The sequence below is a fragment of the Lampris incognitus genome, chromosome 9, assembly GCF_029633865.1.
Source record: "Lampris incognitus isolate fLamInc1 chromosome 9, fLamInc1.hap2, whole genome shotgun sequence".
In the NCBI taxonomy this organism is placed as follows: Eukaryota; Metazoa; Chordata; class Actinopteri; order Lampriformes; family Lampridae; genus Lampris; species Lampris incognitus.
Window position 1 is genome coordinate 48,930,960 of NC_079219.1, and position 101,908 is coordinate 49,032,867.

General features: G+C 44.0%; 2 protein-coding genes and 1 pseudogene across 2 annotated transcripts; 2 read left to right on the forward strand and 1 right to left on the reverse strand.

Annotated features, from left to right (window-relative positions):
* The first annotated feature begins 1,348 nt into the window (after positions 1–1,348).
* smg5 (SMG5 nonsense mediated mRNA decay factor) lies at positions 1,349–31,267 on the forward strand. The gene is made up of 22 exons (XM_056285969.1): positions 1,349–1,766; positions 6,664–6,762; positions 7,460–7,583; positions 8,454–8,610; positions 13,109–13,198; positions 13,650–13,739; positions 14,527–14,605; positions 14,715–14,840; positions 15,380–15,448; positions 16,049–16,272; positions 16,546–16,683; positions 17,926–18,873; positions 19,472–19,641; positions 19,758–19,833; positions 20,453–20,628; positions 21,099–21,257; positions 21,494–21,553; positions 24,339–24,498; positions 25,213–25,303; positions 25,563–25,637; positions 25,776–25,914; positions 29,851–31,267. Exons 1-22 carry the CDS (start codon positions 1,702–1,704, stop codon positions 29,932–29,934), a joined length of 3,399 nt encoding a protein of 1,132 aa, XP_056141944.1. The 5' UTR covers positions 1,349–1,701; the 3' UTR covers positions 29,935–31,267.
* Positions 31,268–34,366: 3,099 nt separating this feature from the next.
* paqr6 (progestin and adipoQ receptor family member VI) lies at positions 34,367–94,359 on the forward strand. Its single transcript, XM_056285790.1, has 8 exons — positions 34,367–34,475; positions 73,129–73,412; positions 79,910–80,037; positions 82,615–82,820; positions 85,044–85,170; positions 89,801–89,897; positions 90,588–90,732; positions 93,713–94,359. Exons 1-8 carry the CDS (start codon positions 34,445–34,447, stop codon positions 93,976–93,978), a joined length of 1,284 nt encoding a protein of 427 aa, XP_056141765.1. The 5' UTR covers positions 34,367–34,444; the 3' UTR covers positions 93,979–94,359.
* Positions 69,254–70,773, reverse strand: LOC130117654 (protein SET-like; annotated as a pseudogene).
* Positions 94,360–101,908: the final 7,549 nt, after the last annotated feature.

Here is a 101,908-nt window from a genome sequence, read left to right on the forward strand (position 1 = left end):
GACAATCGCTCGACCTTTAGCCAATGACTAACGTGTCTACTTATTCATACACGTTACACTATGATTTCAGATGTAGCCATCGACTTGACAATCTACCTCTTCTTGGTGACAAACCAGTTGGTACTCACAGCTATAAACTTCTTTTTTTTTTTAAATCTGATACTGAGTGCCCTGGCAATCTTTTTCTTTTTCTTATTTTAATGGCGACTGGCAAATAGCAAAATTGTGCATTACTGCCACTAAGTGGTATGGCGTGTGGATCAGGATCCCCCCCTTTTTTTGTGCCGCCCATGGTCGTTGTAGTAGTTTTTAAGTTCCGGTCTCAGTGGTTATTTTCAGTTATTTTTTCTTTGTTTTTTCTTTTTTTTTTTACATTTCACGTTTGATAGGCCTTGTTACGTTTGTTAGATTAAAGCAAGTCAAGGCAAGGCAAGTCAAGTCAACTTTATTTGTATAGCCCAATATCACAAATTACAAATTTGCCTCAGCAACACAACATCCTGTCCTTAGACACTCTCGTCGGATAAGGAAGAACTTCCTAAAAAAAACGAAAGAAAAAAAATCACTCTATAACAGGGAGAAAAAAAATAGGAAGACACCTCAGGTGGAGCAACAGAGGAGAGCTTTCTCTCCCAAGACGAACAACGTGCAATGGATGTTGTGTTTACACAATTTACATAATACAACACTGAAAGAGCATAACAGAATTATAATGGAAATATAAAATTTATGAAGAATATGATGCGCAGGATGCCAAGCAGTGTCCAGACGCCACCGGAACAGCCCAAGACCTGAGCAACGACCAGCATCACCATGTAAAAAAAAAAAAGTAAGTATATTAGAATTGGTGCATTATTAATATATTAATAATATTCTAGTATACAAGCACAATATACTAGTATGTCAGTTTAGTTTATAGTATAGTTATTTAAGTATGATATTTTTTAAAAAATTATTTTTGTTTACCTGCTTCAAACTGGCCACAAAATTCACGTGGAGTTCCTTTTGGAAGAATAAGGATTCTTTTCTTTTCTATTTTATTCTTCTCTATGCTATTTCATTCTATTCTTCACGTGGAGTTCCTTTTGGAAGAATAAGGATTATTTGCTATTCTATTTCATTCTTTTGCTATGCTATGCTATTTCATTCTATTATTTTTTATTCTAGTTTATCCTTTTCTATTTTATTATTTCATATTCTATTTTGTTCTGTTTTGCTTTATTCTATATCGTACTTTCATTTTCCCTCTGAGGCGTGAAATCGACAACCTTCGACTGTAATCTCGTAGATGTTGGCTGTAATCTCGCGATATCCAGGCGGCGAGTGCCTGGTAGGAATAATGGCCGCCTTGGTAGTGATGGCTAGAACGGGGAAGAACACCAGGAGCGTATCGGAGCGTTTTAGCTGACCAGAAAACATCATTAATTAATGGTCTCTCCCTTCTACCTGACCCCGAGAACGGATGGGTAGAGGGGGTCTCTCCAAAAGACACAAGAAACGAAAGAGATTTAGGATCGGAGGATAACTGAGGAACGCTAACGCTAGCCGTGGTAGCTAACGACGCTAGCTGGCCGTCAACACGGCGGTCACTGCCGGGAACGAACCCGAGCAAACCCTCGACTATTGTCGGCCGGGGAGTAGCGGAGGACACGCTGAGAACAGGCTGGAGCGTTTGATCAAAAGACCTAGCCTGTCGCTAATATGAGCGGTCCGGGACAGGAGAGCGAACCAGAGGCGAAGGTCCTTCACATCAAACGACTGTACAGGTGAGTTAGCCGGGCCGTTTAGGCAGGCTGAGGTCGGTGCTAAGCTAGCGTTGTTTTGGGCTAGTAGCAGGCGACTACCGCTGGCCACAGGCTCCCTATTCTCAAGGATCTGCCGGGAGGATCGCAATTTTGATCAACTGCTCCCTGAATACAGAAAAAACCAACAAAAAAAAAGTTCGGAATATTTTTATTTTGTTAGGAGAAGGGTTAATTGTCAATGCTGTGGCCATTGTCGAATTCGTATTGCGCTATGGCAGTGCGTTACATTATGTACATTTATACAATAATACCATGGTCTAGTGCTTTTCATTAATGATATATTTATTATCGCTGTTTGGATAGTAGTTATTTAATGTTTGTCAGTATTAATTCAAATGGTTGTTGGTGAGTTGCCCTAACATCTACTTACTGAGAGAAACTGGTTAGATGAGTTCGTTGTTTTTTCCCGTTGGATCATTACCTTCTTTTTATCTATGCACTTTCACTTAACGTAAAAGCACATTGTATTTCAACGTACGAACCTTACTATATGGGCTGAATGAAGTTTAATTGACCTTTTCGCAAAGTTCCATCCCCCTTAGTTACTGTTGCTACGCCCGTCAAGCTTTTCAGGAAGTAGTCAGAAAACGCCAAAACATGAAGGAAGAAATCAGCGCATTCCCAGAGAAAATAAGTGATGTATTTTGGAGTAATTCCTCTTTAATATCATCCTGTGCAAGTCAGAAGGGGTTACAGTATACAAATACATTTAGAATATTAAAATTAACACCGAAGGGGACACGACTTTGAGGGTAAAGCTTACCAGTCGTAATCAAAGAATGAGAAAGCCCATCAACTAATTCTGAAACACACCCAGAATAAAATTGTGGACCAGTCATGCTCTTGAACTGCAGGGTAAGTTAAATAATTCAGCCATTGTTGGAATCTTTTTCATAATCCATTGTCATCATCCTCTGCAGTGCCACACTCACTGAAATTAAGGTTACAAGTGACATTCCAATAATGCTATACAATAAATGAATAACAATGAAGTTGAACAGTAACAATTCACTCTGTAAGCTTCAAAATCTTGACCCTGTGGCAAGATTGGTGTCACAGGAGGGTTTTGAGATGGAGGGACGGACACAGGTTAGGCGGTTTAACACAGACGTCTGAGTTTCTGTCTCTCTTTTCCCGCACGGGTTGGTGCACTCTGGTGTTGGAGCTGCCTTGCTCTCTCGTCGTGGAAATCTTGCGTTGCTCCCTTCTCGTTTCAAATTGTTCACCTTTATGGTTGTCAGTCAGTGTCAGTCCAGGATCCAGCCTTACTGTAGAATATAAAGGGCAGTTTGGCACACCTGAGGTTGATCAATAATCAGCCTGCTATCTTGTCTGCTCTCCCGCGACCCACGCCTGCTCTCTCTCCCCTTGCATCCTAGGCTAAACCACATCTCACTACCACATACCAAAGTTCCGTTTTTCACAAGAGGAACTTGCATTTTGAATACTGTTCGGATAAACTATACTGCTGAAAACCACTTGAACTTAATATTTTAAAACTTTGTTCTCAAAAAGTGCTTCCTGATATTTTTTCACGAATGATCAGTTCCACTTTTATCGAGTTTAGTCCAAGCAGGATTCCAGGTATGTTAGTGGGCTAGCTATTGCTGTATTAGGTATTTCTGGCCACAGACTACGCTGGTCACGTTTGTGAGTCAGTAATACATCGATCTGTTGATAATGATAATAATCATTGTGTGGGTAAAAGTATCAATAATAATACATTGGCTATATTAGCTGTTGATAATAACTAGATAACTAACTTAGTAGCAGTCGCAGAAAGTTGAATCTGTTCATCTGGACACAGCGTTTATTCATGAGAGAAACGTTTCATTTCAGTCTCAACTGACTGCAGGTATCCCCACACTTATAAACAGCACAGTGGCATAACGACCGAAAACAACAATCTGTTTCATATGGAAATTACTGTGACCATTAACTAGAGTTACAGTAGCCATGTGTACTATTCACAGACGATTGGGGAATAGTTGCATTCACAGCATTGTAAGATGGCGAAAAATCGAGGCAAATCCCACTAGTGGAATTGATCACAGCCATGGAATTGGCAATCCGTAACAATAACATTGCGGAAGCGGAGCAACTGTGGACGAAAGTTTCAGCCTGCCTGGGCAATGCGAAGGTGCTGCTGTCAAACACCAACAGAGGAATCTACTCACAACTCTTAAGTAAGGTCAATAACATCATCGTCCTTCCGGCGGACAAAGGCAGATGTACTGTTTTATTAAAGCAGACAGGCTATCATGAGAAATGTATGATGTTACGTAGCTACATAAATACTTATGAGCCCCTGAAACGAGATCCAGGGAGTGGTTACAAGAAAAAGGTGATAGGTTGTCTGAAGCTGTTAGAACAGGACAATGCTATTGTCAAAGTTTTATACCACAGATTATACCCAGGGGAAGCTACAACTATTCTGTATGGTTTATCTAAGATACATAAACAGTATGTGCCATTACTGCCTATTTTTAGTATGATTAACTCAGTGATCTATAGCATCTCTAAGTTTCTGGCATCTATTCTTAACCCGTTCATAGGCAGCAATAAACATCACATTCAGAACACTGGATTTTGTGGATAGGTTGAGGAACATCATTATTGAAAGAGGATGAAACAATGGTCTCTTATGATGTTACGTCTCTATTCACATGTGTTCCTGTTGATGAAGCAATGGAGGTAGTCCATGTCAAATTACAAGACGACCCCACCCTTAGTAATAGGACCACCCTTAACACTGACCAAGTGTGTCTGCTCCTGAAGCTGTGTCCATGTACTTTACATACAGGGGCAGTACTATAGGCAGAAGAATGGCTGTGCTACAGGTTCCCCAGTTTCACCTCTAGTGGCAAACTTGTATATCGAGGAAGTGGAAAAAAAGGGCTCTGGTGTCATATCCAGGGACACCACCTAACCATTGGTTCAGATTTGTGGATGACACCTGGGTTAAAATTAAATCTCAAGACCATATTAACTCTGTGGACAACCACATCAAGTTCACCAGGGAGGATGTGAAAAATGACAGATTAGCCTTCTTAGACTGTGAAATTGCAATTGGTGATGGGGACATTTGATTGTCGATGTTTACTGTAAACCAACACATACTGATCAGTACTTAAGGTTTGAATCTCATTATCCACTGGAGCACAAAATAGGAGTCATCAGGGTGCTGTACCAAAGATCTGACAACATCCCCACCAACACAACGGCCCGGGGAAGGGGAGAAATTTCATATTAAACAGGTCCTAGTTAAGTGTGGTTATCCTAACTGGCCGTTTGTCAAAGCCAGGAAGATAGCCAAACAGTGCACCAGCTGATTGAAGAGAGGCAGCAGCTGTCACCAGTGGTGATTCCATATGTGGTGGGAGTGTTGGAACAGTTGAGATGCGTATTTTCCAAACACCGCGTCTCAGTTGCTTTCAAACCCCAAAACACGCTGCACCAGAAATTGGTCCACCCCAAGGATCGGGTCCCTTGGCACAAACAGAGCAATATTTGAGCAAGATTATTGAGCATGCATAAAGACATAACTTAGTCCCAAATTTACTGTGGAGCAAACAATGGTATTTTCATTGATTTTGGTTGGATTAAACTGGCCATGGGATCTGCCACACTGCTTAATCCATTGTTGACTTCACTCTTCTTGCGTTTTGGATTTCGGGACGGGAAAGACAATTACATCCCCCTCCAAACTTTTCGGATACATAGTATCTGATTTGCAGGTCCCATAGGCATGCTGTTTCAGCATTTTGCTGTTTATTGAAAGCTTGACGGACCTCCCCCACATAGAAAACTGTGCTAAGGTAGAATTGGACAAGAACCGTTCTGGGGCGGGACTTTGTGAAATTGATTTGTAGTTGCCTGTCAAAGTACAGGTATTTGCCCTCTATTTTTCCCTCTTTATAATATACACCCTTTTCACTTGCATTCACTAGCCAGCGAAAAGGGTGGCAGTATTAGAGTCGTACAATGAAATGGTGGCCCTGTTTTCTGTTTGCGGCATAAGACGTTCTGTTTGCCACTCCTACTCTCCTAAAAAAACTTCGAAATCTCCTTGATTGGAGTGGCATGAGGTTGGTAACTTCAGCTGGTCATTATAAGCAAGAATTCAGTTCATCCACCTTTAGAGTTAATCAGTCAATCAAATAAACTCTTTGTCGCATGTTTCACACATTAGATTACAATGCAATGCACTTTACATGAAGTGAAAGTGCAGATGAAAAGAGGGAAACGGACAAAAGGGAACATCTGGCCATGCAGCTGTTCTCAGTAGGTCGATGTCTCGCTCATCTCGGGTTAATTTTCCTGCTTCCTCTAAGACCCAGTTCTTTTTCGGTGATAATCAGCTCCCTGGTTCTTGGATTTACAACCCAGTTCTTGTACTCTTACATCAGCTGTTGTGGTAATTGGCCTCAAACCCACCCAATAACGTCTTATCTTTGCTCTGGGACAAAATCCCTGCTTTTTTTTCCCAGTGGGACTCAAACCCCCAGTTCTGGGACTCTTTACCCAGGTAATTAATAAAGGTGAAGGTGATTAAAAATTAACCGGTCAGGTAAAAGTTGTGAAGCACTAAAATCTGCTGTGTTTATCAAACACACAGCATGGTCACCAGTGACAAGAGGTTAGCTCCTGAAATCACATTGACTAGCATTAGCAAACAGTGCATTTAAGTCAAGGAAATGAAACCAAGAATCCTGCCAAACCTGTATTGACTTGCTAATGTTATGCTGCGTCGTCATTCCTTTGATTGCAGGGATGTTTGCTGCCTACACACTGTTTAGCATGTATTTTTCACCTGTGTCATTTTGTTAATGCCTTCTTTTGCTTAACATCAATTTAGGGCTGTGGTGGAGTCTGTGCATAAGCTGGATGTCATCATTGGCAACAAAGTATCATACAGAGAGGTCTTCAAGCCAGAGAATATAAGCCTTCGTAACAAGTAAGGTCAAACAGGAATCTTTGAGAACTGTAACTTTGCCAGTAATGGTTACCTGTGTCCTCTGTGCAATCAGTAAAACGTGATCTGGCGCACAGTCATATATTCATATTTGATGTTTATGAACCCTGCCTTGTAAAGGCCTCTATAACTGCCTGCCTCCAGCTCAATGTACAGCTAGTCAATGCCTGTCTGATCGTTATCAGAGCTTATCCCCTCTGTATATTTATTTGATCCTTTTTTAAGAAGAAAGCAAATCTCACTTTAGTATTGAGTAATAAAATGCCACTTGTTAACCATACCTTAAATAAAGGTATGGTTAACACAGCAGCACAAACTGAGACTGATGCTGTTGTTGACCCCAATGTTTCTGCCTGGTTTTGAAGCTTGTAACAGAAGTCTCAGTGACATATATTTTGAAGAAAGAGAGTTACTGAGATTGAATGGTACAGTCTACATAAAATAAGTGTCTTTGACATATATCATGAAAATAACAATTCTTCCTTCTTTGATAGGTTCAAAGTGAAATTGCATGGTTTGGACACCAGTCTGTGAACTGTGGTTGTACACATATGCACATTGGGTTTTTTTTTATTGGTGTGTATTCATTGGAAGTCAGTCAACAGACTATGAGTACTCCACTAACCAACTAGTAATGAAGCTCTCTGACCAACTAACTTGTGTATGTGTTTGTGTCCAGGTTGAGGGAGCTGTGTGTGAAGCTGATGTTCCTCCACCCGGTTGACTATGGTCGCAAGGCTGAGGAGCTACTCTGGAGGAAGGTCTATTATGAGGTCATCCAGGTCATCAAAACCAACAAGAAGGTAAATGGTTGAGTGACTTTGCGTTTGTCATCCAACCAGTGGTGACTGTTAAAACATTTTGTCACAGACACGGGCAACACTTAAACGAGAAAAAAGGCAAAACTCACTTCAAAATGTTTTTTGTATGGAATTTAAACAACCATATGGAGAAAACCAGTTAAGTAAATGAATGTGTGTAGATATTATATACCAATGACTCTCGGATAGTCAGCAAAAAGTTTTGTATCCCACTGATTGTTCTGACCGTTTTATTGAAATCAGGGATGTAGTGTTTTAATTTGCTTGCATAAAAAAGCATAGCTTTGACTCCAAATCTGCAATATCTTAACTGTTTTACAAGATGTATCCTTAAAATTTGCTCTTGTTGGAATGTTAAACACTGACATCATGCCACTACATGCTCGAAAGTCATATATCAGCAACAGTCCCATTTGGTTAACATTGGTTACGCTTTGACTGCCTTCCTCACTATTTTTGTGCGGATGTCTTTTTTGACTATAGGAAAACACTAACGGTTAAAAAGGGTCACTGTTGCCAAATGCAATCCCTTACCCTTTCAATGACAGTACCACACTGTACTTGTTAAGATGCTTTGTGTATCTGTGTGAATCAAACCCCTCATCCTAGCAGATGGTCCTTTGTTCCATTTCATACTCATTATGCTTGGATAGTTTTTGGACTTTTGCTCTCTCAATAAAACTGAAAAGATGCGACCTGCAGATAAAAAGGCAAAACTGTCTCTCAGTCAAATAATTCACAATCAAATTTCAAAGCTTAAGAACATTTGGTAATTATTTAAAATCACAAGAATATTCAATAGATGATCTAACTAATAACATGACTTCCCTTCCTCTGTTGTGTCTCCTGCAGCACATACATAGTCGCAGTGCGCTGGAGTGTGCCTACAGGACCCATCTGATCGCTGGTGTGGGCTTCTACCAGCACCTGCTGCTCTACATCCAGTCTCACTACCAGCTGGAGCTACAGGACTGCATCGACTGGACTCATGTCACGGATCCGCTCATTGGTCAGACACAGTAGACACACACACACGTAGGGGGCACAGACAGCGTTGGCCTCAACACTAACTGTTGAAACACCCTATCTCCTTTTGCATGTGTCTCTATCACTATTACACTATCTTTGTATCTCTCATAAGGACATCATCAAATTCTATGCACTGTGTTTTGAAAAGTATGAAATCTCAGTACCAGAGTCTACTGCCACTACTTTCGGCTGCTCCCGTTAGGGGTCGTCACAGCGGATCATCCGTTTCCATTTCTTCCAGTCTTCTGCATCTTCCTCTGTCACACCAGCCACTTGCATGTCTTCCCTCACCACATCCATAAACCTCCTCTTTGGTCTTCCTCTTTTCCTCTTCCCTGGCAGCTCCATATTCAGCATCCCTCTCCCAATATAGCCAGCATCTCTCCTCCACACATGTCCAAGCCATCTCAATCTTGCCTCTCTTGCTTTGTCCAAACCATCCAACTTGAGCAGTCCCTCTAATATAATCATTCCTAATCCTGTCCTTCTTCGTCACTCCCAATGAAAATCTTAAGCATCTTCAACTCTGCCACCTCCAGCTCCGCCTCCTGTCTTTTCGTCAGTGCCACTGTCTCCAAACCATATAACATAGCTGGTCTCACAACCATCTTGTAAACCTTCTCTTTAACTCTTGCTGGTACCCTTCTGTCGCAAATCACTCCTGACACTCTTCTCCACCCACTCCACCCTGCCTGCACTCTCTTCTTCACCTCTCTCCTGCACTCCCCGTTACTTTGAACAGTTGACCCCAAATATTTCCACTCATATGCCTCATCACCTCTACTCCTTGCATCTTCAGCTCACTATCCTCCCTCTCATTCACGCGTAGGTATTCCGTCTTGCTCCTACTGACTTTCATTCCTCTTCTCTCCAGTGCATACCTCCACCTCTCCAGGCTCTCCTCAACCTGCACCCTACTATCTCTACAGATCACAATGTCATCCGCAGACATCATCGTCCATGGAGACTCCTGCCTGATCTCGTCCGTCAACCTGTCCATCACCATTGCAAACAAGAAAGGGCTCAGAGCCGATCCTTGATGTAATCCCACCTCCACCTTGAACCCATCTGTCATTCCAACTGCACACCTCACCATTGGCACACTTCCCCTCATACATATCCTGCACCACTCCGACATACTTCTCTGCAACTCCCAACTTCCTCATATAATACCATACCTCCTCTCTCGACACCCTGTCCTATGCTTTCTCTTAATCTACCAAGACACAATTTAACTCCCTCTGATCTTCTCTATACATCTCAGTCAACATTCTCAAAGCAAACATCGCATCTGTGGTGCTCTTTCGTGGCATGAAACCATACTGCTGCTCGCTAATCATCACCTCTCCTCTTAACCTAGCTTCTATTACTCTTTCCCATATCTTCATGCTGTGGCTGATCAACTTTATACCTCTGTAGTTGTTACAGTTGTGCATATCGCCCTTGTTCTTGAAAATCAGTACCAGTATGCTTCTTCTCCACTCCTCAGGTATCCTCTCATTTTCCAAGATTGTGTTATACAGTCTAGTTAAAAACCCCACTGCCATCTCTCCTAAACACCTTCATGCCTCCACACTTATGTCATCAAGACCAGCTGCCTTTCCACTCTTCATCCTCTTCATAGCTGCCCTCACTTCTTCCTTGTTAATCCACTGCACTTCCTGATTTACTATCCCCACATCATCCAACCTTCTCTCGCTCTCATTTTCTTCATTCATCAGCCCCTCAAAGTACTCCTTCCACCTTCTTAGCACACTCCTCGGTTGTCAGCACATTTCCATCTCTATCCTTGATTGCCCTAACTTGCTGCACATCCTTTGCAGCTCGGTCCCTCTGTCTAGCCAATCTGTAGAAGTCCTTTTCTCCTTCCTTAGTGTCTAACTTGTCATACAACTCACCATGCGCCTTTGCCTTTGCCACCTCTCTCTTTGCTTTAAGCTGCATCTCCTTGTACTCCTGTCTACTTTCTTCATTTCTCTGACTATCCCACTTCTTCTTTGCCAACCTCTTCCTCTGTATAATTTGCTGTACTTCCTCACGCCACCACCAAGTCTGCTTGTCTTCCTTCCTCTGTCCTGATGACGCACCAAGTACCTTCCTAGCTGTCTCCCTCACTATTTCTGCAGTGGTTTTCCAGCCATCTGGCAACTCTTCACTACCACCCAGTGCCTGTCTTAACTCCTGCCTGAACTCCACACAACAGTCTTCCTTCTTCAACTTCCACCATTTGATCTTCGGCTGTGTCTTCACTCGCTTCCTCATCTTGGTCTCCAAAGTCATCCTACAAACCACCATCCGATGCTGCCTAGCTACGTTCTCCCCTGTCACCACCTTGCAGTCTCCAATCCCTTTTAGATCGCGCCTTCTACATAAGATATAGTCCACCTGTGTGCACTTTCCTCCACGTCACCCTGTGTTCCTCCCTCTTCTTGAAATATGTATTCACCACAGCCATTTCTATCCTTTTCGCAAAATGGACCACCATCTGTCCTTCCACATTTCTCTCCTTGACTCCATACCTTCCCATCACCTCCTCATCACCTCTGTTCCCTTCACCAACATGTCCATTGAAGTCCGCTCCAATCACCACTCTCTCCTCCTTGGGTACCCTCTCCACCACATCGTCCAACTCACTCCAGAATTCTTCTTTTTCGTCCATCTCACACCCAACTTGCGGGGCATATGTGCTGATAACATTCAGCAATACACCTTCGATTTCCAGCTTCATACTCATCACTCTGTCTGACACTCTCTTCACCTCCAGCACGCTCTTGACATACTCTTCCTTCAGAATTACCCCTACCTCATTTCTCCTCCCATTCGCACCATGGTAGAAGAATTTGAACCCACCTCCGATACTCCTGGCCTTACTCCCCTTCCACCTGGTCTCTTGCGCACACAGTATGCCTACCTTTCTTCTTTCCATCATATCAGCCAACTCTCTCCCTTTACCAGTTATAGTGCCAACATTCAAAGTTCCGACTCTCACCTCCACACGCCTACCCTTCCTTCTCTCTAGCTGCCTCTGGATATACCTTCCCCCTCTCCTACTCCTTCGCCCAACAGTAGCATAGTTTCCACCGGCACCCTGCTGGTTAACAGTACCGGTGGTGGTCGTTGGTAACCCGGGCCTCGACCGATCCGGTATGGAAATTTATGATCCGCATATTTGATTTGGCAAAGATTTTACGCCGGATGCCCTCCCTGACGCAACCCTCCCCATTTGTCCGGGCTTGGGACCGGCACTAAGAATGCACTGGCTTGTGCATCCTCAGTGGCTGGGTTTTAAAACTCCAGACTAGGATTAATCACAGTCAGAGCTGGAAATCGTTTCAGTAGCTAAAATAAAACATTTCCCACGGCTGAGCTATGTTTTCTTACAAATGTTCTATGAGTGAAAGTCAATCAGCAGAACAGCCATTCGTCTTGATTCATTTTATAACATGAAAACTGTGATGGTTATACGCATTTGAGGTCTTTTTTTAATAAGGGCTTTGCAATTATGATAGCCTGATCTCTCTGGTTTCATGTCAGATTTGGTGGCTTTGTGCGAGGGTGCGCCAGGGAGGCTGCGGATCCACAGACCGACAGGCTAAACGTTTTTATTAGGTAGATTTTTTTTAGCTTGAGTGTTGTGTATTAAAAACTTTTTTCCCCCATATTTCCCATTCAATCAACTTGGGTGCAATGCAAAAGCCCTACAGTAGCAGGAAAAACATTGGTTTTTCTGTCCATACGTGCGTGTATTTCCCTTCTCCCTGTAGGCGAAAAAAAGGTGGTTTGTTGCCAAGTTTGAACACCGGAGAAGGGGAGATGCTCAACACCTGGCAGAGGTTTATCTACCTTCTACTGAGTGTGCTCTTCCAGTGCTCAATGCATTTGCTAATTCAAAATAGGTTTATTTTTCAAATTAGTTCAAATAATTATTTTAAATGAATAGTCTAGCTCTGTATAAAACTCACTTCATGATCAGAAAATATTTAAAACTCAAATCTCAATTTAATACTGATTTTAATGGGAGTAGAAGAGAGTTGGGCTTGCGTCAGCCATGAAGAATTGAAACTCGGGAATTGTTTTTCACTTGGACGCGGCCATCTGATGTGACGTAATGCCGATGCAACACAGGCAGTGGAACACCTTGCCTTGATTGCAAGGGATAGAAAAGATGACCGTCAACACACCACTCTAAATGCATTGCTAAGGGGCTTCAGTGGTGCTTGGGGGTAACGCAGAATTCCTCAAGCACTGTTTCATAGAGGATAGACTCATATCCAGTGTGTGATACATCAGACATAGATTGGTATAGTGTAGGATATATCGTCTAAAATAAGAATACAAAACCATTTTTAAATTGAGTTTTAAGTGCCGAAAGAGGGCTTGATCAGACTATAAAAGGACTGGCGGCCAACAGCAAAGATTTGTTTTGTCAGACTTTACCTGAAGGACGTTTCCTTTACCTGAAAAATGTTTCCCAACAGGCCGAAAGAAACCAGTGTCAGCATCCCCCAAGGAGATGGAGTGGGCACAGATGGCCTGTCATCGCTGTCTGGTCTACCTGGGAGATTTAGGTAACACCATGATGATGGAATATTCAACGTGTATCTCTCTACCAAGACTGTTGAGGTGTGGGGCAGCAGTATCAGAATTGTTTCATCAAGCTTGAGAGCTTTTGGCAGACCAATAGAGAGTATTGATGGGAAAAATCTTATTTATGTAAATTACGTTGTATGATCATATTGAAGAATATGGCAGGATCCTAATGATATGTATAGTGTTACAATTCTTTTAGGAAATTTCTTCTTTTTGGTTGGGGTTTGTTTTTAGGACATCACATAGATAGGTTAGTCAGTGTTTAACATTCATTCTAGCTTCAGCTTTTGGGCTCGAGTTTGGTTTTGGTGACGGACTTGGTGTGAAAACATTTGATAAATGGGGTCCAACATAAGCCTCCAGTTGTTCTCCACCTTTCCTCTTAAGAGATCTGTGGTAAAATTAGTTTTATTTGTTCCCTGTTCACAGCCCGTTATCAGAATGAACTGGCGGGGGTGGAGGCCGAGCAGCTGGCTGAGAGGTTCTATCACCAAGCCCTGTCAGTCACGCCCCATGTAGGTGAGTGACCGTAACACAACACCTCTATCACCGTCCTGCATTGCCCTGCAGTCATGGAAAACCCCAGAAAAGTAGGAGATCTATTGAAGGTTCATGGAAAGCGATGTGTAAATAACATGTTCGATGTATATTGGGTAAATGCAGTAGTGATTGGTTGAGAATCCTCAAATATTGGATATCCTTTGGTAGTTGTACTCAAGCTACTACCGACCTGGGAAATAAGTGAATAAATGCAGGAGGAAACATTTGACCTTAACAGCCAGTAAAAACTGATAGTAGAAATAATGCTGTATGTCATGGAATTATCATGGAAAAGTTAGAGATTTTAGTTGGTTAATATATAGGGGGTGTTTTTTCAGGTGAACTTCACCTCTGTATGACTTATTATGGAGTACATAGGAGATACACTGACAAATGTTTAACTTCTGGTAACTTGCTGTAGTTATTTTAAGAAACCAGTAGAGGGCCCTGTTTGCTTTGGCACGATTGTCAGGAAATCTGGTTAATTCTGATAAATAAATAAATAAAACATTTAAAAAAAAAAATATATATATATATATATATATATTATATATATATATATCATCACCATTAGCATTAAGTATTGGATTTACTGCCATGTTCAATGAGCAAATGCTTTAATATAGTCATTATTGACAAATGGCAATCCAAAACACATTAAAAAAAGTAATGTAATCTTCATTTGTCTTTATTAATGTATTGATCATGACCAGGTAACTGTTAATTTATTTTAATATTCCCACACCCATCTTTCATCTATTAACAGGTATGCCCTTTAACCAGCTCGGCACACTGGCAGGGAGTAAGTTCTACAACGTTGAGGCAACCTACTACTACCTTCGCTGGTGAGGAAAGCATCAGTAGTTGTACCTGTACTAATGACTTGATCCATTGAGCCAACTCCTACTGGTGACCAAATTTAACTGACCGATCATCTCTTCCTGTGTGAACCAGCATTCAGTCAGAGACACCCTTCGAGGGTGCCTACGGGAACTTAAAGCGCCTGTTTGACAAAGCTGCCAAGATGTACCACCAAGTGAAGAAGCAGGAGATGAAGAGGCTGTCGCCATCTCGACAAAGGTGGGGAGGGTTTGCAGGGGGTTTTCCTAAGGTCTAGAAAGTATTGGAAATGGAATTTGATTATTCTGGCTCTTTTATTTATATAGCTTTACACCCACTATGATTTGTTTTTGTGAATAATGAACCTCAGCAGCTGAGGAATACCATCTAGTTAAATCATATTGCCCAACCACTATTAGCATTCATGATACTGAAGACACAGGAAAAAATGTATATTTTTAAAATCTTGGGAAAGTTTAGGTTCGGACACTCCAGGTCTGTGGATGGTCTCTGAAATTAATAACAAGAGCAAAACAATCCCATTGTTTGGTTATTTAAGTTGATATACTGCTCAGGTGTGCCTTAGAACCACCGGTTCTCATAAAAGAGGTGCACATATTTGGTGCATTATTTTGTTTGGATTTCAACCACTGCTGTTGAAACTGTTTCAAACCATTTAACCAGTGAATGTTTTCAGATCACTTTTAAATTTGCTTTGATTTTTTTTTTTTTACCAAAGGGACAAATCAATACTCTCACCCCACTGAACTTTTTCTCAGATCGAAAGATATTAAGCGACTCCTTGTGAGCTTTATGTACCTCCAGAGTCTACTACAGCCCAAGAACAGGTAATGGCTCGCTGCATCACCCCATCTCATACTTTCTTTACATTTTACCCAGAATCCTTTATGTGTATTCATATAGGTGTTGCATTTAGATTGAATTTTAAGTAAAATTATTTCACATTGTTAGTGTCTAATAACTAATAAATAATAAATCTCCATCTATCAAATCAGAACCCGGCTATCTGGGCTAGAATCATCTACCAAAGTCAAAAAATTAGTTGTGTGACCATGGCGTTTTCCATCTGAGCCCAAGCTAACATATAAATATGACACTTTTCAGTTCAAATTGCCTCCTCAGAAGAGACAACAGCCAGTCACTACTTATGCCAGAATTCACATGGTCATGTGGTTAACAAGAACACCAGTAGACTGATTTTTACACCCTTATTGAGCCTTCGTGTTCAGCTAATCTGCTTAGTTCAATGCCCTACAAATGTCCAGCAGTCTTTATTAATGTCTCCTAACCCTTATCAGTGTTAATAGAGGTTCGTTAACATTAATTGTTAACATTCAGTCAGGTCCCCATTGTTTATTTCCTGAGCTACAAGTCTTTTCTATTCCTTGCTGTGTGGACACTTTATGTTGCTCTCGCTGTGTTCATAGCGTGACAGAGGCAGAGCTGACATCCTTGTGCCGGTCAGTGCTGGAAGACTTTAACCTAGTGCTGTTTTACCTGCCCCCATCGGCCCATGGCGGTCCTCACCACTCCCCCTGTGAGGAGGAGGAGGAGCAGCACAGCGACGGCTCCTGCCCCGCACTGCAGGATGCCCTGGTCTTCAAGATGGTGGTCACCTGCTTGATGGTGGTACACAGCCTGAAGAGAGGAGGTCAGTGTTGGAAGGCCAAGCGCTTCAAAATGTATGAATGCCATTGGGTGTCACAATATGACTAGGCTGGGGTTTGTAAGATGGAAAACTCAGTCATGAGATGCAGAAAATGGCTTCCCAATTCTGCCATCACATTTATATTATTTAAAGAATAAAAGAAAAGCTGATCCCATTCCTGTGCATCGTAACATGTAATGTCACTCTTCATCAACAGAAAAAATAAGTTTTCACATAAATCTTACACCAGTCATAATGTTTGGGTTTTGGCTGCAGGATCGAAACAGTACAGTGCATCCATAGCCTTCATGTTGGCTCTGTTCTCCCACTTGGTCAACCACGTCAACATCCGCCTGCAGGCTGAGCTGGAGGATGGAGAGAGCCAGGTGCCACCACTGCACACTGACAATGCAGGTAAGAGGAGGCGATCCTATCCCTCTGCATGGGGAGCAGAAAAAAATCATGTTAATCTAAATGTCTTTATGCATGCTCAATGATCCAGGTAAGAAAATAACAACATTGAATCAGTTCATCTGGACACGTTTGTTGAGAGAAAAACATTTCATCAGTCATCTAGGTGATGTCTTCAGTCTCAACTGACTGCAGGTACCCCCACCCTTATAAACAATACAGCGGCATAACAACCGAAAACAACGCTTGGTTTCATATGCAAATTGCTGTAACCATTAATTAGGGTTTCAATGGGAATGTATACTATTCACAGAGATGGCGACATATGTACTCTTAGCCCCCCCCGTTCAGGGATGGTCATTTCCTCTTCACATAGATGGCCTCTTTGACTTCCCGTTCAAATCAGTGTTCCTCCCTATCAGTGCTGTGAAAGAGTGTCCACTGGCCTGTAGATGGGTGTAGACTGCGGAGTCCTGGCCTGACACGTCAGCTCTTCTGTGTTGTGCCATCCTCTTCACCAGCGTCTGTTTGGTTTCCCTGATGTACAAGTCACGGCAGTCCTCCCTGGACTTCACAGCGTACATTAATTCGTTCTGTTTGTGCCGGGGGACTGATCCTTGGGGTGGACCAACCCCAAGGATCAGGTCCCCCCAGTTGTTTTCAGTCATTATGCCACAGTATTTTTTAGAAGGGTGGAGATACCTGCAGTCAGTTGAGACTGAGGAAGTCACTTAGATGAGTGATGAAACATTTCTCTCAATAAATGTTGTGTCCAGATGAACTGATTCAACTGTCTGTGATTTCCTTACCTGGATTATTGAGCATGCATAAAGACATTAATCTAACTTATTTTTTAACAGAAAACCAAAAAAACATGATTCAAAGTAAACTGTTCGCACAACATCATATTTCTGATAAATGGTGTTTATCAAACATCTTGGTCGAGGAGATAATTTTGGAACAAAAATTGGTTTTGTTATGAAAATGTGCTTTTCTAATGGAATGTGGACTCAGATCAGATGTTACATGAGATTTAGCTGGCCATTGGGCAGGATTAGAAATTTACACCTGTTTTCTTAATGTATCTTTCATTATGTCTTGACTAGTAACCCAAGGTAGAGCATTTGTTCAGTTTGTGAATGAGGTTTTAAGTTCGAAATAAGTAATTTAAAGAAAAGGTTATTTCAGGATAACAGAACTAACACTAACACAATTAACAAACCAACACAAACTATTTTTTCCAAGATGACCCAGAAATGAGGGATCCATTGGTCCCTCTAACCGACCCACCCGACAACCAGCAGCTGCACAACGGGTCCCTGGAGCGGGAGGATGAGGAGGAACAGGAAATGGGTGAAGATGGTAACGGCAGGGTCGGAGCCAAGAGGAGCAGCTTTGGGGTAGAGCAGCTGGATGAGGAGAAACGGAGGCAGAAGAAGAAATACTCCCGCTTGTCACGACTTCGCCGCCGGCGCTGTGCCCACAAGGATGGACGGCCAGAGGACGAGAGCGACCTGAGTGAGGGCTTTGAGAGCGATGAGGAGGAGGAGCAGGAGGAAGACGATGAAGTTGTCAACGAGAGGATGGGTCACCCCAATTCGACCGGCAATGTGCCTTCGTTGTCAGCTTCTCAGATTAACTCCTCCTCATTGCAGAATGAGAACAAGAGGGATGCCCTGGGGGAAGAGGGCAGCTGGGGCAGTGGCTCAGAGGAAGAGGAGGGTGGCACAGCCTTTGACGTGGAGACGGACTCGGACATGAACAGCCAGGAGTCGCGCTCTGACCTGGAGGACATGGATGACACAGAGAACTCTGACAACCATGAGAGCCGAGCACGGGATCCGCAGGACTATGAGGAAGATGAAGAGCGGCCTAAGGAGGAAGGTGGTGAGCAGGATGGCAGCACCCCTCCAATCACCAATGGGCCGCTGTTGCCCTGCAGTGACCCTAGTATCAGCAGCAACCTGCAGGCCATGTCCTCGCAGCTCTTCCAGAGCAAACGCTGCTTCCGCCTGGCACCCACCTTCAGCAATGTGCTGCTGCGGCCTCAGGGCTCCTCCTCTTCTGGGAACCTTACGCCCACTCCCACTGATGCCTCTGACACCCCCATCCCTTCCCAAGAGACCCCACCTCCGCCTGTGTACTCGCCCTGCGACGTGAACCCCAGTACCCCGAATGGAACCAACCAAAATGGTAATCGACCGTTTTCCTTCATTTATTGCTCCCTTTTCAAACCATACTCCTCACTCTCTGGTTATTTCCCCAGTTCCTTATATTAAGGTCCCATGAAACAGAATTTAGGACACCGCAAACTTCTGTGATTTGATGTTCATTTGAATGAAACAAAATAGTTGGGTGGAATTTAGTGAGAGGAAGCAGGTTGATTTGACTGACAGCTAATCATGGTGAGGCATTTTTAAAAGAATATGGATATCTATATGCTATTGGCTGGTTTTAATTTGATAATAGGAGATAATTTGTATTCTCTCAATTGGACATTTTTGTTAGTGTACACCTGCAAGTGCTGGATGACGTTCCAAAAAAAAAAATCATTGTATTTGTTAGGAAGAGAAAAACGCTTCTTTTTAACATGAAAATAAAATGATTATTTGTTCATGAACTTCTCGATCATAGTGTGAGTTGATATAAATTAAGTGGAGATAAAAGGGCTAGCAGGAATAGAAATATATGTTTTATTTCATGGGACCTTTAAGAAAACCTCCGTTCAGCCTTATCTGTTCATTTTAAAAGGATTTGATTGGTTTGATCATCATCTTACCTCCTTTCCTAGACCTGGACTCTGATTCAGAAGGCAGCCAGCACAGCAACCAGTCAGTACATAGTGAGAAGACGCTCCCGGAGAAACTGGAGATCCTGACCAATCAGGGACTCCTCCAGGTAGTGAAGGTCTTTGCTGATTGGCTAAGGACAAACACGGACATTATCCTCATGTGTGCAAAGGTAAGAATGAACTCTTTTTGACTCTTTCTCGCCAGCATTTTAATCATATTACCACTTCCAGGGTGGCTGTTTTCACTTTTGGTGGTCCGGTTCAGTCCACATTTTTTTCTGTGCAGAATTCTCAGAGTCTGTGGAACCGGCTGTCAGTCTTGCTCAACCTGCTGCCAGATGGCAGCAAGATTCTAGAAGCAGGTGAGTAGTCTGTGGTCTGTCCAGAGAGCAGACGTCTTCAGTTATGTGCCGTTGGAGGGTCTGAAGTCTGCAGACGTTCAGTCCAGCGGAGAGGGAACTAAACATGGCAATCAGTTGCTGTGGAGCTTGATTGTAATGAGAACATGCAAACTTTGGGCCCTCAACAGCACATGGTTCTGCCTTAGTATGACACGTCCGAAAATGATAACCTGAAAAGTTAAATGAGAGGAGCATTGTATCAGAATAAGAATTTGAATTACAATGTTTTACTTTGATTGTATTGTAACCCAAATTGGTTAAGACCATACACTAAATGACATATTCATTCCTTTTTTTTTTCTTGAAATAATTCTATTTACATGCAGTCTTGATGAGCCACACTGTATCTTTGCCTAAGTCATGAAACTGACAAAGTCACGTAGACGAGTGATGAAACGGTTCTCCAACTAAACTTTGCCCAGATGAACTGATTCAACTTTCTGGGAGCTCTTAAGTATACTGCATCCAGTTAAAATCCTGAGTTAAGGGGTTGCGCTGTGCGTGTGCGTTTGTGTGTGCGCGCGCGTGTGTGTGTGTGTGTGTGTGTGTGTGTGTGCATGGATGCATGCTTTTATTGCAGATCTGGGTCTGAATACAGAGGTGCGTGAGCTCCTAAATCTATGTGAGGAGCCTGGTTTGGTCCAGAACCTGCTGCTGCCTGAGGACAGGGCGTTACGTCACCTGCCGGCCCTCAGCCTGGCACACCGCCGCCTTGACTTCACCTGCCAAAAGCCCTCCCTCAGCCCTCTTCAGGAGGTACATACACACACACATACACAAATAAATGCACATACAGCTTTCAAATATTACAGTGATTCAGTATCAGTTGGTACATTTAAGGATACAAAGCAGTCTTGCTGTTGCTAAGGTCCTCTAAGGTCATGACAGTGCATGAGTGAGCACACACACACACACACACACACACACAGACCACTCGTTCAACTGACACGAAAAAGGAGACAGACTGCTTCAGTTTGAGTGAAAATGGGTATCGTTCATGTGGTTTGGAGTATATATATTCCACATTGGGCAGTTAATTACGCCAGTTATGGAAATCTGAAACATCAGGACAGCCACATGTCAAAACACTGATTACATAATAAAATTTAAATTCATATTGCTCTTGTTTGTTTGCTTCATCTTTTTTCCTGTTTTTTTTTTCTTTCTTTTTTTCTAACACACGATGTTTGTCTTTCTCTACCTTCTCTCCTCCTTCTTTCTCCCAGTGTGTCGTCCGTGTTTGTTGCATCCGCAGTTTTGGCCACTTCCTGACCAGTCTCCAGGGCAATGTGTTGCATTTCAACCCTGAGGCGGGTATCTTCACCAGCATCAGCCAGTCGGAGCAAGACAATCTGGTGCAGCAAGCCAAGGCCCAGTTCCGCATGGTGAGTGACAGTCCAGTGGATAAATGAGTTCGCAAACCACCCAGTTGCCCCTGTTCATTCAGCCATTCTGCACCCTGGACATTTGTAACAGTGGTGTTGTTTCATCATATGATCGGAGTTAATGACAAGAGAGAAGTTTAATGTAATGACCATGACTCATTCATCTCATCCCTTGTTGTTAAAGTGACTCTCTTGTGTAAATGCTCTCACACTGAATTCTCATTCTTTGTGTCCAGGCTGAGGAAGAGGCCCGTCGAAATCGCCTGATGAGGGATATGGCCCAGCTGCGACTACAGGTCTGGACATGATTTACATAAAAAATTTGGAAAACTTTGTCGTTAAATCATGATGTACATGTAACCACTGGTTTTAAGTGGTTGTAAATTTCCAAAATGTAATTTCTAACAAAAATATCAAACCTACAATCCTGAAGATTGTAGTTTCTTGTTTTTTTTTGTTTTTTGTTTTTTTTTTGTTTTTTTTTTTGTGCCTTAACTATCAGTCTCCTATGTAGATTTTGGTAAGGTGAGTGTTGTTTGAGATCCAAATAAACCAGCGTCACCAGGGCTGTTGTGTCAGCACCTTTCACACCACCAAACAAAAACCATGGTTGATGTTGTATCTGTGGGTAAAGGTCTTCTACCAGCTTGCTCTGTCATATCCGCATGTTAGAAACAACAACTTCACTTCTTCAAACTGACCACCCCTGCCTTCCTCTCCCTCATTTGGCTGCTATGATATAACACAACACCCCGTCATTTTTCCAGGGACAGTCCTACCAGACAGTAACCATACAAATTAACAGCTACAAAAGATGTTTGTGAATTAGCTTGGCTTAAATACATCAGCGATATAAAATATCAAAAAAGATTTTTTTTTTTTTTTTGCATGTTGAATTTGCAGTTCTGTCTTTTTTACTGTGACCGTGAGAGTGTTCCTGTATCAGTAGCAGCAAATCATGTGCCAGGGAGTCATGTGTATGCAGGTTTTCATTCCAGCCCAACACTACACCATCTGACTTCAATTATTGGTCCTCATCTGTCTAGTTGAAAGTGTGTTGATCAGTGAAATCAGCTGGTGTAGTGTTGAGTTGGGAAAGAAATCTGTATACACAAAGTCCTTCTGCTCCTAATCATTTTCCTCCATGGCACGTGGGCACCACTGTCGTGTACACCGATCAGCCAAAACATTAAAACCACTGAGAGGTGAAGTGAATAATATTGATTATCTCGTTACAGTAGCACCTGTCAAGGGGTAGGATATATCAGGCAGCAAGTGAACAAGCAAGGGTAGCACAGTGGCCCAGTGGTTAATGCTGTCACCTCACAGCAAGAAGGTTCTGGGTTCGAACCCCGTGGTTGTCCAACCTTGGGGGTCATCCCAGGTCGTTCTCTGTGTGGAGTTTGCATGTTCTCCCCGTGTCTGCGGTGGGTTTTCTCCGGGTGTTTCGGTTTCCCCCACCATCAAAAGAAACATGCAAGTTAAGGTTTAATACTCCTGTCTGTGCCACTGACCAAGGCAATGGGAAAAGAACTGGAGTTGGTCCCCGGGCGCAGCATGAAGGCAGCAGCCCACTGCTCCTAGCTACACAGAGCATAGCTAGGATGGGTTATTTTGCAGTAAATGAATTTCCCCAAGGGGATTAATAAAGGAGGGCGGCACAGTGGCGCAGTGTTTAGCGCAGTCGCCTCACAGCAAGAAGGTCCTGGGTTAGTCCAATCTTGGGGGTCGTCCCGGTTCGTCCTCTGTGTGGAGTTTGCATTTTCTCCCCATGTCTGTGTGGGTTTCCTCCGGGTGCTCCGGTTTCCTCCCACAGTCCAAAGACATGTAGGTCAGGTGAATTGGTCGTACTAAATTGCCCCTAGGTGTGTGTGTGTGTGTGTGTGTGTGTGTGTGTGTGTGTGCGTGTGTGCGTGCGTGCGTGCGTGCGTGCGTGCGTGCGTGTGTGGGCGTCAGCCTTGTGTGATGGCCTGGCGGGCTGTCCAGGGTGTCTCCCCACCTGCCGCCCAGTGACTGCTGGGATAGGCTCCAGCATCCCCACAACCCTGAGAGCAGGATAAGCGGTTCGGATAATGGATGGATGGATGGATTAATAAAGGAATTGGCGGTCTGCCCAGGGTGTCTCCTTGCCTGTCACCCAATGGCTGCTTGGATAGGCTCCAGCATCCCTGCGACCCGGATTCGGTTAAGCAGCTTGGATAATGGATGGATGGATTAATAAAGGAAACTTCAAAAAAAACCCAGAACAGTCAGTTCTTGATGTGTTGGAAGCAGGAAAAATGGGCAAGCATAAGGATCTGACTGACTTTGACAAAGGCCAAATTGTGATGGCTTAGACGACTGGGTCAGAGCATCTCCAAAACAGCAGGTCTTGTGGGGTGTTCCTGGTATACAGTGGTCAGTATCTATGGTCCAATGGTCATGACTCATGGGTGCGCAGGCTCATTGATGCACATGCGGAGCAAAGGCTAGCCTGCGTGGTCCGATCCCACAGAATACCTGCTGGAGCTGAAATTGCTGAAAAATTTAATGCTAGCTATGATAGACAGGTGTCAGTACACAGTGCATTGCGCCTTGCTGCATATGGGGCTGCGTAGCCACAAACCGGTTAGAGTTCCCATGATGATCCCTGTCCTCCGCCAAAAGCGCCTACAAAGAGCATGGGAGCATCAAAATTGGACCATGGAGTGAGGAAAGAAGGTGGCCTTGTCTGATGAATCATGTTTTCTTTTACATCATGGGGACAGCTGGGTGCTTGTGCGTTGTTTACGTGGAGAAGAGATGGCACTAGGATGCACTATGGGAAGAAGGCAAGCTGGCAGAGGCAGTGTGATGCTGTGGTTAATGTCTGCTGGAAAACCATGGGTCCTGGCATTCATGTGGATGTTCCCTTGACATGTGCCATCCACCTAAACATTGTTACAGACCAAGTACACCCCTTCATGGCAATTATATTCTGTGTTGGCAGTGGCCTCAGGTGGTTTTGATATTTTGGCTGATCGGTGTATGTTGTCCATATAAAATTCATCCATCCATCCAAAATCATCTGCTGCGTCTCTGTTCTTGTCTTACCTCTTGCAGTTGGAGGTGTCCCAGCTAGAAGGTAGTCTGCAGCAGCCCAAAGCCCAGTCCTCCATGTCGCCATACCTGGTACCCGACACAGCTGCCCTCTGCCAGCATCTGAACTTGACTCGGCAGCTGGCCAGCAGCGGTTGTTTCATCATCATCATCCCACGCACAGGTCAGTACGTCCCTGCCTTCTCCTCATCCTCATCCAGTTATGGAGTATCATGTTGTCCTGACCTGTAAGACAATAATACAAACTTTCCTGGATGGATTTACACTGTTTTTGTAAATGTGTGTTAGCTAAAGTTATTTTTTATTCTTAGCCAACAAGCACAGTTTCCCAGTTGTCAGAGAGGCCTCAGTTCAAACTCCTATCATGATAGTATTATCATAGTAATTACATAATATTTCACACGATATCAATTGATATATATCACAATATCTACTTGCATATTCAAAAATGCCCTGTTAACGAATCCACTTAAAATTCATCACATTGATTTGTTTGATATCAAACCAAAAATGATACTCCCTGAAATATTTCAGACCTCATTTGGTGAGAAATTTTAGGCAATAAGTTCTTGTAATTATTATTTGAGACAACAAAATTGTGTATCACAATACAACAATCCAAATTTCATCCTGATAAAATACAATAAACGATAATATTGAAATACTGACCCGCCTTATTCCCATTGAGGATGTCACAAATCTGATTTTATGAGTCACGTGCCTTAAATATATTTTGTTATAATCCCACTGAATCCCATCTGCTCCATCATTTTGTTGTAAGGCCATTGACTAAATGCCCAAAATGTAAATCAATAATATTCAACTTGGCAGGTTTGCTGAAGGGCACTCCAGCTTACATACTGCTCTTGTTTTGTAGTGATTGATGGTCTTGACATGCTGAAGAAGGAAAATGGTGGCGCAAGGGATAGTATTCGCTTTCTGGAGTCTGAGTTTCGCAAAGGCAACAGGTGGGTGTTTTATGGATGGACCTTATTTCACATTTGACAAGGTCCATTTTTACATTTTCTTTTTTTCTGAGAACTCTCCAGTCTCTTGAGGCACTTCACCATCTGTCTCAGTAAATGTTAAATATTGAAGAAGAAAGAACTGTGAGCTGTTTTTTCAAATGGATAAAATCGATACTTTCTTCTTTAATTGGCGGTTCAGTACCTTCCTATGTCTATATAGTTTTGTTTCTGGCCTAAATACTTCTCCTTCCTCCTCCAGGTACATCCGCTGCCAGAAAGAGTCAGGGCGAAGTTTTGAAAGAGATAAACTGAAACGTCAGGACATAGAGGCATGGTAAGCCTGGATGCATGTTGTAATCTCTCTCTTGATCATTTCAAGTCCTTGACTGTCATCTTCCACCAGTGAGAGAAGTCAGGAACTGTTTAATTTTAATGGATATGTCTCCTTTATGGCTTTGTGGTGTGTTGGTAGGCATCTTTATAAAATGGTGGACAGCTGCCGTCAGCTAACAGTCTCTCAGAGCAACGGAGATGAAGACACGACCGGCATGGTGACCATCCTCACTGGCCACTCGGTGGAGGAGATGGGAAACCGTTCAGCAGCAATGAAGGTCAGTGTATCACCATATATTATTGTATAGCAGGGCTGATCAAATCTTCATATCGATTTTCTTCTCAGTCCACAACAGAGTTTGGTGGATTACCTTTATTTTTAACCCTCATGTCTTTGGATTTCACTAATTAATTGCTAGTCTTTTTACCTTTTGGTAAAAAGGTATAGTCCCCATACTCCATGTACTCATCTGACAGACCGCTCTAGAATGAACTGATGAGAAGTAAAACATGGCCACCACTGTCATTCAGCAAACAACAACTTCTATTCATAGCTTAAGTTTCAATTTATTGGATTGATTAAATTTAATTGTAATTATTGCTCTTTTATCATAATGACCATTGTGAACAGACCATTACAGAGTGCATTCAAAGGAAAATTAGCCCAAGCATGTTGCCCATATCCTACAATTATTGATTACAGAAATGACAGGTATAGTCTTAATTCCGTATTATTAGTGTATTTGTAGTATATTAGTTGGATGGTATTGGTTTAGTATTAGTTTTGCATAGGGCTCGGCAGTAATTCAATATAATTATTGTCTTTCAATGGTATTGTATCAGGATGAAATTCAAATATTGCCATATCATGATATACAATTTTGTTGTCTAAATGAGAATCTATGACCTAAATTTCTCAAAAATGGGGTCTATCTATATCTATATTTTTGGGAGTACTACTGAAAACATAGTTTTGGTTTGATATTATACTTGAAATTACCAATTACACTTGAAATTATCAAACGGTTCGAAGGAATAATCCTCAGATGGATTCATATTTTTGCATTTGTAAGCAAATATTGTGATATACAGTGGTGCTTGAAAGTTTGTGAAGCCTTTAGCATTTTCTATATTTCTGCATAAATATGACCTAAAACTTCATCAGATTTTCACACAAGTCCTAAAAGTAGATAAAGAGAACCCAATTAAACAAATGAGACAAAAATATCATACTTGGTCATTTATTTATTGAAGAAAATGATCCAATATTACATATCTGTGAGTGGCAAAAGTATGTGAACCTTTGTTTTCAATATCTGGTGTGGACCCCCCACCCCCTTGTGCAGCAATAACTGCCACTAAACATTTCTGGTAACTGTTGATCAGCCCTGCATATCGGCTTGGAGGAATTTTAGCCCATTCCTCCGTACAGAACAGCTTCAACTCTGGGATGTTGGTGGGTTTCCTCACATGAACTGCTCGCTTTGGGTTTTTCCACAAAATTTCAGTTGGATTAAGGTCAGGACTTTGACTTGGCCATTCCAAAACATTAACTTTATTCTTCTTTAACCATTCTTTGGTAGAACGACTTGTGTGCTTAGGGTCGTTGTCTTGCTGCATGACCCATGTTCTCTTGAGATTCGGTTCACGGACAGATGTCCTGACATTTACCTTAAGAATTCGCTGGTATAATTCAGAATTCATTGTTCCATCAATGATGGTAAGCCATCCTGGCCCAGATACAGCAAAACAGGCCTAAACCATGATACTACCGCCACCATGTTTCACAGATGGGGTAAGGTTCTTATGTTGGAATGCAGTGTTTTCCTTTCTCCAAACATAACACTTCTCATTTAAACCAAAATTCTATTTTGATCTCATCCGTCCACAAAACATTTTTCCAATAGCCTTCTGGCTTGTCCATGTGATCTTTAGCAAACTGCAGATGGGCAGCGATGTTCTTTTTGGAGAGCAGAGGCTTTCTCCTTGCAACCCTGCCAAGCACACCATTGTTGTTCAGTGTTCTCCTGATGGTGGACTATTGAACATTAACATTAGCCAACGTGAGAGAGGCCTTTAGTTGCTTAGAAGTTACCCTGGGTTCCTTTGTGACCTGGCTGACTATTACACACCTTGCTCTTGGAGTGATCTTTGATGGTCGACCACTCCTGGGGAGGGTAACAATGGTCTTGAATTTCCTCCATTTTTACACAATCTGTCTGACTGTGGATTGGTGAAGTCCAAACTCTTTAGAGATGGTTTTGTAACCTTTTCCAGCCTCATGAGCATCAACAACGCTTTTCTGAGGTCCTCAGAAATCTCCTTTGTTCTTGCCACGATACACTTCCACAAACATGTTGTGAAGATCAGACTTTGATAGATCCCTGTTCTTTAAATAAAACAGGGCGCCCACTCACACCTGATTGTCATCCCATTGATTGAAAACACCTGACTCTAATTCACCTTCAAATTAACTGCTAATCATATACTTTTGCCACTCACAGATATGTAATATTGGATCATTTTCCTCAATAAATAAATGACCGAGGATCATATTTTTGTCTCATTTGTTTAACTGGGTTCTCTTTATGTACTTTTAGGACTTGTGTGAAAATCTGACGATGTTTTAGGTCATATTTATGCAGAAATATAGAATATTCTACTGGGTTCACAAACTTTCAAGCACTACTGTATATTGATAGTGTGTATCCCTGTTTATTTCAACTTATATGACTGACCGGAGGGTGTTCTGTAATTGTTGGGGCATCACATTGCTCAGCCTCCTTGGGAAAGTCTACTCTAGGGTGCTGAAAAGGGGGCTCCGACCTATTGTTGAACCTCGGATCCAGGAAGAACAATGCAGATTCCATCCTAGCCGTGGAACAATGGACCAACTTTTTACCCTTGCGGAATTGCTGGGGAGGCATGGGAGTTGGATCAGCCAATCAACATGTGTTTTGTGGACTTGGAGAAAGCTTTAGACCATGTACCCCAGGGCACTCTGTGGGGGGTCCTGCCAGAGTATGGGGTACCGGGGCAGTTGCTACAAGACATCCGGTCCTTGTATAACCAAACTGAGAGCTGTGTCCGCATTCTTGGCACAGAGTCAAACATGTTTTCAGTGGGTGTTCTCCGCCAAGGTTGTCCCTTGTCTCCGATTCTGTTTGTGATATTCATGGACAGGATCTCAAGGCGCAGCCAAGGTGAGGAGTGTGACTGTTTTGAGAACCTCAGGATTGCATCTATGCTCTTTGCAGATGATGTGGTTTTGTTGGCGTCATCAGAACACGACCTCCAGCGCACACTTGGGCGGTTTGAAGTTGAGTGTGAAATGGCTGCGATGAGAGTCAGCACCTCCAAGTCTGAGGTCATGGTTCTCTACCGGAAAATGGTGGATTGCTCCCTCCGGGTTGGGGATGAGTTGTTGCCTCAAATGAAGGAGTTCAGGTATCGCGGGGTCTTGTTGACGAGTGAGGGTAGGATGGAGCAGGAGATTGACAGGCGGCTTGGTGCAGCATCAGCAGTAATGCGGACGTTGTACCAGACCATTGTGATAGAGGAGGGAGCTGAGCCAGAAGGCAAAGCTCTCAATTTACCTGTCAGTCTTTGTTCCAACCCTCACCTATGGTCATGAGCTTTGGCTAGTAACTGAAAGGGTGAGTTCGCAGATACAAGCGGCTGAAATGAGTTTCCTCCATAGGGTGTCTGGGCTCAGCCTTAGACATAGGGTGAGGAGCTTGGACATCCAGAAGGAGCTCAGAGTAGAGCTGCTGCTCCTTCACATCAAAAGGAGCCAGTTGAGGTGGTTTGGGCATCTGATTAGGATGCCTCCTGGGTGCCTTCCTTTGGAGGTTTTCCGGGCACGTCCAACTGGGAGGAGACTCTGGGGTAGACCCAGAACTCACTGGAGGGACTACATGTCTAATCTGGCCTGGGAACGCCTTGGGATCTCCCAGGAGGAGCTGGGGGGCATTGTTGGGGAGAGGGACATCTGGAATGTCCTACTTAGCTTGCTGCCACCGCGACCCGACCCCGGAGAAGTGGCTGATGATGAATGAATACATGATTGAATGACTGACATTTCTCAAATGTTCAGGCAGCATTCATTTTAAAGCTGCTTTCTTCAGAGAGAGAGCAGTATGTCAGTGTTTCTGTCACATAGAAAGAAAGGTCTTACTTGGTCTTAACTGCCTTGTATTTATTGTTTTCAACAGTCAGCCATCCAGGCGGCCAGCGTGGCGGGCATGGAGCTGAAGAACATCGTGGAGTTCTACCGGCAGTGGAAAGAAATTGGCTGAGAGATCCGGGGGTGCGAAGGTCGGCACGGCGGAAAGCTGATCGATCACTCACACTCGCTCCCTCTCTCTCTCTCCCACTCTTTTGCTCTGTGTGTATCTGCGTCTCCACGGCAAAATCAACTCAAAAGAAAAGGAAGGAATGAAGGAAAAGAGTTAAAGGCTAAAAAGAGGGCTTGAAAAGTGACAAGAGTGGAGGAAAAACGAGGCAAAGAGTTATGGGCGAAACAGGGCTCTAAGAAACTGCAGACCTCCCACCTCTCAACCCCACACTTACACATCAAGAACGACCCCTAGAGGTTGGGGCGGGCAGATGGTGGAGGGGGACATTGAGCAACTTTTGAAGTGCCCCTGGTTCACACCCTAACCAGGCATATACTGTATATGTTAGCAAACAAGCGTACGCGTCGAGAGAAACAGCACGCACACACAAACTCTCACACACACACACACACACACACACACACACATACATACACACACACAACTCATTCATGCTCGGATAAATCCATATAGATATTTAGAGCAGTGTTTGGGATTCCGATCTCCTTCTCCTTCCTCCTCCTCCTCCTCCTCCCCTTGGTCTGAGTTTAAGAACAGGGCACAAGATGGCAAGACTCCGGCAGGGGTGTGTATGAAAAACCTTTTTTTTTGAAGAAAAAAAAGAGAGAGAAAAGACATCCAGTGGTCTCGTGACACTTAGGCTAGCCAAGCTTTCCCACCTCAGAGCTGAGCCAGTGTCTGGGAGCCGGTAGGTTTCTAGAAGGGGTTGAGGACAAAGGGACGTCCACTTCCCCTGAATGGGTTTCTTTCCTATGTGGCTAATTTTTTTCCCCCCCTCTATTTGCGGTGTACTTTTGTGACCAGTGACTAATGTATTGTGTTCTCTTTGTATGAGGAAAACTAGAAAGAAACAAAATGGCGGGTGGTGCCCTGTGTCTGCTTATAATTTGGATTTTATTTTTCTACCCAAATGATGTAAGTTACTTTATTTTGCTTTTTGTAAAACTATCGCCGACTGAAATACACAAGAATGTTTATGAGAAGGAAGAGGGATTGTTGTCGTGTATTGTTCACTAAAATAGTCCTTCCATTCTCAGAAAGTAAGGAAAAAAAATTATCTTGATTTTAACTCGTCAAGGTGTCATTTGGAGGCGGTGATTCGTATCCGGAGAAAGGGGTCAGACAACATACCCGGGGGGTGGTGAGGTGGTTTGGGTTTGGACCCCTGAAAACTCCAGAATTACATCCCATCTCCCATCACCATTTCCATAGTGACTGTCCCATCATGCACAGTGCAGAGAAATACAAGATATATGTGTGTGGCCACGCATTGAACAATAAAAAAAATAAAATAATTGAAGATGTTTCTTTATTACGGCGGTACGGTGTAGGTTGGTGGAATAGCATATGTGGCTGTAAAAATATATTGTCATTTTACCTCTAGAAGTTTAATATTTTTTCCCCTTTCAAAAGGGCTGAGCTCTATGTCCAGACTTTTCTTTTATTGGGTCCAAAATGGTGGTTTAAACTCCTGTCTTCAGAAAGGGCTGCTGGTAAGCTTAATTCAAGAAAGACTTAAACACTTTAATTTTTTTAGGCCTACCTTACTCATAGACGTTCTCAAACCAAGATCGTTAAAATGATTTGTGACATTGCCCAGCTAATTTGTAATTCCCTATTATTCACATCACTATCATTGATTGGGCATTTAAAGCATTTGTCTCTATTTAGTGCTTTGCTGTCTGCAGGTTGACATGAATTGATCTGCTATGAGCAGACTCTTTAAAGTCAATGTGGACTTAAAAGAAAGTGCCAAATGAGAAAATGTACATGTAAAAATGTATTGATCGCAAGAATTTAAATCCTGTCGGTAGTTTAGCTGACCTACATCAGTGCTTTACCCTCGGCCCTTGTACAAAACCTTTCCAGCTGAATGTGGCTCCTCTCAAACTAGGTCTCTGTGTGCTCTTTGTTTCTCTGTTGCCTCTTGTGGCCCTCTCTGTGCTTTGGGCCCCATGCCCACCACTGACTCAGCACAGAGAAGAACCAATCCTCTGTCAGCGCCAGCCGGGCCATCCCGACACAAGACTTTGGACTCAACGCTGGCCCACTTTCAGTGGGGTCCGGCCTGGGAAACCCGGACCCTGGTCCTCTTTGGTGGACTGTGGGGACTTCTGTGTGGACGGCGGAGGAGGCCGACAGAGGATGGAAGCCAATAAAGCTGTGTATTCCTCCTATATGATTTTCTAATCTTCTGTTAATGGGGATGTCCATGAGAGGGTCACTGCTAGCTGTGGGGAAGTGTCCTACCTGCTTTGACTTTATGCGTAAGTAACCTCTGACTAGTCTGACTTTTGTGTAGATGGAACAGAGAAAGGGAACACAGATACAGTTATACTTTTTTTGGGGGGGGGTGCATTGTTCCAGCAGCCTGGCACAAATCAAAAGCACAGTGAAAAAGTACAGTATAAAACAAAAAACAATTGAATAGCAAAGAAATATAGAGAATATAAAATGAAGCTGTGAAAAATATATACAAAAAAAATAACTGCATGTGGGGAAAAAAGGAAGAATAAAGTGAAAGGTAGTAGATACAGTAAGGCTGTATGGAAGATAAAGGTCAGTAGTATGGGATCATTGCAACATGTTGCCCCAAAATACTGCAACTGTTGATGTGTTGCCAAATGATAATGGTGCAGCTGCATAAGATATATAACACTGATTTTCACTCATGATTTAGTTAAAAAAAACCCAGTTGGATGTATTTCTTATCTGAGTGGAATATCATGGGCTTTCAAATATGCAACATTTCCCTGAATGGCTGAATTTCGTCAGTTTGCCTGTTATGTTAATGATGGGAGAGCTCCCTTGTCTCCTGATGAAAAACAACAAAGTTTCTTTTCTTTTCCACATCCAATGAATGCAGACAGTCAGGCCTGAGGGAGGGATTTCCACTTAGTCTGTTTATGAGTTCGGAGCTGCGATTCGCTGAAGGGGGGAAGAACCGTCAGTCTGCAGGGGGAACTGGCCCAACGCCAGACGAGTACGGCGCTCCACCGCGGATCTGACACGGAAATGGTGTTTTTCTAATTGATTTATTGCACATCACGTCTGCAGTTGTCTCTTCATTTCCAGATGCAAATGAGCCCGTCGACATCTAGCTGAAAGGTTTGGCTCCACTCCGCCCCCCCCCCCCACACACACACACACTATTAACCAATAGGTCACCGAAAGCCTTTCTAAGAATTTTTTCCCGTTTCTTTTCATCCTCCTCCGCCCCCTTTTCTACTCATCATCCCTCCTTTCCTTCGGCAAAACGTGCCAGCTGGATGTTTTTGCACGTTTGGCACACATGAACGACTAAATGACGACATTTAACAGAGACACTGTTTTTGTCACACGTGGACACAGGCTACATTCAGTATATGTTGAATGGACAGTTATGTAACCTCCGTCACATAACTGGCTCTCCGGTGTTGGTATCCACGTCTAGGACGTGTGTTGTGGACGACATGTTCGAGAGAGAGAAACTTAATGAAGACAACCCGTCCACACTGTGTGGGCTGGGGAAACGCGTGGGGTTGCGATGTTGCGTTGTGAGTCCAGACACGCGTCGCTCCGCTGGTGCGCAAGAAGCGCGAGCTGTAACCGTAGCCGTGTCCGGCGTGGCGAGGGAAGCGCTGCGTGCCGCGTCCAGACTCAACAAGGTCTCCGTTGTCGCTGGTCAAACGCGGCTTGGATGGTGTGTGCACATACATGCGTCCTTCGTTACTGTTGGTGAAACAAGAGGTGTTGCGCGCGCACTCACACACATGGCTCTTGTTATTGTGGATGGAGTAGTCCACGTGAGCGCAGAGGAGTTTCCTACTGGTTCCTCCAGAGATTCCGGGACGCATACTCGCAGAAAGCCCACGAGAGCGGAGAGGAGCACGCGCATAAAACCAAAATACAAAGCTAGACCAGACAGGAGGTTTTCCGAGCGAGCACTGGCGGTTTCGTCCTTTTTGTTTTCCATATTCAGGAGGGAGGAGATTCTTCATCTTCCTTCGCATGTCGGACACCAGCGGTAAGTTGACACGGGCGGGGGCGACAGGAAGACGCCGAGCGCGTCAGAACCGGACCGGCTGGTTCTAAATTGCTGGTTGACTCGACAGACTTATCGCTGGTGTGTTGAAATGATGCTGTCATCGTCTGCTCTTTAGCGCCTGTTTTTTTTTCTGTTGGATAATTTCGAGTCCTATACGGCGGACAAGCAGAAAGAGGACACAGGGACGAGTCCAATCAAGTCATCATGAGAACGACTTCCACGTGACGGTAGTTTTTGCTTTCTATCAGGTGGTCGGATTGTCCCGTGTCGACGCAGAAGTGGAGCAGCTGCATGACTTCAACACACGCCTGTTTTCCCCTCAGTTTTCCATGATAGTTTAGGAACCGTCCTTTTTATTATTTTATTTATTTATCCATTTATTTATTGTTATCTCGACACACTTGCATTTTGCATCTTCTGGATATGCCGCATTTTTTCCCAGGAGGAACTGTGCGTAAGTTCTGCTTTTGTGTCTTGTTCCCGTGTTCTTGTATCCAGAATTGTTTGGTATGATATTTCCTGTCGTTCATACAGAACCGAGTAAGAGCCAGCATGTTTGTGCGGGGGGCAAGAGAGGTTTTAAAGGAGGGGTTGTCTTAGTGTTTAAAATGTTGACTCAAGAATGCTGGTGTAGGAAGGAGAAGAACGGGCAGAGGTGTGTGTGTGTGTGTGTGTGTGTGTGTGTGTGTGTGTGTGTAGACGGACCTATATGAGGGATGAAGAAACCACATTTTTTTGTTAAGCTTGATTTATCCTTCCGCGTCGCATCCACCCAGAGCCTACGCCTTAGTCGAGCCCCGCCCAAGTTGAGCGTTACACTAATTGAATGCGACGCGAGGCAGCATAAGCGACAAAACACGTTGATTTTGCTTTATTTAATATTTTTCTCCCCAACTGCATCTGGCCAATTACCCCGCTCTTTCTTTTTCTTTCTTTCTTTTTTTGAGCCGTACCGGTCGCTGCTCCACCCCTCTCTGCCGATCCGGGCGGCACTCCGACCGACCAGAGGAGGCGCTAGTGCAGCGACCAGGACGGATACCCACATCCGACTACCTGCCCGCAGACACGGCCAATTGTGTCAGTAGGGACGCCCGACCAAGCCGGAGGTAAACACGGGGATTCGACCCAGCGATCCCGTGTTGGTAGGCAACGGAATAGACCACTCCGCTACCTGGACGTCCTGCTTTAGTTTCTACTGGAATATCCCAACTGTCCGCGAGCGACGCAGCGCTGCCTAGGGCGACGCCTTGCGCCATTTTGAGCTGAACTTTTGTCGGAAGTCCAGTTTCTATTCACTTCCTGTCGGTCGTGTTTTAAAAGGTGGTTCCTGGACTCTACACGTCTCCGGTCTGATCTCGAGCGCACGGCTGATGGGTACGTGGTTTGTTTACACGACGGTTTCGGTGTGGACAGAGAGCGTCCGATGCGACGCGGTAGTCGCGACACTAGCGTCCAGCTAGGACAGGGTTTTAGGGTTAAACTAGTTCAGAGAATTGGATTTAAATCTGAACTGGTTTCAGTCCTCCTTGGATTAGACGTATTCATCCATTTACACAACACGCGTCACATTCAGGGTTCATCAATACTGACTCTTAACTTTTCCCTTAGTTAAAGTCAGCGCGTGGCTGTCAGGGCCTTCTATGCCCGCCCTGTCAGAATCACAGTCATGGGCGTCCGGGTAGCGTAGTGGTCTATTCCGTTGCCTACCATCACGGGTTAAGCGGTGCGAATCCCCGTGTTACCTCCGGCTTGATCGGGCGTCCCTACTGACACAATTGGCCGTGTCTGCGGGTAGGAAGCCGGATGTGGGTATGTGTCTTGGTCGCTGCACTAGCGCCTCCTCTGGTCGGTCGGGGCGCCTGTTCATGAGGGAGGGGGAACTGGGGGGAATAGCATGATCCTCCCACACGCTACGTCTCCCTGGTGAAACTCCTCACTGTCAGGTGAAAAGAAGCGGCTGGCGACTCCACATGTATCGGAGGAGTGATGTGGTAGTCTGCACCTCTCCCCGGATCGGTAGAGGGGTTGGAGCAGCAACCGGGACGGCTCGGAAGAGTGGGGTAATTGGCCAAGTACAATTGGGGAGAAAAAGGGGGGGAAATCCCCCCCGTCAAAGAAAATCATAATTTGGTTTTCATAGTTAAGTTGAAGTGTGTCTGAATGACTTGTTCTCTGCGGAGGCTGAGCAGGGATTCCTCGCGTCATCGAAACGCGTCGCGGCTCCGTGGACCAGCATTGGTGGTATTGCTCGCCTTTTCTTGATGCCCGAGGCTGCAAACCGAGTACAACTTGGAGTCGCCTTTTCATCGGCCAATCAAAACTTGCTATGTATTGACAGAACGCCCCAGGCTCTGTGACGTGTCGGTGCCAGCCCCGGTGTCTTATCAACTTTGAGCTTGGACCTTTGGCGGGTTGGGAGCAAACTAAGTGCGGTAGCCACCGCATTCACAGCTACTGACGATCTTGTTGCCGGTCTACTTAGTGCTTCTATTTTTTTACGAATCTGGTAGGACTGTCTGCATTATTTATTTATTTTTACACGTTCTCCCAAATGGACTAAATTACTGGAGGAATTTTGCGAGAGAAGGCTTCCACGAGTCTCTCAAGTGAGGTTGGTTTGCAATTTTTTTTATTGACTTGAAGGAGGTGCATTGATAACATTGTGGCTATACTTCATCCAATTTGTTGAAATTGTGCGAGTGACTGGTGAGCACTACAGCAACTGTGGAAACCTGTTTTTTATCTCGGTCAGTAGCCTGGAGGGGATTATGCGTTTGGTCGCGTGTGTGTCTGTCTGCAGCTAATCTCCCAAACTATTGGACCTATCGGCCTAAAACATTGTATGCACAGTTATGACTATGATCAAGAACCTGTCGTGGTTGCGGTGTAAAAAAACATTTGTTCTCGCTATCGCCGCTCCCTCTCTTCATTCACTCTCTAGCTCGCTCGACCAACGCTGCTCTGTCACTGCACGCATGCGCACAGTTGATTTAGCCCGGGCAGCGACAGTCAAGTCAATTGTATTTGTATAGCCCAATATTACAAATTTGCCTCAGTGGGCTTAACAGCAACACAACATCCTGTCCTTAGACCCTCTCATCGGATAAGGAACAACTCCCTAAAAAACCCTTTAACAGGGAGAAAAAATAGGAAGAAACCTCAGGGAGCGCAACAGAGGAGGGATCTCTCACCCAAGACGGACAGCGTGCAATGGATGTTTGTGTTTACACAATTTACAGAATACAACATTGAAAGATGATGACAGAAGTATAATGGACTGATAACATTCATGAAGAATATGATGAGGAGGATGCCAAGCAGTGTCCAGACGCCACCAGAACAGTCCAAGACCCAAGCCATGCGACCAGCATCATGTAAAATAAATAAATAAATATATATATATATATATATATATATATATATATATGTTTATAAGATGTATAAAAAGAAAATGTGATGAGGAGAATGCCAGGCAGCGCCCGAGTGGCGACCACCATCACCACCACAGAGACCTGGGAGGAGGACCAACTGCACGTGCACACAACAGAGACTCGCATGACACCATTCACACACAGAAAAAGAGAAAGGAGAAGACATCATTCAGAGAGAGAAAAGACATGTGAGAGAAGAGAACCATTTGCATTAGTCATAATCAATTAATTATAATCTATACGCTATAATCTCGTTGGCAGAACAGTGGTTGGTAAATTCATTGAGACAGAAACCAACCCGCCATCCAGTACAGGTTGTGAGGCACTAAACTTAAAGGCAACTAATTGTAGGCTAAGGCAAAAAGATGAGTTTTAAGTTTGGATTTAAAGACTCGACAGACTCTGATGGCAGCAGGCAGGTTATTCCACAAGAACGGAGCGCGATAGGAAAAGGCCCTGCCACCAGCTGACTTGTTTTTAACTTTGGGTACACACAGGAGCCCTGTATTTTGAGAGTGAAGAGCTCGAGATGGCATGCAAGGTTTAAGGAGATCAGACAGGTAAGATGGGGCAAGCCCATTTAGGATTTTATAAGTCAGCAGAAGAACCTTGTATTCTGATCTAACATGGATAGGAAGCCAATGAAGGGAGGCAAGAATTAGTGTAATATGGTCAAATTTCCTAGATTCAGTTAGGATTCTAGCAGCAGCATCCTGAACCATCTGAAGACTTTTAGTACTAGCATGTGGCAGACCTGAAATGGATGCAGAATCACGTCTGCATGAAACAAATGCATGTATTAGAGTCTCTGCGACAGCCATGGACAGAAAAGACCGGATTTTAGCTATGTTACGTAAGTGGGAAAAAAGGCCGTCTTGGTAATTTCTTTAATGTGTTTATCAAAAGAGGTTGGGATCGGACATTATGACAGTGCCCATTATGTTTTCACGTATGAGCGCTGAAAGTCAACGAGACGTCGATCGTATTTCTCAAATCGGGAAATAATTCTCTGCTGATGGCAGCACAGGAGAACTGGGGGAACCAGAAGTAATTCACTTTACTCACCTCGCCCCACCTATAGAAATACAGTTTCCAGAGTAGGATCCATCAGTCACCGCTGGAAACCATAGCTACAGCAGCTACAGCAGAACTTCCCATGGCTGAACTGTGTTTTCTTACCATTTTTATATTGCTTTAGAATGACTGAAAGTAATTCGCCTACATTCATTGTACAGTGCATCCGGAAAGTATTCACACCCCTTCACTTTCCCCACATTTTGTTATGTTACAGCCTTATTCTAAAATGGATTAAATTCCTTTTTTTCCTAATCAATCTACATACAATACCCCATAATGACAAAGCAAAAAAGGTTTTGCTGAAATTTTTGCGAATTTGTTAAAAATAAAAACTGAAATATTGCATGTACATAGTAAGTATTCACACCCTTTACTCAGTACTTGGTTGAGGCACCCTTGGCAGCGATTACAGCCTCAAGTCTTCTTGGGTATGAAGCTACAAGCTTGGCACACCTATATTTGGGGTATTTCTCTCATTCTTCTCTGCAGATCCTCTCGAACTCTGTAAGGTTAGATGGGGAGCGTCGCTGCACATCTATTTTCAGGTCTTTCCAGAGATATTCAATGGGGTTCAAGTCAGGGCTCTGGCTGGGCCACTCAAAGACATTCAGACTTGTCCCAAAGCCGTTTTTGTTGTCTTGGCTGTGTGCTTAGGGTCGTTGTCGTGTTGAAAGGTACACCTTCACCCCAGTCTGAGGTCCTGAGCGCTCTGGAGCAGGTTTTCATCAAGGATCTCTCTGTACTTTGCTCCATTTATCTTTCCCTCGATCCTGACTAGTCTCCTAGTCCCTGCCACTGAAAAACATCCCCACAGCATGAAGCTGCCACCACCATGCTTCACTGTAGGGATGGTTTTTTCAAGGTGATGAGAGGTGCCTGGTTTCCTCCAGACGTGACGTTTGGCATTCGGGCCAAAGAGTTCAATCTTGGTTTCATCAGACCAGAGAATCTTTTTTCTCATGGTCTGAGAGTCCTTTAGGTGCTTTCTGGCAAACTCCAAGCGGGCTGTCATGTGCCTTTTACTGAGCAGAGGCTTCTGTCTGGCCACTCTACCATAAAGGCCTGATTGGTGGAGTGCTGCAGAGATGGTTGTCCTTCTGGAAGGTTCTCCCATCTCCACAGAGGAATGCTAGAGTTCTGTCAGAGTGACCATCAGATTCTTGGTCACCTCCCTGACCAAGGCCCTTCTCCCCCAATTGCTCAGTTCGGCTGGGCGGCCAGCTCTAGGAAGAGTCCTGGTGGATCCAAACTTCTTCCATTTGCGAATAATGGAGACCACTGTGCTCTTCGGGACCTTCAAAGCTGTAGAATTTTTTTCGTACCCTTCCCCAGATCTGTGCCTCGATACAATCCTGTCTCGGAGGTCCACAGACAATTCCTTTGACTTCATGGCTTGGTTTCTGCTCTGACATGCACTGTTAACAGTGGGAACTTATATAGACAGGTGTGTGCCTTTCCAAATCATGTCCAATCCATTGAATTTACTACGGGTGGACTCCAATCAAGATGTAGAAATGGGATGAACCTGAGCTCAATTTTGAGTGTCATAGCAAAGGGTGTGAATACTTACCATGTACATGCAATATTTCAGTTTTTTATTTTTAATAGATTTGCAAAAATTTCTACAAAACCTTTTTCACTTTGTCATTATGGGGTATTGTGTGTAGATTGATGAGAAAAAAAAGGAATTTAATCCATTTTGGAATAAGGCTGTAACATAACAAAATGTGGGGAAAGTGAAGGGGTGTGAATACTTTCCGGATGCACTGTATATCATGAAAACCACACAATGGTTAAACACATCTGAAGTCTTTTAATAAGGGCCCGTTCTCTCCCGGTAGACACAAAAAGGGTTGTTTGATGGCAAATCTGAGCACCGGCGCATGCAGGGGAGATCCGCCCGGCAGAGATCTGCACTCTACTGAGTGCATGCTTCTAGTTGTTTTTGTGCCATGTGGTGTGCCTGTGCAATCTGGTTGCTTAGTGACATAAAGGAAGATCTGATGGTGACCCTGCAATAGAGTCAAGTCAATTTTATTGATTTTTATTTTATTGTATCTGCTGGTGTTCACAGTGGTGTGCGTTGTGGCTGGTGAAGATCAGCTGTCTTGTTGGTGTTGATCCAGTCATGCGTATTGTGCGTGATAGTGTATTTTGTATGTGGCTGTGTTGACTGTATCGGCACCCGTGTGTGTGTGTGTGTGGAGGGGGGGTGCAGTTCATTACGGAAGGCCCCGACTGAAACCCCACAGTATGCTACTGGTTAAAGGACCGTGTTGGTGAAATCTTGAATTGTCGCCATTACTTGAGATGGGGCCAATCTTTAACAAACCCCGTGAGCACAAGACTCTTGGACAAAATTAGCTTACCTCCATATCTAACTTAACCCTGCCATCCCTGTTAAAACATGTGGAAAAGCACTCGGTGAGACTTGAAGTTCCGCATTGATTTGACATTTGTTTAACACTAACTGTTGGTTTATGTCTTTAGCTGAAATCACTTTATTACTCTAAAGTAATTAAAAGTTACGCAATGATACAGCACAGAGGAGCACAGTTGTACCGAAATAAAAAACTTGTATTGATAAAAACGTTACATTCTCCTACAGAAAGAAAACATGCATTTGATATTGCATGTATTTTTCTTTTTTATCCTGTGTTGGGCAGACATAATTTTGGCTCTAATGTGTCAGGATATTAGCCCTCATCCATCTTTACACGTGGTGGGAGAGCGGATGATGAGCTCGCTGCAGCAACATCAGAACTGGTGCGTTTGGTTGACCAGGGAATGGCAGTACGACCAGAACCAGGTTTATTGTGTGGTTTTTAGTCACTTCTCGCAAGGTGTTCACTTAAACTATATCTCGTATCTCTGTATGTAGTTGGGGTATTGAACAGCAAGTGGCCAAGTGTTTGTGTTTTGGAAAATGGTCAAAATGTGTTTAGCTCTGGTGTTCTCTTTTTTTTCTTTTCTGAAATTCACAACAATCTTGGACCACGCAATGCATGTTATCTATTGCTCCGAGTCGCTGAAAGACGATTTGACTTCAGCGACACCACAGAGGATGTAACAGTAGAAAAAGCTCCAACTCTGATTTTGCCAGCAGCTGCTTGAAGCGCAGTAATGTAAAATGAATCTGGAGATTTACACCAAATCACTATTTATGACAGACATAAGACACTATGTGGGATATTATTTCATTTCTCATAAGTGTTTATACGGCTGGCAAAATCTATTTAGAATATAATGTAATCTCTTGAGTATAGTGGGTTTTTATTTGCAATGATGTGATGATGTCACGTGGTCTTTACGGTAGCCACTAGCTGCCACTGAGCCATGGCCTTCTGATGAGCTTCAAACCGTTTTTTTTCTTTCCAAAATTCACTTGGCAAGGTGTAACATATGTGGATCAAAAATGCCATGCTGTCGTGGCAGTTATTGAATTCCATGCTGATAGAAATGAGGAACGAGACAAAACTCTCTTACAGTATTGTCACATGATTTTAATATATGTTCATGAACGGACGCATCCAAGCCCAGGTGCCTGAATGTGCCCCGATCAATACAGTACAGTCTCTCTTATAGGACAGTTGTCTGTTCTTCCCCTCCTTATCTCATGTCTTCCAGCTCTCATCCACCAAGGCCATTTCTCCAATTTACAGTGTACAGACTTGCTACACTCAGTGTGTCTCCCATACAGTCAACAATCAACAATGGGCCCTTATTTGTGCACCTGGAGAAGACACTTTATAAGACTATCTTTGTTCTAGTACACATGGACTTCAAGCATCCATCTAAGCAATGCAAGGTCATGGTGAAAAATTAAAAGTAAGCAAACATCAAATATGAATTCCCTCACACATGCAAAATTAAACTACAATAACTGTCCATATATAAACCAGTGGTTAGAAATGGTAGCCGACACGTATGAAGAGGTGGATACAAAATAAGATAAGGGAGTACAGTACCAAGTCAAGTCAATTTTATTTGTACAGCCCAATATCTCAAGTATGAAAAAAGTTTTGACATTTTACATTGTGTGCAAACTTGGCATACTCATTATATGTGGAAAAGGAAAAGAATATGCATCTAATGTATTTACTCTTGGAACCCTCAAGGTTCACTTTATTCAACCATAAGTTATGGAAATTACAGTGTTCATCCGTCACCGTCCAACAGCAGAAACAAACGACAAAGACAGTACCCACATAAGCAGTAGACAGTAACATTAACAGGACACTAAAAATGTTAAGCAATAACCCCACCTCCTAAAAGGCTTGTTTAATCCCCCGAGGGATGAATGTGAAAAAATACTAGGGGTGCAGCAGATCACAAAACTCCAGTTTGGATCATATCACAGTTTTGAGTCATGGACTGGATCATTTTTTAGATCAGCAAAAAAAAAAAACAACCTTTGCTTTCCATTTATTCTGTAAAACACTTAAAGCAAGTATGTAGTAAGTAATATTATAGTGTGGCAGGAATGAGGAAAACCACAGGAGACCAAGGCGAGTTTGATGTTTATTCCTCAACTCCAAAAACCAACTGCAGCAGGAACAACCCTGCACCGGCCAGCCCGGGAACGTAAACCACGCCCCCAGCTCACAGTCCTGCTGGGTGAGAGGCATAGCCCCTAGTGTCCGCCACACAGCCCCCCCCCCCCCCCCCGAACACCCAGAAGGGACTCCTGGAAAGAAAATTAGTGTCTCACTGGAGGCTTAAGCAGCCTGCCATAACGGCTGCGCCGTCCCTCAGCCGAAACAGTAGGTGAAACACAGTCCAAAGCCGGCTGAGAAGCAGAACGCTGAACCCGTGAAGACACTGCCGGGGTCCTGGAAGGAGGACGACCCCGACGGGGAACCTGGGCCGGAAACACAACTTTGCCTGCCACTCTGTGCGCCGGTTTAAGCCTATCAAGCGTGACACGCTCCCTACGCCCACCCATATCTAGTACAAAACCCTTAGGACCCGTCTCAAGAACCCGAAATGGGCCATCGTATGGGGGTTGGAGGGGCGAGCGGTGAGCATCATGCCGTACAAAAACAAAACGAGCCGACATGAGCTCCGCAGGCACGAACGACCGCGGAAAACAGTGGTGAACGGGGCCTGGAACCGGAGTGCTGTCGGACAAAAAAGGATAAACGGCCGGACGGGGTCGAGGAGCGGAACTCCCAGGCAAAAATTCCCCAGGGACGCGGAGCGGCTGACCAAGCACCAGCTCAGCGTGTGACGCGTCGAGGTCCTCCTTAGGAGCCGAACGCAACCCGAGCATAACCCAAGGTAAACGATCCACCCAGTTACTATCAGAGAGCGCAGCGCGCAGCGCTGCCTTGAGCGACCGGTGAAAACGTTCACACAACCCGTTAGCCTGAGGGTGATACGCGGTAGTGCGGTGTACCTGCACACCCAAGGATCGCGCAAGTGCCGACCAGAGCTCTGACACGAACTGGGGGCCCCTGTCTGAGGTGATATCTGACGGAGTGCCGAAACGGGCGACCCAGGACGAAAGAAAAGCGCGTGCAACATCCGAGGATGTTGTGGAGGATAGAGGGACAGCCTCTGGCCACCTGGTGGTCCGATCTACCATTGTGAGCAGGTGCGTAAAACCCTGTGAAGAAGGTAGAGGGCCCACCAGGTCCACATGCACGTGGTCGAAACGTCTGGCCGGGATCGGAAACGGTTCGAGGGGCGATTTAGTGTGCTGGTGGACCTTAGCGCGCTGGCACGCCACACATGCAGCTGCCCACCCCTTGACGTCCTTGCGGAGGCCAGGCCAGACGAACTTGGAACCGACCAACTTCACCGACGCCCGAACTCCAGGGTGCGAGAGGGAGTAAATCGAATCGAAAACTCGACGGCGCCAGGCCACTGGAACAACGGGGCGGGGACGGCCGGTGGAGACATCGCAGAGGAGGGCAGGACTGCCTTCCTGCATCACAGCGTCCTCTAGCTTGAGACCGGTACGCGTCGACCTAAGGGCAAGGACGTCCGGGTCGCTGGGCTGGTCGGCAGCCATAGCGGAGAAATCCACATCGAGGTGCACAGGACACACAAGCACACGCGACAGACAATCAGCAACAGGGTTGGACTTCCCGGCCACATGCTGAATGTCCGTTGTGAAATCGGAAATCGCCGCTAGGTGGCGATGTTGACGAGCAGACCACGGCTCAGTCACCTTGGACATGGCAAAAGTCAGCGGCTTATGATCCACATAAGCCGTGAATGGGCGACCCTCCAGCGGGAAGCGGAAATGCCGGGTTGCAAGGTGCAGAGCCAGCAACTCCCGGTCAAAAACGCTGTACTTGCGCTCGCTACCCCGCAGTTTGCGGCTAAAAAATGCGAGTGGCTGCCACGCATTCGCCACACGCTGTTCAACCACAGCCCCCACGGCTATGTCAGACGCATCGGTTGTTAAAGCTATGGACGCCGTGGGTGTGGGATGGGCGAGGAGGGCAGCGTTAGCCAGGGCACACTTGGCTCCGTCAAAGGCCTGGACCTGTTCGGGAGTCCAGTCGACAGGGTCGTTAGCCTTCTTAAGCCGCAGGGCTTCGTAAAGTGGCTGAAGGAGGTGGGCAGCGCGAGGGAGGAAACGGTTATAGAAATTCACCATGCCCAAGAATTCCTGCAATGCCTTAACAGAGACTGGGCGGGGAAATTCCGCCACCGCTTGCACCTTGCACCGCGCCTTGCGGCGAAATGCGGTAACCCAAGAAGTCAATCACCGGCAGTCCAAACTGACGGTGACTGACGACGGAAAACTTGTTTCAGGTGCGCCAGGTGCTCTTCAGCTGACGGACTGGCCACTAATATGTCGTCGAGATAAACAAACACGAAAGCAAGGTCACGCAACACCGAGTCCATCAGCCTCTGAAAGGTTTGCGCTGCCCCCTTCAAGCCAAAAGGCATGCGCATGAACTCAAAAAGCCCAAACGGGGTGATCACTGTGGTCTTGGGCACGTCCTCTGCGCGCACGGGAACCTGATGATAGCCGCGCACCAGGTCCACCTTAGAGAAAATAGTGGTACCTGCTAGGCGTATGGAAAAGTCCTGTATGTGTGGGATGGGATAGCGGTCATTGGCGGTGACGTTGTTCAGGCGGCGAAAATCGCCGCAAGGCCGCCACGACCCATCCGCCTTGGGCACCATGTGAAGCGGCGAGGCCCACGGGCAGTTGGAACGCCTCACTATACCCAGACGCTCCATGATGGCGAACTCCTCCTTAGCTGTAGCCAATTTTACCGCGCAGAGGCGCCGCGCGCGCGCAAAAACTGGCGGTCCCATCGTGGGAATGAAATGTTCTACCCCGTGTTTAGTAACCGCGGTGGAAAAGGCAGGTGTAGTCACCGATGGAAAATCCGCCAGCAAACGCTGAAAAACATCCCCTAATGCTAAAAAGTTAGCGTGTGTTAACGGCCCGCCTCCCCCTGTCTCGCACGGAACAGTGGCGAAAGACACAGCATCAATTAAACGGCGGCAGGAACAACCCTGCACCGGCCAGCCCGGGAACGTAAACCACGCCCCCAGCTCACAGTCCTGCTGGGTGAGAGGCACAGCCCCTGGTGTCCGCCACAATAGCACCTTTCGAAGAGCAATGTACTTTACAAGAGTAAAATTGTTAAAAATGAGAACATGGAACAGCAGTAAAAAATCCCTTAAAACACACAAAATTACAAACACTAGACCGCACGAGGTGAGACAAAGGCCAGTTTGAATAAATCGGTCTTCAGCTGCTTTTTAAAGGCATCAGCAGAGACCATAGATCATACGTCTAAAGGTAGAGCATTCCAAAGTGTAGGTGCCACAACTTCAAAGGCACAATCACCTTTTATTTTCAAACCAGAGTGAGGGACACCCACTAAGCTCTGGTCAGAAGACCTAAGTGACCTACTGGTGATATAGGGATGGAGCAGGTTGCAGATGTACACGGGTGCCTGACCATGCAGCGCTCTATATGTGAAAAGAAGAACCTTAAAATGAATCCTAAACTTGATTGGAAGCAAATGTCTACTACTACTACTTTCGGCTGCTCCCGTTAGGGGTCGCCACAGCGGATCATCCGTTTCCATTTCTTCCTGTCTTCTGCGTCTTCCTCTGTCACACCAGCCACCTGCATGTCTTCCCTCACCACATCCATAAACCTCCTCTTTGGCTTTCCTCTTCTCCTCTTCCCTGGCAGCTCCATATTTAGCATCCTTCTCCCAATATACTCAGCATCTCTCCTCCCACACATGTCCAAGCCATCTCAATCTTGCCTCTCTTGCTTTGTCTCCAAACTGTCCAACCTGAGCGGTCCCTCTAATATAATCACTCCTAATTCTGTCCTTCTTCGTTACTCCCAGTGAAAATCTTAGCATTTTCAACTCTGCCACCTCCAGCTCTGCCTCCTGTCTTTTCGTCAGTGCCACTGTCTCCAAACCATATAACATAGCTGGTCTCACAACCATCTTGTAAACTTTCCCTTTAACTGTTGCTGGTACCCTTCTGTCGCAAATCACTCCTGACACTCTTCTCCACCCACTCCACCCTGCCTGCACTCTCTTTTTCACCTCTCTACTGCACTCCCCGTTACTTTGGACAGTTGACCCCAAGTATTTAAACTCAAATGCCTTTGTCACCTCCACTCCTTGCATCCTCACCATTCCACTGTCCTCTCTCTCATTCACGCATAGGTATTCCGTCTTGTTCCTACTGACTTTCATTCCTCTTCTCTCCAGTGCATACCTCCACCTCTCCAGGCTCTCCTCAACCTGCACCCTACTCTCGCTACAGATCACAATGTCATCCGCGAACATCATCGTCCATGGAGACTCCTGCCTGACCTTGTCCGTCAACCTGTCCATCACCATTGCAAACAAGAAAGGGCTCGGAGCCGATCCTTGATGTAATCCCACCTCCACCTTGAACCCATCTGTCATTCCAACCGCACACCTCACCATTGTCACACTTCCCTCATACGCATCCTGCACCACTCCTACATACTTCTCTGCAACTCCTGACTTCCTCATACAATACCACACCTCCTCTCTCGGCACTCTGTCATAAGCTTTCTCTAAATCTACAAAGACACAATGCAACGCTTTCTGGCCTTCTCTATACTTCTCAATCAACATTCTCAAAGCAAACATCGCATCTGTGGTGCTCTTTCGTGGCATGAACCCATACTGCTGCTCGCTGATCATCACCTCTCCTCTTAACCTAGCTTCTATTACTCTTTCCCAAATCTTCATGCTGTGGCTGATCAACTTTATACCTCTGTAGTTGTTACAGTTCTGCACATCGCCCTTGTTCTTGAAAATCGGTACCAGTATGCTTCTTCTCCACTCCTCAGGCATCCTCTCACTTTCCAGGATTGTGTTAAACAATCTAGTTAAAAACTCCACTGCCATCTCTCCTAAACATCTCCATGCCTCCACAGGTATGTCATCAGGACCAACTGCCTTTCCACTCTTCATCCTCTTCATAGCTGCCTTCACTTCCTCCTTGCTAATCCGCTGAACTTCCTGATTCACTATCCCTACATCATCCAACCTTCTCTCTCTCTCATTTTCTTCATTCAGCAACCCCTCAAAGTATTCCTTCCACCTTCTTAGCACACTCTCCTCGCTTGTCAGCACATTTCCATCTCTATCCTTGATCTTCCTAACTTGCTGCACATCCTTTGCAGCTTGGTCCCTCTGTCTAGCCAATCGGTACAAGTCCTTTTCTCCTTCCTTAGTGTCTAATCTGTCATACAACTCACCATACGCCTTTTCCTTTGCCTTTGCCACCTCTCTCTTTGCTTTACGCTGCATCTCCTTGTACTCCTGTCTACTTTCTTCATCTCTCTTACTATCCCACTTCTTCTTTGCCAACCTTTTCCTCTGTATAATTTGCTGCACTTCCTCATTCCACCACCAAGTCTCCTTGTCTTCCTTCCTCTGTCCTGATGACACACCAAGTACCTTCCTAGCTGTGTACCTCACTATTTCTGCAGTGGTTGTCCAGCCATCTGGCAACTCTTCACTACCACCCAGTGCCTGTCTTAACTCCTGCCTGAACTCCACACAACAGTCTTCCTTCTTCAACTTCCACCATTTGATCTTCGGCTGTGTCTTCACTCGCTTCCTCATCTTGGTCTCCAAAGTCATCCTACAGACCACCATCCGATGCTGCCTAGCTACGTTCTCCCCTGTCACCACCTTGCAGTCTCCAATCCCTTTTAGATCGCGCCTTCTACATAAGATATAGTCCACCTGTGTGCACTTTCCTCCACTCTTGTATGTCACCCTGTGTTCCTCCCTCTTCTTGAAATATGTATTCACCACAGCCATTTCCGTCCTTTTCGCAAAATGGACCACCATCTGTCCTTCCACATTTCTCTTCTTGACTCCATACCTTCCCATCACCTCCTCATCACCTCTGTTCCCTTCACCAACATGTCCATTGAAGTCCGCTCCAATCACCACTCTCTCCTCCTTGGGTACCCTCTCCACCATGTCGTCCAACTCACTCCAGAATTCTTCTTTTTCATCCATCTCACACCTAACTTGCGGGGCATATGCGCTGATAACATTCAGCAATAAACCTTCAATTTCCAGCTTCATACTCATTACTCTGTCTGACACTCTCTTCACCTCCAGCACGCTCTTGACACACTCTTCCTTCAGAATCACCCCTACCCCATTACTCCTCCCATTCACACCATGGTAGAAGAGTTTGAACCCAACCTCCGATACTCCTGGCCTTACTCCCCTTCCACCTGGTCTCTTGCACACACAGTATGCCTACCTTTCTTCTTTCCATCATGTCAGCCAGCTCTCTCCCTTTACCAGTCATAGTGCCAACATTCAAAGTTCCGACTCTCACCTCCACATGCCTACCCTTCCTCCTCTCTAGCTGCCTCTGGACATGCTTTCCCCCTCTCCTTCTCCTTCGCCCAACAGTAGCATAGTTTCCACCGACACCCTGCTGGTTAACAGTACCGGTGGCGGTCGTTGGTAACCCGGGCCTCGACCGATCCGGTATGTAAGTCTTATTTATGATCCGCATATTTGATTTGGCAAAGATTTTACGCCGGATTCCCTTCCTGACGCAACCCTCCCCATTTGTCCGGGCTTGGGACCGGCACTAAGGATGCACTGGCTTGTGCATCCTCAGTGGCTGGGTTGATTGGAAGCAAATGTAAAGAAGATAAAATAGGTGTAATGTGAGTCATCCTGCTGGACCTGGTCAACAGCCTTGCAGCAGTATTCTGGACCATTTGTAGAAGGTCCAGGGATGACTTGCTGAGGCAGGTGAAAAGGGGAATTGCAGTAGTCTAGCCGGGATGATATAAAAGCATTAATGATAATTTCTAGCTCAGGTTGTAATACAACAGACCCGAGTTTGGCTGTGTTTCTTAAATGTAACATGTACAGGTCAGCAATTTAATATGTTGATCGAAGTACATGGCCTGATCAAAAATAGCACCAAGATTTCTAAGATTAGTCTGAACAGCTGAAGAAAGGGACCCAATACACTAAGCAACCTTGGACGATATATTATCTAAAGCAATGATAAGGACCTCAGTCTTAGCTGCATTAGGCTGTAAAAAGTTGTTGGCCATCCAGCCCTTAATGGCAATCAGACCATTGTGCAAAAGAGAGTTTGTCAGTCTTATTAGGTTTAAAAGAGACGTAAAGCTGAATATAAACATTGAACGGTGCTATGAGATACTTTTAAATGTACTCAAAATATGACCTAAAGGAAGCATATATGAAGCAAATAATATAGGGCCCAATACAGAACCCTGAGGCACACCACAGGAAAGAGCAGCAGTTTCAGACATGTAGGGACCAAGCGACACAGAAAAAACCCTCCTATCCGAGAGATGGAAGAGCCAGTCCAGGGCGCTCCCGGAGACACCCACCCACTGCCTAAGCCTTTCAGTCAGGATGTTGTGCTCTACAGTATCAAAGGCTGTGCTAAGATCCAGCAGCACCAAAACAGTGCATTCATCCACGTCAGAAGACATCATTATGTCAGTGGAGACTGTGAGAACAGCCGTTTCTGTGGACTGCTTCTGACGGAAGCCAGATTGGAATTAATCTAAAATGGCGTGTGCCGTTATATCAGCAGTGAGCTGTTTGGCAACAACTTTCTCTAAAATCTTTGCAAGAAAAGGCAGCTTAGATATAGGCCTATAGTTTTTGGGAAGGGATGGATCAAGGGTAGTTTTTTTTTCTCCAAAGAGGCTGAACAACTTCATGTTAGAAATAAGCTAGGACACGACCAGATTGCAGGGAGCTATTTATAATAGAGACCAGGCATGGACTGATGGACCCCAAGTACATTTTTAAGCAGGGACGTCGGTAAAATGTCTACAGGGCATGAGGAAAGTTTCATACTTCCCACTAGATCAACGAGGTCTTGCAGAGAAATGGGAGAGAAACAGTCCAAAATTGATGGCCGATTTGGATAAGCAGAGAGTAGAAGAGGGGATGATGCTAGCTCTAGGATCTTTAATCTACATATCCACAAAGAAAGAGAGAAGTTAATGCAACCATTGTTTGAAAAGACGGGCATACAGGAGGTGCAGGAGTGACAATGTTGTTGATGATGTTGGTGTCAGAAAGGACTTAAGGGTTGCTTTTACTAGAGGAAATTAGGTTTGCAAAGTAAGAGGCCCTCGCATCCTTAACTGTTACCGCCACAACAAATATACATTTGGCTCAGCCTTGTGACCAGCAACATATAAAGAGGGGACGCTACGCAGAGTTGCAGTTAAACAAGGAAATTCATTTATTTACAAAAAGAAACCATACATTACCAAACTATAGAAGACTGGAGGCCCAGCCAAACATCGTCGGACCCAGAGCTTCCCCCTAAACTACCAAAAACGGCGAATAACTAAACTAACCAAATAAAGCCATGAAAACTGGATTACCAGACCCCCAGCCTCGAGAAGAAATAAACGCAAAATAAAGGGGAAAGAATCTAAAGAAGCTGATTTGTTTGAGGAGAGCCATCCACTAATCACCACCAGATCAGGAACACCTGAGAGAGGAGAGAGGGAAGAACATGAGGGGAGTATGTAACTCCCCCACCCTCAGTTAGTTATCTTTTCCCCCCCACATAAGACAATCACAAATAATATAACATATTTACAAGAGCAACAATGCATCCACCAAAACATTATCCCTGCCACAGATGTTTTACATCAACATTGAAGGCTTGCATGAAGATACTCCAGTGCATCAATCTATGATTTGTCTTGTGCAGCCTCTGCAAAAATATGAGGATTGTGACCAGTAAACCATAATGGGAACACTAGATGTCCCGACGTACACCTCTAAATGGTTTGAAGCCAGAACCATAGCAAGGGCCTCTTTTTCAATGGTAGAGTAAGTGCCCTGATGACGATTTAACTTTTTGGAGAAGTAGGACACGGGATGTTCTACTCCGTCAGCCCCTCCTGAAGCAGAACAGCTTGCAACCCCAACTCCCTCGCATAGCATTTGTCAGCAGGGCTTTAATCTGCTGAAAAACATGTTGGCAACTGTCAGATCATACAAACTGAACTTTTGGGCACAACAGATCAGTTAATGGGGTGGCCATGGCAGAAAAGGTTTTACAAAACCCCTGTTGTAGCCAGCCAGCCCTAGAAAATAGTGCAGGTCTCATCTGGAACCAGAGACAGGGAATGTCAGGATCACCTGAACTTTGGAACAGATATTTCCCCTCGGCCCATCACTTTAACCAGACAGACCGCAGTTACGTGACCAAACTCACATTTTGCTAGATTAATCGTCAGGGTTTCTTTGCTTAACCACTGAAACACCTCCCTTATCTGCTGGTTGTGACTTTGCTGGGAATCAGAATATATTACCAAGTCATCTAAATAGGCTTCACATCCAAAGAGACCAGGCAGTACAATATTAACCAACCTATGAAAAGTAGCAGGCGTTATTCTGCATCCCAAAGGGCGTCACTATAAATTGTAGGAAGTCATCAGGTGTTACTAAGGAGGAGATCTCCTTAGCACGTTCAGTTAACGGGACTTGCCAATACCCTTTAAGCAAATCAAGTTTGGTTACATAGGAGGCACGGCCAACACAGTCCTCTATCCTGGGCAAAGGATAACAGTCAGGCTTTGTCACATTGTTCACTTCGAAAATCAGTGCAAAACTAATCAGATTTATCAGACTTATTAACCAAGAGACAGGGATAACTCAACGAGCTCAAACTGGGCTCAGCAATCCTGTGCTCAAGCATGTACTCAGCCTCTCTCTTAAGTTGATGGCGTTTGTCAGCATTAACAAGATATGCATACTGCTTAAGTGGTGGAGAGTCACCTACATCGATAACATGCTGCAAGACGGTCGTGCATGACAACTGCTTGTGTGACATAATCATCTCCACAATGTCTGCACTCTGAGCATCAGACAAATGAGCTAAGTGAGATTCAAGTGTAGTCAGCCTCTCCGAGTTCTGCAACCTCCCCTGTGCCACTGCCACAGATGAAACAACAACGCCCTCCTCCACCCCCGCAGTGGTCACTGCCACAGTTGCAAGAGCGGGTTGGACACTTCCAGCACTGGACAGCGCCACGGAGATTACAACAGGGCTAACACTTTCAGCACTGGACAGCGACACCACACAGGTAGAGACGGTATTGACTGATTTCGGACGGTTTACCACACAGTTGGGGCCAGACCCAGCCATGTTTGCATGGTAAGGTTTAACATGCCCCCCCCCCTTTTTTTCCCTCCGAATTGTGCTTGGCAAATTACCCCACTCTTTGGAGCCGTCCCGGTCGCTGTTCCACCCCCTCTGCCGATCTGGTGAGGGCTGCAGACTACCACACACCTCCTCCGATACATGTGGAGTCACCAGCCGCTTCTTTTCACCTGACAGTGAGGAGTTTCACCAGAGGGACGTAGCACGTGGGAGGATCATGCTATTCCCCCCATTTCCCCTCACCCCGAACAGATGCCCCAACCGACCAGAGGAGGTGCTAGTGCAGAGACCAGGACACATACCCACATCTGGCTTCCCATCCGCAGACACAGCCAACTGTGTCCACAGGGACGTCTGACCAAGCCGGAGGTAACGGGGGGATTCGAACCAGAGATTTCCGTGTTGGTAGGCAATGGAATAAACCGCCACGCCACCCGGATGCCCAGGTTTTAACATGTTAATGCGACACAGCCTACTCTTACGACTTCGGTCTAGAGTAGCAATAAGATAATCACGGTCATTTACTTACTTTTGGAAAAGATGTGGGTCACTGAAGCGAGCTTGCAGACTAGAACCAGGCATTGGTAACAAAACAGCACTTCTCACCTGGGGCGAAAACTCTGCTCTCAGCTTTCCTATCATTCCAGACCTTCATCTTCTTCTGTGCAGCACTCAGATTCTTTTGCTAACTCACAAGCACGGCACAGCTTAAAACGAAAGTCACACATAAAATTCAGCAAGTTCTGGGGTTCATCTTCACCCAGCTGCTTTTCTCTTAGCAGTTGTAACAGGCCATATGAGCAAACACTAGCTCAGAGGGACTAAATCCTAAGGATTCCTGCACAACCTGTCTCACTGCAAACAGCATCAAATGGACTCCATCATCCAAGTCTTTTTCAAATTCTTAACAGTATGCGGGTAACATTGACTTGAACATTTTGTGGAGTCTCTCTAGCGCCCCCTGCGACTCAGGATGATATGCAGTCGAATGACGGTGGCTTATTGTGATCTGAGACATGAAACTGGACCCCTGGTCAGTTTGAATAACCTTGGGCAGCCCAAACACAGAGAAAAAACTTCGTCAAAGTCTTTACCACAGCAGAGCAGTTATCTTGCGCAGTGGTATAGCTTCCGGAAAACGTGTTGTTGCACACATAGTAGTCCGCAGAAGTTTATTACCGGACTTGCTACGTGGGAATGGACCAACACAGTCAACCATAACCCATTAAAAAGGCTCCCTTACAGCCGAGATTGGATACAGTGGTGCCGGCGGGATGGCCTGGCTAGGCTTACCAGCAACCTGACACACATGATATGATTTACAATACTGCACCACATCCTTCTTCAGGCCAGGCCAGAAGAAGTAGCGCAACACCCCATCATAGGTCTTATTTACACCGAGATGGCCAGCAAGCTGATGATCACGCACCAAGCTCAATATGTCACTGTGGTTGTGGTATTTTAACGGGACCACAACCTGCATTATCTCACTCCAGTTGTCATCTGGCAACCCATTATGTGGTATCCATTTAAGTATGAGCACCCCGTGTTTAACAAAGTACCCCCGAGGCACAGACAAACTTTCCTCTGCTGACACAACTTTCAAAAAAGAGAGGACAACTCTGGATCCATTTTTTTGCTCACACACGAGCTGTTGACGTGCCACAGACACGTCATCAAGGCTTACTTCACGGATGTCACCACCCTCCGCCACAACCGGTGACAGGTTAGTAGATGGAGGTGGAACATCAGGTAAGCCTAACTCACCAGAAGCAGCAAAGCTGTCAGACAAATCAACATCTTTATTCAAGGTCTGACGCTTGGACATGGCATGGAGTACAGCACAGGCAGAAAACACTCAAGGATATTTTTGAGCGAGACTATCTGGAATACTCAGTTACCCCAGGGACGGCCGTCACCAGCACCTTACCTCCAGCCAAACCATTTCTAAAATGAAGGACGCTCTCTCCATTGGGAAACATGGGCGGACACCCACACACACTGGACCTGTAACCAATTCTGACGCGAGGTGAACGGTACATCTAGACAACTCACCCCAAAACCCTGTACAAGGACCCCGGAATCCATAGCGGGCTTGTTAGAGCAGGGATAGGCAACATGGTCCAGAAAGGTCCGGTGTGGTTGCATGTCTTTGTTCCAACCAAGGAGTTAGGACAAACCTGAGTCTACAAATCAAGGTCCTTAGCAAAGGCTATTGGTTGACTAATAGAATCAGATGTGTAACTGCTTGGTTGGAACAAAGACCTGCACCCACACTGGACCTTTCTGGACCATGTTGCCTATCCCTGCCTTAGAGAAAGGCAACAAATTACTAAGAATGAGTAGTCAGTATAGTTACAGGAAGTCTGTCACCCTACCCAGTTAAGGACACAAGACCCTCCATAAGAAAAGGAGAAGAAGCCTTTAGCCCAGACTCACTAGATACAGAAGCCAACTCTGACACAGGCCTGGGAGTTTTGACCAACGCAACAGGCTTGACAGTGGTCACGTGAGTTTGCTGCCAAAATGCGCGCGCATACTATGCGTGACGTAGGTCGTAAAAGTGTCTAACGTTCCGTTTAAGCGACACAATTTTAAGTTAACAAAAACAGAATGAACTTATTCGCTATAAAATGGGCGCCATATACGCGTGCATTTTTAATGATGTCTTCGGTCCAGTCCACTCGTTTTATAGACTGCTTTACAATTGGTAAACTGTGATCACGTGATTTAGTATGCACGCGCATTTTGGCAGCAACAAATGGCGGAAGTACGGTCATACCTACTATGCGTGACATAGGTCATAAATGGGTCTATACAAAGCGTAACAGTTTGCAGCGATATGTCCGTTTTTTTGCGATAGAAACTCACTGGGCTCTCCCTAGTTCCCCGATCCTCCCTAGTAGGCTTCCCTTCTGCACTATTGGGAACACTGGTTTTAGATGGCACCACGGAGGCACTTGAACTTCCCTCGAAACCGTTGTCACTAAGCCGGTCTTGCACAACTGGCTTCTCAAACATGTACTTATGGGTGAGTACATATTCATCAGCAAGAATTGCAGCATCAGACACTTTAACAGCTGTCTGCTCATTCAGATGAGTGGTAGTTTTCTCAGGCAAAAAGTGATTAAACTCTTCTAAAAGCACCAAGGCCCTAAGCTCATCACGAGTTTAACCCCTTGAGCTGCGCACCACCGATCAAGTAATGCGTCCGTCTCACAAGCAAACTCAACGTAACGTTCGAGACTGTTTTTTACACCTGTGAACTTTCTGTTGATAAGCCTCCAGCACAAGTTCGTATGCCCTCAAAAAACCAGCTCTGACCTGCTCCTAATGGAGGTGGTCTTCAGGAGACAGCGTTGTGTAAACCTCCTGCGCTTTACCAGTAAGTACGCACTGCAGCATGACTGCACACGTGTCTTTAGGCCATTTTAAAGTCGTCGCAACACGCTCGAAGACGAGAAGATATTCATCCACATCCTTCTCGCGAAAGACGGGGACGAATATTTCCACTCACATCGAAGTCAGGTGAAGCTGAGGTGAACGCTGCTAAGCTGGACATTACAATCCAACTCTTTTAGACCCAACATGCGCTTAGTTTCCCCCTCAAGCTTTCTCATCTCGGTGTCCTTCTCCTTTAGCCCTATCCGACAGCACTCTAGATCAAGCTGTTTTGACCTCACCTGTTCTGCAAGACCTGCCTCAGCTTCAGGAGAAATAGCCCCACCCTGTATGCCACGTCAGCCAAGAACACTTCTTTCCCCACCAAAACGGACAGATCCCTTACCACCGCTTGCTGCCTTGCTTACTAATAGAAATGTTAAGCTTTTCTGCAACGACTTGAAGATTATCTTTGGCTCACCTACCCGACTTCTCACGAGTTGGACCACCTTCCAGATCAAACTCCATTACTTCCCAACCAGCCGATTTGGAAGGAATACAGGAACAATTAGGCTGTTAACAATGCACCTCCCGATAATCGCAACCCAAGTCCTACAATTCAGGATAGCATCCCCACACAACACTGCAAACTGTTACAATCTTCCAAAAATAACACACTAGTGTTTTATTGTACACACCAAAAATGTGTACACCAACAAAACATGTTCAAGGGCTTACCTTGCCAACCAAGTGCTGCAACCACATAAAGTAACACGTGCAGACTAATTGAGAACACAAAGGCTACTGCGCACCTGAGAGGAGGAACCTCCCAAACACCACCCATCAATAGGCAGCACACTACCGCCAACTCGATTAATAATAGCCCAAAGGCACAGCGCACAAAAGTAGTAAAACTGCATCACCAAAACCTGGACGTGCCAAACACAGTTGCTTTGACGAGCCCCCGTATACGTTACGGCCACAACAAGGACTTATTGACTCAGTCTTGTGACCAGCAACATATGAAGAGGGGGCGCCACACCAAGTTGCAATCAAACAGGCAAATGAATTTATTAACAAAAAGAAACCATACATTACCAAACTATGGGAGACTGGAGGATCGGCCAGACGAAGCAAAAGGGTGGGGAAGTCTGGGCCAACCACATATTGGGCTGTCAAACCCAGAGCTTCCCCCTAAACTACCAAAAACAGTGAATAACAAAACTAACCAAATAATGCCACGAAAATTAAACACTAAAGTAGCTAGGAAGCTGCTTTGTTTTTATTGTTTTGTTTTGTTCTTTTTGGCTTTCCCCCCATCTTTTTCTCCTCAATTGTATCCAGACAATTTGTCCCAGTCGCTGCTCCACCCCCTCTGCCGATCCGGGGAGGGCTGCAGACTACCACATACCTCCTCTGATACATGTGGAGTCACCAGCTGCTTCTTTTCCCCTGACAGTGAAGAGTTTCACCAGGGGGACGTAGTGCATTTGAGGATCACGCTATTGTCCCCAGTTGCTCTTCCCCCTTGAACAGGCGCCCCGGCCGACCAGAGGAGGCGCTAGTGCAGCGACTAGGACACATACCCACATCCGGCTTCCCACCCGCAGAGACGGCCAATTGTGTCTGTAGGGATGCCCGACCAAGCCGGAGGTAACATGGGGACTCGAACCAGCGATCCCCGTGTTGGTAGGCAACAGATTAGACCGCTACACTACCCGGACGCCTGGAAGCTTCTTTGTGTAGGGAGAACTACCAGCTTCCTCTCTTGCGGCCTCTCTTATAAGCGGCAGGGCCACCCACCAATCACCACCAGATCAGGAATACCTGAGAGAGAGGGGGGAGAGGGGAGAGAGGAAAGAAAACAACAGAGGGTGGGGGGCATGTAACATTAACCATCTTGTTAAAATCAGTTAAAAAGTCTTTGTAATACAGACAGTGAACCAAGAGCTTGGTGGATTTCCACAGTCGCTCCGCCCTCCAACATTTACACTGGAAACAGCAAACAGTGTCATTCAATCAGGGGGGGTGAAGTGATGGAGGGGACGTGTCTCATTTTACCAGGAGCCACTTTACACAAAATGGCAGAGCAGTGTGTATTGGAGGACTGGACTAGACAACCAGTGTCCACGTGAGAAGACAGCACTGCACTTGGGTCAAAAGCTGCAGAAAACTTCTCAGCTGAGAGGTGATTTAAGATGTGACGGCAATTTATACATGTACTGGGTAGCGAATCTAAATTAAGACATTCATGCTCAGTAGCATGCAGCTCTTCAGAGCAAATATTTATATTTAAACGAAGCGTAAAAACAAGGTCCAAAGTATGACCCCTAATGTGTGTGGGACCAGACAGATGTTGAATAAAATTAAAAGACCCAATGACATTTAGAAAATAAGCAGCAAAGCTACAAGAAATGTCGTCATCATCAATATTTAAGTCACCAACCACAATAACCGTCCAAGTTGATGATAGAGGATAAAACTCTATCTGAGCTAATGATAGAGGATAAAAACTCTATCCAAGCTAATGATGGAGGATAAAACTCTGCCCAAGCTAATGGTGGAGGATAAAAACTCGGTCCAAGCTAATGATAGAGGATAAAAACTCTGTCCAAGCTAATGATGGAGGATAAAAACTCTGTCCAAGCTAGTGATGGAGGATAAAAACTTTATCCAAGCTAATGATGGAGGATAAAAACTCTGTCCAAGCTAATGATAGAGGATAAAAACTCTGTCCAAGCTAATGACAGAGGATAAAAAAAATCACTAAATCCAGACATAAAAGGGGGTAGGTAAATTAAAATACAATAAAACAGATTTGAATGACCAACTTAGGTCATCTGCAGTTCAAATGAGGAGAAAGCCCCAGTGCTCACCGTCTAACTTGAAAAGCAGTTTCTGAAAACCACGGCGAGTCCTCCACCCCGGCCCGAGGTCCTGGCAGTGCGGATGAAAGTACAATCCGGCTGGCGTAGTTCAATTCAATGCTCCTCTGCCAAGGCTCGGTCAGAAACAGGAAATCCAATCTTATTGAAATAAATAAATAAATTGTTCAATATGAAGAATTTATTTGCCATGGAGTGAGCATTTATTAGCGCCATCCTGAGGGGAACAGATCCACTGCTAGCAACAGCAGCGGTCTGAGCCAAAGGGAGCAGAGTCTGATCCGCTGCACACAGCAGAAAGGGCCTCCTCCGGTGAGACAATCTGTGTCCCTGTCTGAAGAGGGAGATTAACCAGTGAAGGTGTTGATACCGGGCGGCTATTGCTTGAAACACTGGTCTGAATTTTAACTCCCCTCAAAGTAATTCCAGTCACACCGGTCAATGAAATGATATCTCGTCTAGCGCGTCATTGGCAATTGATCCTATTAAGACTGTTGTTAGTGAGCCTCTACCTTCAACCAGAGGGGAGAGGGACAAATTACTTAAGAGAGGATAGTCATGGTCTGTTATTGCTAAAATTGACCCCCTTTCACATTAGTGTTGAAACCCAGACCTTCATATCGATGATCACATGAGACAGCTTGGCCAGTAGGCGCTGGTTAGCTGCTGTGCTAGTGAAGGTGTGTAAGGAAGAAATATTTCCATTCAAGAATGACAAATAGGAATCATGCAAGCTATAGTATTCTGGGAAACGTGCATGGAGCGTATTGCAAAACTGCTAAAATATCGAGGTTGGAAATCGCCGTAGTCAAAAGAATTGCCACTTTACCCATGTAGCCTCATTCACTCAATTTTTTTCCCCCGTTTCACTTTTACTGGTGCTAGAGGGCGTTAATAATTTGAGCATTTGATTGAGGGAAGGCTATGTTGTTTATCTTTCAGCGAGGGGATTTTTGGCTTCTCCTGTCTTTCAGTAGACTACCAACAGAACATGACTTGTGTTTGATTTATTTAAATAAACTTTATTGATTTCTGTGTTCACAAACGTGATAGCCTGCTCAAATGATGTAACTTCCGAGTTGTGACATCCTACCAACCGTTGACTTCTACTGTACTTTTGCTCCGCCCCCAAGCTATTAATCAAAACAAAGCCATAAGGAGCCATTAAGCAGAGCTGTTATGTTTGGCAAAATAGTTCTTTATCTTCCTGCATTCCAAACGGATATTTTCTCGGTAAGGGTCTGTTCAAATCAGGCAGTTAAGTTAACCTTGATACAATTTCTCAGGTGAATTCTGTAACGTTTTAATGAACAAGGAGAGAAGGTAAACATAGATCCCAGCTCTCTCAAACATATAAGATCTAACAAATTAAGCAATTTATGGAAAATGGCCTATATTTATGTGGGACGTGGCAGATATTGTAAATTGGCAATAACTTTTAATTATGCCGGTATGATCTTTTAAATAGTAACTAAACCCTTGACCATTTCAGAGAGTTTGCAGTCTGCGGGTTTAAAATCCATTTAAGGTTATTCTGTGATGTTGGCATAGCAGGATAAATGCAGCATAAGCTGATAAAATTGATAATGGGTCCATTTGATTTAGGTGTACCAGCACAAATACCAGCATTGAAAGACAGCACGGCAGAGCCAGCACAAACCGTTGTCAATGCCAGTTCTTGGGTGCACACACAGCCAACAGAGCATTATTAATTTCATTAGCTGCAACTGTGTTTGTTCTGCTACGCTTACGTCACAGAGTACCAAGATCAGCCTGCCATGCTTTTAACCTTTACATGGTTTTTAATCTGTAGATTTTGGCAAACTCACCAAAATGGTCCAGGGTTTAATCCACTTTAAATTTGTAATTTGAGGACCTCCCCAAAAAAAACAAAAAAACAAAAAAAAACCCAAAAACATAGAACAAATTCAGGTCTTAATTTAAAATAGATTGTTAATCTCAGTGGGACTACCTGATTCAGAAAGGTTAAACAGATGTAAAACAATTCACGCTTGGCTCCGGGATGATTTTTTTTTTTTTAGAGGGGAAGTGGGCCTCTTATGACGTCAACACCTCCCATCATGTCAGATAGGGTTCTTCCAAGAAAGCACATAAACGGAAAAGAGTTTTCTGTTGAATTTCAGCAGCATTCTAAACAACAACGGGGACTCATAATTCAGGGCCCATGACCGAGTTATGATTTCTGTGTAAAGGAAACTCCAGATAGAGTAACTATGAGTTCTTCTGAGAGAATGATCGGCTTTAAGCACCAGGTCACAGATTTAGATTTGATTTGTCTTATTTTGGGAGGTTGCATGGATGTTGAAAAATGGATTGGATTTGGTTTTTCAGTGCAACTTTTAAACATAAACACTTTTCATGTGTTTATGTTAGTTGATGTCTTTTGTCTCCTGGCTGGAATGCACAGAAACGTGTCGCGACGTGACTGTGGAATGTCCTGTGGTTCAAACCAATGCTATGTTACTGGCCATAAATGGGACATGTACCAAGAGGTGGAAAATAATAGATTAAAACTACTCTCGTTTCAGTACTTAATAAACTTTCCCCTTTAACTAGGGCTGGGCGATACTCAAAAAATTAAATATCACAGTATTTTTGACTGAATAACTATTGATAATGTAAGGATATTTTGAGGGTGACTATTGGTGCTTGTGTAAGAGATTCACACGCAGGAAAATGAGGAAAAAGATCATTTGTAATATTGATATAAAGTCCGAGCAGGTAGAGAGAGGCATTCATTGCTCATTTTGCTCAGCTAAAACAGTTATAAAAGTACAGAAATGTGTGCCACTTTACTGTAGTGCAGATCTTCAAGACCATGGAATGACAACATTTAAGTTATATCACCATATTACCTTTACTAAAATCCCAGACCCTATCCATACTGACCAGCTCTAGTTGTAAATGTACTTTTCGAGTATGATAAAATCATAATACTTTTATTTTTAATTTGGCTTGAATCATGATTAATGCTGTCACAGGTGGTTCAATGGGTCATTTAAAGGTTATATTGCTAAGATATGAAGTTGAGCAAATTCCTGCCTCACAAATGAGCAAGCTTCTGTGAGATTTTATCGCGTCAACCAGTGATATGTTTTTGCCAAAGCATCCCATTCAGCTCAGCAGGCCCCTCTCGGAAGTACCTGAGGACAGGCCAAATATTTTGCACAAGAGCTCTTTGGAAGTGGCAACAAACTGATACTGGTGGGCTTGAGAGCCAGTCAGATCCAGATGTTCTTAACCTCTGTGGATGGGAGGTGGTACGAGTCTGACTGACCTCTGAATTTGTATTTGAATCCCTAAAAGGGGTTAAATTTGTCTAGGTTCTTTGTGTGTGTGTGTGTGTGTGTGTGTGTGTGTGTGTGTGTGTGTGTGTGTGTGTGTGTGTGTGTGTGTGTGTGTGTGTGTGTGTGTGTGTGTGTGGCAGCATCCCCAGTAAATCTTCATGTTTTGTTTGGACAACAGTTAGGATTTCTCCTTGTCGGCGGTCTTGTTTACAGCTGATTCCCGGAAAGATTGCAGAATTTGGGAGGGACCCTGTTGGCAAAAAGATGATTTAATTTTGTTCGATATGTACAATAACATCGTGTTTCCCAGGATCTCATGGCCTGTAGAGTTCCTTTTTAAGGCCCTGGGACCACCAGAAATAGGCAGAGCTAATATTCTTTACATATCCCTGCAGAACCGGAAGTTTCACGACCAAAACCACTAAACACAGTTAAATGAATGAAGCCATCTACTCTTGTTCCATCACTGACTGCAAACCATGCCGCATATCTTTAGTGTAGCAAATTAGATTCTGGCAACTGTATAAAACTGGAAGATGTGACAGGTGATAAAATGCTAGCTTCCTCCATTTTGGACTCTCCCTAGTGACCGCTGTGTCAGAAGTTGGTCGGGTATGCTGTAGGTTTTCTAAACACCTCAGCAAAGTGGTTTCCGCAAGTCAAAGGTGTTTGTTAGATTGTAAAAGGGAGAATACACTCAGAAACACCCCCTTTACCCCTCATCTATTGCTCTCTGATGATGGACTGTGTGGTCCGTAGTCTCTCCTGCGATACAGTGGGGTCATTTGAGTTGTCTTTCATCACTTCCTGCATCTGCACCTGTGATGCTGAGCAGGAGACTGGATTTTTCTGCATCCCTGTGCCATATCAGGGAATTTTCCAGCAATTTGATTTCATTTCACAGTTCAGAAGTTCCCTTAGGGAAAAAAAAATGCTAATTTGAGTGTAAAATCTCAACTCTGATTTACAGCAATAGAGCAGGTTGGCGAGCTGTTTCTCATTCCAACACATTACCTTACAGTTCGAGGACAGTGTCTCCCACCCTGCAGTGCAGGAAACCCAATTATTCTGCCCTTATTCCGTTGTGTTTTTGCTCAGTTTATTTGCCAGACCTCAGAAGCTTACCTGTACTAGTTTCGACAGGATAAACTTTAATTTTCAAAACATTCAAGACATTAACAGAAAAGGCACCATAAAGTGTACCAGCATCCAGCTCTCAAGATTGTTCTAATTACTGGCACCTCATGATGCTAATGACTTGAACTTGGAGTGTCTCTGTCTCTCAAACTGAGCTGTGAACCCAGTGACTCCACCAGTAATTGTCGTCATGGATATAGTCCATTGTCTACTGTTGTTTGTGTGTGTGTGTGTGTGTGTGCGTGCATGCACGTGCATGTTTGTTGCATGTTCTTTATGCAAATGTGACACGTGCCAGTGTTCATGTATATTCGTCAATGCATGCTGTCGTCTGACAGTTTGTTTCCGTGTGTGTGTGTGTGTGTGTGTGTGTGTGTGTGTGTGTGTGTGTGTGTAAGTTTTCGCTCTAGTGCAGAGTGTAACAGTCGTCCCTTGGCCCTCTCCTCTCCAGACTTGGTCTTTACAAAGCTTACTTTGTCGCAGTAAACCGGCTGAGGCTTGCAGCTGGGCGTTGCAAGTAACAGGCCTGTCTTTGCTCTGCACTGACACAGAGAAGAACCTGCTAGGTGTGTGTGTGTCTGTGTGGAGGCATGGAGATGTTTAGGAGAGATGGCAGTGGAGTTTTTAACTAGATTGTTTAACACAATCTTGCAAAGTGAGAGGATGCCTGAGGAGTGGAGAGAAGCATACTGGTACCGATTTTCAAGAACAAGGGCGATGTGCAGAACTGTAGCAACTACAGAGGTATAAAGTTGATCAGCCACAGCATGAAGATATGGGAAAGAGTAATAGAAGCTAGGTTAAGAGAAGAGGTGACGATTAGCGAGCAGCAGTATGGTTTCATGCCATGAAAGAGCACCACAGATGCGATGTTTGCTTTGAGGATGTTGATTGAGAAGTATAGAGGCTAGAAGGAGTTACGTTGTGTCTTTGTGGATTTAGAGAAAGCATATGACAGGGTGCCGAGAGAGGAGGTGTAGTATTGTATGAGGAAGCCGAGAGTTGCAGAGAAGTACAGTGGCTTGCAAAAGTATTCATACCCCTTGAACTTTTCCACATTTTGTCACGTTTCAACCACAAACCTAAATATATTTTATTGGAATTTTATGTGAAAGACCAACACAAAGTGGCACACAATTGTAAAGTACAAAGAAAATTATACGTGATTTTAAAAAAAAAATGCAAATAAAAAACTGAAAAGTGCGGTGTGCAAAAGTATTCAGCCCCCCTGAGTCAATACTTTGTGGAACTGCCTTTTGCTGAAATTACAGCTGCAAGTCTTTTGGGGTATGTCTCTACCAGCTTTGCACATCTAGAGACTGAAATTTTTGCCCATTCTTCTTTGCAAAACAGCTCAAGCTCAGTCAGATTAGATGGAGAGTGTTTGTGAACGGCGGTTTTCCGATCTTGCCACAGATTCTCAATTGGATTTAGGTCTGGACTTTGACTGGGCCATTCTAACACATGAATATGTTTTGTTGTAAACCAGTCCATTGTAGCGCTGGTTTTATGTTTAGGGTCGTTGTCCTGCTGGAAGGTGAACCTCCGCCCCAGTCTCAAGTCTTTTGCAGACTCCAACAGGTTTTCTTCCAAGATTGCCCTGTATTTGGCTCCATCCATCTTCCCATCAACTCTGACCATCTCTCCTGTCCCTGCTGAAGAGAAGCACCCCCAGAGCATGATGCTGCCACCACCATGTTTGACAGTGGGGATGGTGTGTTCAGAGTGATGTGCAGTGTTAGTTTTCCACCACACATAGCGTTTTGCATTTAGGCCAAAAAGTTCAATTTTGGTCTCATCTGACCAGAGCACCTTCTTCCACATGTTTGCTGTGTCCCCCACATGGCTTCTGGCAAACTGCAAACGGGACGTCTTATGGTTTTCTTGTAACAATGGCTTTTTTCTTGCCACTCTTCCATAAAGGCCAGATTTGTACAGTGCACGACCAATAGTTGTGCTGTGGACAGATTCCCCCACCTGAGCTGTGGATCTCTGCAGTTCGTCCAGAGTCACCATGGGCCTCTTGGCTGCATCTCTGATCAGTGCTCTCCTTGTTTGGCCTGTAAGTTAGGTGGACAGCCGTGTCTTGGTAGGTTTGCAGTTGTGCCATACTCTTTCCATTTCCGGATGATGGATTGAACAGTGCTCTGTGAGATATTCAAAGCTTGGGACATCTTTTTATAGCCTAACCCTGCTTTAAACTTCTCCACAACTTTATCCCTGACCTGTCTGGTGTGTTCCTTGGACTTCATGATGCTGTTTGCTCCCCAATATTCTCTTAACAAACCTCTGAGGCCGTCACAGAACAGCTGTATTTGTACTGAGATTAGATTACACACAGGTTGACTCTATTTAGTCATTAGGTCAACATTCGATCATTCAGCAATCATCAGGCAACTTCTGAAGGCAATTGGTTGCACTCAGAGAAAAGGGGGCTGAATACTTTTGCACACCGCACTTTTCAGTTTTTTATTTGTAAAAAAAAAAATTAAATCATGTATAATTTTCTTTGTACTTTACAATTGTGTGTCACTTTGTGTTGGTCTTTCACATAAAATTCCAATAAAATATATTTATGTTTGTGGTCGTAACGTGACAAAATGTGGAAAAGTTCAAGGGGTATGAATACTTTTGCAAGCCACTGTATGTAGGAGTGGTGCAGGATATGTATGAGGGAAGTGTGTCAGTGTTGAGGTATGCGGCTGGAATGACAGACGGGTTCAAGGTGGATGTGGGAATACATCAAGGATCGGCTCTGAGCCCTTTCCTGTTTGCAGTGGTGATGGACAGGTTGACAGACAAGATCAGGTAGGAGTCTCCGTGGACTATGATGTTCGAGGATGACATTGAGCGAGAGTAGGTAGCAGGTTGAGGAGAGCCTGGAGAGGTGGAGGTATGCACTGGAGAGAAGAAGAATGAAAGTCAGGAGGAGCAAGATGGAATACCTATGCGTGGATGAGAGGGAGGACAGTGGAATGGTGAGGATGCAAGGAGTGGAAGTGACAAAGGCATATGACTTTAAATACTTGGGGTCAACTGTCCATGGTAACGGGGAGTGAAGAAGAGGGTGGAGTGGGTGGAGAAGAGTGTCAGGAGTGATTTGCGAGAGAAGGGTACCAGCAAGAGTTAAAGGGAAGGTTTACAAGATGGCAGTGAGACCAGCTATGTTATATGGTTTGGAGACAGTGGCACTGATGAAAAGACAGGAGGTGGGGCTGGAGGTGGCAGAGTTGAAGATGCTAAGATTTTCATTGGGAGTGACGAAGAAGGACAGGATTAGGAACAAGTATATTAGAGGGACAACTCAAGTTGGACGGTTTGGAGACAAAGCAAGAGGCAAGATTGGGATGGCTTGGACATGTGTGGAGGAGAGATGCTGGGTATATTGGGAGAAGGATATTGAATATGGAGCTGCCAGGGAAGAGGAAGGCCAAGGGGGAGGTTTATGGATGTGATGAGGGAAGACATGCAGGTGGCTGGTGTGACAGAGAAAGATGCAGAAGACAGGAAGAAATGGAAATGGATGATCTGCTGTGGCGACCCCTAACGGGAGCAGCTGATAGTAGTAGTAGTAGTAGTATCCGGCCAATTACCACACTCCTCGGAGCTGTCCTAGTTGCTGCTCCACCCTCTCTGCCGATCTGGGGAGGGCTGCAGACTACCACATGCCTCCTCTGATACATGTGGAGTTGCCAGATGCTTCTTTTCACCTGACAGTGAGGAGTTTCACCAGGGGGACTTACTACGTGGGAGGATCACGCTATTCCCCCCAGTTCCCCTCCCTCCGAACAGGTTCCCTGACCGACCAGAGGAGGCGCTAGTGCAGTGACCAGGACACATACCCACATCTGGCTTCCCACCCGTAGACATGGCCAATTGTGTCTGTAGGGATGCCCGACCAAGCCAGAGGTAACATGGGGATTCGAACCACCGATCCCCGTGTTGGTAGGCAACGGAGTACACCCCCATGCCACCCGGTCGTCCCTTACTTGTATTTCTGTCTGGTGTTTCTGTTAAATCCTACCTTGAATGAAACCACGTGGTTAATACAAGTGAGAGTATGTGAAGGAGCGGCTAAAACAGAATAGTGGTGGGGAATGCTGTAACTCTATATTTTGCCAATTGTTTCACACGTGATCATTGTAATATTAAAATAGATGCAAAATCTTGCAACAGCATACATTTTAGATGCACTCATGCAAGACTGTCAGTTTTTGAGAGCATTAGAAGCCAGCTTAATGAGGCGCTTCACATCTCCAAACCAACATGTGTTAAAAAGAGCGACATGCTACCAGAATTGATGACAGTCTGCTTTTTACCCAACTCAACAGTAAATGACAGCTTGTCAGGGAAACTGTCAGCTGAGTTGTCTTACCAGCCAAGGAATGTCAGAGTGAAGCATGTCTGGAATATGGGCCATGTGGTATGGGCTCGCACACAAAGCGACATTCCCATTCTCTCCACAGAGAAGGACTCCTCTGTGTTATCTTGGCTTTCTGTTGTTAACATGCTAGCTTTTGTCAACATCCCACTACAATGTGACAATGCCAGTCATTCTCCAAGTGGCTGTCTGGGGAGAACTCACAATGACAGATTGTTTGGCCCCAGTCAACAAGGAACCTGAACGTGGACAAACGTGTGGCCTGTAATAACCCCAAAAGTGACTCACTAGAAATACGGTGTGCTGAAACCGACAGTAACGTGACGTGATATCGGTCTCTACCCAGTCACCCTCATTTGACTGTTGTCACTATTTATCTTTTTGTTTCTTGTTCGTAATTATTTGCATATGGAAAACTACCCATCAGTTTAGACTCCCAGATAAATCGTCAACCACAGCGAACGAAGTATACTTGTTAAACTTTGACACATTTTACCATTTCATACCCTGAGCGGAACAGGACAAAACAAATAAAACAACTATTATGAACATGTGCTAACGCATGCCTCTTTTTGCACTAAGGCCTTCTGACAACCCTGCCTTCACGTTTGTAGACACCTGCCTCATCTATGTACACAGAGTACACGCTTTATGCATGCCTCTGCCTCTCTTCCCATGGCGCAGACAAGCGTGTTCACTTGGACTTCCCCGCTGTCCTTGTCCAGCTTCGACGCCACCCGAAAGCGGTCAAAGCGGCGGCGCCACGTTGGCCATTCTGACAGACAGTCAGGTGAAATCAGATGGTTCTGTTGGTCTGAGCTTTTCCATTTTTTTTTTTTTTTACTTCTGCAGGCGTCCAGTTGGCCACTTCTTGACACCATGTCATGCACGGTAATACAATAAAGGGACCCGGCAGCCGGTCGTGTGTTCCGAAATTCACCGTTTTTATTAACAGAGCCTCATACACTTTTTTCTTCTCATTTTGTTCTCTATTAATATCATTTCACGGATATCTGTAAAACAGTACAGTGAAAAAAATCCATAGAAATGGTGTCAAAATAACCACTCTCTCCAGTAACCCAACCCCCCCCCCCCCATATTACAGGTGACAGGAATGAGCTGGTACTTGTTAACCACACGGGGAAAATAAGTTCAAAGGATCAACACCCGAAATGAGAAAACACACAACCCCCAAAACAAAACAGTTCTGCCAGCGCTAGCTCACTACACCATGGTTTTAGTAAATTTACCACACAACCTTAAACAGGAGGAAACTTGTAAACTGTCTTTCAAATTCTACTCTGGATGCTGCGCTTATTCTATTTTCGTACAAACTTTTATTTTTGAGATAAGGTAGGGGATCGTACTCACAACTGAGGGCGAAGGCCCATTGGCTTTAGATGAAGAACATAACATGGCACCAACAGGTAATGGGCTTCAACATGAAGGATGAAGCGTGCACACAAACAAACAAACAAACACACACACAAAGACACTTTGCTCCTGATCATGGGTGGAAAAAACAAACAGGGAAGAGAAGGTTGAGGGGGTCTTGGTAGATATCGATTTAATCATCTTCTCCATTATCGCCCTCTCCACCTTCTCCTTCATCTTCATCACCTTCATTATCTATGTCCTCCAGGCCTTCTCCACCATCATCATCCTCACTCTTTATCATCTGTGTCGGGAATGAAGAAGTACTGCAGAGGGTTTGGCCAGATGTCATCCTTAATGACTTCCCCCAGCTTTTCAGCCCCAGCATCAGTGTGGTCAGTGAATCAGGTGAAGAAGCTCTCCGGTTCTTCACGTTGGCTCTTTTACTTCACTTTGGAGCGCTTGGTCAGAGCCATTCCTGACTTCCATTTGATCTTTGTTGACTTTGAAGATGCGGCTCCGCTCTCATCCAGACGAAACTCTTTATAAAGTACTTTGTTTTTGAAGTACGGGTTGTCGTCCAAATTAAAATTTATTCTGTGGCCTGACATGATGTCTTCAAACTCTGTCACCTCCACTCGGCTCAGGTAATTAAGGGCCTCTTCGTCTTCCTCTCTCAGTAGGGCAGATACTTGTGGATGGTGGGTGAACGTGGTGACCCAGAAGCCTTGAGATTTTGACGATCAGTTCTGACCTCTTCTGAAAGAACGGCTGAAGAGCTTTATTGTACTTTTGTTTTACTTGTAAGAGCTTCTCGCTGGCCTGCTCATTCAACCTACACATTTCACGTTGGACTCTGTAAATGTGTTCGATCATTTCTTTTTGCTGTTTCTTGGAGGCTTCGTCCGCTCCGTCGTGGTTCGCGTTCACCTTCTTTTTACTCACTTTCGCCGCCGGGGCCGACATGTTTCCTGCGGGCTGGTGGGTCAGAGACGTACGGGGGGGAATCCTCTGGTGTTGGGGGTCCCGCGTGTTTCTCCTCGGACGGCTCGAATTTCCACGGAAGGTCCAACGTGCAAAGCCGACGGCGCTTACTCACGAGTATCAGACACGTTGCGTTCAACCATAGGTTACCAACCGAAGCACGCTGATGACGTCATACCAGTGCGACTACGGTGGCCTGTAGGCACCCATCAATTAACGCTGTCATTACACAGTGTACGTTTAAAGTAATTATTGTCTTATGTAGTATCATGTCTTATGTATTATAATGCAGTTTGTATGTGCTTATTTTCTATTTAATTTTAGGGACGTTTGTAGGCTTGTTTATCTTGAAAAGACCATACCAGTGTTTTTAGATGTTTTTGCCCATTTGCTACAAGTTTAATGATGTATTTCACATTACTCCCAACCATTTTTTAAAGCGTACTATCGTGTATTACATTTTGGAATAACTATCCAATTCCCCTGTTTTCTTTAATTTGAATATTCAGGTAATACACCAACAAAGAAATTCTCTGCTTTTCCAACTAATTTTCTCTTAACACGAAGAAGTCACAGACGCTTCAATGTCGTTTGTCAATATTTTATTTGTTGTTTTAACCAGGAACTATTTTGTGGCGGAGGCATACATTCATTCTGTTGTGCGGGTGTCTTCAAATTTGATGTGACGCGCTGGGCAACTTCTCAAATCAATCCGCGCTTTCCGCTGTACTTAACCGCAATGGCGACGTGACTGACGAAAAAGTAAATTTGACCAAATCCTCACCGTTATGGATGATCTATCTCAAGTTTCAAGTGTCTGCTAGTTGATTTTCATACGGTAATGAAATGAATGGAAACCAGTGGCTACCAAGAAGGAAGGAAAAGCACATTGAAAATATCAATATAACACACTAGTAAGTGACTCGCAACCAAGTTGCGGCGTGGTTATCCACCCGTCTAAATCTCCCTCCTCTTCATCCTGCCAGCTAACCGCCTTCCCCCTGCCCCTAACCCCCCCCCCCCACTCCAACTCCCTCCCCCCAAATGCTCAGAATCACGTGAAACGCCGAGAAAAGTGGTTTTCAGCCATTTTTAGAAAATTCATATTTTGCATAATCATGCATAATTATTGTAATTATATTTTAATTTTCTGCTATTTTTCTGGTCCTCTCTGGAGCAATACCTACCACCTCCAAAAGAAATTAGGATCATAAATGCTTTAGTTTTCGGTCCCGCTATCTACACTATAACACACACACACATTCCGAAAATATATGAGTAGAAGGTGCGAAAGTACCCACACCTGTACGACACGTCACAGAGAGGATACAAACCACCGTCTCTTCAGTGTATTGTCTTGTAGAGCCAGCAGGCAAGAGCATCTCTTCCTCGTTGTCAGTGTCGGACGCCATGACAGAAGAGTGTAAACAACACGTAAGCATTGTGGGTAAAGTAGTGTTTCACGGACAGTTCCACAGGAAACTACAACGCGGAAGTGCGCTAGACTATGGAAGCCCAAATGACTGCGGACATTCCTCGTGGAGTCCGCTCCGCGTACGTTCCGCCCGAGTATGTTTGGGCCTTTAAATCTGATTCATCAGATAAGACACTCGGACACTTCCACACGCGCAACAGCGGACAAATTTATTGTTCGTCAGACCCGTCAAAACCCGAACCGCCCGCACGCGCTGATTTACATTCAAAAACAGAAAACTTTATTGAGTTCACTTCACGTGACAGCCGCCATATACGCCCGTGCTCGACCCATGCAAATGCGACTCTGACGTCGTGGCTTATTTCACGGACGCTTTCTATTAACAACGCTGCTCGCCGTCTCCGACCGCCATCCAGCAAGCCGTTAAGAACGCGAGGTTTGTTCGGACGGCTGAAAGAGCCGAGGCGTGACGTAACCAGAGCCCGCCATCTTGTTGAACTGCTCAGGATTATGAAGGGATTCCACATATTTTATGCATATTCCGCACATTATGCATATTTTTAATGTTCTGCTATTTTTTATAGGTGCCCCCGATCATCCCCGATAACCTCCAAAAAGAATCGAGGCCCCAAGTGCTTTAGTTTGGCCGTTTATAGACTCCCACACAGACACACACCAGACACACATTGTGAAAATACAGGAGTCGATTGGAGTGATTTGAAAATGGTCGAGAGTAATGTTTATGTAATTCATAGTAAATGTGCTACGTAATGTAATGTTCTTATTGTAGAATAGATAAGACTTCGTTACGTTTGTAAGTCGCTAGTCGTGCTAGCTCTTTATTCAAGGTCGTCTAATCCAAAACCTGCCAAAACATTGGTACGGTCTTTTTAACCTAGATATCTTCCCTGTTAGCTTTTTAATGTGAATATTGGGACCATGTTGGTGTAGGTGATAATGTGCTGCACATGAAATGTGACTTAATGACATGCGTACGTTTCTCATGCCTTCCTACAGTGTTTCCGGTGTGGCGTGGAGGAGGGGCCAGTGGCGGTGGCGGCAGCGGCAGTGGTTGGAGTCAGGGATGGGCCTGGGGGCGCTGTCTAAGGTGGGAGCCTGCGGGAGCCGGAGATGGGTCCCAGAGCCCAGCATTTGACTGCCCCATCTGGTGTGTCCTTTGTCGAGGAGGACGGGCCCGGCTCAGAGAGGCCTGTCAGAGAGGCCGGGGTGCCATCAAACTGCCCACTGTCATGCTCAGTATCAAACTCCCAGAAGTCTTTGACATCCATCAGGTCCCCAAGGTAAGTGAAGAGAGCAGAACAACTCAGCATTCTTTTCACATGCTGTGGATCATTAAATGCTTCTCGACGGTCATTTTAACCATGTACAATGCAATCACAGATACAAATATGCAGAGTATTTGTAAAGTAATACCTGAATTGCTTTGATGCTGTGAGAGGTTGACATTTTCTAAGAATGACTTTCAAATGTGAGGCATGAAAGAGTCTCGTGTCTTGGGACTAGAGCTGCAAGCTACTTTCCTAGGGAGAGCCTAGGAATAGACTACTTTTATCAAGGGAAAGCCGAGATGAAGGCTCTGATGAAGGCAACGCCGAAACGTGTAAACCGCTAAACAAAAATTAAAAGAAGGGAAAAATGAGGTGACTTCTCCTTTTTTTTCTTATTTGTAATATTTTGGTGTGCCACACAAGTCTGTTCCTGAGTAAATTAACCTCAAGCGCAGCACCCAGCTACAAACCAGTCTACTGTGAGGAAGCGTTACTTGTATCTACTTTAATTTAATGCTCGGCATGTATTATGTTGTAACAGCATGTAACCATGTTTGCCCTGAACACACACTGCCATTTCTACTGAATGGAACCAGGACATGGGACCGTTTCACACCTCTTCAGAGTTATACGTAGTCTACTCAGCCACCATGACAGTTTATGATGGAGAAAAGACTGCCCCCTTCACAGCCTTAGCCAATAAGGAGACGGTTTCTGCTGATGATGTCATCAAGATGGCTGCCGCATCACATTTTCTGGCGGTAGAGGCTAGTTCCCATCGATGCGGAGAACGGAAATGGAGTAGAGAACGGTCAACTGAGCATGCGCGAAATGCCTCTACCAAGCCTCCACACGCCCCGCGTAGCATCCAGGCGCTAGGATTCTAGGAAGACCCACCCCTACTCTGCGTCTGATTAGCTAACTTTAACCCTAACCCCGCCCTAACCCTAACCTTAACCTACCCAAACAATGGAGGCAACGAGTACTTGCGCATGCTCAGTTGACCGTTCTCTGCATCGATGGGAACTAGCCTCTACCATTTTCTGGCTATAACAAGCCATCAAAAAATTATAAAAATAGCATGACATCCATGCAGTAGCAACAAGAATTACCTGGAATATCTGCAAGAAAGTTGTTTCATTCGTTCAAGTGCTCATAATTAACAAGAAGAAAGAAATGGCTACCAAGAGACTAGCTGAAGAAATGGAAGCGCTCAAAAAGTCTCTGAACTTCATGTCAGGGGAACTAACTAAGGTGGCAAAACAACAGATGGGCCTAATGGATTTAATTGATGAAGTGCAACAACTGAAGGCCATGATCAGAGAAAAAGACAAGAAAAGTGAAGAGCTTGAATGAAAAGTAGAAGAATTAGAACAGTACACAAGGATGGATGACCTCGTGATATCTGGGCTTGAGACAACTCACCGCACATATGCACGGATCACAGCAGGTGATAAGTGGGGAGAGGATGCGCCAAGAGGTGAACTGTACACACTGGAGCAACAAGTTAAGTTTTTCAATAACAAAGACATTCCAGTGGACAGAAACAATACAGCTGCTTGTCACACCTTACCCCAAAAACAAAACAACAAACCAAACATCATCATTAGATTTGTGATCAAAAACCATAAAATTGAGGTGCTAAAGCATGCAAAAAAACCTGAAGGGCACAGGGATATATGTAAATGAGCATCTCACAAAGAGAAATGCTGAAATTGCAAGACAAGCTAGAATCCCGAGAAAGGAAAAACGAATTCAGGACACTTGGACAAGGAATTGTGAAGTAATGATAAGACTGAATGGGACACCAGAACAGGCCAAAGTTATAGCCGTCAGAGACATAAAAGAAGAATAGTGGGGAAATATACATTTATTTTAGTAGTGTTGTAACGGGCAATGTTTGTTTGTGAGTGACAAATCTGGTATAAGAAAATGGGTGAATATACAGATTTTAAGTCTTTTGACATTAGTGATCACAAACTTTGAGTTAGAACATGACATTGATCCCGAGACCCACTTCTACCAGAACATTAACATTAATTGTGAATGTTATTCTGAAAACAAGTTCACTTCTGACGTGGGAATGGAGGGGCTTTCAGTGATTCATTTCAACAGTAGAAGTCTCTATAGTAACTTCTCCAAAATTAAAGATTACCTTCAACAGTTTCAGCAAAGGTTTAGTGTAATAGCAATTTCAGAGACTTTGTGTTGTGATAATAAAGAACTGCAGGATGGATTAGAGGGCTACGGAATGTTTTGGCAAAACAGGGTCAATAAAAGGGGAGGGGGAGTTGCCTTATTTGTGATGTCTGCTCTTAAATGTAGGGTTATTGGTAATATGACAACTGCTATAGACAATCTGATGGAATGTGTAACTGTTGAAATTAAGGTGGAAAGATTCAAACACATTAATTAGTTGCATCTATAGAACACCGGGGTCATGTATTCATCAATTTAATATGAAGATTTCTGAATTATACGAAAAATATAATGATGAAGTGTTTTTTTTTGCTTGTGGTGACTTTAACATTGATTTGCTGAGATCAAATGATCATATGAAAACTACAGAATTTGTTAATATTATGTTTAGTTTGAGTTTCTATCTGTTAATAGTAAAACCGAGCAGAATAACAAAGGAAAGTGCAACTTTGATTGACAATATTTTTACAAATGTAATTGATGGAAAGATAAAAAGTGGTCTATTAGTGACTGATGTAAGTAGTCATTTGCCTGTCTTTACAGTGTTAGAAATTAACAAGTTAAAATTAGGAGCAAATAGGCAAACTAACAATTTGATCAGAATAAAATCACCAGAGGCAATTATAGCTCTTAAGGCAGAACTTTTGAATCATGATTGGCAGGAAGTTTATGTAGAGGATGCTAATGACTCATATGATGCATTTTTGGACACATTCTTGACAATTTATGACCAGCATTGTCCATTGAAAGAGTATAGACAAAATTCTAAAAAGAGGGGAAAACCATGGTTCACAAAGGGGTTGGAAAAAGCTTGCAAAAAGAAAAATAGGCTATATAGGGAATTTATTAAACATCGAACAAAGGAAAAGGAAGTACAAAAAATATAAAAACACATTAACATTTATTATGAGATCACAACAAAAAGACTATTACAATCAGCTGTTGCAAAAGCATAAATATAATATTAAGGCAATCTGGACTGTGCTTAATGACATGATTAGAAAATGGTAGGAAAAGGAATTTCCCATAATATTTTGTAAAAAAAGAAAAAGATAATTCAATTATATAGAGGAAATTGTAAATGAGTTTAATGGGGTTTTTTTGTTTTTGTTAATGTAGGCCCAAATTTGGCAAAGGAAATTAACTGTCCTACAGATGAAGACAGTAATTTTGATTTTGTATTTGACAGCAGAAATTCAATGTTCCTGGGTGGAGTTGTGAGAGTGATGTAGCCGAAGTGGTTAGAACGTTTAAGAATAAAAAATCCACTAATGGTTATACTATTGATATGTCACTAATAAAAGAGGTAATTTACTGTGTCCTCGAACCATTTACTTATATATGTAATAAATCTTTTCAAACAGGTATTTTTCCTAATAAAATGAAAATGACTGAGGTGGTTCCAATCTATAAAAATGGTGACAAACCTATTGTAACGTGCATGGATAAGTAGACACGTTGGCCCTCGGCTAACGGGTTGGACTCTTTAGTCGAGCGGTTAGCGGTGTCTCCCGCAGTGCGGGAGATAGGGTTTCACGTCCCGGCTGCGGCGGTTCCTGTGGTTGCCCCCCGAATTCCCTATATTGGTGTCAGAAGTGGGATGGTGAAACCGTAAGGCCATCGGAAGCGCATGCACCCAGAGGCTTGAAGGCGCTCATATGCTTAAGCGCGGGGACGCGCTTCCCGAAGGAGGGGGGTAGTGTAGCTTGCATGGATAAGTAGACATGTTGACCCTTGGCTAACGGGTCGGACCCTTTAGTCGAGCGGTTAGCGATGTCTCCCACGGTGCGGGAGATACGGGTTCACGTCCCGGTTGCCTCCCGAATTTGCTACAATATTGTATCAAATTATAGACCCATGGCTTTGCTACCTCAATTTTCTAAAATACTTGCAAAAATGTTTGTAAATAGACTTGATGACTTTTATTGACAAATATGAGTTATTTAGGGACCATCAATATGGGTTTAGGAGTATCGATCGTCATCTTTAGCAGTGATGGATTTTGCAGAGAATGTAGCAACAGCAGTAGATGAGAAACAAAACACTGTGGGTGTTTTTATTGATTTATGTAAAGCATTTGACACAATCGATCATTCCTTACTCTTGAAGAAATTGGAATGCTATGGTCTAAGAGGTGTCACACAATGCTAGTTAAGAAGTTATTTAGATAATAGGTTTCACATCTAAGAAGAGTAACTTGTGGTGTTCCACATGGGTCAGTATTGGGACCTAAGTTGTTTATACTTTATTTAAATGATATTTCTATGGTATCTAATGTGTTGAAATTGGTTACGTTTACTGATGATACAAATTTATTTTGTTCTGGGAAGGATATGAAAGAATGGCTGAAAACAGTAGAAAGGGAATTGAGAATGTTTAAAAAAATGGTTTATCGGTAAGTTATCACTAAATGAAAATAAAACAAAATTTATGGTGTTCAGTGGTTTTAGGGTTAATTGTGAAATAAAACTGAAGTTAAATGGAGTTGAAATTGAAAGAGTATTTGAAACAATTCTTGGGATTGATTATAGATCATAAACTCTGTTGGAAACCACATATAGAATATATTAAATGGAAATTATCTAAATCTATTGCTATTCTTTACAAAACAAGGGATCTGCTGAATAGGAAATGTTTGCATGTATTGTTCATTGATAATGCCATATCTGTCATACTGTGTTGAGGTTTGGGGAAATGTTTATAAAACAAATAGAGACGCTGTAAGTAAACATCAGAAAAGAGCTATTAGAATAATAAATAAAGCTTGTTACCGTGAATCTACTAATCTATTATTTATATGGTCCTGCACCTTAAAATTCTTAGATATTGTGTATTTAAAATTGGAAATACTTTATCGAGCTAGAAGTAAAAGCCTTCCTGTTTGTATCCAACAACTTTTTAAACTGAGGGAATGAAACTGTAATTTAAGAGGGTTGTGTATTTTTGAAACATGTAAAGTGAGAACCAATGTAAAATACAGATGTGTTTCAGTTTTGGGAGTCAAGCTATGGAATGGTCATAATGATGAGTTGAAATTGTGGAGCTCGCTGTTGAGTTTCAGAAAATCTTTAAAATGTAAAATAATTAAAGATTACAACTTAGTATAATTTTTTCTTCCTTTTGTAATTTTGATATTCTAGGTTAACTCTAGGCTGTATATTATAGGCAACAATAAGCCTTGGGCTTCAGCTTATTCCTTTTTCGGTCATTGAGTGATTGAGTTTTGTTGTGTGAAATGGACTGATGCAAATATGTGTGATGATGTTTTTTTTCTTTTTTCTGTCTGTCGCATACGAACACAAATGTATGACCGAAATAAATCATTCATTCATTTATAAGCATTATGATCCTTGTAGCCAACTAGTGTGTTTGGTGGTTCCACTTCTATACTGTAGGACTGTCTCATTTCTTGCAAATACTGATGAGGCCTGGTTTTCTCTTCAGAAACAAACAGAAAACTCACACAAAGGCACTCATTGGAATTCTTCCAAGTGCCATCGTTGTTTTTTGTTGTTGTTTTTTTCCACTCTATTTGTGTTCAGCCCATGTCTCATTTTCAGTCCTTTATCAAAGTTAAGTTGTAAGTTGGGAACACGCAGAAAAAAATATATCCTGCAGCTGTAGGGTGTCCGTTTGAACCCCGTGTGTCCTCCTTGCCTCCTGCAGGATACAGAGACATATTCAGCCCTTATCAACCACAGGGATGATGTTTCTGGAGAGTCAGGGTGTGATGGTGGGGGTAAAGATCATCATCATCATTAACTTATGTGGAGCGGCATGGTGGCCCAGTGGTTCGCACTGGTGCCTCACAGCAAGAAGGTCCTGGGTTTGAACCCCAGGCCGTCCCAGGTCCTTTCTGTGTAGAGTTAGCATGTTTTCCCTGTGTTTGTGTGGGTTTCCTCCGGGGGCTCCGGTTCCCCCCCCACCATCAAAAGACATGCATGTTAGGATTAATACTCCTGCCTGTGCCCCTGACCAAGGCATGGTGAGAAGAACTGGAGTTGTTCCCCGGGCACTGCATTGCTGTTGCCCACTGCTCCTAGTATATCCATTCATTCATCCATCCATCCATCCATCCATCCATTATCCAAACCACTTATCCTGCTCTCTGGGTCGTGGGGATGCTGGAGCCTATCACAGTAGTCATTGAGTGGCAGGCAGGGAGACACCCTGGACAGGCTGCCAGGCCATCACAGGGCTCTTGGTATAGGATGGGTTAAATGCAGAGAGGAATTTTGATGCATGTGTATGCAATGCCAAATAAAGTGTCTTTGTCTTTAATCTCATTTGAATGTCTGTTTGGTTCGCAGGTGTTCAGGGAGGATGGCATTATCTCGGGTTACCGTCACCCCCGCAGCTCGGCCATGGACTGCCTACTGAGCAGCTTCCAGATGAACAACGAGACGGTCAACATCTGGACCCATTTCCTACCAACCTGGTCTGTAAACAAGGAAAAGTTCTCGCTAAAGATGAAATCAGTCTGTAACATGGTCCCCGAGAGTACTGGTTTGAATACTAACTGGCTGGAGGCTGTGTGTTAAAACATTTTAATGCAAATGTCGTTCGGCTCAAGTTTAATCACTGTTCTAAATTAATAGGCTGGCCAAAAAAAGTGCTCTGTAACCATAGCAACACGCTGAATTACTAGCAACCCCAGTAAACATTCAAAGCTTTAGCCTAATGGCTAACTTTTGTCTCACAATCTATTCTGAGTCCAAAATATCCAATAAAAATAAGTGGATGCTTCTATTGAAATTTTTGGTTAGCGACCAAAAAAATTGTATGTTAAAGAATTTTGATGCACACTTAGTCTTGGATTATCAAGTTATCGACTCCCTGCCTTGTGTTGCGTGCACACGCCCTGCTGTTAGAAAGGTGTCTGTTTGAGACTACTAAAGTCCTGCACGTCAAACAGGAAATGGGGGAGAGAGCGAGAGAGAGGGGTATGACATGCAACAAAGGTCACTGGCTGGATTTGAACCATTGATGTTCCGACCATGTGGCCATGTCATATGCACTATAACCTATGGAGGCGCCCCTCCATGCATCTTTTAATCGGTAGTGGCCACAGGTTAAAGGAGGCAGGAGAGGCAGGCTTTGTGTTAGAGAGTGTTTGAGAAAAGTCCCTCAACAACTACTACCAAGGTGCCCCTTAGCAAGGCTGTTAAAACTGGATGGAACGAAGTGGCACACTGATTTAGTTGACTGCATTTCCCAAAATTCTGTTTCACATGACTTGACTGATGAAGAAAACCCTTGTGGATTATTTCACATGGCTTCTAACACTGTCACTTCTTATATTTTTTGTTTTGTTTTTCTGTATAACCAACAAAATCAAAGTAATCGATTTGAATAGCGTAAATATAACACAGGCACGGTGGAGCAGTGGTTAGCGTGGTCGCCTCACAGCAAGAAGGTCCTGGGTTCGAGCCCCGGGGTAGTCCAACCTTGGGGGTCGTCCCGAGTTGTCCTCTGTGTGGAGTTTGCATGTTCTCCCCGTGTCTGCGTGGGTTTCCTGCGGGGGCTCCGGGTTCCTCCCACAATCCAAAGTCATGTAGGTCAGGTGAATCGGACATACTAAAATTGTCCCTAGGTGTGTGTTGTGTGTGTGTGTGTGTGTGTGTGGGCCCTGTGTGATGGCCTGGCGGCCTGTCCAGGGTGTCTCCCCGCCTGCCGCCCAATGACTGCTGGGGTAGGCTCCAGCATCCCCGCGAGCAGGATAAGCGGTTCGGCTAATGGCTAGATGGAAATATAACACACATTAGAGAAATAAATATAAATGTTTAAAATCTGTCACTTTGTGTGTGTGGGTAAAGATTTTGCCAGAAAGGGAGTCGGCAACAGATGAATCGGCAAATCCATATAACAAAGTTTAGTTTTTTGAATTTCATTGGGGCTTTGGGGGAAATTTTTAGAACTAACAGCGATGAAATGGTAATACTTTACCATAAAACAGGTTCAAATGTAGAGCAGTGGTTGGCTACTGAACCACAACACTGACGTTGCAGCGATGTTTGCGTCCAAGTGTTCTGATGCAAATGTTGTCGTGTCGAATAAAAAAAAAAGAAGAGGTAAATATCAAGTAAAAAAAAAGAAAAAAAAATCAAAATTCACACAAGTTTAACGCTTCTTTGAGGTGGATAAACTTTTTATTGATCAATGCGATAAATTGCTATCAGTTGTCTTCATCTTTAGACAGCGTTACCGTTCCATGTAAACCAATAAAAATCAGTCAAAATGTTCCTTATATGAATCAGTTCTTCATAGACAGTCCATCTTTCTTTTATTCAGCTAAACATGTCTGATGGAAATGCACCCTAATTCACTTTTTTTTTCTTTTACACATTTATTTGCTTGAAATGTATTCAAAAGTTGAATGGAGATAAGTATGTATGTATTAAAAAGGGGAATATGTAGTCAGTCTACTTTATCAGGATGAAAAAAGGTTGTGTTATTGAAAAATTATTTTGAAAATTATCCCCCTCTTTATCTATTAGCCTGATTACTAATGACTAATTTCAGGCTCAAGTAGGGGTTTATGGTAGTTTGGCCAACTTGTCAGACTATACCACTATTAGTAAAGAAAGGTGTCTTTTTTGGGAAGCCATTCAACTTCAAGGATAAATCCAATAAGCTTGGAGTCCCACAAAGTTGAATCAGTTCATCTGGACACCAAGTTTAGTGGGAGAAACGTTTCCTCAGCCATCTAAGTGGCTTCATCAGTCTCGAGATGAAGCCACTTAGATGAATGATGAAACCTTGTGTCCAGATGAACTGATTCAACTTGCTGGGATGTCCTTATCTGGATTACTGGGCATGGATCAAGACAGTAAGCTTGGAGTTGTAGATAATCAGTTTCTTTATAACTCTGTGTTCTCTTATTTGTCAGTCATTATCGTAAAGTTAATTTTTGTTTTTCCCCCCTCACACGTTGTTGAGCTCAAATCTCTCAACAAATACATCCTGACATTTCTACACCAAAAAGAGACGAGACCTGACTTCTGTTTCTTCTCAGGTTCTTCCTGTGGCGCTTCAGCGTCCTCTGCTCCAGCTTGAACTTCCTGACAGACAGCTACACGTGGCCACTGCTGGTCTACATGCTGCTGATCTGCGTGTACCCGTTCACATCCAGCTGTGCACACGTCTTCAGCACCATGTCACCAGAGTCACGCCACATCTGCTACTTCTTCGACTATGGAGCGCTCAGCCTGTACAGCCTAAGTAAGTTCAGGAAAGACATCACTTGCTCCTCTTCCAACAGCTTCTGCTGAGGTACTGTTGAACAACCTCAGACTGCTCAGTTTCATCTTTTTTGTGGCTTCTGTTAGAAAACCCTTTTTTCCAGACAATTTGTGTGTTAAATTTGGGTGTGAAGCCTGTTGTATTGTGTAAATTGTGTAAACACAACATCATTGCACGTTGTCCGTCTTGGGAGAGAGATCCCTCCTCTGTTGCTGTCCCTGAATTTTCTTCCTATGTTGTAAGAGGGGTTAAGGTGCAGTGGTGGACTATGTCAGAGATGCTGAAATAGATGTTAGCAGGTTATTTACATACATGCCTGAGGTAGTTGGACATGACAGTGTACCAGTACATGTACAATGTACAGTACACGGTTGGATTTATTTGACAGTGTTAAGCATTCATTTGAATGACAGCCCACAGAAAGAAACTGTTTTTATATCTGGTTGTTTTGGAGTACAGTGCTCTGTAGCGCCTACCAGAGGGGAGGAGTTGGAACAGGTTGTGACCAGGATGTGATGGGTCTACAGTGATGTTGCGTGCCTGAGAGAAAGATGGATATGCTATAGATGGAAAGGTTAGAGATGGATGAGTAGATTCACGATACATAGATAGGTAAATGATAGATGGGTAGATAGACTTTAGATAGCTGGGTAGACAGACTATGGATAGATGGATGGATAGATAGATGATGAATGACTTCCAACCAACAGACCTATAGTTAGGGCTGTGACTTTATGGATTTTTTCTTACTGTGGTGAAAAAGCAACCATCCCCGCAGTTTGTCGTCTGGCTCTAAGCCAAAATGTGCCCCAATAGGCAACACAATAGTTGGCTTTGGAACTAGATTTTTTGCCTTTGTTGAATTGAATACTGTCTAGCAGCTAACGGCAACTGTACGGGCATTACCATGTAAGAGAAGTTTGTTTGCTATAAGCAGTTAAAATCTAACTTCAGGACGTCTGGGTGGTGTAGCGGTCTATTCCATTGCATACCAACACGGGGATCGCTGGTTCGAATCCCCGTGTTACCTCCGGCTTGGTCAGGCGTCCCTACAGACACAGTTGGCTGTGTCTGCGGGTGGGAAGCCGGATGTGGGTATGTGTCCTGGTTGCTGCACTAGTGCCTGCTCTAGTCGGTCGGGGCGCCTGTTCAGGGGGAACTGGGGGGAATAGCGTGATCCTCCCACGTGGGGGGAATAGCGTGATCCTCCCACGTGCTACGTCCCCCTGGCGAAACTCCTCACTGTCAGGTGAAAAGAAGCGGCTGGTGACTCCACATGTATCGAAGGAGGCATGTGGTAGTCTGCAGCCCTCTGGAGCAGCAACCAGGGTGGCTTGGAAGAGTGGGGTAATTGGCCAAGTACAATTGGGGAGAAAAAGGGGGAAAGATGCAGAAAAAAAATTGAAACAAAAAATTAAACTCTAACTCCGTTTACTTTATGCTTGTGTCTTTTATGTATGTTTATTGTGTGTGTTTGTGCATATTCAACTGAAGCACTCAAGCCTAGAAATAATTAGAGACTTGGACAAACAGAAGAAATCCCCCATGTTTAATGGCGTGCCCCTCCCACTCGCCTGTGGAGCTGAAGTGACAAGCAGTTGAAAAGTTTTGTTTCTCTAGAAGCCCTTGAACCCAGGATGGATGATAGACAGGGATCATTACTAAACAATGATTATTGTGTTTACATTCATATCACACACCATATGCAATCCTGTAACTTTCACCAGCAAATAAATAAATAAATAAATAAAGTTTTCTAGCGATGGCGGTAATGAGCTCAACCCCACAGTAGGCATCATATGACCGCAGTCATTGGGCATTGGGTTATCGTCACAGCCCTACCTGTAGTCAAAACATTAACGTGTAATTAACAAAGGGCCTCTTCAATTCCCAAACATGATGTGGCCCCGGCAGCATGTGCTCCATAATCTGCTATAAAGCTCCTTAGTGCTAATGTGTGCACACTTTGAATGTACACAAGTCCATGTGGGGGATAAAAGCTGGCTAAAGGGGGTATTACAAAACAAAATGTGCAAGACTTGCACATTTTGTAGCTAGATGATGGTTACAGTGTGCGTTCATATTTTGTATTGTATTTTTTGACAGATTTATTCATTGCACAGTATTTAACCCTTGTGAGATGAGTTAATCAGACAGAACAGTCACTCTCTGAATGTTCCTTTGTTGTGTTTTTGTGTTCAGGTTGTGCGATAACTTATGCGTCCTACATCATGCCAGACTGCTGGGTCAACACATGGCTACATCAACATTTCATCCCCATCGCCATTGGGAATTCCTTATTCTGCACCAGCTTGTCGTGCTACTCCAGGTGAAGTACTACTGCAGTCTTCCAGCTGAATTTTTGGAAAGTCTTCCTTTTGGGACTTAAGTAAAAGTAGATGAAAATGAATGTCATTTGATCAGTTTTCTGTTCAGTGAGCCAGTAAGTGCACTTGACTGCATTACCTTACATACCTCAGTTTAGCAGACGATCTCATCTACTGGCGTGAGACATGGAGACACTAGGGTCGGGCGATATGTCAAAACTTTCCTACCGGCCACCGTCAGCCTAACAATCAGCATTGTCAAAACCCCCGACCCCGCACATGTGCTGGCCATTTTCGGTGAATGCAATCATGGAATAGCTCCTTGACAAAAGAATACAAAAATTCTAAATCCCCTATTTGGGATTAGTTTGGTTTTAACCCAGACACGACCTAAATGAATTAATTTTGATTTTGATATACTTTATTGATCCCCGAAGGGAAATTCTGCTCTGCGTTTAACCCATCCTAGCTGTGTAGCTAGGAGCAGTGGGCAGCCGCTGTGCAGCACCCAGGGACCAACTCCAGCTCGTCTTTCCATGCCTCAGGTCAGGGGCACAGACAGGAGTATTAACCCTAACATAACTTTTTGATGGGGGAAACAGGTGCACCCGGAGAAAACCCACCGCAGACATGGGGGAGAATATGCAAACTCCACACAGAGGATGACCTGGAATGACCCCCAAGGTTTGGACAACCCCGGGGTTCGAACCCAGGACCTTCTTGCTGGTGATAGCACTAGCCACCATGCCATCTTTGCATACAAGCAGTGCCAGCAAAAGATTCTAACACTTATAATTTACACGAGCATTGATGTGAAAATCAAATTTTACTGAAACATTACAACGTACTGGCTATGCAATTTCCCCTCGGGGATGAATAAAGTATTCTGGTTCTGATTCTGATAAATCACCTTGAGATCTTTGCTAAGAGATAAGCTGTAATGACAGGCTGAACAGCTGTCCGACACAATTTTAAAAAAAGAAAAGAAAGTAGTCCGATGGCGTCAGAGAAAGATGCTTCTGCTTGCAGCCTCCAAATGAATAAAATGGTGGCGATAACGATGCTGTTAAATGATCAGGGTGCACAACTAAACGTACAGTTTTTGGTCTCGTTCTCAAATATTCCTCAAATATTGCTTTCAAATATTGTGTTAAAGTTGATGTTGCTTTTCAGCACCAGTTGTGATCAGACAGCAACCACGAAAGACGGCTCACTTGTTATTCAGTCAGTGCAGTCACTGCCTTGTTGTGAAAGACTCGTCAGAAATCCGTGCAACAAGGGGCGTCCGGGTGGTGTAGCGGTCTATTCCATTACCTACCAATATGGGGATCACCGGTTCAAATCCCTGTGTTACTTTCGGCTTGGTCGGGCGTCCCTACAGACACAATTGGCCGTGTCTGCGGGCGGGTAACCAGATGTGGGTATGTGTCCTGACTGCTGCACTAGCGCCCCCTCTGGTCCGTCGGGTTACCTGTTCAGGGGGGAGGAGGGGGAGCTGGGGGGGAATAGCATGATCATCCCACGCGCTACATCCCCCTGGTGAAACTCCTCACTCTCGGGTGAAAAGAAGCGGCTGGCGACTCCACATGTATCGGAGGAGGCCTGTGGTAGTCTGCAGCCCTCCCCGGATCAGCAGAGGGGATGGAGCAGCGACCGGGACGGCTCGTAAGATTTGGGTAATTGGCCGGATACAAGTGGGGAGAAAAAAAGAGGGGGGGAGAAATCGGTGCAACAAGGACGTGCATATGGCCCAACTCCAACTGCCAGTTCCTATCCAGAGTTGTGACCAAGTCACTGTTATGCAAGCCATAAGTAAGTCTCAAGTCTTAACCTTCGAGTCTCAAGTCAAGTCCCAAGTCATGAAGGGCAAGTCTCAAGTCAAGTCGCCGAGCTCAGGTCAAGTCAAGTAACAAGTCCCTAATTTCAGGTGTCAAGTCATCAAGTCTCTAATGTAGGGTGTTTTATACCAATTTAACACATTTTTTTAAATTCAGGTAATATTAAATTGTTTCATTACAATAGTACATAAATAAACCACAGATAATGTCAGAAAGTTATTTTATTGTGTTCAAATTTGGACAACAGTTGGATTTTGTTTTACATTTAAGAAATAATAAAAGACACACTCTAAATCACAAATGAGCGCACAACTCTTAACAATACAACACATATTGATCATTCCAATACACAATAAACAAACACTCTCTAGTTCGACCTACAATTCATTGCACTTGCAAAATATCAAGTTGGCTAGGACTTTATCGCCTCCCTCCAAAGCCACTCCTCCAAAACACGCAAACACGCACTGCCTGACTAGCCTACTGCTGGAGATAGGTTGATAGGCAGGTAGGCCATCCAATCATTTTAACCAGACACCTTAAAATGATTGGATGGGTTTATAAAGGTCCTGCGACTTCCACAGATTACTCTTTTTATTTTTTTAATTTAGTGGCAGAACATTTTATTTATTGATTGCTGTCGGGATGTAAAGAGAATTGCAAAAAATATAACAAAAAGTGCTTCTGAAAAAAATCGCCTTCCCTACCTTTAATTATTTGACTCTCTAGATTAGTGGAATCAGGGGTGCTGTTGGTGTAATTCAATAAATACATGGGCTGTGTGTGACGAAAGGCGCACCCTACTTATGTACGCTTATTAAGTACCGATGTACGTGACGATGTGTACTTAATAAGCGTACATTAAAATATATAGGGGTGCGTTTTTGGTCACAGCCAGGGAGGTTTTAGAACCACTGGACTACACACAAGGGAGTATTTCACAAAGCTGGCTAACTGAGTATGCCTGACATCTGCGCAAAGTAAACCCTGGAAACCTTTCAGATCTGGAACATGGATTGAAGTAAAAAGCTGTTCCGGGGTTCACGCTGCGCAGAAGTGAGGCTTACTTAGTTAGCCAGCTTTGTGAAATAACCTACTACCCCATGGCTCTAATCTAAGCCTATGCTTAGTAGGCTATGTTTCATATTGGGTGCAGTGCACTGTGTGTCATGTTCTGAGCATTATTTCAATTGCCATTGTGCCATACAAAAAGTGTTGTAACATAGGAAATTATAGATATTAATTTTGGTTTCATGAAACAAGTAAATGTATTTATAAATGTTTATAATTCAATGGAGAAAAATCTTTCCAAAGACAGTATATAACTAGATTAATTTGAATCATGGAGATACTTTAATATTTTTTATTTATTTGTTTATTTGACAGGGACAGTACACAATAAATATATTGCACCAGAATTAGCTATAAGCTAATTTGCATCTGTAGTCCCTCGGCAGGAGTCGTTGGTAGCACATAATTCGGAGCATCAAGTCTAAATGCTCAAGTAAAAACAGTGTAAACATAATCACGATTGAATACCACTAGTTCAGTGCCCGTTCGGAATGGGCTGATTTTCTCGAGAACGGCATTATATTACGCATATTTAAAACTATATCATATTATATTATAGTATGATACGTGAAACCATGCACTGAAACAGTGTTTGATTAGCTAATTATCAGGGGGCAACAGGGGGTATGCTAATTCATTCCGGTGACCGCTACATCGCCCAGACATCGTTTGCCCACTTGGCCAACATAATTGAATATTCGCTGTTAGGTGTTCTGAAACAGAACAGTACGTTCAATTTTATTTTTGAGATGAGATTGGGACGATGTTTGGGCGATATAGCCTGGCATATTCCAAACGGGCAGATTGTGTCTGTGTGTGTGTCTGACCACTCACACGCTACTGTACCTGTAGGCTAGCAAACAAACTTACTTCTCTTTGTGGCTTTTCAGATGACGCACAAAGTTTGACGTTGTTGAAATCCCATCTGATAATTTCGCTGCACGTGTTTTACAAACGGCAGTCCTTTTCTTCCCAACAACTTCGAAGTTCTTATAGCCGTAAATCATTATTTCTGGAATCGTTCCAGCAGCTGCACTTGCCATGATTGCAGACTCTCCGCGCTCATGTTGAGTAGAGCTGCCGTTAGTTTTTGAGTAGCATGATGGTACCTCCAATTAGATTTGAGTATTTTTGTTTTCCCGCCCATCTAAACATTTGATTGGCCCTACGTGATGCGTGTGCGTAGGTAATTGTGTGCACGCTGGAAATGAAGAATGATTACAAAATAAAATAAATAAAATACGAGAGAGGTGCATCCCGCATAAACATTGAGAAAACACTCAAACAATTCTCTCGAGTCATTCAGCTCAAGTCCAAGTCATAGATGTCAAGTCTCAAGTAATTTTCATTTTGGCAAGTCAAGTCACAAGTCATCAAATTTGTGACTCGAGTCGCACTCGAGTCCAAGTCATGTGCCTCGAGTCCACAACTCTGCTATTCACACACCCTCAGTGGCACTTTGCCTTTCTAGAGGATCAGGGTAAACACTGGCTTTCCTTTTTATTCTGCGTGAAGCCCTGTCCATGCCCACTGAAATGCCCAGTGCCAGGGGTCAACATGTAATACGATTACAAAGTCTCAAGTTGGCCTAGCACTGGTTGCATAACTTCGGTTGTGAGTTGCTGAAATTAGAGTTTTACAGGGAAACAACAGGTGACGATAGTATACAGCGTTGGAAATAGAAAGACCTGTAATGTAAACCTCCTCTTCTGTGTCTCCACAGGTTCCTGGAGATGCAGTTTCCACAGAAAAGTAAAGTCCTTCGCACAGGAGCGTTTGTCGTTCCATTCGTGTTCGACACAATGCCACTGTTCTACAGAGTGAGTGTTGGTTTGAATTTGCAGCACAAATGGGAAAACGATGTTAGCACACTGCATGAAATCCCCACTATTTTATTATTTCATTATTATGTTGTTTTGGGAGCTGTCAAAGTGGGTTAATGTATTTATTTTCTCCTGTTGGTCTTAAAAGGTTACATCCAGTACCTGCACTCGTTTCCATAATGAACAGTTATTACAAAAGCTTCACAATGCTGCAGGATTGTGTGTTTGCATGATTACATAACAGCAGAGACTTGGTTACTGTCAGCTGTTTAGCAGGACTTTCGGCTCATTAACCCAGAAAATAATTCCCTGTCCTAATCTTGAATAAACGTATTGGTGCAGTCGACTAATCCCACTAATGACTTGCCTGGTTGGTCTGTAAGACTGGTCATTTTGTCTTCGTTTTTTGTAATTAGTTAAGGTTTTATTTATTCATTTATTTTTCTTTTAGATTTATTTGAGCTACTCGCGCTTGCCTGTGCTGTGGACTCAGATGGCCACATTTGCATACAACCACACACACAAACACAAATGTCTGCCTTCTGTTTGACTATTGAACACTCACGGTCACTTGTATTGTAATCTCATTCATGTCCCTTGTTGTGTTTGTAAAGGATCTTGCATTGAACACATGTTGTCAAAAGCTTTATGTCACAATAAATTGGATTCGTCTGTTTTGGTTTGTAGCTGTTGCTGTGCTGCGGGGGGAGCTGTAGCTCCAGCGAGGCCTTGTCTTATCACTGTTACCATCTCCTCTTTGCTTTCCTCACCTGCTTCCTGTTCGCCTCCCACCTCCCGGAGAGGCTGGCGCCGGGGCGCTTTGACTACTTTGGTATGTTCGTCACAAACACGTTTGGCTTGGAAGTTGCCTGTTAGGATTCCTGCAGCACACGCAGTTGTCCCACCATAGTGTACTCATCTAAAGGTTAAACATACAGTACAGTACAGTGACTGCTGTAACATGAAAACATGTCCTGTGAAAATGATGGAAAACCATGCTTGTTTCCCTCAACATTTACTTTCAATAGGCCTTTAAGCATTATCCTTGATCACATTATCATTAATCACATTATCATTAATCATGTTATCATTAATGTTGTTATTAATGTTACAAAACTAGTTAATGCTACAGGAAATTCTGATGTTGATGATCAACTATCAAGTAAAATCGAGGACATACTTGGATCTGCCAACTCTTAAATTAAATCTAATTTGGTCAGACAAGTAATGGCGGCAGTGTCCCACCCTATAATGTCGGCTTTGCTGTTGGGGACTAACTTTAATATTTACTAACACTGCTTTCCTGCACTTATTCCATAGTCGATCGCATTCAGTGCAATATGTAATTGATTGAATTCAATGCAATCGTTTACATAGACCACAATATCAGGTATATATTAGGTAATATCAGGTATACTTCGATCTGCCAACATTTGAATGAACTCTAATTTGGTCAGACAAGTAATGGCGGCAGTGTCCCACCCTGTAATGTAGGCTTTGCTCATAGGAACTCATTTTAATAGTTACCAATGGATGATCTGCTGTGGCAACCCCTAATGGGAGCAGCCGAAAGTAGTAGTTGTAGTAGTAGTAGTAGTAGTAGTAGCACTCCATGCGGCGGCGCAGTGGTTAGCGCGGTCATCTCACAGCAAGAAGGTCCTGGGTTTGAGCCCCGGGGTAGTCCAACCTTGGGGGTCGTCCCCGGTCGTCCTTAATATGGAGTTTGCATGGTCTCTCTGTGTCTGTGTGGGTTTCCTCTGGGGGCTCCGGTTTCCTCTCACAGTCCAAAAGACATGTAGGTCAGGTGAATTGGCCGTACTCAATTATCTCTACATAGGTGTGTGTGTGTGGGGGTGGGGGGGTGAGGTGGGGCTATGATGGCCAGGCAGCCTGCCCAGGGTGTCTCCCTGCCTGCGGCCCAATGACTGCTGTGATAGCCTCCAGCATCCCTGTGACCCTGAGTAGGATAAGTGGTTTGGATAATGCACTTCATCCCCAAATGCTCCAGCAGAACTGCTTAGTAATCAACACAAGAAACAAGTGTATACATTTGAAACTTGAGACATTCACGATCAGTCATACTGGTTCAATCAAAATTGGAACAAGAGGTTCTGAACTTTAGACAGTCAGTTTTATTGGCCGGGTATGATCCCATATGAGGTCTTTAACTTGCTACAGTGCTCTCATATACAGTCACACAGCAAGTGTACATATGATGTGATCCCCCCCCCCCCACAATCTCAGGATGGGGTCCCCAATCCATTTACCAAGTTTGCTGTCAATACTGTTACACCCCCCCACAATACCTCAAATGGTTGCTGGGACATGGCCTGTCTCTCTGTTTGGCGGCTTTGCCACTAATTTTGATTGGCTGTGACTGGATGACCAAACAGTTTTGAAACTCAAAAATCCATGTGGTAACTTTTGTGATGCTTGGTCTGAAGATCACCTGTAGCAAATTTGGTGAAAATTGGACAAAATGTGTGGCCTGTGAAAAATGTTTAAACTTAGATTTTTTAAACATACAATCCAACATGGTGGAAAATCCACTATGTCACGGGGTGCGTTGAAGTTGGGAGCCAAGGAATCCAAAAATCCAAAATCGGGCATAAGTTACACGCATTAAACGTGAATCATGAGTTATATTTCTATGGTGTCAGTTTTAATTCATGAGTGAAAGTGAAAACCTACATCCTCTAGTGGTTGCATTCCTACTAGAGATGAGTCTTCATTTATTTCTCCTTTGCCCATTTTCAAAAAATGATCACAACTGTATACCAGCATAGTTACTGGAATCACAGGCTTACAGCAATGATCTATGAAATTAAAAACAAATGTGTTGTCAAATTTTATTTTGTCTAATTGCACAAAGATGATCAGAATCAGTAAAGATGGACTCAAATCATACCCACGTGGTACTGCTGCCTTAATATTGCAAGGTATCCTGAGATTTCATGTTTTAACAGAATTCTCTTGGTGAATTTCAAGCCATTTCGTGCTGAGGTCAGAACGCTACCACCAGAGGGCGACTTGATCACTTTCCCTTCCCATATGGTTTGCTTTTATGAAAGAAATGTGCGGCTCTGGCTCCGTCCATTTTTTTTTCTTTGTGGATTTTCTCCCCCTTTTTTTTTCCCAAATTGTACTTGGCCAATTACCCCACTCTTCTGAGCTGTCCCGGTCGCTGCTCCACCCCCTCTGCTGATCCAGGGAGGGCTGCAGACTACCACATGCCTCCTCTGATACATGTGGAGTCCCCAGCTGTTTCTTTTCACCTGACAGTGAGGAGTTTCGCCAGAGGGACGTAGCACGTCCTCAATATGGGAGGATCACGCTATTTGCCCCCAGCTCCCCCTCCTCCCCCCCCAAACAGGCGCCCTGACTGACCAGAGGAGGTGCTAGTGCAGCGACCAGGACACATACCGACATCTGGCTTCCCACCTGCAGACACGGCCAATTGTGTCTGTAGGGATGCCCAACCAAGCCAGAGGTAACACAGGGATTCGAACCGGCGATCCCCGTGTTGCTATGCAACGGACCGCCACGCCACCTGGACGCTCCCTGGATCTGTCCATATTATGTGTGATTGGTTATTTAAGGTCTCTGCTTCATTTAACGGAAGGCCCTTATAGTATGATGTAAAGAAGCTGACAGACGGTTGAGAGCCGCCAAGCCAGCTATCATAATGAACCCTGACCGAGTTAAACGTTCCTTGCGAGACATCCCCACTCCTAGTCAGGATATTATTAAAACGTTTTAAAACTCCTAAAGACCAGACTTCATTATTTTTCTTTCTCATTTTTCCTATGCAGGCCACAGCCACCAGCTCTTCCACATCGCCGCTGTTGTAGGAACACACTTCCAGATGGAGGGCGTGATGGCCGACATGACCTCTAGAAGGGTTTGGCTGATTTCCCACGGAGCCTTGCCAACGTTTCTGGGCACGATCGGGGCACTGGTCGTCGGCCTCATACTCAACCTGGGCATTATTGGCATTTTCAGCGCTCCCCTACTGTGCAGCCCCTGCCAAAGTGCCAGTCCGCAGCCGCAGAGCGCCCAACACAAACACAAGGAGTAACCGGGAGTGACGCTCAAAATGGCCGCAGGCTTTCCAGTGGCAGCGGGCAGGCCGTACCATTTAGTCTTTTAATGTTTGGGATGACCATAGTTTATGTAGCAGTTGTTTAACATCGTCATGGTTTTAACATTTAAGGATATTTTTGATACATTGTTCTTGATGCTGAAGCGTTTTTGTTTCTTTTAACAGCATCACACTTTTAAGTGTTTGTCCATGTGTTCATGGTTTACCTGGAAGCTGAGGACCCAGTTTTGCTTTTGAAGCCTTTAGATTATTTAACATTGAGTTTACAGCTTGGATTGGAGTAGGTGTACATACGTATGCCCACTGGGTACAAATGTCTCAGTCTAATTTATTTGCATATCTCGTAGAAGCTGCACTCGAGAGATTCTGGGTTGAATGAAGCCTGCGTTTGTTTAACATGACACTAAGTGCCTTGTTACACATGTAGCTACACATCACTGACAAAGTTTACAGGAGATTATTTCAAGTAATAACACAATGCTAGTTTGGTCTACTCTCAAACTGGAAACTTAAATACTGGATTTGCAGGGATCTTTTTTGTAGTTAATATAATTTATACATTTTATACATGAGGCCAATATTTCATTGGGCCACAGGCGGTGATAAATGAGGTCAATAATTTCTCAAAACTGTTTTCCTAACTGGATCGCTTAGCTATTACGATTATTCAGTAATGTTATATTTGACATAGGCCACCTTATTGAGATTTAAATAGTGCAATGATGAATAATGTACAATTCATTGTACCCCACAATCCACAATTATTTAAATTGATTTTCAGGCCGGTGTGGTTCTCACTGATTGCTGCCTTTATTATGCACCTTTAATAAATAAAATAGTACGTCCGTGGCTAAAACACAGGGACCATCTTGTGGTGGTGGGTTTCTCCTACAGTCACGTCATACCCCTCGAAACTCGTCAAGATTTTGCTTTTCTTTTTTTCTCCCATAAAAACGTCTCCTCTTAGTGTTTTGTTGAGAATTACAGCTTGGGTAAGCTCTGTTTTGCATGTCCATCATGTTGCATTCGTACTCGTCCCCAGGTTTGGACTTCTCGCCTCATTTCCCCTAGAAATAGCTTCTCCATTTTCAAAAACTTTGCTTTATAACTATATTCATTGTTTTGCTTTGGGTTTTCTTCTCATTTAGGGTGTTTTTGGATTATAACAACCATCTTGTGGATGGATGGATCTTGTGAATGGAGTAACATATGAGCACTTAAAAAAACAAGTTGAGGAATTTGGATAGTAACCCTCCTTCCCCAATGAACCGTATATCAAGTACACTGTTTAAATGTTTTAAAATTAAAATTCTAAATAAAAATGATAAAATCATACTTTCTTACACATGTATTCATATCGTCCAATATTTATAGTATATTTAATGACTTTTTTGTTAGTAATGATACCCAATACCTCTCAGTATGACAAACCCCAACCATCAACAAAATAAAATAAATGACATGCCATGATGTCCCTTTATACTCAGATGAAATATACTTCTATATTTCAATGACTATGTCTATTATAATAACATTTCAACAGTTCATAAATGATATCACTTCTTGCAGTGCTAGTATGTGCTCGTATATCATGTTTAATAGCATTCAAAAGTACATGGTAAATAAACGCACACGGTTTCCCCTAGTTACAAAAGAGATCCAGATACAATATACAGCAAGTTTTGGAAGCCATGGAAAAATATATTTAAAAAAAAGCATTTATAAAGCATTTAGAGTACAAATTTACACTAAACACGAACTTGAACTTTAACAAGTAGATTTATGCACACTCACGGAGGCTTACTAGACGTGGCCGTTGTGTCTGGAGTGGTCTGGAGATGAAGGGAACCGTATGTAGTGCTGTGGCTTGAGGGGCAGATGAACTGTTGCAGGTTGTTTTGGTGCTGAGGTGAATACAGGGCATAGTGCATGTACCGTGTAGATGACAGAATACACATTACTCTTATATACACTCTCATGTCAGAGCGGTGGGTGTATGAAATGTGGGTTTTGTTTTTTTCGGTTGTTGCGTCATAACTGAAGAATCCCATCGCTCATTATTGCGTGACTTGACAGGACGGAGAGATGTGGGCCCTCAGTGTGGCTTCCTCTCGACTCTGTTTTATTTCCTCCATTGCAGGTTGGTTGATATTTAATTTAGTTTTAGGCTTATGATCTTACTGCAGTTCTCCGTTTGACCCCTTTTGATTCTTGGAGTTGTGTCGTTGCTGGCATCTGCGGTGCCACCGACCCTAACTAGTTTGAAATTCATTCATTTCTAAGCCGTTGTTGCTCCCCTAGTTGTCTGCAGCTATTTGTTACCAACTCCTTTCAGCAGCCAATCACGTGATAATATTCCACGTGTGTCCAGAGCATTTGTGAGATGGTAAGACTCGATGTTTTCCCATCACATACAGATCATTGTTGTTGTTGACTTTTTTTCTCTTGAATTGCAATGTTTCCCTCCAAAGTAATGCATTTTTTTTAAAAAACTGAAAAAATAAAACTTGTTGTTTTTGTTGGCGGTATGTTATATTTGGGGGAGAAATATTTTAACCAAAATATCGACATTGTCCTTTTACCTACCGGGTTATAATTATGATTTTTGCCTACGGGTTAAAATAGTCTCAGTCCATTGATGGTTTCTCAGTCAGTAATTTCCAGAAATAGTGAGCCAATTTTAATCTCATGACAACCCTCTCCTGTGTTTTGTGTAAGATTGGGGGATGGTTGATGAAGTGAAAAAGGAAGAAAAGACCTGGTGTGTTACGAACCATATAATACACCTATGACCGTTCTTCGTCATTAGTCGTTGTCGGTGTCATGCAGGATCCAGGTGGAGAATGGCTTGAAATATTTTGTATGTGGGCCTATTTACTTCAAATTTTAAAGCCTGTTTTGATACAACACTGTTTTGCAATAACTTACATACTTAGCAGAGAAAAAAAATAAACTACCCAAAAAATGTAAATAAAAATGGACTTTGCTGTATAGGATTTGATACCTTGAGTTCCTACTAAATTTGCATAATAAATTGTGTTTTTATAAATTTAATCCTTGTCTCAAATAATTTCAATAAAATGACTTACCCTGACGTTGATGGAGGTTTTTTGTCTTGAAACCAGTCGTGTGGCTCAGAACATGTGCAGGTTTTCAGAATATCCGCATGAAAACCCCTTCACATATGTCATGTAGTATTTGCCCTCTTTCGGCCACAATAAAACCGGGGCTATTTTGGTTTCGAATTGACAACTAAATGAAAGGAATGTGAGGATTACCCGGGGCAGCTAACCGGTTTGACTGGACTACATTTCTAAAAGTACACCAGACCTTTCTTATGTTAAACTAAAAAGATGAATAAAAAAGAGGGTGATTCGCTGAACTGAACCCGTCGGAGCCAAAAGAAGTCTCGGCGGATTTTTGTTAAAAGAAAATATACTTGGCAATAATGTGGCCAATCTATCTGCTTCAGGGGGGTGACCGTTACGTCACGTCACCGCCTCGAGGACAGGGCGCGCCGTTCAGACTTCGTCTTCAGTGATCACATTTACAAAGGGAGAAAGAGGTTTAAGAAATCTGAAGACGAGTATTAAGGTTTTCCATTTGAGCAAGCGAACGTAAATGCGAGGTAACTGCAGTTTCTCCATTTCGCCACCAAGTGACAGCCGACACTAAAAGTGAGCAGCTCCCTTGAGTTGCTGTGCAATGTGTGAATGTGACCAGAAGAGGGCGCCGAAGTATAGTTTACATCAGCTAAACCAGGCAGCAAAACAGCCCACCGCGAGGAGAAAAAGATGTTTAGTGAAGAAACAAAGAGTACCGTCCCCGGGTTCACAAAACTAATGTGCAGCTCCTAAACACACACAAAGGGAACTCGTCAAGAGCTTGGGTCGACTGTTGACGAGTAAAAACGAATCAAACCGTTTTTTTTTCCTCTGTGGGTAAACTACTGAGAGGTCCGTCTTAAAAATGGTTGCTATCAGAAGTCCTCATGGAGACGAGGAATCCCACTGCAAACCCAGCCGTGCATGGTTAATTGAAAATAACTGTAGGAAGACTTTTCTGAAACAACCTGAAGTGTCCTTAAGGACTACGGGGACAAAACTGTGTATTGGCGTAGTATCTCTGTGTCGACGCTAGAAAAAAAAGAGTGGGTTTTCATCGAGAGAGAGAGAGAGAGAGAGAGAGAGAGAGAGAGAGAGAGAGAGAGAGAGAGAGAGAGACCATGATAGCATTACTCACAATCCATTATATCTCTCTGGGGACTCTGCAGAGAGAAGTGTGTGTGTGTGTGGGGGGGGGGGGGGTCGAGGTGGAGAGAGGCTGATGTACGAATGTTTTTCGATGGTGTTTGTTTGCTGGATGGCAATACGAAACTTGATTATTCCTCTCCAACCACTTGTCTCTCTTAGTTTTCTGTGGGGACAACCTGGGCTCCTGATTAAAGGGATGCTCTTTTCATAAAATGGAAGGAGACTCGAAAAGCTCTCTCAAGATGTCTAACTTGAAAGCACACGCAATAACCCATCTGCCGACTGAATGACTGATGAAGAGCGGGGTTTTTCATGTCATCACCCTCCTGTGGAGATTCGTTTTAGCCCAGGGCCCCACCACGTGTTTTGTACAGTAAAATAATGCGTCATCATTACATGTCAAAAAGCGACACAACGACCAAATTCTCTATATTATTGACCAATGCAGTATTCCCATGCATAGTCCTCCATCATGGCCTACTTGCGAGCAAATGAAAAAGACAAGACATGCCAACACTAAACATTATTTTAGTGACATTTGGGGATATAGTTAAATCATTACAATGTTTGCACTGACTTAAACGTATCTTTGAGGCAATGTAGTTGCATGCATTTTTTTCCGTCGCAAAAAAAAAGTTTATTGTGGACTTCACACAACCCACCTGGCATCCTTCTGCGACCTACTTGTGGGTCGCCACCCACGGTTTGGAAATCACTGACCTGGAGGCATGAACGGGGCAAAACTCATGAAACCAGTAGCTTGATTTTTATTTAACGGCGGACAAATATACAAAGTGCCGTGGAGCCAATGCTTGAAGAAGAGGAAGACATTTTCTTTTGACATTAATACAGAATATGTACATATACAGTATATACATCCCAAGGCCTCACGACAGGCTGCCACACTTCAAACCTCAGCTTAATGTGTAAAAAAAACCCTATCTTGTCCCCTTAAAATAATAACAATAATCATAACAATAAAACTCAAGTGTACGTCAGAAGGCTGAATTCAAACCTGAACTGTTGGCCTCGTGTGTGTTTTGCACAGACGCACGCGGGCACATGACCCGCGTGTCGGGCAGGCGGTCGCCTCACGCTTCTGTTTCACCGGCCATCTGCCGCTCTTCTCCTGGAGTTTCAATCACCTTCACCCATCTGTTCCTTCTGAAACCATCTCAACGTTTCAGTGCCCGTCCTACGTCACAGCAACACTGCCGACCCCAACCACCCGTCCCTCACCGGAAATACAACCCCGACCACCCGTCCCTGGCCGGAAATACAACCCCAACCACCCGCCCCTCACCGGAAATACAACCCCAACCACCCGTCCCTGGCCGGAAATACAACCCCAACCACCCGCCCCTCACCGGAAATACAACCCCAACCACACGTCCCTCACTGGGAATACAACCCCAACCACCCGTCCCTGGCCGGAAATACAACCCCAACCACCCGTCCCTGGCCGGAAATACAACCCCAACCACCCGTCCCTCACCGGGATCCCAACCACCCGTCCCTCACCGGGAATACAACCCCAACCACCCGTCCCTGGCCGGAAATACAACCCCAGCCGGAAATACAACCCCAACCACTCGCCCCTCGCCAGAAATACAACCCCAACCACCCGTCCCTCGCCAGAAATACAACCCCAACCACTCGTCCTTCACCGGAAATACAACCCCAACCACCCGTCCCTGACCGGAAATACAACCCCAACCACCCGTCCCTCGCCGGAAATACAACCCCAACCTGTTATGTTAAAGGTTCTTGTCTGACATCATGTAAATGACAATATCTGTACAAAAGTCACACAGTACTCTGATTTGTCACAGCCAGGTCACACAGCAATCCATTACTATATGGACATCCATAAATATATATTTATATATATATATATGTATACATATATGCTGAACAGTATTTGACAGGAAAAAAACAGCTGTCATTCAAAGTAGATTGTCATCGTGATAAGATGATACACCAGGAAACGCATTCACTGCTGATTCATTTTGTTGTTGTTTTTCCTTTCGTTTTTTTGAAAAATACTCATTTAATACATTTGCTACATTAGAAACAGTTAAATAAGCTATTTCACTCAGCTCAGTAGCAAATTAAAGACGAAATCAAGTGATCCCTGAAAGGTGAATCAGTTCATCTGGACACAGCGTTTACTGACAGAAACGTCTCCTCATCATCTAAGTGACCTCGTCAGTCTCAGCTGACAGCAGGTATCCTCTCCCTTACAAACAACACAGTGGCATAACGCCCGAAACCAACCATCGGTTTCATATGCAAACTGCCGCGACCATTACTTAGAAATCATACGATGATTTACAAGTTCAACTCCAGTACCACTTCAGTCTAGTGTTGATGCCCCTTTAGACTGGAAGAAACACATTAAACGATCCGTTTATAGCTCCATAGCTTCTCCAAATTCAATCACCACATATATCAAACTTTTACCTGCTGTGACCAAAGCTCGTGCACCGGGTTTCCACACTTCGAAAAAATCCTGAAGTGGCCCTTTGGTAATCACGGCCCCTAATATCCAATCATACCACAAGTGTCTGTCCTGCTGCCGAGTTACAGTGAATTTAACAAAACGGAACATTTTTTTAAATCCATAAAAACTTGGTTTTCTCCTCTTGTGACTCTTAAGACGCCTCATCACCTCCCCATTGTTCGGCAGTACTGCAATAGGCTCCAAGGAAAGTCAAGAAAAATGTGTACTGTTACTCAACACTCGTCCATGCAGGGCTGTGTGACACCTGAACACACAACAGATAAACGAAAGACAGCAGTAAACATGTGAAGGTCTCAGTTAATCTTCCAGAGAATGACAGGGGGGTGACCAGGGATCAGGTTTGTGTCAAGTGGAGGTGACACAGTCGTTTTTTCTTTCTTTCTTGTGACTACACAGTTCATCAACACTTCACAGTAACGGGAAGCTGAATTTGAGACCCTTCCCTTCCTGTTCATCTTCACCACAGATCAAACTTCCACACTGGAAGCCGGACTAGGGTCGGGGTTCGATAGCACTTTACTGAATCCGAATCCAGTATTGAATCTGCTTATCGAGTTCGAATCCTGCATCACGCCTTTTTGGTAAATTGTTCAAATAAAAGGTCATTATTCTTGACTCACAGATATTTGGGCCCGTTTTTGTTGATGGACCATGATGTCAGAAAAATATAATGAAGCGTGCTACCATGACATCATCACCTGTTGAATCCACAGTAAAGATTTAATGAGCTTTTTACTACAATGCTATAAAATTACAATAATGTGGTTTATCATATCGTGCTACAGCGACCGATGGTAGTTGTAGAACAAAGGTCTGGATTTTGGGGGGGGGGGGGTCAATAAGAGATTTCTTTAAAGGGATGTTTGGTTTTTACCCCTCAGACACGGTAGTTTGAAGTTAAGTTGACTGGTACAGTTAGCCTAGCTTTGCTCAGTTGCTGGATGCCAACTGGGATCATTCATAGCTCCTCTCAAAAGAAGGGAAATACTCCTTCTCCCAAGCTGGTTGTTAATACGTTTTACTCATTACCAACATTTCCACCAATACGTAAAATATGTGTAATACGAATATTCGCTGTTTTCTGCTGTGCATATCACTTCTTCTTCTTTCGGCTTCTTCCCTGTTTCTC

Coding starts and splice junctions, on each gene's coding strand:
- smg5 (XM_056285969.1), top strand. CDS start 1,702: ATGAGCGGTCCGGGACAGGAGAGCGAACCAGAGGCGAAGGTCCTTCAC. Junction 20,629..21,098: donor CCCTCAGCCCTCTTCAGGAG/GTACATACACAC, acceptor TCTTTCTCCCAG/TGTGTCGTCCGTGTTTGTTG. Junction 24,499..25,212: donor CATCATCATCCCACGCACAG/GTCAGTACGTCC, acceptor CTTGTTTTGTAG/TGATTGATGGTCTTGACATG.
- paqr6 (XM_056285790.1), top strand. CDS start 34,445: ATGCCGCATTTTTTCCCAGGAGGAACTGTGC. Junction 34,476..73,128: donor TTTCCCAGGAGGAACTGTGC/GTAAGTTCTGCT, acceptor GCCTTCCTACAG/TGTTTCCGGTGTGGCGTGGA. Junction 82,821..85,043: donor GCTCAGCCTGTACAGCCTAA/GTAAGTTCAGGA, acceptor TTTTGTGTTCAG/GTTGTGCGATAACTTATGCG.